A 144179-nucleotide genomic window follows, 5' to 3' on the forward strand; every position below is an offset into this window, starting at 1 on the left:
GGGTAGCGCGCGGAGGCGGGGCGACGGCGGGCTGCGGCGGCGGGTACTGGAGCTCGGCGTGGCGGCGCTAGGGCGGTGGAGGCGAGGGGCCAGGTGGCGGGGCAGGTTGTGGGGGGTGCCGGGGTGCGGCCGGGCCTATTTATAGGCGGCCGGCGGTAGGGGAGGCGGCGGCCGGCGGGTGGCTCCACGGGCGGCCATTAATGGCGCCCGTGGCTTGCGACGGGGCTCAGCCGTGCACGTGGGGGGGGGCCGGGCGGCGGTGTGCGGCACAGAGGGGGGGCGGGCGGCGAGGCGGCACAGGGGAGGCGCGGGCGGCGAGGCGGCACAGCGGGCGGCGGCGTGTGCGCCACGGCGGCCGTGCGGCCGCGCGCGTGCGCCAGCGACGGGCGGCACGGCGGGCGGCGCGGCACGTGGTGCACGCGCGGGTACGGGCGGCCGGCACAGGCGCGCGCGAGGGGAAGGGGGGGCCGGTGGCCGGCGCGGCTGGTGCGGCCGGGCACGCGCGCGGGAGCAGGGGGGAAAGGGGAAAAACAGGGAGGAAGGGAGGAGGAAAAAAGGGAGGGGAGGGAGAAAAGAAAGAAAGGAAAAGGAGAGAAAAGGAAAAAGGGAAAAAGAAATAAAGGGAAAGAAAGAAAAGAAAAAGAGGGAGGGAGAAGGGCCGGCGCCGGTCGCGGCGGTGACCGCGGCCGGTCGGCCACGCGGGGAAACGCGCGGCGCGAGGGGAACGGCGAGGGGAAAAGAAAACGCGTCGGCGCCAATCGCGGCCGCAGCCGCGACCGATCGGCCACGCGCGCGCGGGATTCGTGCGCTGCGCGAGAAATGACTTGCGCCGGCGCTATTCGCGGCGTGACCGCGGCGAGCGGCAGGCTTCCGAGGCGACGCGGGATGGGATGGCGATACGTTCGGGGTTAGGGCTATGGTCTGGCGACGAGTGGTTTTTTATCGAAACGTTCTAACGCGTGATTCGATTTTGGTAAGTTTTTAGGGCGTCAAAACCTACCCCACTTAAATGAATCTCGTCCTCGAGATTCGGCTGGCCCCGAAATAGATGGGGAAACTCCTTCTTTAGCGCCTCTTCGCGTTCCCAAGTCGCTTCCTCCACCCCATGTCTGCTCCATTGAACTCTGCATATTCGTACTTTGGAGTTTCTCGTTCTCCTAGTGACGGTGTCCAGGATTCTGACCGGCACTTCTTGATATCGCAGATCCGGTTGCAGGTCTATTGTTTCTACCGGCACGTGTTCTCCTTCGGGTACTCTCAAACATCTCCTTAATTGCGAGACGTGAAACACTGGATGTATATCTGACATTTCTTCCGGTAACTCTAGTCGGTATGCCACTGCTCCTACCTTCTTTAGAACCCGATACGGCCCAATGTATCGAGGGGCTAATTTTCCTTGTACCTGAAATCTTCGTGTCCCTCGAATGGGTGAGACTTTGAGGTAGACAAAATCTCCCGGATTGAAGCTTATCTCCCGCCTCTTCTTGTCCGCATAGCTCTTTTGTCGGGACTGAGCCGCTTTTAATTTCTCGCGGATTTCCGCTACCTTTTCTTCTGCTTCTTTTATGAGCGCGGGTCCTACTAGTGCACGCTCTCCAACTTCCGACCACATCAAGGGAGTTTTGCACTTTCTTCCGTAGAGGGCTTCGAATGGCGACATACCCAGGCTGGCTTGGTAACTATTATTGTACGAGAATTCTGCATAGGGCAGACTCTGTTCCCAATCGTTTCCATAGGTCAGGACACATGCTCTCAGCATATCTTCCATGATCTGATTCACCCTCTCGGTTTGACCATCCGTCTGTGGGTGGTATGCGGAGCTAAAATCCAACTTAGTGCCCATGGCTTTATGTAGGCTTTTCCAAAACCTAGATGTAAATTGGGTCCCTCTATCCGAGACGATTCTACTGGGTACTCCATGCAACTTCACTATATTTTTCCACGTAAAGTTTTGCCAGCTTTTCTCCGCCATAAGTGGTCCTTACGGGTATGAAATGTGCCGATTTAGTGAGTCGATCCACAATTACCCATATGGAATCGTGTCCCTTCTGTGTTCGGGGTAGTCCCACTACAAAGTCCATTCCTATCTCATCCCATTTCCAAACCGGGATAGGCAAGGGTTGCAATAATCCTGCCGGCTTTTGATGTTCGGCCTTGATCCTTTGGCAGGTATCACAATGTGCCACAAATCGTGCGATATCCGCTTTCATTCCATTCCACCAGTATTTTTGCCTTATGTCCATATACATTTTGGTGGATCCTGGGTGGATGGAGTAGGCCGAGTTATGGGCTTCGTCCATGATCAATTGCCGGAAATCTCCGTTCTGGGGTACACAAATTCTATCCTCGTACCATAATGTTCCCTTATCGTCCACTCTGAAACCTGGCGCTTTGTTTTCTCCAGTTTGCTCGCAGATCTTTACTAACTCCTGATCCGAGCTTTGAGCCTCTCTAATTCTATCCTCTAGGGTTGATTGGACGCTTAACACATGGCTGGAACCTTGAGGGACATGTGCACATTTAATCGTGCCATTTCCTCGCGCAGGTTGTTATCCTTGGGCCCATAGGATTTCCGGCTTAAGGCGTCGGCTACCACATTCGCCTTTCCGGGGTGATACTGAATTTCCAAATTATAGTCCTTGACCAACTCCAACCATCTTCTCTGCCTTAATTTAAATCCGGCTGGGTAAAGATATACTTCAGACTCTTGTGGTCGGTGTAGACCTCACACTTATTCCCGATCAGGTAATGTCTCCAAATCTTAAGGGCATGCACTACAGCTGCTAGTTCCAAATCATGGGTCGGATAGTTTTGCTCATGGGTCTTGAGTTGGCGGGAGGCATATGCAACGACTTTCCCGTCTTGCATCAGTACGCACCCTAACCCTTGTCGGGATGCGTCACAATAAATGACAAAGTCCCGATGAATGTCCGGTAGGGTCAGCACTGGGGCGGTCGTCAGTCTTCGCTTCAATTCTTGAAAACTCCTCTCGCAGGATTCTGTCCAAGCGAACTTTTTCTCCTTCTTAAGAAGTTCCGTCATGGGTCGGGCTATCTTAGAGAATCCTTCAATAAATCTCCGATAGTATCCGGCTAATCCAAGAAAACTTCTGATCTCACTAACGTTAGTCGGTTGCTGCCAATTGGATACGGCTTCAACCTTCTCTGGGTCCACTGCTACTCCCTCCGCGGTCAGAATGTGACCAAGGAAAGCTACTTTCTCCAGCCAGAATTCACACTTGCTAAATTTAGCATATAGTTTATGCTTCCTTAGCTTTCCCAACACTACCCGCATATGTTGCTCGTGTTCCTGAACACTCTTGGAGTAGATAAGTATGTCGTCAATAAAAACTACGACAAACTTATCTAGCTCGTCCATGAATACCTTATTCATGAGGTTCATAAAATAGGCGGGGGCATTAGTTAGTCCGAAGGACATTACGGTGAACTCAAACTGCCCGTAGCGGGTGACAAAAGCTGTCTTAGGGATGTCACTTTCTCTAATTTTGAGCTGAAAGTATCCCGACCTTAAATCGATCTTGGAAAAGTACTTGGCTCCTTTTAGCTGATCGAAAAGGTCATCAATCCTGGGGAGGGGGTACTTGTTCTTAATGGTAACCTCATTCAGAGCTCGGTAATCTACACACAACCTCATACTTCCATCTTTCTTCTTGACAAACAGCACTGGGGCTCCCCACGGCGACGAGCTTGGTCTAATGAATCCAATTCGTTGCAGTTCTTCCAGTTGTTTCTTTAATTCTGTTAACTCAGAGGCCGCCATCCTATGGGGTCTCTTGGCTATAGGGGATGTTCCGGGGATAAGGTCTATGACGAACTCTATATCCCTATCTGGCGGCATACCGGGAAGCTCTTCGGGGAACACATCTGGGTATTCGTTTACTACCGGGACTCCTTCTAAGGGCTTGGCTTCCATGCTAAATACCATTGGGTCGAACTTACTATCCCGGGTACGGCAGATCACTTGTACTCCTTCGTGGTTTGTTAGGTGTACCACTTTGTCGGTGCAGCCTATGAGACCATTGTGTCGGCTTAACCAGTCCATTCCAAGAATCACGTCTATTCCCCCAGACTTAAGTACTACCAAGTCTGCTAGAAATTCTACCCCACTTAAATTGATCCTTACCCGGGGACAACCTAATTGACAATTGATGTCGCCTCCAGGCGTCCGGGTTAATAGGGGCGTTTTTAGTAGTACTGTAGGTATTTTGTGTTTCTCCACATAGCTCGAGGATATAAACGAGTGTGATGCTCCAGAATCAAATAATACTGTCGCCAGAGCTGAGTTGACTAAGTACTCACCGAGCACTACGCCCTGAGCTTCTTGAGCCTCCTGCGCATCGATGTGATTGACGCGGGCTCGTCCAAAGGATTGCTGGGGCTGCTTTGTCTGCTGGCTGTTGTCGTTGTTGCGGACAGGCACTCGGTTGGCACCGGTCAGGGCCGGTCTGGGTCCATTCACCGTGTTGGAGAAGGCTGATGTGGCCGGCTTGTTCTTGGCATAAGGGCAATTGGCAATATAATGCCCTATCTCACGGCAGTTGAAGCAGGCCCTAACATTGTTGTTGTCGGGGGTGACCTGGCTTGTATTGCTCTGCGGGGCCCTCGTGATATTCTGGCTCCTGGGCGGGGCCTGTGGTCCTGTCACTTGCGACTGAGTCCTATACTGCATCGGAGCCTGATATCTTGGTGCTGTGTAGTTGGAGTTCCTCGGCTTCTCGTAGCGGTCTTGTTGGCGGGCCTTGCTCTCCAGGAATTTCCGCTTGTTGTCCTTCCGCTCTTCGGCTTTGGCCCTTTCCGTGAGGATAGCTTTGTTCATCAGGGTGTTGAAGTCCGGATAGATCTGGGGAGTAAGCAAGGTCCGGAGCTCTGGGCTCAATCCTTTCTTGAACATGTCTTGCTTCTTATCGTCGTCGTTCACTTCTTCCGGCGCGTACCGGGCCAATTCTATGAACCGGTGGGTGTACTCTTCCACCGTCATGCTTCCTTGTTGTAGCGCGCGGAATTCATCCGCCTTGCGCTTCATAGTGGCCGAAGGGATGTGGTAGCGGCGGAACTCCCTTACAAATTCTCCCCAGGTAATGGTAGAGGCATCTTCGGCTGCGGCACAATAGTTTTCCCACCAGGATAATGCAGTTCCGGTGAGCTGGTGGGCTGCCAGAAGGACTTTATCCCGGTCCTGGCATTCGAATGGTTCGAGCTTCCTCTGAATTACTCGCAACCAGTCGTCAGCATCCAACGGGTTGCAGGATCCGGCGAAGGTAGGTGGCTTGGTCCTTAGGAAGGCCGTCAGCTTATCGTTCATATTCTGCCCTCGCGGCTGCCGGTTAACGAGGGCATTCGCCAGAGTCTCCAGTATGAGGGTCTGGTTATGGATGATCTGCGCCAGGTCTCCGAGGGGTGGGGGTGGTGGTAGTTGTTCTCCTTCTTGACTTCCCCCTCGGTTCTGGCTTACTTCTTGTTCTCCTTGGGGAAGATCTTGTTCAACGGGGTGTGCTCCGACACTAGCAGCTACGGGGTTCCGGCCACGGGAGGCCCTCGCGACGTTCCGGGGAGTCACCTGTTGATCGGGTAAATCGGGGTTACGTTTATGTGATGTTTAAGTTGTTTAATTCGTATATATATATAAGGCAGAATCTACCTCCTGCCGGTACTCATATAAATAATCAGCACACAACAAACCAGCACACAACAAACAACAAACACAAACCATTTTATTACTGCAAAAAGGGGGGTTACAACTTAGGGTAAGGCTAGGTATCGTACTACTCGTCTGGGATCAAGTACCACAACAAAAGTGGCTGGGGACACATTACTAGGGTGGCGCCGGTCATTTTACTCGCGGGGCAGGCCTTCTTCTGGGGCGGAGAGCGCGAGTGATCCTTGCTCGCCGTCCTCTGGGTTTCCACCGGCCAGGGGTTGCGCTTCAGCATCCCTTTCGACTGCGGCAGCAGAGCTTTCAGGGTTCTCGGGTGGGGCTCGTGTGCTCCCAAAGAGCGATCCCCACCCTATGACGGGTGTCCCGAGTAAAACATGGTCTTCCCCTATCGCCGGGACGAGTGTTCCACTTTGGGTCCAATCTTGCATACGCCGGTCTCGGGCCTGCCTGAGGCTTTCTTGGGCGACAGCTTCGCTACTGACCGCGGCTGCGGCTCTTGCCTCGGCATGGGCGGCTCGGATCTGCTGTATCCTCACCGCGAGCTCTGCTTGCTCGGCTCGATGGGTCTGCTCCCTCAGAAGGTTGGCTTGCTCATCAAAGAGTTGGTCCAGGGCGGCTAGGTAAGTAGCCACTTGGTACAGGGGGCCTTCTTCGTGGCGACGTCGCTCCAGGTTTCTCATGCGTGCTTCCCAAACTGGGGTTCTGATGGCCGGCGGGAAGAACTTTGCTGGTGTGGGGGCGAGGTGTTCTTCAAAAATCCGGCACAAGTAACGGAGTGCTTTTCTGACGGCCAAGGGGTAGGTGTCTTGGTGTCTAAACCCTGTGGCGGTCGCCCGCCAAGGCTGGATGTCGGGGTAGCGGTTGCTCCTGGCGATGATCAGGATCACCCTGCAGCGGAGGGTACCATGGTGCTCGTACTCTCGGCTGTAGTACCTTGGGCGCTCCGTAACGCCAAGGTCTTCCAGGGTGTTGATCAAGAGGCTGGGGAATCCAGGTGCAGCTTGGCAATCGCCCTGGGTCCATCCTTCCTCAGCCAGCTGAAACAGAAACAGGGTAAACAATCTGGTACAGGTGCAAAAGCGAGTAGATGATATTTATTATTACAACAAGGATGGTACAGTTTTCATGGATACGTGGTCATTAGGGTAGGGTTTTTGCTAGGGGTGCTAATCCTATTATGGGGATTCTTCCTCGGTCCTGATAGAGCGCTTCTTTATTGGAAGGAACCGATCCATCTCGTTTTCGGTCTGAGTACCCTTATCCCAATGGGTTTCCATGGGTTCTTCTTCCTCTTCTTCGATCCATCCACCTATTCCGTTGCGGTTCTCATATTCTTGCATCTGGGCTTGGAGGGCGGCTAAGGAATACTCGGCGCTTGCCGTTCTTGTCCGTTGTTCCTCCAGCTCCTGGGTTAACTTTTCAACTCCATGGATTAATTTCTTCAGTTGTGCCGCCTGCTCGTTGCAGAGTGCATCTAAGCCCGTAAGGTAAATAGACAGGTGGGAGACCGTATCTTCTAGATCTTCTTCTTCTCGTCCAAGCCCCCTCATCCGGGCAATCCAAGTGCGCCCTCTTCCCTCAGCGGGTGGGAAAAATCCCATAGGAGTCCGCTGAAGGTGGTGCCTGTAGAGCACACGCAGTCGTCGCAGGGCTTTACGAGCGGCCTTTCGATAGGTGTCGGGGAAGCGGAAACCAGTGGTGGAGATGAACCAAGGGTCCACATCAGGGTAGCGGGTGCTTTTCTCCACAAAAACCATTACGTCGCACCGAAGGGTGCCTCCGGCGATGTACTCACGGTAGGCATACTCCGGTGGTTCCATAACCCCGACGCGTTCCAGGCTGAGCAATAGTAACTTGGGGAGGCCGGGCTCTGCGTGGCAGATTCCTCTAACCCATCCATTGCCAGCCATCTGGAACAAGGCAAAAATCGGTGGTGAGTGTTTGTGCAGAAAAATATCTAAACCAGGATAAGTTCTAGGGTCTGAAAAGGGGTCTCGCTCCTAGGGTTGCGTCCTACGGCCAGCCTACGGCTCTGATACCACCTGAAGCGTCCCCCCCACCAGGGAGGACTTAAAAGTGTCACTTTATCAGTCCCAGGAGGCTGATAACACTTTTATTACATCAGATGGTACATCACCGTACAACTCTTCGCGGTAATGGGCAGTGAAGCGCCACTATCGCGAGGATTACAACAAAAACCCATATTACTACACTAACTACGAACAGGGGATCATCAGAGTCTTGCGCCATGCGGAGCTCCAACGGTGACCTCACCCACAGGCAAGACTGGGTGCAGGACGGGACCCTACTCGTCGTTCTCGGGGATGTAGTCGGGATCCTCCACTGAAAAGTAAGAACGGGGTGAGTACAAACGTACTCAGCAAGTCCAATCACACCCACGGAGGGGTTATAACAGAATTCATGCACAGGGTAATCCAAGGATAAGGTTATGGTTCATTTGCGGAAAACTTGACTTTATGCAAAGGTTCGTTTCAAAACATTTTTCAAAAACAAGTCGTTAAGCATCGAGGGGCACACGGTGTTGATCCACACAGGATCTAGTTTAAAACTGCTACCGGACTCCCCGTCCGCCGTAGCACACGGCACCACTGCCGGATACTTTCCAAACATTTCACACTGGATCAATCATTCCCAGAGAGAAACACTAGTTATGTGACCACACCGTAACTTGCCCAATACCGTGGGCACGGCTATTCGAATAGATTTTAACTCTGCAGAGGTGTGCGACTTTACCCACAGGCGGGGTACCGCAACACGAACACCTTAGCGCCGGTGCAGATCCCATCGAAGCCCTTTCCCACCTTAGCTAGACCTGACTAGCCACCACGGGATCTATCAAGGGGTCATTCGACCTATCACCGAGGTTTAACCGGGGCATAAGTCACACAGAGCTTATCCCGTCTCCTTGATCACCCGTTGCTCCCAGCTCTCCTGATGGCTATCAGACTAACTAGTGGGGTTAGGCCAAGCCGTTGCCCATACAACGGTCAAGTGGTTCGCACGTCAGGAAGCTAGGTGAGATGTCACAACAACTCGGTCCTTAGGGGTGACAGGACGGACATCTCCCTCCCTTGCCCTACCACACAGGTACGAGCACACCAGCGGCAATCCACACAGGAATGCCGTCCATCCCGTCTGACTCACTTTCCAAAATCACATTTTATCCCTTCCCACACACACGCGCGTTTCCTTTATAAAATCAGGTGTTCAAGGTATGGTTATCACAACAAGGGTGGCTATCCTACCATGTTTACGGCACGCAAAACCATGCAATTTCATAAAACGGCCATTGGGTTGTGTTTATAAAAACTAGGACAAAAATATGCATCAAAGGGCGGAATTGAACTTGCCATCGTCAAACCCTTGCGGAAAGTCCTGATCGGAGCACTGTCCTTCGGGTTCGGGGTCGCAGTACTGGTCCTCAGTTGCTTGGTCGCGGTCGGGAACCTCGTCGTTCACTCCGTGTCCTACGACGCAAACAAACAGACACACAATCAAGCGAAAGAACTAAAAGCTTTTACCGATAGGCTTGAATCGGAAATAATTTAGTTACGGAGTTAGGGGCAATATCTCTGGGTGGTTTCTTGATGGCATGGCTAAAACTATACTAGAAGGGGCGTGGTAAAGTTTCGGGTCAATCGGAGGTCGTTTCGCACATAAAATGACGCGCTAAAGGTGGTTTCAGGGCTCAAACGGGGGTTCGAGGGCTTGTTCGTAAATATCCGGAAAGAGTGCGGACCTATTTGTAAATCCTAGAAATACCCTAAGCATGCTAAAAGGTGTCGATTATGTTTAGGTTTATGTTCCGAGGGGTTTGATTTGAATTAACGGAAAGGGTAGGGCTATTTTTGCAAAAGAGAATGGATAAAGGAGTTTCTTTGGAACAAACAGGGGAGGCCAGGGGGTTTTTCGCAAAAGGGCCTCCTTCTTCTTCCTCCCCTCACAGGAAACAGAGGAGAGTGGGGGGGGGAAGCGCCGGCGGCCAAATCCGGCCACCTAGGGCCCGGGCGGCTCGGGTGAGAGGGGGAAAAGAGGGAGGGGACCACGGGGAACTCGTTCCCGGCCTCACCTCGGGCCGGGGTAGCGCGCGGAGGCGGGGCGACGGCGGGCTGCGGCGGCGGGTACTGGAGCTCGGCGTGGCGGCGCTAGGGCGGTGGAGGCGAGGGGCCAGGTGGCGGGGCAGGTTGTGGGGGGTGCCGGGGTGCGGCCGGGCCTATTTATAGGCGGCCGGCGGTAGGGGGAGGCGGCGGCCGGCGGGTGGCTCCACGGGCGGCCATTAATGGCGCCCGTGGCTTGCGACGGGGCTCAGCCGTGCACGTGGGGGGGGGGCCGGGCGGCGGTGTGCGGCACAGAGGGGGGCGCGGGCGGCGAGGCGGCACAGGGGAGGCGCGGGCGGCGAGGCGGCACAGCGGGCGGCGGCGTGTGCGCCACGGCGGCCGTGCGGCCGCGCGCGTGCGCCAGCGACGGGCGGCACGGCGGGCGGCGCGGCACGTGGTGCACGCGCGGGTACGGGCGGCCGGGCACAGGCGCGCGCGAGGGGAAGGGGGGGGCCGGTGGCCGGCGCGGCTGGTGCGGCCGGGCACGCGCGCGGGAGCAGGGGGGAAAAGGGGAAAAACAGGGAGGAAGGGAGGAGGAAGAAAAGGGAGGGGAGGGAGAAAAGAAAGAAAGGAAAAAGGAGAGAAAAGGAAAAAGGGAAAAAGAAATAAAGGGAAAGAAAGAAAAGAAAAAGAGGGAGGGAGAAGGGCCGGCGCCGGTCGCGGCGGTGACCGCGGCCGGTCGGCCACGCGGGGAAACGCGCGGCGCGAGGGGAACGGCGAGGGGAAAAGAAAACGTGTCGGCGCCAATCGCGGCCGCAGCCGCGACCGATCGGCCACGCGCGCGCGGGATTCGTGCGCTGCGCGAGAAATGACTTGCGCCGGCGCTATTCGCGGCGGTGACCGCGCGCGAGCGGCAGGCTTCCGAGCGACGCGGGATGGGATGGCGATACGGTCGGGGTTAGGGCTATGGTCTGGCGACGAGTGGTTTTTAATCGAAACGTTCTAACGCGTGATTCGATTTTGGTAAGTTTTTAGGGCGTCACAACTACCTCGACTGCATCTCCAACTGCTTCAACTGCATCTCCAACTGCTTCAACTACATCTCTGACTACTACGACTATATCTTTGACTGCTTCAACTATACATTCGACTACTACGACTACATCTTCGACTACACCGCATCTTTGACTACTTCGACTGCATCTCGGACTGTTTCAACTATATATCTGACTACTACAACTACGTCTCCGACTACTGCAGTTACACCTCCAACTACTACAACTACATCTTTGACACTTTGACTACATTTCTTACTGCTTCAACTACACCTCCGACTACTACGACTACATCTTCGACCCCTTCGACTACATCTCTGACTGCTTCTCTATTTTGGCGGTTTTTCAGTGGACAGAGAGCTAGTATTTTGATCACCAGGGAAAATCTACTTACCCAAAATTTCCAAATTTCAACAGTAGCTGATCGAGTAAGTTTGCAACAAGTTTGATGTTGAACACTTCTGCAGAAAACTTCACTAAGAAGGTCTAAAAATTTATTTTTAACAGGAGTGCTCAAAACAGGTAGAACACTAAAGTGTGGAAGTTTCTAGTGTTGCCCACTGAGTACTAGTCCGAAAATTCTCAAAATTTAGCAGCAGAAAGGGGGCAAATTTTGAAGCAACTTCCCTATTGAGCTTTTCTTCAGATAAGGTCATTTCCTAAGCCTAATTAATTCCTCTATCTTAATATGGTAGAAAAAGATAGATTTCTAGATAGCCATTAAGTGAGTGCTCAAATGTGCTCTATTGCAACTTACTACCTTATAAATCCAGGATAACATTTTATTCAATTTTCATGTATGATCATGATGCATGCATGTACTATTCGTCCTCACAAAGCAAAACAATTGTCAAATAGCTTTGGTCTTACGTGGTTAATTTTGGTGGCATACATAATACGTCTCTCCTTATATTAACTAGCCGAATTTTTCTAACCATTCTTAGCTTAACGTAATTGCGGTTAGTGTACCTGCAGAAGATTGACAAAATATAACATTGAACCTTTCGTGCTAGCACTCATGAAAGCGTCCTCATACATTACTGCTCACTATAGTTGCGGCATCCATGCGTTCGACACTGTATGGACAATGCTTCATATGTTACTATGATAACGTATTCACTTCCCGTATAAATCGCCTTACGGGACGTGTGTATGTCAAAGACACTGTACGTGCAACATATTCTACGACCAATATAATCAACGGGTGGTTGGTATATTAGCAGCACCTCAAGTAAGCCACTGCTTAAGGGCAGCGTTCGGTTCGCATCACCGATGTGAGGGTCAAGCTCTCTCAGTTGACTGAGGATCCTTACCTTCTTACCTTAGCGATGAGTGTGTCGTTACAGAAATTAAAGGTCGGTTGTACATAAAAAGTAAGTTTTGACAGAAAGTAATATGCTGGAAGTCAATTATATATAATATAGTTAAGACAGCCACCTAGTTACTTCCCAGAATTCTCTAAAACTTTACGAACTAGCGTCATCCTTAACGAACCAACGCATTTTGCAAATGCAATTTTGTTGTAAAGTTTTAAGAAAACAAGTTTTTAAGGCTGTTATACTCTCTGGTGTATGCATTTCGGCTCTGATGTCAGCTGTAGCAAAACCAACCGAATTAATCTGGTTTAAGTACGCTAACCATCACCATAGAGGCAATCCGAGCTAACACGCACTTAAAACGGAGTAAAAATAACAGTCTGTCGGGTAACATCCCGATGCAACCACTGGAATTTCGATCGAAACAATGCATACATACAACCCACACGAAGGTGAGCCTAGAGATTACAACAATCCAGAATTATCACATCACAGAGTTCAACATGAATTATTATTACAAACCAAGTTCGAATTCATTCATAAACAAGAACTTTCAGAGTTTAACAATGTAGCGGAAAAATAACTGATAGTTCTAACAACGATACAAGATATCATGATGAAGCCCGTACGTGACATCATTCAGCGTTATCATTATTGGCCGGGGATGCATCCCATTCCACCGACCAACCAGGAGAAAAAGTACACGGTCAAGTCAAACTAGCAACCATGTCCTCAAAGGTCTCACGTGAAAACAAAGCCACAAGCAAGACTGAGTATAATAATACTCAGTAAGGCTTACTCGACTAGTGGTATATACTTAGCCGACTCCTAGACATGCAAGGCTTTTGGCTGAGAGGTTTTTACCAAAAAAAGCATCTAAGAGTGAGTTCTTGCTTTCAAGTTTTAGCACCAAATACTAGCTGATTAACCATTCTAGGTAAGCAACTATCCATATCATGCATGGAAGTCGTTTGGTTCAACCTGCTATGAAAAAACTGTTATGACCTGACAGCTGTATAAATTGTCTATAATGCCCCTGAATCTCTAATATGATGTTTATATGCGAAATGATCGTAGTGATGTGAACTTTGCATTGATGACATGTTTATCACGAAATTATATATTACATATATAAATAAGTGCATTGTTCATCTCAAAAGACAAGACAACTAGATGATTATCCTATGTCGCTCTCGCATTAGCTAGTGTGGTAGCTATCCTATCACGAATGATGTTCATGGTAACCTCATTCCATTCCTCTACCTCGTCAACATCTCCAGTTACATCCTCATCATTTGATGCTCCAGGCATATATTCGTCATTTGTGTCACACCTTTCAAAGTCCTTATCATGCAACTAGCTGTCTCGAATGAAATTGTGCAATGCAAAACAAGCCATAATGATTTTTGCCTGTAGTCGAGCTAAGAAACTAGGCATGGCTTTCAACATGCGTCATTTTTGCTTAAGAACCCCAAATGCTCGCTCAATTACATTACGGAGGGAGGAGTGTAAAAAGTTAAATAGCTCATGCTTCCCTTGCGGTGGACGTCCACGACGATGACAAAATTCTAGAATATGGTATGTAGTCCCCTTAAAAGGTGCAAGGTATCCAATTCGGTTTGGATAACCGGAGTCCACAAGGTAGTATTTATCTGAAAAAAGAAGAACAAGTTAGCATTTTAAAGTAAGTATAACTAGAAAAAAATTAGTTTTTACCTTTAGGAGGGACAGTAAGTATAACAAGTTATCTGATTGAGATGTTAGAAACAACTAGATGCTCAACAGAACGCAAAGGGTTCCCTTTGATTTCCCAGGATATAAGGTCTACAGCTCTTGTTTCAGAAGTTAATTATATGAATCAAAGGGGAAAAGCAAACGATCGGCCATAATAAACATGATACAATCAACTACAAGTTCAACAGAACCCAATGGTTTTCCTTTGATATATTTAAAGTCTATTGATCTGATAGTAAATAGAAATTAATTAGGTTGTCACTTAGCATTTGCAGAACTGAAAAGGAAGACAAACTCACCTTCACCCTGTAACCCCGCTCCATTAATCTGGTAATTGCATCTGCTTTCACCATCAAATCTTTTAGTTCCTGCACGTAAAAGTTAGTTCTTGTCCGTAAAGATGCATGCCACAAGGTTTCCATAATGATTACAATGTATAAAACCGTTGAACTGTTTGAAATTTGCCCCAGAAAAGTAGATCAAGTTCAACTAGGCATTGGGTGTAATTGTCCATATAGATCCAAATAAACAGAACATAAGCTTACAGCAGTCCAAACAAGCCTATACTCCAGTTATGTGGCATTATTAATAAAGTCTGCATGCCACACTATATCTGAAACCTAAATAATAAAAGCAAAAAATTACATACTGTTTTCCCCTTATCGCACTTCTTTGTTCTCCCCACCACGTAAGACAATAGCAGACTGCAAAAATCAGGCATAGATCCAAAGTACACAACAAGATCCAAAGTACACTATGACATAAGCTATGCAAAAATACAATTACTACAGTAGGAGATAATATGGTTAACACTTTTGCATAGATCCAAGCTTAAATGCTTAATAGTTAAGAGCCTCAATGCCGCAGAAGTTAAGAGATGGCAGACCTAAAAAAGAATACCCAGTAATTCTGGCTGTTTTCACATTTTGATCAGGAATGTACCTAGCTTGTGATCACACCCCTTACAGAACAATTTGTGCCTATCCTATTGACATGGACACGTATATGTACAGCAATCCATCTAAAAGATGTAACTGCTTTCATGAAAATTCAGAATTTATCTGTGTATTGTAAAGATCTGATTAATACATTACAAGAGTGGGAATTACAAGAGAATAGCCAACTAACATGAGTTTACATTTGATAATAAAACTGTATTCGTTGCACAACTTGGATGCCCATGATTGAAAGTACAGTTGTATTGATGTACAGTTCTAATCCCTATCGCTGAAAAATAGATAGAAAATTCACTACAAGTGTAGAATACCTTGGTTTTCAAACGCTCTTTCTCCTTGGTGTCTTTTTTATACTTCTCTTTGTGAAAATCCATGATTTTACATACAGGAGGGTCTGATTTTCTGTCGACCTGCACATGAAGTTAACCATGAGCACAAAAATAAGTAATTAAGTATTTAGAAGAAAAGGCCACATTTTTGTTTCTCCTCAAGGCTGACACCAACAGCACATTCAGAGAAAATATAAGGAAACGAGTAATCCTAGTACATGCATCATCTCTTATCCATCACAATCTTAAATCACATCCAAAAGCAAAGGAAGAAAAGAAGACCTTATGAAGACTAAATGGCATATATAATAAGAAAGTTATTCAGAACAGAAAGCTTGTGAAACTTTACCCTCATCCGGTTACACTGCATCGCCGTGGCATTTTTCACAAAAAAAAAGGTATTGTCACGGCATGTGAATGATTTAGTTTTGTTACAAGAATTTTTTTTTTGATATAATGGCAGCACATACTATGTAATGACAGTATCATGGGTCATGGCATCATTAAAAAAAGAGCTTTATTTGATAAGCAATATCAATTGGTTGCAGGAATCAAATCACAACAACAATGTCAGACTAGCATGGGATATGGGTTGGGGAAAAAACGCGAGCAGCTGTGAAATGCACACCTCAACTAAAGTCCATGCCCATCCTGGCAGCTAGCTGCAGAGCTTCATGCCTGGGGACAACACTGTGGCCTTCATCTCGGACGAGCCTGACGAAGGGAGAGGTGATGGCGTTGTTGATGCGGAGGCCCGTGGTGTCATCGTCGTCGTCCTTGCCTCCCTTCCTGTTGCCCTTCAAAGTTGAGACGGAACTGGATCATCACAAGGCAGTTGCCACGGAATTCCCCAACAGAAGAAAAGAGGAGTCCCCTAGTAGCTAGGTTACAAGGCAGGGGATGAAGGAAGGGAAAATGAATGGAAGCAGCAGCAGCAGACCTTCCCCACTCGAAGAGGGTAGAGTACGGGTACCTACCTGCATGGGGACGAGTTGAGGTCGAATCCAGGGGAGATGTTGGAGGCGGCGGACGTGGGGAGCGCGGGGTACTCACCGGAGGTGGAAGGTGGTCGGAGTTGGGAGCCCGCCGGCGAACCCTAGGTGGAAGGCGGCGTCTGGCGTGGACAGGGGAAGCCGCTCGCGAAGGGAGTCGGGACTTGGGAGAGGAACAAAATAGAAGAGGCCAAACCGGTACCCAACTTGCGGTGGCATTCGATTGTAATCTTGGGGCAAACGCGGAAATAAGCAGGGACGAGGCCGCTGCAGGAGTTGTACGCGAGAACACAGCCGCGTTGGAAAAAGCAGGTCGCGCGTCGGGGTCCTTTGCTTGAGCTTCGACGTTCAAAACGCAAACGCTGTGGGAAAAAGTCGAACCAAACACATCCTAAATCATCAACAGGAATATTGTAACATAGTTCCATCCGTCGACCTTATGCTTCCAACATAAGTAAAACAAGCAACTCCTATATCTCGCGAGTGACAAGAAATCACTTGACTTTTGAAGGAGTCCTATTAGCATGGCAATCTAGCGACCGACACAGACTAGTGTTCATATCATAGGTATCTAGGATCATGCATCTAGGGTTTCAATCAACTCTTACAAGCTTAATGCACAATACCATATATAAGTAAAAGTTGCATAAGTTTAAAAATAGGGGTTATGCTCCGGGGCTTGCCTTCCTGAGCAAAGCAAGCCTTGGGCTCTGCCAAACTTTGGTTCGGGTCTTTGATGACTTCAGTTAGATAGATTTAAGCTTCGCGCTGCTCACTCTCGGGCTCCGGCACTAGCTCGTAAGTTCTGTCAACAAGAGTCGTCGATTCTGTATGAATGCATATGTATGAGTTGTTTTAATAGTACACGATAAATAACTATATCACTATAAAATTGTAATTGAACAAAACTCAAGTTAAGTTGTAAAGCATTTCATTTTTTTCATTGGGAAGTCATTTATCGAGTAGTACGTAGATTAACTAACTTCATTAAGTAAGTGAGGGGTTTTGTCATTTCATAAACGGCCATTTTTCAAAAGTAAGTATGGATTAAAAACAAAACAACTACTAGAGAAAGTTTCTGGTGTTGAGATTTTTATGCAGAGCACATTACTTAAGTACAAACTCACTGTAAAATTTCAAGCCATTTTCATGCAGCAGATTAATCATGAAAAATACATTAAACAGCTATGGCTAGGATCAAGATCCATTTATACAGAAAAAACCATGCAAAAACTGGTGCTTAATATTTTACTGTACTCCTAAACTTAGGGTGAGTCTACTGTAAAAATTTTCAGGTTTTAGTGTGCAAGATACAGAGTATAGAAAATAAGTCAACATGATAATCTACTCAAAAGTAGTCTCTGGTTAAAATTTCTTATTTTTCTAAGCACCAAAACTAGTTACTTTGATTTAATTTAGTTTTCCTTAACTAAGTTAGACATAAGTAAAAAAAAATTCTAAATTTTGTCCATAGCATTTTTGCATCAAGGTTACTCTACTGTAAAAGTTTCAACCCTAACATATCAGTAGAACAGCATGAACAAATAACTCTAGCAAAATAGCACATCAACCAAGATCCAACAAAAACTACTCATAGAGACTTGTTCTGGTCTTGAGATTTTTACACTAGTCTTAACAAACAAAAACTAGCTTACAGTTCAAAAATTATCCACAGTACTGTCCTAGATCAAAAGATACATTTATGGACTATTTAAAACAAGATTAATTTTAGATCAAGTTATAGTTTGTAACTGGTCATCCTTCTATGCAAAAGTTGTAGGATTCATCAAGAGGGTCACAACAAATTTTAGTTTGCATTTTTCTAATTTTTTGATGATTTTAGATTGATTTTACAATTGACAGCCTCTTCAAAACAAAAGTTAACTCGAGTTCTCGCAGATAGATCCCTGAATCTAGTAGAAAGAACCCTAAAAGAACTTGACGATTGCAATGTAGTCCCGGGGCGGGACTATGTGTTTCTCGGCCGAAATCCGGCGAGGAGGCTCGTCGGCGGCGAGGGGAAAGGGGTAGGGAAGCAAGAGGAGGTCAAGGGAAACCTGTTGGTGTGCTCAGTTGGGGCTGGGGTGACCGGCGGAGGGCTTGCCGCCGTAGTCTTGCTCGCCGACGGCCGGTGGTGGCGGCCGGTGGTGGTCCGATGAGGCTGGGTGTACGGGGCTAGGCCGGAGAGGTTCAGTGGCTCGAGGGGAACCGATTCTGGGGGCTAGATTGGGCGGAGGAGGGCCGCAGGGGCGAGTTCGACGTGGAAGGGCTCGCCGGCGTTAATGGTAGCCATGGGAGCTTGGATGCATGTGCAGGTAGAGGCTCCGGTGGCCTTTTATAGGCGCGTGAGGGAGGAGAGGAGAGGGGAGGTGGAGCTGGGCGCGGCACAATGGAGGGAGGCGCGGCCGGGACAAGGTCGCGGCAAGAGCGCGGCGTCGCCGGCGCGTCGTGGTTTGGCCGTCGGGAATCGACGGCCACATGGCGCGTGCGAGTTGGACAGGGGCGGGATACAGGGCACGGCAAATCGCCGGCAGCAGGCCCGGTCGGTGGCCGGTCGCGGCCCGTTGTTTGCGCCTTGGCGCAGCTCGCCGGTGCAGCCGTGCAGGGATGCCTCGCCGTGTGGCGATGCTTCTCTGCCGGCCAGAGCAGAGCAGGGGAGGGGAGAGAAGAGAGAGGGAGGGAGAGAGAAAAGGGTCAGGATTCAAATTAAATTTTCTAAAAATTTCTAATAGAAACTTTAAAAACTTTGAATGTGAAAGTTGCAGGGAATTTGAAAATCTACGACTTTCATTTTGGATCAAAGTTCATTTGAGCTTTAGTTTAGAAGTTATTTTAAATTTAATACTATTACGATTTGAATTCCTATTCATCTCATGTGTTTAACATTTGAATTTGTAAATGGTGTTTGCGGTACACTTTGTAAGGTAGTAAAATATGAGTGTGTTTTTATGCTACATTTTTTTATGACAAGTTGAGCATGTATGGTTATAAACATAAAAGGAAAAAAATCTCACATACACACATACATACACATTTATACACATGCATATGCACACAATAAAATGCATTGTTTTAATAGTTCTGGATTATTATGCATGATGCTATGTTCCGATTTTTCTTGTTTAGGATTTTAAACACTTAGGCTGTTACATATCCTCTCCTAATCGTGATGATTCCACTATCCCGTCTTTGTTGCTTGCATTGTTTAATTTTTTGAATGTTCTTGCAATCTGGATTGCTTGTTGACTCTATAGCCTCGTATCCTTTCTGTTGTCTCTGCAAGGCTGACGGATAATGGATGACCGGATTGATCCTACTGCTGACAGCCATTTTAACCAACAGGAGGCGATAAGCGGAAAATGAACAGTGTACCGTGAATCCAACGTCTGCTGGCTCTGACCTGACCTCACCGTGTGGAGTATCCTCTCTACATGTCTTGAGCATCAGGACCATCTTCTCGCGAAACTTCCATGACCTTAGGTTAGGTTCCATCCTGCAGCTTTGATTTGGTTTCCTTTTGACATCAGTCTGTTCTTCAGCTCCCATTCATTTTGTTATGGCTCTTCCATGAGAAGCTACTTTTATTCACATTCTTTAGATGCATAATGATGATTATATTATATTTTAAGAACAATTATATTGATAGTGTGTGCAATAATACAGATGAATCTGTGGAATATGATTGTATATAAACTAATGGTGATAATTTGCTAGAACTAGGGGTCGTTTCTTATTTGTTTTCATGCACCTGAACAAATGTTATCTTCACTGTAACATTAGCATGGTATCCTAAAAGAATTATCAGAGCTAGTGCCGTCGCTTCCTGCCTGATATGTATTCACCTAAGAGATACTGATCAGATTTGCCGATCCAAATTTGGTTCTAGGTGCAGACCTAGTTGGCCTGATTTGCCTGATGTGACTTAATATATTTGGATCAATATACTTTGCTAACCATTCCGAATGTGGACTTCAAAGAATTATGGTCCATGATATTTGCCTGATAAATATGCCTTGTTTTATCTAAAGTGCTTATGTCATGCCCATATTCTCTTGGCCGATTTCTCTACAAAAACCTGTGTTTCTTTGATGATTAATATTGGATATCTCAGGTGACAACATAGGGGAGTGAAGGCTTGCTGAAGAATTAGCCCCAAGTAGTGTCATGTACTATCAAACTCTAGCTAACAGAGGCACTTCTGCCTTGTGGCGTTGAGGCAACACAAGTGATCACTATGGTTGCAAAACTTTATAAGTGGTGGGACCATGGTCTCAAAACAGTATGAGCACTCTGTGCGATCCATCGTCTATTCTTGTATGAAAGAATTGGAAGCTTGTTATCCACAGCCGGTGCAGCGTTTGCATGTGCATGACCTGCTCGTTCTTTTTACAACATGTAATGATCATTAAGTGCTCTAATTGTTGTACAATTGTAATTTCTAGGTGGAGTTTGGTTACTAATCCGAAGTTTGATCAGCTGCAATATAGTATTTTGCAAACATGGCCTGTTCTTAAGAGCTAAATTTCCAATTGTTAATGCCTTGTCCAGAAGTGTTTGCAATCAAAATCAAGGTGCGAAATTCAATCGTGGTATATTTGTGATTAGACTACTTTAATTTTTGGGCCCACACAGTATATTATTTGTGATTACGAATCTGTATTTTTTTGACCAAATATATTCAGTTTTCGCGATTGATGGTTTACAAATTCTCTACCACATGCCACTTCCGTTCATATAGTGAGCCAAATCGAACAAATTTGCAAGCCTCGATCTGAGTTACCGACGGCACCTTCTGGACATGGTTTATTTGGATCCGGCTGTAAAAGATAACCAAACAGCTTGGAACCTCCTGCAAAAGCCACGACCCCCACGACCCCACGTCGGAAAAAAAGAAAAAAAGAAAAACCAGAAACCGCAGCGAGGTGCTAGTTGGAGGGGTAGGGTACCCGTTAGCGGAGACATACATACATACATACATATATATATATACACATACATACATACATATATACATACACTTCACTTGTAGCTACTCTTACTATCAGTATATCACTATACGTTTATCCATGTACTCATTTATCACTTTGAGTATATTTATATTCTAATTCTAATATACTTCCTACGAAAAATTTTAAAAGCATCCCTATTTTTTAAATATATCATAATTATATATTAGTATATAAAAATAAGTATGTCCATATACTCCATGTAAATCACATACTTAAAGTATATATCATCACTGATGATTTATTATGATCACGTACACCTCGTACATACATTTCGTTGGATCAGATACACCCTACATCATGATATACATATGTTAAGAGTAGTTACGAGCACGTGTAGAATGGATTTTTCCTGTATACATACATATACATAGTGTGTGTATATATATACATATACATATACCTATATATATACGGAGTGTCTATTCTGCCCATATGCGCACAGCTCATACAAATTGCACACAACCACCTGACGCTCCTGATAGCTTGTCTTCCACAAAACTAGAGGTAAGTTGCATCTCTGGTAAAAGCTCAATTGCAACCTGGTGTATATCGTAATTGCGACATGTAGTGGTTCCTATAAAATCCACCCTTTCTGGACATCCCACCTGACGCATCTGACAGCACAGAATCTTTTCGCCACTCAAATTTCAAAATGCAATATCTCCCGAACCACAAGTCCGATTTCCGAACCGTTTGAATCTTGTTGTTGGAAAAATGGAGCTGAACAAAAATAAGATCCACGAAAGCTATCCTTTGAAGATTTTTTTTCAAAAATGTAAAAAAAGCTTTTAGTTGCAATTCGTGCAAAATGAGTTCCAACTAATCACGATAACCAGTTACAATCAGTTTAATACGAGTTGTTATCATAGTGCGATATTGCACATAACCAATTGTAACATTCTTTATACAATTACACAATTATAGTTGCTCGTGGATTACTATTTAGTTGCAACTTAGTTTGTTATGCAGGTGCTACATAGAAACTAGTTTGGTGCAGGAAAACAATTGCAACTCACGGTAGACACAAAATTGCAACATAGTTCAACATGCCGTCACAATTGGTAGCACATGTCAGCAAACGTGGACTCACTTATTAATGAATCAAGTTGCTTATGCTCATTTATTGTTGACGGTATGGACATACCTTGGTTGCAACACTAGAAAACAGTAGTAGATTGTAGCACTGGCCTGGTTGCAACTCTGGGTGCACACTAGTCCAATTGTGATTGGAACACTAAATGAATTACAATTAGGACCAGTAAGCCGATTGCAAGGTACAAACTAGTTACAACTTATCGGACAGTGAACCAGTTGTAAATGAGCACTGATTGAGTTGTTGCAACTGGGGGTGCAGTCTAGTTACTATCGGCTTATTGGTCTAGTTGCACATGGACCAATTACAACTTTGGAAAATAAGTCAGTTGCAAGGTACATACCTAGTTGCAAAAAATGGACCATTAAACCAAGAGTTGCAACTTAACACTATTGCTAAATATTATATTTATATATTTTCTTACAATCACAAATATATTTTATTGTAAATCATTGGACAAAATAATCACTAAGATGTTTGTTTATCTCTAGCGCAGTTGCAACTTAACACTATATATATATATTCATTACCAACTTAACACTATTGCTAAAAGTTATATTTATATATTTTCTTACAATCATAGATATATTTTATTGTAAATCATTGGACAGAATAATCATTAAGATGTTTGTTTATCTCTAGCGTGGTTGCAACTCATATATTTGCTTTTTAATAATATGTTGCAACTCCATATATTTTAGAGTTGCAACTGAACTGCTTCTAGTGTTGCAACTGGAGGTGGCGCAAATGTGACCTACAGTGAGCATAGGCACAAAATAGCAATATACTATATATACTAAGTTCGTGCGTGTGCATTGCCATGGATAAAACTACTTGTTGTTGAATATAAAAACCTTGGAAATGTATTTACATTTAGACAAGTTTGATGAGTTGTGTGGAAATTCAGTTAAGTATAATCATATATTATATTTCTAAGAATAGGTCCGTACCCATTTCCTTATGAGCATCAATTTTCATCATATAAAATATTTGTAAATTACATGCAAACAACAAAGACATACTCTTTGATATAAAAATATTCATGCACCATGCATGTTTATATCCCAAAGTACACAAACAAATAGTTAGATACGTGATACAATATAATAAAAGTATAAAATCGTGCAACTCTATCACTTTTCCTCTCTCGCTTTTCCACTCTCTCCCTACTTTCGCCTTCCCATGACCACCTCTATTTTTTACCTCCTACTGCCCCAATCGCTTGCCATAGCTCCGCGTTGGCTAGTTGTCAGAAACAACCTCCTTGCCTCCCATTGCTCCACATTGGCGTGATGTCAGCCGTACATTGAATGAACTCATTATTATCTGCTAAAGAGCAAACATGACTTTTAATCATAAGAGCATTGATAAAAGGAAAATGCAACAAAAGAAAACTTACCTGACAAGCAACCATTGTCTAATAATCCTGATCATAGTTTTCATTTATAAAGAAAGAGAAAAGAACACTAAATGACTTTTGTACAAAGTGCAAACTTTACAGATAAGCACTAATATGGCTATACTGACGTAGACCATCCCTGAATTTTATTGATGAGCACCAATACAACTATACTGACAAAGACATCCTTGATGACAATAATAGTGACTTAAGAAGGTCGATGTCTTATCAACAGATTATCTCAGCTAGAATATATACAACTCAAGAAAAAAATTCATGTTAGAATATAACTGAACTCTAGCAACATGACACAATTATTTTTATGTTCTTTCTGATTCTATCACGTTTTCAAATAGAAGAGTAAATTGAGGGTCTAATTTGCAACCACTCGACATTCTCCTAATAAGAGTAGAAACATCCGCACAACATAGCTGTCACAAGAGCATAGAAGCATTATTCAAATTTTTGTTCTACAGATAGGGGTTGTATCAGTAGAAATGCTCTTAGAGCTGCACCCAGAGCACGGTTGCCTAGACCATTTTTGAAATGTGATCTGGACTCGACAAACTGGTTTACCAACATATAGTCCTCACACAAAAGGGAAGATTCGTCAAGTTAATTCCTGCAAGAGAAATATCAATTAAAACGCCAACCACACCTTTTTCTATTTGTGATTCTGTGGGCTGTACACTTAGGGGTTACCTAGAGAGCAAGGTCCATCGAAGAATCAATCTTGAAGATAATATAACCTTTCATTCCATGAGATCTCTTAATAGAAATATATCATCTATCGATACCCATAAGAGCTGATAGCAAATCATCTATAACCAAAAGCTCCTGCATTGCAATTATAGCAGTAATATTGTGTGAAAGCTACATAAGTTCAGCTATTTCTAATAACAATAATAAAATAGCTAGATATCAAGCACCACGAAAGAGGAAGGTTATTTCAAGGTAAATCAATCTCGTTGCAGATCAATGGAGGGAGTTGCCGCTTGCTGTTGTGCCTTCACTCTTGAGCAAATAAAATTGGATAGGGATATGGATAAGATAAACAATATGAGAATAATATGAGAATAGCATCCACTTTGCAACATGTAACTAGAGATGGCCAAGGATACAAATGCATTTCAAGCTTGGATGCTCCATTATATGATGCTAGAAGTAGTAATGAAAATGAAATGCCACAGCATGGACACGGATTAGAGAAAGCAAGAGGCAGCCACATGATGATGGCAAAAAAAGAAAGAAAAGGAGTGAAATCCTTCCAAATATATCCAATCTCTGCGACAAGCTCCAACAGTAATAAGCACTTGTCAGCCTAGAGGTTGATATTTAAATTGCAGTAGTAGACAGAGATCACTAACAAGTTTTCTAATAGAGACTACACAAAAATATAAGACAAAGATATACTCAAAACACCTTGATTGAGAGCAAACAAAGTTCAAAAACCTACAGTTTATGGAGCAGGTTAGGGTATAAGAGAATTCTCTAGATCTTTGCTGAAAGAAAACAAACAGTAGGAAAATTCTCATGTTTATGCAGGTGCTTAATCAGAATACTATGGAAAAATAGTTGATATGCAGGGTCAAGCACACACCAGAGCTGGGCAAGTTCATACATGGATTGCATTGAGAGAGCTTCGTTGACATCTCTAATCCAACTCTGATGTGATTATCCATCCCTCACCGTTCAAACGTTTCTTGCTGACTGCCTAATGCGCTTGTACAGGTTTAGCACAAGAGCCTGAACTGCTTAGCTTTGCACCCGATTCTCTCGGGGATTGTTCATTGTAAAGGCCCAAAAAATTGAAACACTACAACCTACAGCCAACCATGATATAATATCAAACGATATAATAAATTAGTGAACAATCCAATACCAGAGCAAAAAAATCTCTTGCAGGAAAAGGGCATTCCAAGCAGGACAATGGTGTTCTTGGTCATGAATCTACGCTGTCAATTACTCGGAGGTTCACTGGAGGACTTTTTGAAACATAAATTGTTGTTCTAACTCGGTGAATATCATCTCACCTGTGAGAATAATCATTAGCCCGTTCCAACCTAACATCCTGACTCAAAAGCACCATGGTTGGATATGGAAGGAGCTCAGTCGTGGAGGGATTCGTACAACACACACACCAGCGACGAAGCTATGGATCCACCGCAAGCTCCCGCATCCACCAAGCATCCTGGATCTGCACCATGGCCGCCATCTTTGCCATTGTCCGCGCTCCGCAACAGACACCTGTGCATATATGTCTAGGAATAGTTGATTAACTTTTTAGCATAAATAACAATTGCTCTAATAGTGCTTAAGCATCTGACATAATTCAGCCAGTGATTAACTTGGCAGACGATAAACCAAATAAAATTACGGAGAGGACCTATATAACTTAATTAGCTTTACATGTTAAATGACCAAGAAATAATTTGAAATAGATAAGCCACATGCTCCAGAATTTCATAAAAAAAATATTTCAAACTGCGAACATGAAAGTTAGGCATCAACGAGAACAAACATAAGCTTTTTTTTCATGTAACAGAGTGACCTGAGAGCATTGAACACTGCTGACTGTTTTCTTTGATCCATTCCACCATCGCTGAAGCAGAATTTGCAAGAATTATCTTGTTTGGCATCTATCTTGACTCCATCATCAGCTAGACAGTACAATCAAGAATGAATCCAGCCTGGTCTCTATCAGGATCACGTGACATCAACTAAAAGAAAGAAATAAAATGGCAAAATAGGCAAAATCATCCCCGAACTCTTGGCAAAGGGTCAAGTTCGTCCCCGTACTTTTCCGCGGGCCAATTTAGTCCTCAAACTATAGTTCTTCGCTTCAGTTACGTCCTTCAGAGGAGTTGGACGTCCACGCCGTTAGCGAACGCGTGACGCACAATACCAAAAGACTTGTTTGCCCTTGTTCTATCGATAACCCCTCCCACAGGGCTGCAGCCCTCCATCTTATCCGCTAAGGCTGCCGCCGCCACTGTGAGCTGGGAGGGGTTCCTAGAGCCAGCGCCGACGGCCAGAAGCCACTCTTCTCGGCCCGCCGGCCCTCCATCCTCGACACTGAGGGGGAGAAGGCGAAGCTGGCCGCAAGTGATTCAAATAGCAGGACGACTATGATTTGGAAGCGTGCAACCAGGTTGTAGACAAGGATCCACAGCCTTGTGAAGAGAGGACGAGGAGGGCAGGAACTGCCTGCAGGAGGTAAGCCGATGGATGGGTGTCTTGGCCACCTTAAAGATTTGAATATCCCATATGGTGCTGATGGATGGGTGTTCCTTAAAGACAAACAGAAGGGTTTGCTGAAGGCAATTGACCAGTACTTTCCAATGGCTGGGCATCGAATGTTCGCATGGCACATTTATGCAAACTGGAGAAAAAAGCATAGGTTACAGGAGTATCAAAAGAGATTTTGGAAGATTGCAAAGCCATGTAATGAGATGATGTCCAATCATTACAAGAATAAGTTGGCAGCAAAAACACCTAAAGGATGGAATGATTTGCAAAAACAAGATCAAGTACATTGGTGCCGGGCTTGGTTCAAGGTTGGGTCCAATTGTGAGTCAGTTGATAACAATGTCAGTGAATCTTTCAACAGCTGGATTATAGACGCAAGATTTAAACCTATCATAGCCATGTTGGAGGACATACGTATCATGGTGACTAGAAGGATTCAAGAGAACTGGAGTAATGGTGAGAGATGGACAATGGCTATATGCCCCAACATTCTCAGGAAGGTAAATAAGATAAGGCATGCAACTCAGTATTGTCATGTCTTATGGAATGGTGCTTCTGGTTTTGAAGTGAGGGACAAAAAATGGAGGTTCACAGTTGATCTAGGACAGAAGACATGTTCCTGCAGATATTGGCAAGCGTTAGGTATCCCATGTCGACATGCTTGTGCTGCCCTGTTCACAATGTCAGATGAGCCTAACAATTATGTAAATGCATGTTTCTCCATTGACCAATACAAGACAACTTACCAGCATGTCCTGCCACCAGTAGAGCATGAGTTTGCATGGCCTGTATCTCCAAATCCTAGACCGTTACCTCCTAGAGTGAAGAAGATGCCAGGTCGACCACAAACAAAAAGGAGGATGGATCCTTCAGAACGAGTGAACTTGAGTACTAAGTCCTCCAGAGTTGGAGTTAAGATTAGATGCGGACGTTGCCAAGGCACTGGACACAACTCTAAGACATGCTCTGTGGAACTGGTGTCTACACATTTCATCTTTTTTAGATTTATGTTTTCTTTTTCTCAATAAGAGTGACATGCTTCTAACTATTTCCCTTTACTGTGCACCAGCAGAACTCGACATCAGGCAATAATCCTGACCATTCTCATGGACCATCTTCTTCTCACAATAATAATGCTCCATTGGCCATTGAACCAGCAACATCTAAAGGAAAGGGCCCAGCTGCATCTTCGAGCACAAAGTCAACTAAGAGAAAGGCAATTGAGGGCTATGGATTGTATTATAGTGAACGAACTGGTACATCATTTATTCAGGTTAGTAAATGGTAACTGTGATCAATCTCTATGCCTTATTCCATTAAATTGATCTAACTTCAATTGTTTTGCAGACTGGTAAAAAGAGTAGATTGGTGTCCTTTGGGATGTCCAACTCTAAAGCTAAAGCCTCTGCTGTTGGTAATGCCTCTGTTGTCATTGAGACAAGTGCAGGCCATCCCACCTCATCTGCAAAAGCAACCATCAATGTTACAGGCGGCCGTGCAATTGCAAAGATTAAATCTACTTCAGCTGCACGAGGAGGACAGAAAAAATCAGGATAGCATCCTGTATTATCTGAGAAGATCATGTAGTGACTTTCAATTTGTAATGGCTTTTGTTTGAACATGAGACATTTGTTTTATTATCCGCGACTTTGAACATGATACATTGAGTCAAGGGCTGCGGCCCTGAGCGGGAGCTACCAGCACTATATCGATGTATTGTTCGCCTGCCATTTCATCAGACTGGACTCAGCTGATGACTGCGCCTCGAACCGGAGCACGCTGACGGCCTGCCTGATGGTGGGGCGCAGGCTGCGGTCCGGGTACGCGCACCAGAGCCCGACGAGCAGGGCACACGCCAGTTCGATAGAATAAGGCAAACAGATCTTTTGGTATTGTGCGTCATGCGTTCGCGGACGGCGTGGACGTCCAACTCCTCTGAAGGATCTAACTGAAGCGAAGAACTATAGTTCGAGGACTAAATTAGCCTGCGGAAAAGTACGGGGATGAACTTGACCCTTTACCAGGAGTTCGGGGACGATTTTGCCTATTTTGCCAAATAAAATCATCAACACCCTTAGCCGGGGTGGATGTGTATGTTATTCCTCTCAATCTTGTTCCATCGCCAAATAAAAAAATGCTGAACAACAGTAACACAAACCATAGAGAAGAGAAAACATGTCACCAAGATCACCAATCCACCAAGGAAATTAGTTGAATGCAATACCCTGTTCGGATGCCCTGTTTAGTTGGCAACCTGCAAATAGACAAGAAAGGCACTATCAATGCAGAAATAAATAGTGCAAATATTATACCTGAATTTGAAAAGAATATCACAAGGAAAATCTTGCCTGCTGTTCACCAACATCAACCAATCTGTTATTTTTGCAATCCAGTGATTATCAAAGCCTATTCCCAAATCTAAATTCTAAAATTCTAAACCAGGCAAAGTAGACAGAGTACCTATGATTAGCAACGATATTGTACCAGAGATTGTTTCTCTCTTTCATAGCATTTAATCTACAGAAGCAATAATGGAAAAGAAAATACCTTTAGCAACTCTATGGCATTTGTAGAGACTGTTCTGTTCTATCTGCAACCTTAAGGTAACTTCTAATCCATCCCTCATCTTTCTAATTCCCACAACTAATAGCCATCAAAACATACAATTTCAAGGGCAAAAGATGATTTTGCTACTCATTTAGTGTTTCGCGAAGAAATTCAAGCATCACGTACTCTCATCTCTTTGCTTCTTGGTGTCCAGCAGCAGCAGGAAGTAAACAGATTAGAGAGCAGGAAAAGGGGACACACGGCCAATGTCAGAGAGGGGAGACACACCATGAATCTTCTAAGAACGGAAGGGAGTGAAGGAAAAATTTGGATTTCATCCGAAACAGAAAACAACGTTAGGATGGATTGCTTACTAGTGTGGAGGGAGGAAGAAACCAATCACCATCAACGGAGACGACCATACTGACATCAGCTCGCTCCTTCTCCTTGTCGCCGCGCCTTGCTCCAGGACCGAGGACAAAGGGGCCCAGGCGCCCAGCTATCACCGCATGATCCGTGGATCAAGGGTTGGAGCTTGGACGCGGGTTCGATAATGTGCGGGGGCTGTTGAACAACCGGACAGGGATGGCTGGATGGCGCGACAGCAGCAGCTCTGGGGGATGGGGACGGCTGGAGCGCGGGGGCGCACGGCGAGATGGGGATAGCTAGAGCGCAAGGGTCAGCGTGATCTCCGGGGGGCAGCTATGCCATGCTACAGCCTATTGGAGAGCTGGCAGCAGCGTCGAATGGCACATCGGAGTCGTTCGCTCTTGCTCACGATGGATTCTTATGCCAAAGCACAGGGCTGGAGGAGGACAGGTCGCGGCGGCGCAATGTAGGGGGCGGTGCAATGGCAAACAAGGGCACCTCGTGTCACGAACCAAAAATTTAAAGCACGAGATTTAAAATTAAACAAATCATCATGAGCATCATCCAAGCATTATGGAGCATCATATGCACTTAATTACATGTGACCCTTCATTTTCTTGTGAGAATTATGTATAAGTTGTGAAGTAAGTTTAAATTTTGCTATATGACTATGCCCCCAAATATTTTATTCAAATACTAGATTTCAAATGGTGATTTGTGGATATTTTTGTGCAATTTTTGAATGCCTAACCCGAGCCATAAAATTCTTGGAAAGTTTGAAAACTGCAATGTTGTTTGAATTTTTGTGAACAATCCATAACAGATTTTTGAACTCTTGTTGTTGCATTGTGTTCTTGATGATTTAATCTAGCTTCCATAAAATTTTGGGGATTTTTGGAGCCCGGGAAGTGCACGTTTTTGAATTTGTGAGTTGAACCGTTGCTTGTTTTCTCTCCCTTTCCTCCCGGCCCCACCTGTCTGTCTCACTCCCCTCTCCCCCGCGCGCCTGGGCCCGCCCGTCAGCCACCCTCTCCGCGCCGCCCGCGCCTCTGCGCCTGCCCGTTGGGCGCCCGCGCGGCGCGGCACGCCGGCGGCCGCTGTGCCGTCCAGCGTGGCCGCCGCCCCCTCGTGTCCCGCGCGCCGCGCCTCTTCTCCTCCCCCGAGCCGCCGTTTCCTTTTCCTCCTTCCCCATTCAAACCACGCGCCCCCCTGCCCCTTCCTCTCCCTCCACTCCGAGCCGCCGCCGCCGCAATCCGCCGCCGCCGCTCCACCTCCGCCCAATCCCGCGCGCCGCGCCTCTTCTCCTCCCCCGAGCCGCCGTTTCCTTTTCCTCCTTCCCCATTCAAACCACGCGCCCCCCCTGCCCCTTCCTCTCCCTCCACTCCGAGCCGCCGCGCCGCGTGCGCGCGCGTTCGCGCGCGGGCCGCGCCGCGGGCGCGTGCTGGCGCCCCCCCCGTGGCGGGTCAAGGCCGCGGCCGGCCTTGACTCCGCTTGGGCCGCGCGCTGGCCGCCTGGGCCCACCCGTCGGTGCCCAGGGGTGCTAGATCCGGGTGGATCTAGCACCGGCCGCCTCGTTCTCCCCCGTTATCATTTCATGTGATTTTGTAATTTGCGTAGAAATTGCTGTAGATCTCCAAAAATTGTGAAAATTGTTTTGTTTGAATCCTCTGTAATAGATCTACTTAGATAAATTAAGTTCATGCATGTTAGAGTTCTGTATTTTAAGTTATAAATTATTCTTGTTAAACTAAGTTAATCCTTAATCTTATCTTGTGGAGCTCTAAAAATGTCAAACTAAAGTTTGTTATATTCCCTGTCAAATGCTCTTTCTCATAGTGCAAGTGGTGTATATGTTCCAGTACTGTTTGATAGGTTTTTAATGTGTTTTTAGTTTTGCTGCCTGCAATCTTATAAAATGAATATCTTTTGATAGAAAATTGATAAAATGGTAAAACCACTTCTGTTATCCTTTTTATCATGTCTTGTACCTCTGGTAATTTTATTAGGATTTTTGAAAATGTTTTGCATGGTTTGTAAGATTTATCTTAAGTTTAGTGGCTGAAAATTGTAAATATCATAAGTAATTCTGCAAATAAGTTTTTGATGCGAACTCAACTCTTATGAGTTTATTTTGATATCCTCTGGGTGCAGAAATTAAATCATGAATTGTTCTTGTTAATTTGTTGCATGAGCGAGTTTGCCTTCGGGCTTAGAATTTAAATTAGTAATCGATCTTGTATTACCCTAATGATATTGCTTTCGCGTAGATGTGACTTTTTCTTCTATGGTTATATCATTGCATATCATCTCATTTTCACATCATTGGCATCATCCTAATGCATACATTTCATTCATGCATTTTAGTGACCGAGACGCCGGAGGACGTATCCGTTGAGCCCGCCGAGTTCGTTGAGACCGAGCCGGGAGCCGAGTGTGTGGTCGAGCAAGAAGAGAACCAAGGCAAGCAGCTAAGCATGATTCCTTGACCTATTTAACTTGCTTAAATTTAGTTACTTCACTTGGGTATCTATGCTTATGATAATTACTTATCTATTGCATCGTTGGTCCTATTTTCATGCAATGTCCTCCCTTGATTTGTATATCCATGTCCTTGGCACACGTAGCTAGTTGCAACTTAATTAACTAAATGCTTAGTTGTGCTTAGAGTTGGTATATATCTTGTAGGGAAAGTTGGAATAGAATCACTTGTTTCACCACCTTTGTTCATCTTGATCATGTTATCCGGTATAGGGTTGTTGGTTGGATCGGTCTAGTTGGAAGTGGGTTTTTGGGGTTTGAGCGGAAGGTAGGGCCTAGAGAAAGGAGTCTCGGAGGCTTAGTCCGCTCGAACCGATTAAGGACCGTCCGTGGATGACCTTGGAAATTGAGCACTTATCGTACTACCACATATCCATTCATGGGGTGGATAAACCAAATACCCTCTAGTTTTAATCGTTGATGCACGTTCCTAGATGCGTGGCCGTGGGGCTTTGTAGAGAGCCTTAGGGGTGTCCCCGGTGGACCTAGGTAACTCTCCGCGCAAGTTAGGCGTGATGTTCAACGGTTAGAACTCGTCGGGAAAGGTTGACGCGAGTACCCCCTCACCCCACGTGATCGGTTGGGAGAGTCGCATGGTCCTTGTGTCGTGTGGGTAAAGTTGTACACCCTTGCAAGGTTAATGAATCAATTCGAATTGCCGCGCTCTCGGTTATGAGCAAGCTCAAGTTTCGACGAATTCTTCGTAGTGTATCAATCTTGGTCGCATGTGGTTTATGATGCTTATGTCACCTCTTATAGTTGGTCAATGTTTAATTAAAAATTGTGTGGTGGGTTGGGCAAGATAATTAAAATGCTAGGATGCTAGAATAGGTTTGGTTAGTAAGTTCATGCTTATGCTAACAACTTAACCCTAAAGCTTTCTTGTGAGCCCTCATTTGCATACTCCTTGTTTATATATTCGCGTAAGTCTTGCGAGTACCTTTGTACTCATGTTGCTATATTTCTTAACTAAGTTGCAGGTGAGCCGGAAGTGGTGTTTGGCCATTTCTACCCCGCCGAACCCGGCGCGGGCGAGGAATAGGTCGATATGGTCAATGGCGTCCTTGAGCAAGACGCCATTATTATTATTATTATCGTTATCTTTCCGCTGCGCATAGTTTTTGGGATATCATGTTGAACATTAAACTTTATGGTTTTTATATCTCCTATGTTATTTGTGAGCCCGAGGCTTGTATCCCTTTTCGCACCTTAAGAGACTTGGAACCTTTCTTTATGTTAAATTTGTAATGAGTAATGGCTTAACCTTGTATTAAAATTGCTCTTTGTGGATCAATGGTGATATACGAGCTTGTGACGGTATGTGCATATGCGTGATTCTGGGCATATGTTGGAGCGCATACCGGGACTACCGGGTTTAATGTTATTTTCGGCGAAAGGCCAAGTTGGTTCTGAGTAGTTCAGATGTGGGTTAACCCGTAGCGCGCCATTGGTGCGAGTGCGTGTTAGCTCTCATCTTTACGATAAAGACCGACGGTTTCGCTTAAAATGATATTAAATTGGGCGGTTCTCACAGCGGGTATCAGAGCCCAGGTTCCACAAAGTGAACTTAAAAGTTTGCTAAAAAGGGGTTGAGAGCGAAATAAAATTGAATACTTGCATTAATATTTATTTTTTCTAAAATTTGAACTTAAGGATTGATTGCTAACTTTCTCCCTTTGTCTTAGAGCTATTATTCTCTCTAATGCTTCACCTGTCAATTAAATATGCTTAATTTCTTATGTTTTATTGAATGGATGGCTACTTTGATCATGGCGACTCGCGCTCCGGACACGATCGGGTTCCCGGCGATCCTCAACGAGATGTTGAGGAGCTCGCACTACTTTTTCCAGCCCGAGTATGAGGTCTATGCTCGCGGCTGTGGTGTTGGTTTGGTGGACTACATGGCGAGCCTCCACCTTGAGCCAAGGTGGATGGTGGGAGCTGTGAGGTACAACTTCCGCGCCTGTGGTACCTCCGTGCAGATGGTGATTCAAGAGGTGGCACGTGAAGCCATCGCCCGTCTTCGTCACGAGCACCGTGAGCTTTGGGAGGCTCCGTTCACCTACCTTCCGGTGCGGGGACCGGAGGATCCCATCGCTCATGTTGTCTCGCCTCCGATGGGACCGTACACTTTGGAGACATGCATGGCGGACACCATTTCCGCCTACGAGATGGCGCACCGGAGTTTGGTATGGGAGTTGGAGGAGACAAGGAGTCGTCTCGTCCGCCTCCAATACCAAGTGGAGCCGTACCTTCGTTCGATGAAGTTGCCAAGGAAGATCATGGACGGCTGGGCGCGGAGCACGCCGCATGAGGAAGCTCCTCCGTCGCACCGCTTTCCGCATGTGGTGGGTACTTGGGCCGAGACGCGGGGTTCTTACAATCCCATTACGATGGGGTTGCCCGTGCGTCGGTTCCGCATGGTGCCCGCCACCCGTGCGAGTCTCTTGGGGTTTCCGGAGCCTTTTGACCCATGATGGCTTATCGACTAAAGAGAGGGAAAGACGCCCATTAGTCCAAGTGCTAGTAGGAGGGACGTGGCACTTGGGGTAATGTGGTTGTAAGGTGGAACTAAGCGCTAGAACGTTAAGACGCGCTCATTTTGTGATGGTTAAACTCTTTTGGATGCTTGTGAGTTAAGGACAAGTTAATTGCATGATTATGGTTATGCCTCGATGTGTTACTAGTATTTTAATTATGTGAGTTATTTGAATGTTTTCATACGTGCTCCCTTAAGAGTTATATATGAGCCCTATATTATCATGTGGAAACGATGTGAGGTGACGACATATTGCACTCATATGTTGCATGCATGCACGCATACGCAAATAACAAATATAAATCATGTGGGTGACCGTTTTCCGTTTTTCTTGCTCTCTAAATCTGCCACTTTATTATATTTTCTTTGATAAGTTACCGTTCGAATCTCGATCTTAAGTCAAGTCATTATCTACGCCTTGTCATTCCGTTGTTCTCCTTGAGATTATCATTTCTTCCTCGGCCGCTAACTTATCTTAAATTCTTGCTAGGATGAATTTGCGTTCGGGAACCGGCGCGAACCGCGGGAACGGTTCGGGTGGGAATAACAATAACAACAACAACAACAACAACAACAACAACAACAACAACAACAACAACAACAACAACAACGATCTTCCCGGACCTCCCGTCCACCCCACTTTCGCGGATGTGCTTGCCCAACAAACTCAACTACTTGGGCAATTGGTCAATCACATCGGCAACTTGGGCAACATTGGAGTTCAAGCTCCTAGGGAGGAGCCGCAAGTAAACAAGTTTGGGGATTTCTTCCGCACCAACCCACCAATCTTCCGTGGCTCCAAGGACCCTCTTGACGCGGATTTTTGGCTTCACGTCATTGAAGAAAAGCTTAATCTCATCCAATGTGATGAGCATGATAAGGTCTTATTCGCCGCTCACCAACTCCACGATGCCCCGGGGGCTTGGTGGCGTAATTGGAAGGCTTCTCAACCCGCCAATCACCGTTTCACGTGGGAAGGATTCCGGACGGCTTTTCGCTCCTTCCATATTCCTAAAGGTATCATCGACATCAAGAAAAAGGAATTCCTCAATCTCACCCAAGGCCATCGGGATGTAATGGCTTATGTCAATGCCTTCAACACTTTATCACAATATGCACCCGATGAAGTGTCCTCCGATGCCAAGAAGCGGGAGAGGTTCTATGACGGCCTCTCGGAAGAGCTACAAGACAAGCTATCCACCACCAAGTTTGATGATTTCAACGACTTGGTGAACATTGCTATCCGCGCCGAGCACAAGATGAAGAGACTCGAAGCTAAGCACAAGCGTCCCGCTCCTACTTCGGCGGGTGGTAGCTCATCTCGCCCACGTGTGGGGCCACCTCCCCCACCGCGCGCGCCGGGTGCGCAACCACCGCGCCCGATGTGGGTGGTACGTCATCCTCAACCACCTCAAGGACAACCCCCAAGGCCGGCCAATGCCTTTTGGAACAACCCAAGCGGCGCTCCAAGGGGTCCGTGCTACAATTGTGGTGGCACGGGTCACATCTCCAAGAATTGTCCTTCACCAAGGCAAGGCGGCACCTCCAATGCACCAAGACCAAACAACCCTCCACCGCAAGCCCCACGCCAAGGAGCCAAGCCATCGCAAGCTCCTAAGCGTGGCCGTCTCAACTACACCACCGCGGAAGAGGTTCCGGACGATGCCGAAGTGCTCATGGGTACGCTTCTTATAAACTCCCATCCCGCCCTCGTTCTTTTCGATTCCGGAGCAACCCTTTCCTTCATTAACAAGAAGTTCATGATGCTTAGCAAACTCCAAATGCAAACCCTACCACGACCTTACCACATAGAATCACCGGGTGGGGAAATCATCTCTAAGCACTTTGTAGATAAGGTCCCAATTCTTATTGAGGGAGCCACTTTTCGAGCAAATCTTCTCATTCTAGATAAGCTAGGCTTAGATGTAATTCTTGGGATGAATTGGTTGGGAAAACATGATGGGGTTATCAAATGTGGGCCACGCACCATCGATCTCTTGCACCCCTCCGGGGATAGGGTTCTCCTCTCCCTCGCCACAAAGAAAGCTTGTCTCTATTCCTTGGCGGGTACCGAAACCACGGCGTTGGAAGATATTCCCGTGGTTTGCGAGTATCCGGATGTCTTTCCGGAAGAATTACCGGGCATGCCTCCCGATCGTGAGGTGGAGTTCGTTATTGAGTTAATGCCCGGGACGGCTCCCATTTCCAAACGTCCCTACCGTATGCCACCTAATGAGCTAAGAGAATTGAAAGAGCAACTCAAGGTCCTTTTGGATAAGGGTTTTATTCGTCCGAGCTCCTCTCCTTGGGGATGCCCGGCTCTCTTTGTGAAGAAGAAGGATGATAGTCTACGGATGTGCGTTGACTACCGTCCGTTGAATGAGGTCACCGTCAAGAACAAGTATCCTCTTCCTCGAATCGATATCTTGTTTGACCAATTATCGGGGGCTCGCTATTTCTCCAAGATTGATCTAAGATTGGGGTATCATCAAATTAAAATTCGTCAAGAGGATATTCCAAAACGGCTTTCTCTACTAGATATGGTCTCTATGAATACACCGTCATGTCCTTTGGCCTCACCAACGCCCCGGCATATTTCATGTACTTAATGAATAGTATCTTCATGGAGGAACTCGATATCTTCATGGTTATCTTTATTGATGATATTCTTATCTACTCGAAGACTCGGGATGATCATGCTCACCATATCCATGTTGTGTTACAAAAACTTCGGAAGCATCGTCTTTATGCTAAGTTTAGCAAGTGCGAGTTTTGGCTCGAGAAAGTATCCTTCCTTGGTCACATTCTTTCCAAGGATGGAGTCGCCGTCGATCCTAGCAAGGTGCAAGATGTCCTTGATTGGAAGCAACCTCGAAGCATCACCGATATTCGGAGTTTTCTTGGGCTTGCGGGATATTATCGCCGGTTCATAGAAAACTTCTCAAAAATTGCCAAGCCTATGACCGAATTGTTGAAAAATGGGGTCAAGTTTGAATGGTCTCAAGCTTGCGAAGAAGCCTTTCAAACTCTTAAGGATCGTCTTACTACCGCTCCCGTTCTAGCTCAACCAAATATTCACAAGAACTTCGATGTCTATTGTGACGCCTCGCGCGTCGGTCTTGGTTGTGTTCTTATGCAAGAAGGCCAAGTGGTGGCTTATGCCTCTCGTCAACTCAAGCGTCATGAAGAGAACTATCCAACCCATGATTTGGAGCTTGCGGCCGTGGTCCATGCTCTAAAGATTTGGCGTCACTATCTTCTTGGGAATCATTGCAATATCTACACCGATCACAAGAGTCTTAAATATATCTTCACCCAATCCGATCTCAACATGAGGCAACGTCGATGGCTTGAGTTAATCAAAGATTATGATCTTGAAGTTCACTATCATCCCGGCAAGGCGAATGTCGTTGCCGATGCACTAAGCCGCAAGGCTCAATGCAATTGTTTGACCTTGGGACCTCCTCTTCATACTCTTTGTGATGAATTCCGGAAACTTGAGTTAGGAATGGTCAAGGAAGGTCATCTCGGTGCTCTTATAATCAAGTCCGATCTATATGATCAAATTAAGGAAGCTCAAAGAAATAACAAAGGTATGGCCCGAATTCGTACACTCATGAAGGAGGGTAAAGCTCAATGTTTTTCTTATGACGATCAAGGGGTTCTATTCTTTGGGAAACGTGTTGTCGTGCCTAAGAATCACAACTTGAGGCGCTTAATTCTTGATGAGGCTCATAATTCTCAATTCTCGATTCACCCGGGTAGCACCAAAATGTTTCAAGATCTCAAGCAAAGGTTTTGGTGGACTCGCATGAAGCGGGAAATCGCTCGATATGTCGCCGAGTGCGATGTTTGCCAAAGGGTTAAAGCCGTGCATCTCAAACCGGCCGGTACCCTTCAACCTTTGCCTATTCCATCTTGGAAGTGGGAAAATATTGGAATGGACTTTATCACCGGGTTGCCGAAGACTATTCACGGGTATGATTCTATTTGGGTAATTGTTGACCGCTTAACCAAATCGGCTCATTTTCTTCCGGTCAAGACTACCTACCGAGCCAAGCAATATGCGGAATTGTATCTTACTCGCATTGTATGTCTTCATGGTGTTCCTAAAACAATTGTCTCCGATCGTGGTCCGCAATTTGTTGCCCACTTTTGGAGAAGTCTTCATGAAGCCATGGGAACCGACCTCACCTATAGTACCGCTTACCACCCTCAAACCGATGGCCAAACCGAGAGGGTGAATCAAATCCTTGAAGATATGTTACGGGCATGTGTTCTAGTATATGAGAAGAAGTGGGCCACTTGTTTGCCTTTTGCGGATTTCTCTTATAATAATAGCTATCAAGCAAGTATCAAGATGTCCCCCTTTGAAGCTCTTTATGGACGGCGTTGTAGAACGCCCATCAATTGGTCCGAATCCGGGGAAAGGCCTTTCTTTGGCCCGGATTTGGTGAAAGATGCCGAAGACCAAGTTAAGATCATTCGCGAAAATCTTCGCATTGCCCAATCCCGTCAAAAGCTATATGCCGATCGTCGCCGCCGTGAACTCCATTTCAAAGTCGGTGATTATGTCTATCTTAAGGTCTCTCCTTTCAAGGGTACTCGTCGCTTCCGGGTCAAGGGTAAATTGGCACCTCGTTTCGTCGGACCTTTCCAAGTCACAAAAAGGATTGGAATGGTGGCTTATCAATTGGATCTTCCCCAATCACTTTCCACCGTTCACAACGTGTTTCACATATCTCAATTGAAGAAATGCCTTCGTGTTCCTACCGACGCCATCGACCTTGAATCACTCGATCTTCAAGCGGGTCTTACCTACGAAGAGCATCCTATTGCCATCCTAGATCACGTTGAAAGGAAAGTAAAGCGAAGTATGGTGAAGTTTGTGAAAGTTCAATGGAGCAACCACTCCGAAGACGAAGCCACATGGGAACGCGAGGATCGTTTACGTCAAGACTACCCCGACTTCTTCTTCCAATGAGTGAGTCCTCAAGCTTCTCCCACCGCACCCAACCTTCTTTAAGAAGTTCATCCTTCTAGATATCTTATATGTGTACACAATCACCATCGAAGAGAAATTAAAGGTGTCCTACCGCTCCACACTACCCATGCCTTGCACATCCCTTCTTCGATGTTACCTTGTCTAGGTGAATATGGCCTTAATACACCCGAAGCTCGATCGTCTTTGGTCTACCAAATCTCGGGACGAGATTTTCTTAAGGGGGGGAGATTTGTCACGAACCAAAAATTTAAAGCACGAGATTTAAAATTAAACAAATCATCATGAGCATCATCCAAGCATTATGGAGCATCATATGCACTTAATTACATGTGACCCTTCATTTTCTTGTGAGAATTATGTATAAGTTGTGAAGTAAGTTTAAATTTTGCTATATGACTATGCCCCCAAATATTTTATTCAAATACTAGATTTCAAATGGTGATTTGTGGATATTTTTGTGCAATTTTTGAATGCCTAACCCGAGCCATAAAATTCTTGGAAAGTTTGAAAACTGCAATGTTGTTTGAATTTTTGTGAACAATCCATAACAGATTTTTGAACTCTTGTTGTTGCATTGTGTTCTTGATGATTTAATCTAGCTTCCATAAAATTTTGGGGATTTTTGGAGCCCGGGAAGTGCACGTTTTTGAATTTGTGAGTTGAACCGTTGCTTGTTTTCTCTCCCTTTCCTCCCGGCCCCACCTGTCTGTCTCACTCCCCTCTCCCCCGCGCGCCTGGGCCCGCCCGTCAGCCACCCTCTCCGCGCCGCCCGCGCCTCTGCGCCTGCCCGTTGGGCGCCCGCGCGGCGCGGCACGCCGGCGGCCGCTGTGCCGTCCAGCGTGGCCGCCGCCCCCTCGTGTCCCGCGCGCCGCGCCTCTTCTCCTCCCCCGAGCCGCCGTTTCCTTTTCCTCCTTCCCCATTCAAACCACGCGCCCCCCCTGCCCCTTCCTCTCCCTCCACTCCGAGCCGCCGCCGCCGCAATCCGCCGCCGCCGCTCCACCTCCGCCCAATCCCGCGCGCCGCGCCTCTTCTCCTCCCCCGAGCCGCCGTTTCCTTTTCCTCCTTCCCCATTCAAACCACGCGCCCCCCCTGCCCCTTCCTCTCCCTCCACTCCGAGCCGCCGCGCCGCGTGCGCGCGCGTTCGCGCGCGGGCCGCGCCGCGGGCGCGTGCTGGCGCCCCCCCCGTGGCGGGTCAAGGCCGCGGCCGGCCTTGACTCCGCTTGGGCCGCGCGCTGGCCGCCTGGGCCCACCCGTCGGTGCCCAGGGGTGCTAGATCCGGGTGGATCTAGCACCGGCCGCCTCGTTCTCCCCCGTTATCATTTCATGTGATTTTGTAATTTGCGTAGAAATTGCTGTAGATCTCCAAAAATTGTGAAAATTGTTTTGTTTGAATCCTCTGTAATAGATCTACTTAGATAAATTAAGTTCATGCATGTTAGAGTTCTGTATTTTAAGTTATAAATTATTCTTGTTAAACTAAGTTAATCCTTAATCTTATCTTGTGGAGCTCTAAAAATGTCAAACTAAAGTTTGTTATATTCCCTGTCAAATGCTCTTTCTCATAGTGCAAGTGGTGTATATGTTCCAGTACTGTTTGATAGGTTTTTAATGTGTTTTTAGTTTTGCTGCCTGCAATCTTATAAAATGAATATCTTTTGATAGAAAATTGATAAAATGGTAAAACCACTTCTGTTATCCTTTTTATCATGTCTTGTACCTCTGGTAATTTTATTAGGATTTTTGAAAATGTTTTGCATGGTTTGTAAGATTTATCTTAAGTTTAGTGGCTGAAAATTGTAAATATCATAAGTAATTCTGCAAATAAGTTTTTGATGCGAACTCAACTCTTATGAGTTTATTTTGATATCCTCTGGGTGCAGAAATTAAATCATGAATTGTTCTTGTTAATTTGTTGCATGAGCGAGTTTGCCTTCGGGCTTAGAATTTAAATTAGTAATCGATCTTGTATTACCCTAATGATATTGCTTTCGCGTAGATGTGACTTTTTCTTCTATGGTTATATCATTGCATATCATCTCATTTTCACATCATTGGCATCATCCTAATGCATACATTTCATTCATGCATTTTAGTGACCGAGACGCCGGAGGACGTATCCGTTGAGCCCGCCGAGTTCGTTGAGACCGAGCCGGGAGCCGAGTGTGTGGTCGAGCAAGAAGAGAACCAAGGCAAGCAGCTAAGCATGATTCCTTGACCTATTTAACTTGCTTAAATTTAGTTACTTCACTTGGGTATCTATGCTTATGATAATTACTTATCTATTGCATCGTTGGTCCTATTTTCATGCAATGTCCTCCCTTGATTTGTATATCCATGTCCTTGGCACACGTAGCTAGTTGCAACTTAATTAACTAAATGCTTAGTTGTGCTTAGAGTTGGTATATATCTTGTAGGGAAAGTTGGAATAGAATCACTTGTTTCACCACCTTTGTTCATCTTGATCATGTTATCCGGTGTAGGGTTGTTGGTTGGATCGGTCTAGTTGGAAGTGGGTTTTTGGGGTTTGAGCGGAAGGTAGGGCCTAGAGAAAGGAGTCTCGGAGGCTTAGTCCGCTCGAACCGATTAAGGACCGTCCGTGGATGACCTTGGAAATTGAGCACTTATCGTACTACCACATATCCATTCATGGGGTGGATAAACCAAATACCCTCTAGTTTTAATCGTTGATGCACGTTCCTAGATGCGTGGCCGTGGGGCTTTGTAGAGAGCCTTAGGGGTGTCCCCGGTGGACCTAGGTAACTCTCCGCGCAAGTTAGGCGTGATGTTCAACGGTTAGAACTCGTCGGGAAAGGTTGACGCGAGTACCCCCTCACCCCACGTGATCGGTTGGGAGAGTCGCATGGTCCTTGTGTCGTGTGGGTAAAGTTGTACACCCTTGCAAGGTTAATGAATCAATTCGAATTGCCGCGCTCTCGGTTATGAGCAAGCTCAAGTTTCGACGAATTCTTCGTAGTGTATCAATCTTGGTCGCATGTGGTTTATGATGCTTATGTCACCTCTTATAGTTGGTCAATGTTTAATTAAAAATTGTGTGGTGGGTTGGGCAAGATAATTAAAATGCTAGGATGCTAGAATAGGTTTGGTTAGTAAGTTCATGCTTATGCTAACAACTTAACCCTAAAGCTTTCTTGTGAGCCCTCATTTGCATACTCCTTGTTTATATATTCGCGTAAGTCTTGCGAGTACCTTTGTACTCATGTTGCTATATTTCTTAACTAAGTTGCAGGTGAGCCGGAAGTGGTGTTTGGCCATTTCTACCCCGCCGAACCCGGCGCGGGCGAGGAATAGGTCGATATGGTCAATGGCGTCCTTGAGCAAGACGCCATTATTATTATTATTATCGTTATCTTTCCGCTGCGCATAGTTTTTGGGATATCATGTTGAACATTAAACTTTATGGTTTTTATATCTCCTATGTTATTTGTGAGCCCGAGGCTTGTATCCCTTTTCGCACCTTAAGAGACTTGGAACCTTTCTTTATGTTAAATTTGTAATGAGTAATGGCTTAACCTTGTATTAAAATTGCTCTTTGTGGATCAATGGTGATATACGAGCTTGTGACGGTATGTGCATATGCGTGATTCTGGGCATATGTTGGAGCGCATACCGGGACTACCGGGTTTAATGTTATTTTCGGCGAAAGGCCAAGTTGGTTCTGAGTAGTTCAGATGTGGGTTAACCCGTAGCGCGCCATTGGTGCGAGTGCGTGTTAGCTCTCATCTTTACGATAAAGACCGACGGTTTCGCTTAAAATGATATTAAATTGGGCGGTTCTCACACCTCGCGGCGGCGGGATGGCGGACAGCGGCGCTGCGGAGCAAGGATGGCTGGATGACGCGATGGCGTCGACGAAGACCAGCTCGTGGGCTGTGGCGTCGCGAGGGGAGGGTGGGCGGGCGGCGGCAGCACGAGGTGGGCGAGGGGGAGGGTGTTGGGGCGGAGCGAGGGAGAGGGCGGTGGGGCAGAAGAGATGGGAACCGTCGGCTGGCGTGCGGGGTGGGAGGCAGGTTGGGGGAGGGGTTGGTAGGCTCAGATCGTACGAGGAGACAATCGGATAGCGTAGGATGAGAGTCGGCAGAATGACCAAAGAAGATGGGGTCAAGATCAAGGTCGCACCCAAAAAATTATCTTCCAATCGTTCTTTTAGTAGTACTAGTTCGTTCTTTTAGTAGTACTACGTTTGTGCCTGTGCGTTGTTACGAGGCAACATAAAAATTTGAAAATCTACCATACCTTCAAATCGCAATTATATACAACAAACCTATCTCATGCTGAGCAACTGATATTGGTTTGCTGTAGTTGGCTAAGCATTGGCTTAGCACATTGTCAGCCATAGATCAAGATTGCCAAGCTGCACAAACACACCATGGATGCAATCAATACTTGTCGAATAACCAAGAAATCAAATAGAATGATTTAATTCTTCGTTCTTGTTGTTCATGGTTGTGATAACAAAAGGAAAAGGCAGGGAGGTTAACAAAGACGCAATCACACAATAGAGTTCTCTCCCTGAACCAGAAGTATGGTGAACCGGTAGTGCCTCCATTAGCTGCCGGATTGACAGTGCAAACTGCTTGCGCCAGGTTCATTAGTATTCGCTCCCTTTGGGCCCTGACCTGCCATCAGAAGCAATTGACCAGGAAAGAACCATGTTTACATAAGAAATCAAGAAAAAACATGGGGGAATAAGGTAGATCAACATAGAGCCTGAAAAATACAGCATTGGGAATATTACTTTGAACACTTTACAACCATAGGTCCATACCCGTGCGTTGCTACGGGTGATTAAAAAATAAAATTCACTCATACAAGCATAGTCTAAAATTGATACAAGTAAGAAAAAAGGGACAAAGTCTAGCTCTTATACAAAAGTTTTAGATTTTTAAGATAGAGCCATGTATTTATTGTTGATGAGCTGCAAACTGAAGTTCTAAAATATATAAAGCACACTGATAGAAATTCCTTTACAACTTTCTTTTAAGAAATGACGTGCATGAGGGATCAAAGTATTTGCAAGATATTTTGAGGTAGCAAATTGATTAAGAACACAACCAAACACTCCCTTACAGTGAAACAATCCTTCAGAGCACAGCACTTGGCTTCAATCCCCATAGAAGTATGATGCGGAAAGAATAATCCTTCATGCTTCAGGGTGCTTTGGTATGCCAAGTAGTTAACCAGCTAAACCAATTGCTTAGATGAGACCAACAAGGCAATATTCTGTAAGTTCCTTTAGCAACAAGGCTATCACCATAATAGATAGTAGAAGGTAATAACGAACTTCCAAAATAATCGTATAGCACATTTACGTTAAAGTAACAATAGATAACTCATAGAGAATATTTGAATGAATTGGCAAGCCATATTATCAAGCTTTTCCATCAAAAAATGAATTAATATTGGCCTGTCCATAAGCATATAGCACAAAATTTCATGTTCGTATACATAAAACAAGCGTTAGTTACTTGCATGTCTTGTTGCCCGGTAGTTTTGCTACATAATCAGAATAATACCAGATGGCAAACATATGGACAAAATTGATTCCTATGAAACAAAACCTCCCCATAAAGACTTAACATTTAACAGCTTGTAATTTCTATCTTTTAGTCCTTTTTATTTTTGATGATCTAGTAAGTGTGCACACCTCAGAATCCCAAGCTGACCATGGACATTTCAGTGTTGCCCCCTTAGAATAAATCGCTTGTAGAACTTTTTATGAACCTGAATTCAGCAAAATCTTAAATGGCATTACTGTCCATGGGTGCATCAACAGTTCAAGAAAAACACAAATGTTTGTCAGCTATGTGACCTGCTTGTAGTCAAATTCAGCAGCATGGTTCTCCTTCAGTAGAATACCGGCTGAGAGCAGAGGTGCAGAGATCGCAGATAGAGTTGATGTATTCAGAAGTACAAGCACTGGAAACACAATTTTTATATGGAAGAGAAGCAAAAAAAAGTTCCCGCAAGCTTGGACAACTAAGATCAGCATGGCAATATTAGGAAATTGGGCAACTAAGCTCAGAACAAAAGATTAGCTGAAATTGAATTTGACAAAGAATTAAATTCAAAGTTCAGAAACATAAGCAAATCAAAGCAGTATACTTACATGTTACAACTGTTATGTATGTACTGACTTGAGAGCGATGCTGTCAAATTTTAACAAAAACTGATACTTTCGCACTACAGCACCAGGTCCTCCATATTACAGCCTACATTAGAGGGCACACTGTGATTCATCTTTCAATAAACACGAAACAAACTACAGCAAGCCACATCATTTACATACTATGGACATCACTAAAATGGGAAGTAGCAGCAAATTGCTAGGGACTTAGGGGAATAAAAGTAGATCAGTCAGCAAGTAATATCCAAGGAACTGAAGTTTTTGACAGCATCCAGAGAAAAACAGTAGCTAGAGCAAAGACCCTGCAAGAGATAGTATTGCACAAAAATAAGGGATAATGCTAAATAAATTTGGGAACCTCTAATGTAGAGCTAAACCAGTATTTTAATCTCAAAACCATTTTATTATGAGATTATAGAGTGCATGTAAATAGAGGGGAAATTAAGGTCACATATTCAAGTTTTGACTAATAGTCCATACAGCCATATGCAAATATAAGACCAAAACCACTTGGTGGCTGTCTACATCTCAGAAGAGAACACTTCACAGCTCATCACAACTGACAAGAACCAAACACCAAAAGTATTGCCATTTCTTGAACAGACTAAACTCGCCTAAATGGAAGGGACAATCAAACCTGACCAATCTAGTGCTCACCTCCTTTCGCTTCTCAGCACGCTATTCCAATCTGAAATTAAAGCCAGTAGCAGCACTCTTGCGAGCTGCTACATGGGGAGTATTCGTACTTCTGCAAAACAACACAGAATGACGACAATCATATTGATACCACGTGGAAGAATAAATAAGAGGCTATCACTCTATCATGAAGAATTTCTTACAATGTGGTGGAGCGCACATCATCGTCTGTTTCCCCTGGCTGCGCTTGTTTCAATGGTTTGGCAGCATTCTCATGTGACCTGATACCCAATATCAAGAGTTTCAGCAAAACGAAATGCCAAGCCTTTTGATAAAAATCATAAATTGATAACAGTTCTGATTAATCGATCTAGTAAGGCAACAACATTGATTGAATCATTTCTAACAAGCATCAGAAATGGGATCAATAGCAAATGTCCAGGCAACCGACAATAATGGTGCATTCTATTTAGAGACGATAACTGAAATTGCGACGCAAAAGGGGGAAAACGCACGCCCAAATCTGGATTAGTAGTGGTCCCGCACTTACACTAGGACTGCGGCAGTTACATCATTTGGCGCGGCCGAATCCACTGATTCAGACTGGGCAGGCTAAGTCAAAGAAAACCGGACCAAAGTCTTACCACAATGCAACTAAAAATAGACGAAAAAGATGCCAGCTTCAAGCAAGAGAAGTCAAGGAAGGATCTTTACCATCGACCGGCGAGCAACAGGCGTCCATGCCGGATTCACCTTCAGCTTCTTGTCCACCGCCCATCCTTCACGTAATTCAATCCCGCCCCCCACAATTGAGCAAACACGACAAACACGCTACCTCTATCCAACCGGAGAGCGAACCGAAACCAACCTGCCGCCGCCGCTGATCCTGATCCATTGGCCACGACCGTCTTCGCTTGCTTGCAGTTTTGCACCAGAAGACCATCTTCAACTCAAGTTATATAACAAATTCTATGACTCAGAAGTTGTACTATCTTATGAGAAGATGATGACTGTTGCACCTGAAGTTGTGTGTTGTTGCTTTCGCATCTAACGATTTGGAATGAACTGACGCCAAATTTTGCCTTTAAGAGGCCAACCCAGAGGTTATGCTACTGAAACAAATAAGACAATGAGTAGTTAAATATCCTTGCATTTTTTATGCATGTCGCAATAAGAATGCCCTAAGGTACTTAATGTTTTCTGAAAGTTCCATTTGCAAGTGCCTAAGATAGCGCATGTTTTCTGCAAGTTACATACACAGGTGCTTTTGATTTTTGTAGGTGGTTTGAGCAGAACTGCAACGTAACGCGCAGCAGTAATTACTGCAATATCTCCTTCAGTGTGGTCATAGAGATCTGGTGCGCGTCTAGGTGGACACTGCTGCAATCACCTAACAATAGCCCAAAGCCTGGGTACTTTCTATGCGCTAATTCACTACGAGCTCTAGTCTGTAACTGATTACTGACAGACTATGGTGCGACATACCATCTCGAGATGCAGCCGGCGCAGTAGCCTCTCCTGTCGCAGCTGGAACACCAAAGGACGGCCCCAACCTTGCGGCACTGGTGGCAACTCGTCATCCCCGTCGGGCCTCTCCCGACCAGCTCCTGCAATCACCGGCGCCCAATCAACACGAGCCCAGCAGCACAGTGAACCCAATTGAGCGCGGAGACGACCGTAGCACGAGGCAGCAACCAAACTCACCGCCGCGGTTTGCGTGCCGGCAGCATTGCCCAGGGGCAGGCCATCGTACGCCGCCGAGCCCCTCGACGCCGGCGCCGGAGCCAGCTCCGCCACATACACCGCCTCCCAGGCGACCCTGGCGTAGACGGGCCCCGCGATCGCCATCGGCGGCGGCCTTCTTGGCGCCGCCGGCCAGCCCCCGCGCCGGGAACGAAGCGCTCTGCGACAGGACGCCGGGCCACTTCCCCTTGGCCACGGTGGCGGGTGCGGCGGGCACCCTGCCGTTCGGCAGCATCCCATTCCGCACAAATCAAAAAACCAAGAAAATCCGCACCAAGAAAGAGAGAGGATACCGGCGTCCGGATATTGCGGTTGGGCGGCCGGAGCCGATCGGATTGGGCGCGGAATTTCCCCAATCTGGTGGGGGCGGGAGGGATTGGAAATAGGGGGAAGGTGAGAGGTCTTTCTACCTCCTCGAGCGAGCTTCCCTGAGCTGCGCGGCGGCGGCGGCGGCGTGGGGATGACGCTGGGCGATGGATAGGTGGAGCCGCGGTGGCGGGCGGGGTCGCATTCGTGGCTCGGTCGCGACGGTGATGGCGAGGGTTAGGGCGCCGGCGATCGCAGGAGGAGATGAGCGTTCGAGTGGATCGGGCGCGACGGCCTCGGCGAGGGCGCCGGCGGTAGAGCGATCACGGCGGGGTCGCGGGGAGGTGGTGTCGCGAGGGTGTGGCGCGTCGCGAGGGGGGAGGCGGGTGTCGCCAGGGGGGGAGGCGGCGTCGGGGGGAGGCGCGGTCGCGTGGGGCGGCGGACGGGTTGGTGGATCGGACGTGGACGATGGACGCACGGATTGAAGCGTTTCGATCGGACGGGTCTGATCCTTCCGCTGCTGAATGACGAAAGAGGAGGTCTGAGGTCGAAAAAAAATTGTCCCCCAATTGGTTTTGTAGGAGTAGAGATAAATAATATATATATACTAACTGCCCGTGCATAGCAATAGAACACATAAGACGATGGCAAACAACTACGGTGGTGATATATTTGGCATACTCAAAGATCTACATGTATTCGTAGCGGTGACATCAAAAGACAAACACACGGCTACGGCCATTTTTACTTTAACGTTTAGACTATGTTTGGTTCTACTTCTGCTTTCTAGAAGCTTTAGCTTTTCTACAGCTGCTTTGAAAAAGCTGCTTTTCTGTAGTACAAATTTCAAATTTGAAAATAGGTTGTACCCTACTTTTACAACTTTTCTGAATTTGTGAAAACTACATACCTAATATTGGTCACATATATACCCTTTCAATTCTTTTATATATAAAAAAATAAAGATTTTCATATACAGGAAAATAAAAATAAAAAAGAATAAAAAAGTTAACTCCAAATATTTATATATATATAAATAAAAATTTAAAGGAAAACGAATTTGGTCATCACAAAGAAATATTGTATTCTGTCAATTTGCATAAAGATAATATATAATTTTTTCACAGTCGACAACTCACAGCAGTTTGAAACGAACGACTTTCAGCTTTTTCACAGCAGACATCTGGCAGCTTTTTCACGGCTCACAGCTGAACCAAACGCACCCTTAATATTTGAAGTTCGATTTAGGGAAACGTAACTCTAGGAGGTCGCGTTCATCTGGGCTTCTTCAATTTCATCTATCACCTATTACCATGCATTGTTCAACCTAGATTTTTGTTAGGATCGGACGAGCCAACATATATGTAATTTGGTACAATGAAAAAAAGAGCCAAATGAAAGTATGCGACACCATCAGACATAATAAGTACAAATTGCATTAGACTGTATTGAAGAGCTTGTCTAGATGATTAAACACCTTCTTTCGATCATTACTATGTGTATATGCACGAGCCTTTTTCAGAGTCGCCAAAATAAAGAAGCAAACATCCCTACTTTTTTCAGAGCACATTACCGAATGCTCGAGCAGGCCTGTGCAAGGCCATTTGCTAGCTTGCTGCGCGACTGCTCTTCGCTTGCCACGACGGTATGCGGTCAGCCTAGCGGTACGAGACGCACCGGCTCAACAGCCTGGCGATGATGGCCCATGGAGTATTCACGAGTCCCAACTCCCAACCACACGGGCAGCGACGATGGCCTTCCTCGTGCGACATTCTACGCCGCTGGGTGCCTCGGCGCGCGACTGCCTGGCTCGTGTCCGTGCGAGTCGAAAGCCACCGTTCCCTCCGACTAGTGCTTTGCGCGCGCCTATGCGCGCGGATAATCACAGAACTTGGAAAGCGATTATAATAGATGTGGATGCAGGAAATTAGTAGTGAGCATATTACAACAAAAGGTCTGGTTGGATCAACTAAACCATGTTCGATGTACATATATTACATAGGGGTACGACTGCGTGGGCTGAGCTTGTTTGAGAATGACTTGTACCAGGAAGGTTGTCAGTCAGTTTTCCAGTCCGCTGGTTATTTTTTTCTCCGTCTGAATTTGTAGTTCCTTGACAAGAGTATCGAAGATGGTGGTTCTCCGCGAATGCATATGAAGGAAGCCAGGGATGAACTCTGCCACCTTGTTCAGCATCTGTGTTTCCATTCTGCAGGCTCGTGGTCGGAATCTGCTTAGATTTAGTTTGGATTGTTAGTTTGATCTTATCCCGGATCGGTCCAACGACCTATCCGGAGTCCGTTACGCGCCCTGATCGGGGGCGCACAACCAAGCCAATAGCATGTGGGCCCCCGTCGCGCAGCGCCAAATAAAAGCAAGAGGTGGGGGGCCGGGGCACGTAGTACGAGGTTCACTGCGTCGCCTGTAGCCCCACCAAAAACCCTAGCCCAATCCGATCTAAGGGGCGCTGAGGCGACGGGAAACACCGCCGCCTCTGCACCGCATCGCCGCCGCAATCTCATCCTCGACCTCGACTCCGGCTCGGCTTCATATCCGCCATGGCCAACAATGGCGAATCCGGCTCATCGACCGGAGGTACGCCATATCTCTCTCTCTCTCCCTCTCTCTGTTTCACTCTCGGTTAGTCCTAAGTACCATCATTGTTTAGCTAATCGCCGAGCTATCTAGCACTTAGTCGATCCCTAAGTTTCAACAATGGTATCAGAGCGCCTAACTAAGTGTAGTTAGGCTCGGATAAGAACATTGAACAGCAATTAGAAGGAGAGGATTTCGTATCAACTCGAAAGAAGGCAAGAACAGAACGATTGAGCCCCTTTCGGGGTGAAAGAACCCAAGCACCCCGTGCTAAACCCTAACCCTAACCCTAACCGGGCAAGAAATGAGACTTACCTCGCCACCGGGAGCTCCCTGCTCCACGGGATAGCAACGCCGAGGCTCAGAAGCCCCAGCGGACCACCGTCGTCGAAGGACTGAGACATTCCGAGCTCGTCAAGCTCATGGATCTCCACCGTGCCGTCGCGCGCAGGCCAGCTAGCCACCTCGGGCCCACTCGACGGCGGCGCGCTCACGTACAGGCGAGCGCACTCGCCGGCGAGGAGGCCCGCGGCGGCGCCATCGCCTTCGGTCGCCGTCACGAGGAGGAAGAAGGAGAGGCCAAGGGGGAGCGGGTGATGAATCTAGGGTTTGAAGGTGAAGCGTCCCCCCATCAGGGAAGACTTAAAAGTGTTGGTTTATCAGTCCCAGGAGGCTGATAACACTTTTATTACATCAGATGGTACATCACCGTACAACTCTACGCGGTAATGGGCAGTGAAGCGCCACTATCGCGAGGATTACAACCAGAACCCACACAACTACACTAGCTACGAACAAAGGGTCATCAGAGTCTTGCGCCATGCGGAATCCAACGGTGGCCTCAACCACAGGCAAGACTGGGTGCAGGACGAAACCCTACTCGTTGTCTTCGGGGATGTAGTCTGGGTCTTCCACTGTAAAAGTAAGAGAGGGGTGAGTACAAACGTACTCAGCAAGTCCAATCACACCCACGGAGGGGGTATAACAGTAATCATATGCACAGGACAATCCAAGGATAGGTTATGGTTCATTTGTGAAAAACTCAACTGTATGCAAGGGTTCGTTTGAAAACGATTTCCAAAACGAGTTTTCTGGCACCAAAAACACACGATTTTGATCCACACAGGATCCAAGTTTTAAACTGCTACCGGACTCCCCGTCCGCCGTAGCACACGGCACAACTGCCGGACACTTTCCAAACAACTCACACCAGCCCATCCATTCCCAGAGATAAACACTAGTTATGTGACCACACCGTAACTTGCCCAATACCGTGGGCACGGCTATTCGAATAGATTTTAACTCTGCAGAGGTGTGCAACTTTACCCACAGGTGGGGTACCACAGCACGAACACCTTAGTGCCGGTGCAGATCCCAACAAAGCCATTACCCACCTTAGCTAGACCTGACTAGCCACCACGGGATCCATCAAGGGGTCATTCGACCTACCTCCGAGGTTTAACCGGGGCATAAGTCACACAGAGCTCATCCCTTCTCCTTGATCACCCGTTGCTCTCAGCTCTCCTGATGGCTATCAGGCTAACTAGTGGGTTTATGCTAAGCCGTTGCCCATACAACGGTCAAGTGGTTCGCACTACAAGAAGCTAGGTGAGATGTCACATCAACTCGGTCCTTAGGGGTGACAAGATGGATATCTCCCCTCCACGCTCAACCACACAGGTACGAGCACACCAACGGCAATTCACACAGAAATGCCATCCATCCCGTCCGACTTGTTTCTCAAATCCACATTTTTCCCTTCCCACACACACGCATTTTCTTTATAAAATCAGGTGGTCAAGGTATGGTCGTCTCAAACAAGGGTGGCTATCCTACCATGTTTTCAGCACGTAAACCATGCAATTTTATAAAATAGGCCACTGGGTTGTGTTTATAAAAACTAGGACAGAAACATGCATCAAAGGGCGGAATTGAACTTGCCATCGTCAAACCCTTGCGGGAAGTCCTGATCGGAGCACTGTCCTTCGGGTTCGGGGTCGCAGTACTGGTCCTCAGTTGCTTGGTCGCGGTCGGGGACCTCGTCGTTCACTCCGTGTCCTACGACGCAAACAAACAGACACACAATCAAGCGAAAGAACTAAAAAGCTTTTACCGATAGGCTTAAATCGGAAAATAATTTAGTTACGGAGTTAGGGGCAATATCTCTGGGTGGTTTCTTAATGGCATGGCTAAAACTATACTAAAAGGGCGTGGCAAAGTTTCAGGTCAATCGGAGGTCGTTTCGCACATAAAATGACGCGCTAAAGGTGGTTTCAGGGCTCAAACGGGGGTTCGAGGGCTTGTTCGTTAAATATCCGGTAAAGAGTGCGGACCTATTTGTAAAATCCTAGAAATACCCTAAGCATGCTAAAAGGTGTCGATTATGTTTAGGTTTATGTTCCGAGGGGTTTGATTTGAATTAACGGAAAGGGTAGGGCTATTTTTGCAAAAGAGAATGGATAAAGGGGTTTCTTTGGAACAAACAGGGGAGGCCAGGGGGTTTTTCGCAAAAGGGCCTCCTTCTTCTTCCTCCCCTCACAGGAAACAGAGGAGAGTGGGGGGGGGAAGCGCCGGCGGCCAACTCCGGCCACCTAGGGTCCGGGCGGCTCGGGTGAGAGGGGGAAAAGAGAGAGGGGACCACGGGGAACTCGTTCCCGGCCTCACCTCGGGCCGGGGTAGCGCGCGGAGGCGGGGCGACGGCGGGCTGCGGCGGCGGGTACTGGAGCTCGGCGTGGCGGCGCTAGGGCGGTGGAGGCGAGGGGCCAGGTGGGCGGGCAGGTTGTGGGGGGTGCCGGGTGCGGCCGGGCTATTTATAGGCGGCCGGCGGGTGGCTCCACGGGCGGCCATTAATGGCGCCCGTGGCTTGCGACGGGGCTCAGCCGTGCACGTGGGGGGGGGCCGGGCGGCGGTGTGCGGCACAGAGGGGGGGCGCGGGCGGCGAGGCGGCACAGGGGAGGCGCGGGCGGCGAGGCGGGCACAGCGGGCGGCGGCGTGTGCGCCACGGCGGCCGTGCGGCCGCGCGCGTGCGCCAGCGACGGGCGGCACGGCGGGCGGCGCGGCACGTGGTGCACGCGCGGGTACGGGCGGCCGGGCACAGGCGCGCGCGAGGGGAAGGGGGGGGGCCGGTGGCCGGCGCGGCTGGTGCGGCCGGGCACGCGCGCGGGAGCAGGGGGAAAGGGGAAAAACAGGAAGGAAGGGAGGAGGAAGAAAAGGGAGGGAGGGAGAAAAGAAAGAAAGGAAAAGGAGAGAAAAGGAAAAAGGGAAAAAGAAATAAAGGGAAAGAAGAAAAGAAAAAGAGGGAGGGAGAAGGGCCGGCGCCGGTCGCGCGGTGACCGCGGCCGGTCGGCCACGCGGGGAAACGCGCGGCGCGAGGGGAACGGCGAGGGGAAAAGAAAACGCGTCGGCGCCAATCGCGGCCGCAGCCGCGACCGATGGGCCACGCGCGCGCGGATTCGTGCGCTGCGCGAGAAATGACTTGCGCCGGCGCTATTCGCGGCGGTGACCGCGCGCGAACGGCAGGCTTCCGAGCGCGCGGGATGGGATGGCGATAACGGTCGGGGTTAGGGCTATGGTCTGGCGACGAGTGGTTTTTAATCGAAACGTTCTAACGCGTGATTTGATTTTGGTAAGTTTTTTAGGGCGTCACAAACCTACCCCACTTAAATGAATCTCGTCCTCGAGATTCGGCTGGCCCCGAAATAGATGGGGAAACTCCTTCTTTAGCGCCTCTTCGCGTTCCCAAGTCGCTTCCTCCACCCCATGTCTGCTCCATTGAACTCTGCATATTCGTACTTCGGAGTTTCTCGTTCTCCTAGTGACGGTGTCCAGGATTCTGACCGGCACTTCTTGATATCGCAGATCCGGTTGCAGGTCTATTGTTTCTACCAGCACGTGTTCTCCTTCGGGTACTCTCAAACATCTCCTTAATTGCGAGACGTGAAACACTGGATGTATATCTGACATTTCTTCCGGTAACTCCAGTCGGTATGCCACTGCTCCTACCTTCTTTAGAACCCGATACGGCCCAATGTATCGAGGGGCTAATTTTCCTTGTACCTGAAATCTTCGTGTCCCTCGAATGGGTGAGACTTTGAGGTAGACAAAATCTCCCGGATTGAAGCTTATCTCCCGCCTCTTCTTGTCCGCATAGCTCTTTTGTCGGGACTGAGCCGCTTTTAATTTCTCGCGGATTTCCGCTACCTTTTCTTCTGCTTCTTTTATGAGCGCGGGTCCTACTAGTGCACGCTCTCCAACTTCCGACCACATCAAGGGAGTTTTGCACTTTCTTCCGTAGAGGGCTTCGAATGGCGACATACCCAGGCTGGCTTGGTAACTATTATTGTACGAGAATTCTGCATAGGGCAGACTCTGTTCCCAATCGTTTCCATAGGTCAGGACACATGCTCTCAGCATATCTTCCATGATCTGATTCACCCTCTCGGTTTGACCATCCGTCTGTGGGTGGTATGCGGAGCTAAACTCTAACTTAGTGCCCATGGCTTTATGTAGGCTTTTCCAAAACCTAGATGTAATTGGGTCCCTCTATCCGAGACGATTCTACTGGGCACTCCATGCAACTTCACTATATTTTCCACGTAAAGTTTTGCCAGCTTTTCTCCGCCATAAGTGGTCCTTACGGGTATGAAATGTGCCGATTTAGTGAGTCGGTCCACAATTACCCATATGGAATCGTGTCCCTTCTGTGTTCGGGGTAGTCCCACTACAAAGTCCATTCCTATCTCATCCCATTTCCAAACCGGGATAGGCAAGGGTTGCAATAATCCTGCCGGCTTTTGATGTTCGGCCTTGATCCTTTGGCAGGTATCACAATGTGCCACAAATCGTGCGATATCCGCTTTCATTCCATTCCACCAGTATTTTTGCCTTATGTCCATATACATTTTGGTGGATCCTGGGTGGATGGAGTAGGCCGAGTTATGGGCTTCGTCCATGATCAATTGCCGGAAATCTCCGTTCTGGGGTACACAAATTCTATCCTCGTACCATAATGTTCCCTTATCGTCCACTCTGAAACCTGGCGCTTTGTTTTCTCCAGTTTGCTTGCAGATCTTTACTAACTCCTGATCCGAGCTTTGAGCCTCTCTAATTCTATCCTCTAGGGTTGATTGGACGCTTAACACATGGCTGGAACCTTGAGGGACAATGTGCACATTTAATCGTGCCATTTCCTCGCGCAGGTTGTTATCCTTGGGCCCATAGGATTTCCGGCTTAAGGCGTCGGCTACCACATTCGCCTTTCCGGGGTGATACTGAATTTCCAAATTATAGTCCTTGACCAACTCCAACCATCTTCTCTGCCTTAAATTTAAATCCGGCTGGGTAAAGATATACTTCAGACTCTTGTGGTCGGTGTAAACCTCACACTTATTCCCGATCAGGTAATGTCTCCAAATCTTAAGGGCATGCACTACAGCTGCTAGTTCCAAATCATGGGTCGGATAGTTTTGCTCATGGGTCTTGAGTTGGCGGGAGGCATATGCAACGACTTTCCCGTCTTGCATCAGTACGCACCCTAATCCTTGTCGGGATGCGTCACAATAAATGACAAAGTCCCGATGAATGTCCGGTAGGGTCAGTACTGGGGCGGTCGTCAGTCTTCGCTTCAATTCTTGAAAACTCCTCTCGCAGGATTCTGTCCAAGCGAACTTTTTCTCCTTCTTAAGAAGTTCCGTCATGGGTCGGGCTATCTTAGAGAATCCTTCAATAAATCTCCGATAGTATCCGGCTAATCCAAGAAAACTTCTGATCTCACTAACGTTAGTCGGTTGCTGCCAATTGGATACGGCTTCAACCTTCTCTGGGTCCACTGCCACACCTTCTGCAGTCAGGATGTGACCAAGGAAAGCTACTCTTTCCAGCCAGAATTCGCACTTGCTGAACTTAGCATAGAGCCATGTGACCTCAGCTTCTCCAATACTACCCGCAGATGTTGCTCATGTTCCTGAACACTCTTGGAGTAGATGAGTATGTCGTCGATAAAGACTACGACAAACTTATCTAGCTCGTCCATAAATACCTTGTTCATGAGGTTCATAAAATAGGCAGGGGCATTGGTTAGTCCGAAGGACATTACGGTGAACTCGAATTGCCCGTAGCGGGTGACGAAAGCTGTCTTAGGAATATCATCTTCTCTGATCTTGAGCTGGAAATATCCTGACCTTAGATCGATCTTGGAAAAATACTTGGCTCCTTTTAGCTGATCGAAAAGGTCATCAATCCTGGGGAGGGGGTACTTGTTCTTAATGGTAACCTCGTTCAGTGCTCGGTAGTCCACACACAACCTCATACTCCCATCTTTCTTCTTGACAAACAGCACTGGGGCTCCCCACGGCGACGAGCTTGGTCGGATAAAGCCAATCCTCTGCAGTTCTTCTAGTTGCTTCTTTAATTCTGCCAATTCAGAGGCCGCCATCTATAGGGTCTCTTGGCTATGGGGGATGTTCCGGGGATAAGGTCTATGACGAATTCTATATCCCTATCTGGCGGCATACCGGGAAGCTCTTCGGGGAATACATCTGGGTATTCGCTTACTACCGGGACTCCTTCTAAGGGCTTGGCGTCCACGCTAAACACCATTGGATCAAACTTACTATCCCGGGTACGGCAGACCACTTGTACTCCCTCGTGGTTTGTTAAGTGTACCACTTTGTCGGTACAGCCTATGAGACCATTGTGTCGGCTTAACCAATCCATCCCAAGGATCACGTCTATTCCCCCAGGCTTAAGTACTACCAAATCTGCTAGAAAGTCTACCCCACTTAAGTTGATCCTTACCCGTGAACAACCTAATTGGCAATTGATGTCGCCTCCAGGCGTCCGGGTTAATAGGGATGTTCTTAGTAGTACTGTAGGTATTTTGTGTTTCCCCACATAGCTCGAGGATATAACGAGTGCGATGCTCCAGAATCGAATAATACTGTCGCCAGAGCTGAGTTGACTAAGTACTCACCGAGCACTACGCCCTGAGCTTCTTGAGCCTCCTGCGCGTCGATGTGATTGACGCGGGCTCGTCCAAATGATTGCTGCTTCACCTGCTGGCCGTTGTCGTTGTTGCGGACGGGCACTCGGTTGGCACCGGTCAGGGCTGGTCTGGGTCCATTCACCGAGTTGGAGAAGGCTGATGTGGCCGGCTTGTTCTTGGCATAAGGGCAATTGGCAATATAATGCCCTATCTCACGGCAGTTGAAGCAGGCCCTAACATTGTTGTTGTCAGGGGTGACCTGGCTTGTATTGCTCTGCGGGGCCCTCGTGGTATTCTGGCTCCTGGGCGGGGCCTGGGGTCCTGTCACTTGCGACTGAGTCCTATACTGCATCGGGGCCTGAGATCTTGGGGCTGTGTAGTTGGAGTTCCTCGGCTTTTGGAAGCGGTCCTGCTGGCGGGCCTTGCTCTCCAGGAATTTCCGCTTGTTGTCCTTCCGCTCTTCGGCTTTGGCCCTTTCCGTGAGGATAGCTTTGTTCATCAGGGTGTTGAAGTCCGGATAGATTTGTGGGGTAAGCAAGGTCCGGAGTTCTGGGCTTAGCCCCTTCTTGAACATATCCTGTTTCTTGTCATCGTCGTTCACCTCCTCCGGTGCATATCGGGCCAACTCTATGAACCGGTGGGTGTATTCTTCCACCGTCATGCTTCCTTGCTGAAGTGCGCGGAATTCATCCGCCTTGCGCTTCATGGTGGCCGAAGGAATGTGATAGCGGCGGAACTCTCTTACGAATTCCTCCCAAGTGATAGTAGAGGCATCTTCGGCCGCGGCACAATAATTTTCCCACCAGGATAATGCTGTTCCGGTGAGTTGGTGGGCTGCCAGAAGAACCTTGTCTCTGTCCTGGCATTCGAACGGCTCGAGCTTCCTCTGAATCACTCGTAGCCAGTCATCTGCATCCAAAGGGTTGCAGGATCCGGCAAAGGTGGGCGGCTTAGTTCTCAGGAAAGCTGTCAGCTTGTCATTCATGTTCTGCCCGCGTGGTTGCCGGTTAACAATGGCATTGGCCAGTGTTTCCAGTATGAGGGTCTGGTTATGGATTATCTGTGCCAGGTCTCCGAGGGGTGGGGGTGGTGGTAGTTGTTCTTCTCCTTGATCTTCTCCTCGGTTCTGGCTTACTTCTTGTTCTGCCTGAGGAGGATTCTGTCCAGCAGGCTGTGCTCTGGCACCAGCAGCTGCGGGGTTCCGGCTACGGGAGGCTCTCGTGACGCTCCGGGGAACCATCTGTTAATTGGGTATAGTGGGGTTACTATTATGTGATGTTTAAGTTGCTTAATTCGTATGTAAGGCAGAATCTACCCCCTGCCAGTAGTTACATAACACGTAGCACACAACAAGACAGCACAACAACATCACAAACCACAAGCACAAACAGCTTTATTACTGCAACGGGGGGTACAGCTTGGGGTAAGGCTAGGTCTCGTACTACTCGTCCGGGATCAGGCCCGACTTAAACAAAAGGGGCTGGGGTGTACATTGCTAGGGTGGCGCCGGTCATTCTACTCGCGGGGCATGCCTTCTTCTGGGGCGGGGAGCGTGAGTGATCCTTGCTCGCCGTCCTCTGGATTTCCATTGGTCGAAGGTTGCGCTGCAGCATCTCCTTCGGCGGCGGCAGCAGAACTTTCAGGGTTCTCGGGTGGGGCTTGGGTGTTTCCGAAGAGTGTCCCCCATCCTATAACGGGTGTCCCGAGTAAAACATGGTCTTCTCCGATTGCCGGGACTGGTGTTCCACTTCGGGTCCAATCTTGCATACGCCGGTCTCGGGCTTGCCTGAGGCTCTCTTGGGCGACTGCTTCGCTACTGGACCGCGGCTGCGGCTCTTGCCTCGGCGTGGGCGGCTCGGATTTGCTGCAGTCTCACTGCGAGCTCTGCTTGCTCGGCTCGATGGGTCTGCTCCCTTAGAAGGTTGGCTTGCTCATCAAAGAGTTGGTCCAGGGCGGCTAGGTAAGTGGCCACTTGGTACAGGGGGCCCTCTTCGTGGCGACGTCGTTCCAGGTTTCTCATGCGTGCTTCCCAGACTGGGGTTCTGATGGCCGACGGGAAGAACTTCGCTGGTGTGGAGGCGAGGTGTTCTTCAAAAATCCGGCACAAATAACGGAGTGTTTTTCTGATGGCCAAAGGATAGGTGTCCTGGTGTCTAAACCCTGTGGCGGTCGCTCGCCAAGGCTGGATGTCGGGGTAGCGGTTGCTCCTGGCGATGACCAGGATCACCCTGCAGCGGAGGGTACCATGGTGCTCGTACTCTCGGCTGTAGTACCTTGGGCGCTCCGTAACGCCAAGGTCTTCCAGGGTGTTGATTAAGAGGCTGGGGAATCCAGGTGCAGCTTGGCAATCGCCCTGGGTCCATCCTTCCTCAGCCATCTGAAACATGAACAGGGTAAACAAATTTTGTACAGGTACAACGAGGGAGTAGATATCATTTATTATTGCAACATGGTGGGGTACAGTTTCCAGGGGCACGGGGTTATTAGGGTCGGGTTCTAACTTGGAGTGCTAACCCTATTACGGGGATTCTTCCTCGGTCCTGATAGAGCGCTTCTTTATTGGAAGGAACCGATCCATCTCATTTTCGGTCTGAGTACCCTTATCCCAATGGGTTTCCATGGGTTCTTCTTCTTCTTCCTCTATCCATCCACCTATTCCGTTGCGGTTCTCGTATTCTTGCACCTGGGCTTGGAGGGCAGCTAAGGAATACTCGGCGTTTGCAGCTCTTGTCCGTTGTTCCTCCAGCTCCTGGGTTATCCTTTCAATCCCACGGATTAGCTGCTTCAGTTGCGCTGACTGTTCGCGGCAGAGTGCATCCAAGCCAGTCAGGTAGATGGATAGGTGGGAGACCGTATCTTCTAGGTCTTCTTCTTCTCGTCCAAGTCCCCTCATTCGGGCAATCCAAGTGCGTCCTCGTCCCTCAGCGGGTGGGAAAAATCCCATAGGGGTCCGCTGAAGGTGGTGCCTGTAGAGCACACGCAGCCGTCGCAGGGCTTTACGAGCGGCCTTTCGATAGGAGTCGGGGAAGCGGAAACCAGTGGTGGAGATGAACCAAGGGTCCACATCCGGGTAGCGGGTGCTTTTCCCGACAAAAACCATTATGTCGCACCGAAGGGTGCCTCCGGCGATGTACTCACGGTAGGCATACTCCGGTGGTTCCATAACCCCGACGCATTCCAGGCTGAGCAATAGTAACTTGGGGAGGCCGGGCTCTGCGTGGCAGATTCCGCTAACCCATCCATTGCCAGCCATCTGGAACAAGGCAAAGACCAGTGGTGAGTGCTTGTGCAGAAAAATATCTAAACCAGGATAAGTTCTAGGGTCTGAAAAGGGGTCTCGCTCCTAGGGTTACGTCCTACGGCCAGCCTACGGCTCTGATACCACCTGAAGCATCCCCCCATCAGGGAAGACTTAAAAGTGTTGGTTTATCAGTCCCAGGAGGCTGATAACACTTTTATTACATCAGATGGTACATCACCGTACAACTCTACGCGGTAATGGGCAGTGAAGCGCCACTATCGCGAGGATTACAACCAGAACCCACACAACTACACTAGCTACGAACAAAGGGTCATCAGAGTCTTGCGCCATGCGGAATCCAACGGTGGCCTCAACCACAGGCAAGACTGGGTGCAGGACGAAACCCTACTCGTTGTCTTCGGGGATGTAGTCTGGGTCTTCCACTGTAAAAGTAAGAGAGGGGTGAGTACAAACGTACTCAGCAAGTCCAATCACACCCACGGAGGGGGTATAACAGTAATCATATGCACAGGACAATCCAAGGATAGGTTATGGTTCATTTGTGAAAAACTCAACTGTATGCAAGGGTTCGTTTGAAAACGATTTCCAAAACGAGTTTTCTGGCACCAAAAACACACGATTTTGATCCACAAAGGATCCAAGTTTTAAACTGCTACCGGACTCCCCGTCCGCCGTAGCACACGGCACAACTGCCGGACACTTTCCAAACAACTCACACCAGCCCATCCATTCCCAGAGATAAACACTAGTTATGTGACCACACCGTAACTTGCCCAATACCGTGGGCACGGCTATTCGAATAGATTTTAACTCTGCAGAGGTGTGCAACTTTACCCACAGGTGGGGTACCACAGCACGAACACCTTAGTGCCGGTGCAGATCCCAACAAAGCCATTACCCACCTTAGCTAGACCTGACTAGCCACCACGGGATCCATCAAGGGGTCATTCGACCTACCTCCGAGGTTTAACCGGGGCATAAGTCACACAGAGCTCATCCCTTCTCCTTGATCACCCGTTGCTCTCAGCTCTCCTGATGGCTATCAGGCTAACTAGTGGGGTTTATGCTAAGCCGTTGCCCATACAACGGTCAAGTGGTTCGCACTACAAGAAGCTAGGTGAGATGTCACATCAACTCGGTCCTTAGGGGTGACAAGATGGATATCTCCCCTCCACGCTCAACCACACAGGTACGAGCACACCAACGGCAATTCACACAGAAATGCCATCCATCCCGTCCGACTTGTTTCTCAAATCCACATTTTTCCCTTCCCACACACACGCATTTTCTTTATAAAATCAGGTGGTCAAGGTATGGTCGTCTCAAACAAGGGTGGCTATCCTACCATGTTTTCAGCACGTAAAACCATGCAATTTTATAAAATAGGCCACTGGGTTGTGTTTATAAAAACTAGGACAGAAACATGCATCAAAGGGCGGAATTGAACTTGCCATCGTCAAACCCTTGCGGGAAGTCCTGATCGGAGCACTGTCCTTCGGGTTCGGGGTCGCAGTACTGGTCCTCAGTTGCTTGGTCGCGGTCGGGGACCTCGTCGTTCACTCCGTGTCCTACGACGCAAACAAACAGACACACAATCAAGCGAAAGAACTAAAAGCTTTTACCGATAGGCTTAAATCGGAAATAATTTAGTTACGGAGTTAGGGGCAATATCTCTGGGTGGTTTCTTAATGGCATGGCTAAAACTATACTAGAAAGGGCGTGGCAAAGTTTCAGGTCAATCGGAGGTCGTTTCGCACATAAAATGACGCGCTAAAGGTGGTTTCAGGGCTCAAACGGGGGTTCGAGGGCTTGTTCGTAAATATCCGGAAAGAGTGCGGACCTATTTGTAAATCCTAGAAATACCCTAAGCATGCTAAAAGGTGTCGATTATGTTTAGGTTTATGTTCCGAGGGGTTTGATTTGAATTAACGGAAAGGGTAGGGCTATTTTTGCAAAAGAGAATGGATAAAGGGGTTTCTTTGGAACAAACAGGGGAGGCCAGGGGGTTTTTCGCAAAAGGGCCTCCTTCTTCTTCCTCCCCTCACAGGAAACAGAGGAGAGTGGGGGGGGGGAAGCGCCGGCGGCCAACTCCGGCCACCTAGGGTCCGGGCGGCTCGGGTGAGAGGGGGAAAAGAGAGAGGGGACCACGGGGAACTCGTTCCCGGCCTCACCTCGGGCCGGGGTAGCGCGCGGAGGCGGGGCGACGGCGGGCTGCGGCGGCGGGTACTGGAGCTCGGCGTGGCGGCGCTAGGGCGGTGGAGGCGAGGGGCCAGGTGGCGGGGCAGGTTGTGGGGGGTGCCGGGGTGCGGCCGGGCCTATTTATAGGCGGCCGGCGGGTGGCTCCACGGGCGGCCATTAATGGCGCCCGTGGCTTGCGACGGGGCTCAGCCGTGCACGTGGGGGGGGCCGGGCGGCGGTGTGCGGCACAGAGGGGGGGCGCGGGCGGCGAGGCGGCACAGGGGAGGCGCGGGCGGCGAGGCGGCACAGCGGGCGGCGGCGTGTGCGCCACGGCGGCCGTGCGGCCGCGCGCGTGCGCCAGCGACGGGCGGCACGGCGGGCGGCGCGGCACGTGGTGCACGCGCGGGTACGGGCGGCCGGGCACAGGCGCGCGCGAGGGGAAGGGGGGGGGCCGGTGGCCGGCGCGGCTGGTGCGGCCGGGCACGCGCGCGGGAGCAGGGGGAAAGGGGAAAAACAGGAAGGAAGGGAGGAGGAAGAAAAGGGAGGGGAGGGAGAAAAGAAAGAAAGGAAAAGGAGAGAAAAGGAAAAAGGGAAAAAGAAATAAAGGGAAAGAAAGAAAAGAAAAAGAGGGAGGGAGAAGGGCCGGCGCCGGTCGCGGCGGTGACCGCGGCCGGTCGGCCACGCGGGGAAACGCGCGGCGCGAGGGGAACGGCGAGGGGAAAAGAAAACGCGTCGGCGCCAATCGCGGCCGCAGCCGCGACCGATGGGCCACGCGCGCGCGGGATTCGTGCGCTGCGCGAGAAATGACTTGCGCCGGCGCTATTCGCGGCGGTGACCGCGCGCGAACGGCAGGCTTCCGAGCGACGCGGGATGGGATGGCGATACGGTCGGGGTTAGGGCTATGGTCTGGCGACGAGTGGTTTTTAATCGAAACGTTCTAACGCGTGATTTGATTTTGGTAAGTTTTTAGGGCGTCACAAACCTACCCCACTTAAATGAATCTCGTCCTCGAGATTCGGCTGGCCCCGAAATAGATGGGGAAACTCCTTCTTTAGCGCCTCTTCGCGTTCCCAAGTCGCTTCCTCCACCCCATGTCTGCTCCATTGAACTCTGCATATTCGTACTTCGGAGTTTCTCGTTCTCCTAGTGACGGTGTCCAGGATTCTGACCGGCACTTCTTGATATCGCAGATCCGGTTGCAGGTCTATTGTTTCTACCAGCACGTGTTCTCCTTCGGGTACTCTCAAACATCTCCTTAATTGCGAGACGTGAAACACTGGATGTATATCTGACATTTCTTCCGGTAACTCCAGTCGGTATGCCACTGCTCCTACCTTCTTTAGAACCCGATACGGCCCAATGTATCGAGGGGCTAATTTTCCTTGTACCTGAAATCTTCGTGTCCCTCGAATGGGTGAGACTTTGAGGTAGACAAAATCTCCCGGATTGAAGCTTATCTCCCGCCTCTTCTTGTCCGCATAGCTCTTTTGTCGGGACTGAGCCGCTTTTAATTTCTCGCGGATTTCCGCTACCTTTTCTTCTGCTTCTTTTATGAGCGCGGGTCCTACTAGTGCACGCTCTCCAACTTCCGACCACATCAAGGGAGTTTTGCACTTTCTTCCGTAGAGGGCTTCGAATGGCGACATACCCAGGCTGGCTTGGTAACTATTATTGTACGAGAATTCTGCATAGGGCAGACTCTGTTCCCAATCGTTTCCATAGGTCAGGACACATGCTCTCAGCATATCTTCCATGATCTGATTCACCCTCTCGGTTTGACCATCCGTCTGTGGGTGGTATGCGGAGCTAAACTCTAACTTAGTGCCCATGGCTTTATGTAGGCTTTTCCAAAACCTAGATGTAAATTGGGTCCCTCTATCCGAGACGATTCTACTGGGCACTCCATGCAACTTCACTATATTTTCCACGTAAAGTTTTGCCAGCTTTTCTCCGCCATAAGTGGTCCTTACGGGTATGAAATGTGCCGATTTAGTGAGTCGGTCCACAATTACCCATATGGAATCGTGTCCCTTCTGTGTTCGGGGTAGTCCCACTACAAAGTCCATTCCTATCTCATCCCATTTCCAAACCGGGATAGGCAAGGGTTGCAATAATCCTGCCGGCTTTTGATGTTCGGCCTTGATCCTTTGGCAGGTATCACAATGTGCCACAAATCGTGCGATATCCGCTTTCATTCCATTCCACCAGTATTTTTGCCTTATGTCCATATACATTTTGGTGGATCCTGGGTGGATGGAGTAGGCCGAGTTATGGGCTTCGTCCATGATCAATTGCCGGAAATCTCCGTTCTGGGGTACACAAATTCTATCCTCGTACCATAATGTTCCCTTATCGTCCACTCTGAAACCTGGCGCTTTGTTTTCTCCAGTTTGCTTGCAGATCTTTACTAACTCCTGATCCGAGCTTTGAGCCTCTCTAATTCTATCCTCTAGGGTTGATTGGACGCTTAACACATGGCTGGAACCTTGAGGGACAATGTGCACATTTAATCGTGCCATTTCCTCGCGCAGGTTGTTATCCTTGGGCCCATAGGATTTCCGGCTTAAGGCGTCGGCTACCACATTCGCCTTTCCGGGGTGATACTGAATTTCCAAATTATAGTCCTTGACCAACTCCAACCATCTTCTCTGCCTTAAATTTAAATCCGGCTGGGTAAAGATATACTTCAGACTCTTGTGGTCGGTGTAAACCTCACACTTATTCCCGATCAGGTAATGTCTCCAAATCTTAAGGGCATGCACTACAGCTGCTAGTTCCAAATCATGGGTCGGATAGTTTTGCTCATGGGTCTTGAGTTGGCGGGAGGCATATGCAACGACTTTCCCGTCTTGCATCAGTACGCACCCTAATCCTTGTCGGGATGCGTCACAATAAATGACAAAGTCCCGATGAATGTCCGGTAGGGTCAGTACTGGGGCGGTCGTCAGTCTTCGCTTCAATTCTTGAAAACTCCTCTCGCAGGATTCTGTCCAAGCGAACTTTTTCTCCTTCTTAAGAAGTTCCGTCATGGGTCGGGCTATCTTAGAGAATCCTTCAATAAATCTCCGATAGTATCCGGCTAATCCAAGAAAACTTCTGATCTCACTAACGTTAGTCGGTTGCTGCCAATTGGATACGGCTTCAACCTTCTCTGGGTCCACTGCCACACCTTCTGCAGTCAGGATGTGACCAAGGAAAGCTACTCTTTCCAGCCAGAATTCGCACTTGCTGAACTTAGCATAGAGCCCATGTGACCTCAGCTTCTCCAATACTACCCGCAGATGTTGCTCATGTTCCTGAACACTCTTGGAGTAGATGAGTATGTCGTCGATAAAGACTACGACAAACTTATCTAGCTCGTCCATAAATACCTTGTTCATGAGGTTCATAAAATAGGCAGGGGCATTGGTTAGTCCGAAGGACATTACGGTGAACTCGAATTGCCCGTAGTGGGTGACGAAAGCTGTCTTAGGAATATCATCTTCTCTGATCTTGAGCTGGAAATATCCTGACCTTAGATCGATCTTGGAAAAATACTTGGCTCCTTTTAGCTGATCGAAAAGGTCATCAATCCTGGGGAGGGGGTACTTGTTCTTAATGGTAACCTCGTTCAGTGCTCGGTAGTCCACACACAACCTCATACTCCCATCTTTCTTCTTGACAAACAGCACTGGGGCTCCCCACGGCGACGAGCTTGGTCGGATAAAGCCAATCCTCTGCAGTTCTTCTAGTTGCTTCTTTAATTCTGCCAATTCAGAGGCCGCCATCCTATAGGGTCTCTTGGCTATGGGGGATGTTCCGGGGATAAGGTCTATGACGAATTCTATATCCCTATCTGGCGGCATACCGGGAAGCTCTTCGGGGAATACATCTGGGTATTCGCTTACTACCGGGACTCCTTCTAAGGGCTTGGCGTCCACGCTAAACACCATTGGATCAAACTTACTATCCCGGGTACGGCAGACCACTTGTACTCCCTCGTGGTTTGTTAAGTGTACCACTTTGTCGGTACAGCCTATGAGACCATTGTGTCGGCTTAACCAATCCATCCCAAGGATCACGTCTATTCCCCCAGGCTTAAGTACTACCAAATCTGCTAGAAAGTCTACCCCACTTAAGTTGATCCTTACCCGTGAACAACCTAATTGGCAATTGATGTCGCCTCCAGGCGTCCGGGTTAATAGGGATGTTCTTAGTAGTACTGTAGGTATTTTGTGTTTCCCCACATAGCTCGAGGATATAAACGAGTGCGATGCTCCAGAATCGAATAATACTGTCGCCAGAGCTGAGTTGACTAAGTACTCACCGAGCACTACGCCCTGAGCTTCTTGAGCCTCCTGCGCGTCGATGTGATTGACGCGGGCTCGTCCAAATGATTGCTGCTTCACCTGCTGGCCGTTGTCGTTGTTGCGGACGGGCACTCGGTTGGCACCGGTCAGGGCTGGTCTGGGTCCATTCACCGAGTTGGAGAAGGCTGATGTGGCCGGCTTGTTCTTGGCATAAGGGCAATTGGCAATATAATGCCCTATCTCACGGCAGTTGAAGCAGGCCCTAACATTGTTGTTGTCAGGGGTGACCTGGCTTGTATTGCTCTGCGGGGCCCTCGTGGTATTCTGGCTCCTGGGCGGGGCCTGGGGTCCTGTCACTTGCGACTGAGTCCTATACTGCATCGGGGCCTGAGATCTTGGGGCTGTGTAGTTGGAGTTCCTCGGCTTTTGGAAGCGGTCCTGCTGGCGGGCCTTGCTCTCCAGGAATTTCCGCTTGTTGTCCTTCCGCTCTTCGGCTTTGGCCCTTTCCGTGAGGATAGCTTTGTTCATCAGGGTGTTGAAGTCCGGATAGATTTGTGGGGTAAGCAAGGTCCGGAGTTCTGGGCTTAGCCCCTTCTTGAACATATCCTGTTTCTTGTCATCGTCGTTCACCTCCTCCGGTGCATATCGGGCCAACTCTATGAACCGGTGGGTGTATTCTTCCACCGTCATGCTTCCTTGCTGAAGTGCGCGGAATTCATCCGCCTTGCGCTTCATGGTGGCCGAAGGAATGTGATAGCGGCGGAACTCTCTTACGAATTCCTCCCAAGTGATAGTAGAGGCATCTTCGGCCGCGGCACAATAATTTTCCCACCAGGATAATGCTGTTCCGGTGAGTTGGTGGGCTGCCAGAAGAACCTTGTCTCTGTCCTGGCATTCGAACGGCTCGAGCTTCCTCTGAATCACTCGTAGCCAGTCATCTGCATCCAAAGGGTTGCAGGATCCGGCAAAGGTGGGCGGCTTAGTTCTCAGGAAAGCTGTCAGCTTGTCATTCATGTTCTGCCCGCGTGGTTGCCGGTTAACAATGGCATTGGCCAGTGTTTCCAGTATGAGGGTCTGGTTATGGATTATCTGTGCCAGGTCTCCGAGGGGTGGGGGTGGTGGTAGTTGTTCTTCTCCTTGATCTTCTCCTCGGTTCTGGCTTACTTCTTGTTCTGCCTGAGGAGGATTCTGTCCAGCAGGCTGTGCTCTGGCACCAGCAGCTGCGGGGTTCCGGCTACGGGAGGCTCTCGTGACGCTCCGGGGAACCATCTGTTAATTGGGTATAGTGGGGTTACTATTATGTGATGTTTAAGTTGCTTAATTCGTATGTAAGGCAGAATCTACCCCCTGCCAGTAGTTACATAACACGTAGCACACAACAAGACAGCACAACAACATCACAAACCACAAGCACAAACAGCTTTATTACTGCAACGGGGGGTACAGCTTGGGGTAAGGCTAGGTCTCGTACTACTCGTCCGGGATCAGGCCCGACTTAAACAAAAGGGGCTGGGGTGTACATTGCTAGGGTGGCGCCGGTCATTCTACTCGCGGGGCATGCCTTCTTCTGGGGCGGGGAGCGTGAGTGATCCTTGCTCGCCGTCCTCTGGATTTCCATTGGTCGAAGGTTGCGCTGCAGCATCTCCTTCGGCGGCGGCAGCAGAACTTTCAGGGTTCTCGGGTGGGGCTTGGGTGTTTCCGAAGAGTGTCCCCCATCCTATAACGGGTGTCCCGAGTAAAACATGGTCTTCTCCGATTGCCGGGACTGGTGTTCCACTTCGGGTCCAATCTTGCATACGCCGGTCTCGGGCTTGCCTGAGGCTCTCTTGGGCGACTGCTTCGCTACTGACCGCGGCTGCGGCTCTTGCCTCGGCGTGGGCGGCTCGGATTTGCTGCAGTCTCACTGCGAGCTCTGCTTGCTCGGCTCGATGGGTCTGCTCCCTTAGAAGGTTGGCTTGCTCATCAAAGAGTTGGTCCAGGGCGGCTAGGTAAGTGGCCACTTGGTACAGGGGGCCCTCTTCGTGGCGACGTCGTTCCAGGTTTCTCATGCGTGCTTCCCAGACTGGGGTTCTGATGGCCGACGGGAAGAACTTCGCTGGTGTGGAGGCGAGGTGTTCTTCAAAAATCCGGCACAAATAACGGAGTGTTTTTCTGATGGCCAAAGGATAGGTGTCCTGGTGTCTAAACCCTGTGGCGGTCGCTCGCCAAGGCTGGATGTCGGGGTAGCGGTTGCTCCTGGCGATGACCAGGATCACCCTGCAGCGGAGGGTACCATGGTGCTCGTACTCTCGGCTGTAGTACCTTGGGCGCTCCGTAACGCCAAGGTCTTCCAGGGTGTTGATTAAGAGGCTGGGGAATCCAGGTGCAGCTTGGCAATCGCCCTGGGTCCATCCTTCCTCAGCCATCTGAAACATGAACAGGGTAAACAAATTTTGTACAGGTACAACGAGGGAGTAGATATCATTTATTATTGCAACATGGTGGGGTACAGTTTCCAGGGGCACGGGGTTATTAGGGTCGGGTTCTAACTTGGAGTGCTAACCCTATTACGGGGATTCTTCCTCGGTCCTGATAGAGCGCTTCTTTATTGGAAGGAACCGATCCATCTCATTTTCGGTCTGAGTACCCTTATCCCAATGGGTTTCCATGGGTTCTTCTTCTTCTTCCTCTATCCATCCACCTATTCCGTTGCGGTTCTCGTATTCTTGCACCTGGGCTTGGAGGGCAGCTAAGGAATACTCGGCGTTTGCAGCTCTTGTCCGTTGTTCCTCCAGCTCCTGGGTTATCCTTTCAATCCCACGGATTAGCTGCTTCAGTTGCGCTGACTGTTCGCGGCAGAGTGCATCCAAGCCAGTCAGGTAGATGGATAGGTGGGAGACCGTATCTTCTAGGTCTTCTTCTTCTCGTCCAAGTCCCCTCATTCGGGCAATCCAAGTGCGTCCTCGTCCCTCAGCGGGTGGGAAAAATCCCATAGGGGTCCGCTGAAGGTGGTGCCTGTAGAGCACACGCAGCCGTCGCAGGGCTTTACGAGCGGCCTTTCGATAGGAGTCGGGGAAGCGGAAACCAGTGGTGGAGATGAACCAAGGGTCCACATCCGGGTAGCGGGTGCTTTTCCCCACAAAAACCATTATGTCGCACCGAAGGGTGCCTCCGGCGATGTACTCACGGTAGGCATACTCCGGTGGTTCCATAACCCCGACGCATTCCAGGCTGAGCAATAGTAACTTGGGGAGGCCGGGCTCTGCGTGGCAGATTCCGCTAACCCATCCATTGCCAGCCATCTGGAACAAGGCAAAGACCAGTGGTGAGTGCTTGTGCAGAAAAATATCTAAACCAGGATAAGTTCTAGGGTCTGAAAAGGGGTCTCGCTCCTAGGGTTACGTCCTACGGCCAGCCTACGGCTCTGATACCACCTGAAGCGTCCCCCCATCAGGGAAGACTTAAAAGTGTTGGTTTATCAGTCCCAGGAGGCTGATAACACTTTTATTACATCAGATGGTACATCACCGTACAACTCTACGCGGTAATGGGCAGTGAAGCGCCACTATCGCGAGGATTACAACCAGAACCCACACAACTACACTAGCTACGAACAAAGGGTCATCAGAGTCTTGCGCCATGCGGAATCCAACGGTGGCCTCAACCACAGGCAAGACTGGGTGCAGGACGAAACCCTACTCGTTGTCTTCGGGGATGTAGTCTGGGTCTTCCACTGTAAAAGTAAGAGAGGGGTGAGTACAAACGTACTCAGCAAGTCCAATCACACCCACGGAGGGGGTATAACAGTAATCATATGCACAGGACAATCCAAGGATAGGTTATGGTTCATTTGTGAAAAACTCAACTGTATGCAAGGGTTCGTTTGAAAACGATTTCCAAAACGAGTTTTCTGGCACCAAAAACACACGATTTTGATCCACAAAGGATCCAAGTTTTAAACTGCTACCGGACTCCCCGTCCGCCGTAGCACACGGCACAACTGCCGGACACTTTCCAAACAACTCACACCAGCCCATCCATTCCCAGAGATAAACACTAGTTATGTGACCACACCGTAACTTGCCCAATACCGTGGGCACGGCTATTCGAATAGATTTTAACTCTGCAGAGGTGTGCAACTTTACCCACAGGTGGGGTACCACAGCACGAACACCTTAGTGCCGGTGCAGATCCCAACAAAGCCATTACCCACCTTAGCTAGACCTGACTAGCCACCACGGGATCCATCAAGGGGTCATTCGACCTACCTCCGAGGTTTAACCGGGGCATAAGTCACACAGAGCTCATCCCTTCTCCTTGATCACCCGTTGCTCTCAGCTCTCCTGATGGCTATCAGGCTAACTAGTGGGGTTTATGCTAAGCCGTTGCCCATACAACGGTCAAGTGGTTCGCACTACAAGAAGCTAGGTGAGATGTCACATCAACTCGGTCCTTAGGGGTGACAAGATGGATATCTCCCCTCCACGCTCAACCACACAGGTACGAGCACACCAACGGCAATTCACACAGAAATGCCATCCATCCCGTCCGACTTGTTTCTCAAATCCACATTTTTCCCTTCCCACACACACGCATTTTCTTTATAAAATCAGGTGGTCAAGGTATGGTCGTCTCAAACAAGGGTGGCTATCCTACCATGTTTTCAGCACGTAAAACCATGCAATTTTATAAAATAGGCCACTGGGTTGTGTTTATAAAAACTAGGACAGAAACATGCATCAAAGGGCGGAATTGAACTTGCCATCGTCAAACCCTTGCGGGAAGTCCTGATCGGAGCACTGTCCTTCGGGTTCGGGGTCGCAGTACTGGTCCTCAGTTGCTTGGTCGCGGTCGGGGACCTCGTCGTTCACTCCGTGTCCTACGACGCAAACAAACAGACACACAATCAAGCGAAAGAACTAAAAGCTTTTACCGATAGGCTTAAATCGGAAATAATTTAGTTACGGAGTTAGGGGCAATATCTCTGGGTGGTTTCTTAATGGCATGGCTAAAACTATACTAGAAAGGGCGTGGCAAAGTTTCAGGTCAATCGGAGGTCGTTTCGCACATAAAATGACGCGCTAAAGGTGGTTTCAGGGCTCAAACGGGGGTTCGAGGGCTTGTTCGTAAATATCCGGAAAGAGTGCGGACCTATTTGTAAATCCTAGAAATACCCTAAGCATGCTAAAAGGTGTCGATTATGTTTAGGTTTATGTTCCGAGGGGTTTGATTTGAATTAACGGAAAGGGTAGGGCTATTTTTGCAAAAGAGAATGGATAAAGGGGTTTCTTTGGAACAAACAGGGGAGGCCAGGGGGTTTTTCGCAAAAGGGCCTCCTTCTTCTTCCTCCCCTCACAGGAAACAGAGGAGAGTGGGGGGGGGAAGCGCCGGCGGCCAACTCCGGCCACCTAGGGTCCGGGCGGCTCGGGTGAGAGGGGGAAAAGAGAGAGGGGACCACGGGGAACTCGTTCCCGGCCTCACCTCGGGCCGGGGTAGCGCGCGGAGGCGGGGCGACGGCGGGCTGCGGCGGCGGGTACTGGAGCTCGGCGTGGCGGCGCTAGGGCGGTGGAGGCGAGGGGCCAGGTGGCGGGGCAGGTTGTGGGGGGTGCCGGGGTGCGGCCGGGCCTATTTATAGGCGGCCGGCGGGTGGCTCCACGGGCGGCCATTAATGGCGCCCGTGGCTTGCGACGGGGCTCAGCCGTGCACGTGGGGGGGGGGCCGGGCGGCGGTGTGCGGCACAGAGGGGGGGCGCGGGCGGCGAGGCGGCACAGGGGAGGCGCGGGCGGCGAGGCGGCACAGCGGGCGGCGGCGTGTGCGCCACGGCGGCCGTGCGGCCGCGCGCGTGCGCCAGCGACGGGCGGCACGGCGGGCGGCGCGGCACGTGGTGCACGCGCGGGTACGGGCGGCCGGGCACAGGCGCGCGCGAGGGGAAGGGGGGGGGCCGGTGGCCGGCGCGGCTGGTGCGGCCGGGCACGCGCGCGGGAGCAGGGGAAAGGGGAAAAACAGGAAGGAAGGGAGGAGGAAGAAAAGGGAGGGGAGGGAGAAAAGAAAGAAAGGAAAAGGAGAGAAAAGGAAAAAGGGAAAAAGAAATAAAGGGAAAGAAAGAAAAGAAAAAGAGGGAGGGAGAAGGGCCGGCGCCGGTCGCGGCGGTGACCGCGGCCGGTCGGCCACGCGGGGAAACGCGCGGCGCGAGGGGAACGGCGAGGGGAAAAGAAAACGCGTCGGCGCCAATCGCGGCCGCAGCCGCGACCGATGGGCCACGCGCGCGCGGGATTCGTGCGCTGCGCGAGAAATGACTTGCGCCGGCGCTATTCGCGGCGGTGACCGCGCGCGAACGGCAGGCTTCCGAGCGACGCGGGATGGGATGGCGATACGGTCGGGGTTAGGGCTATGGTCTGGCGATGAGTGGTTTTTAATCGAAACGTTCTAACGCGTGATTTGATTTTGGTAAGTTTTTAGGGCGTCACAGAAGGGGAGGCTGCGGACCGGGGTTTTGTTCCGGCCGCAACGGCCGAAGGGAGTTCGGAGCAGCTGGGCTTCTTTTGGCCCAGGCGGGGCGCCGCTTTCCCGGCCCAGGCCCAGGTTGCGGCCTGGTGCGCGGGTTAGCGCCCCGCGCACGGTTGACCGCGTTTTGGGCTGGGCCGCACAGGGCCGTGATGGGCCACCATGTGGGCTGGACCAAATGAACAGTAGCCTTTTCAATTAACTAATTTTTTTTCAGAAACCCTTTTAGCCATTTCTTGTATGGTTTCATCTCTATTTTATTTTGCACCAACATGATAAATTCTATAGAGAGATAGTAAGTCAGAAAGTTTCTGAAAGTAAGTATAGTTTAATTTTTCCGCTGCAAATTTAATTAAGTTCTATCCTTTAATTATTTTAGAACCAACAGGACATTATAATTAAAGGAGTCAGTTTTATATTTTCTTCAGTTATAATATTGCTATTTTCTGACCAACGTTGATAATAGCAGTATTATAATTTTTCAGTAAATTTCCATGCATTTTTTTTAATTCTGCCCAACGGTGATTTAGAATTAATGCAGCCAGTTATTTGTATGTCTTAATATTGACCAACGTTGAATTGAGATATGCAATTATTGTTTTATAAAGCAGTTCTCACTTTTCTTGATTTAAATTTCAGGATCTAATGCAATGACTTTCATTAATACTATACCGCCGTTGGATGGTTCCAACTACTGGATATGGGCACAGAAGCTAGAAGTGGCTCTCGCACTGTCAGATATTGACTTAGCTATCACCTCACCGTGTCCCGTTAGTCCCGAGGAACTGCTGAGGGACTCGGATGAGAGCTCTGCCGCTTGGCAAGCTCGCTAGAGAGAACATGCAAATGTTCAAATGAAGTATGATCTTGAGAGAGTAAAATGGAACTCTTTTAACAGAAAGTGCTTGATGGTCATCAAGAGTTCCATTATAGACAGTATCAGGAGAGCAATCCCAGATTGCGCCACCGCGGTTGAGTACTTGAAGAAAGTTGAGAGTTAATTTGTTGGCTCTTCAAAAGCTTATGCGTAAACTCTGATTCAGAGGTTAGTAAATGACAAGTACACTGGCGGTGGTGTGAGAGAGCACATACTGAAGATGAGCAACATGGCATCTAAGCTCAAACCTATGGACATGGAGCTTCCTCATGCTTTCGTTGTCCATTTGGTTCTGGCTTCCCTGCCAAAAGAGTTTGAAACCTTTGTTGTTAACTACAACATCAGCCTAGAGACATGGGATCTAGAGAAGCTCATCGCGATGTGCGTGCAAGAAGAGGAAAGACTTAAGGCCTCGCATGGTGACACGCTCAACTATGTTAGGCACAACAACAGAAACAACTCTTCTGATAAATACACGAGGCCACAAGGGAAACCTCAGTTCAAACGATGTTCCACTTCTTCTTCTTCTTCGACTCACCCAGGCAAGGGTGCAAAGAAAGATCAACCGCACATTGAGAAAGATCATTGTATGTGGTGTCACAAGACAGGACACTACAAGAAAGACTGCCCAGACTTTCTAAAGCATTTAATTAAGAAAGTTGAGGATGTTATCACATTTATAGATGAGACCCTGTACATAAGTTATTCTAAATCTACTTGGTGGATTGACTCAGGTGCAACTGTTCATGTTGCTAATTCCTTGCAGGGTATAAGTACAAGGACGATGCTGCAAAGAGGGGATAGATGGCTGAAAGTCGCCAATGGAGTTAGAGCCGATGTTAAAGCAGTTTGTCAACTCACGTTAGAATTAGAGAACGGCTTTAGACTCCAGTTGCATACTGTTCTTTATGTATCCTCTTTGTCTAGAAATTTAATTTCAGTATCATATTTGGCAGATGATGGTTATGATTGCCATTTTGGCAAAGAACAATGTGAGATTCAATTTAATAGTCAGTGTGTTGGTCTTGCCATCCGACAAGACAAACTTTATATGTTGCCTATGCATGAGACTGTGAATTCTGTTAGCAATACTACGAGTATTGAACGTACGACTAACGACGCAAGCAATAAGCGCAAATTATGCATGCGATAACGAAAATTCAGCGAAATTATGGCACTGTCGTTTAGGCCATATTTCGAAGTGGAGAATTGAGAGATTAATTAAAGAAAATATTCTCCATCCGTTAGATTTTTCAGATGAAGAACATTGCATCGATTGCGTTGAAGGAAAGTACGTTAAGAAAATAAAGAAAAGAGCCAAACTCAGTTCAGGGGTTTTGGAGATAGTGCACATAGATATCTGTGGTCCATTTCCCATAAAGTCTGTAGACGGTTATGATTCGTTTATAACATTTACAGATGATTATTTGCGTTATGGCTATATTTATCCAATTAAAGAAAGATCAGAAGTGTTAGATAAATTCAAGATTTTTAAGGCTGAAGTAGAAAATCAGCAAAATCTTAAGATAAAAGTAGTAAGATCTGACCGTGGAGGTGAGTACTACGGTCGACACACCCCGTATGGCCAAATTCCTGGACCCTTTGCAAGGTTTCTACAGAAAAATGGAATAGTAGCTCAGTACTCTACACCGGGCGAGCCTCAGCAAAATGGAGTCGCTGAAAGACGTAACCGTACCTTAATGGATATGGTGAGAAGTATGCTAAGCTACTCCACGTTACCGATTAATTTATGGAAGGAGGCGTTAAAAACCGCTATTCATATTCTTAATCGCGTACCGAGTAAGTCGGTGCCTAAAACACCGTATGAGTTATGGACAGGGAGAAAACCCACACTAAATTATTTACATGTGTGGGGCTGTCCAGCTGAGGCGAAAGTATTTAATCCAAGTATTGGAAAGTTAGACCCTAAGACAGTAAGTTGCCATTTTATTGGCTATCCAGAAAAGTCGAAGGATTATCGTTTCTACTATCCTAATGGATATACAAAGTTCGTAGAAACGAGACACGCTGTCTTTTTGGAGGATCAGATGATGAGGGGGAGCACGGTAGCTCGAAAGATTGACCTTGAGGAGAAGCGGGTTTTTGTACCTACTCCGATGATCCAGGATCCATTTTCGTGTTGCTTGTTGCTGCTTCACCTACGGTGTCAGCACCTGTGGTTAGTTCTCCAGCTGCGGCGACGAGTCAGAATCAGGAACCTGTCCTTCAGGATCCGACAGAACCGATAGCCGCACATGAGGGGGAGCAACAGCAACCCCAGGTAGAAGAGGTGCCGATAGTTGAGGCACCGAGAAGGTCTCAAAGAACAAGAAACCCCACTATTTCGAATGATTATGAAATCTATAATAGCGAGGAAATTCAGATGGAGGGTGACCCCACTTCATTTGAAGAAGCCATGAGAAGCGTTCATTCATCTGAATGGTTGGAAGCCATGAAAGATGAAATGAAATCGATGAGTACCAACAATGTTTGGGATCTAGAAGAAATTCCTAAAGGAGCCAAAACAGTAGGCTGTAAATGGGTCTACAAGACAAAATGTGACTCCAAAGGGAATATAGAAAGATATAAAGCACGACTTGTGGCGAAAGGTTTCACGCAAAGAGAAGAGATAGATTATAATGAAACATTTTCTCCTGTTTCATGCAAGGATTTCTTCAGAACTATAATGGCGTTAGTGTCACATTATAATTTAGAGTTACATCAGATGGATGTAAAGACGGCGTTCCTCAACGGGGACCTTTATGAGAATGTTTACATGGCACAGCCAAAAGGTTTTGTCGTGGAAGGAAAAGAAAAGATGGGATGTCGTCTAAAGAAATTCATTTATGGATTAAAGCAAGCCTCCAAACAGTGGTATTTGAAATTCGATGAAACCGTAAGAAAGTTTGGTTTCAAAGAAAATGAGGAGGACAACTGCATTTATGCAAAGTTTAAGAATGGAAAATTCGTTTTCCTTATTCTGTATGTGGATGATATTCTGCTTGCTAGCAGTGATATTGATCTGCTATTGGAGACAAAGAAATTCTTGTCCTCAAAGTTCGATATGAAAGATTTAGGTGAAGCCTCATTCGTTTTAGGAATTGAGATTCACCGAGAAAGAAGCAAGGGGGTTTTATGATTATCGTAGAAAGCATACCTAGAAAAGGTACTAAAGAAGTACGGTATGCATGCGAGTAAGCCAACACCTGCTCCTATAGTCAAGGGCGATAGTTATGGGAAATTTCAGTGTCCCAAAAATTAGTATGAAATCGATCAGATGAAAGCGGTACCATATGCTTCAGCTGTCGGAAGCCTACAGTATGCTCAAGTATGTACGCGCCCTGACTTAGCATTTGTCACCGGGGTACTTGGCAGATTCCAGAGTAATCCAGGGATAGAACACTGGAAAATGGTTAAGAAAGCCTTGCGTTATGTGCAAGGAACGAAAGACCTCATACTAATATACAGGAGATCTGAATCCCTAGTGATAGAGGGTTATTCAGACTCAGACTTTGCGGGAGATAAGGATGACAGAAAATCCATGTCAGGCTATGTGTTCACTCTCGTAGGTGGAGCTATATCATGGAAAAGCTCCAAACAGACAGTCACTGCATCATCTACGATGTATGCAGAATTCATAGCTTGTTACGACGCATCGGGGCAGGTTAAATGGCTAAAGAAATTCATACCCGGATTAAGAGTGGTTGACAGCATAGAAAACTACTAAAGATGTACTGCGATAATGAGCTTGCAGTATTTTACGCTCACAACAACAAGTCAAGTGGAGCTGCCAAACACATTGACATAAAGTTTTATGTTGTTAAAGAGCAAATTCAGGATCATACAATCAGTCTTGAGTATTTGAGCACAAAGAAGATGTTAGCGGATCCGCTCACAAAAAGCTTACCACCCAATGTGTTCAGAGAACACTTAGCCGGCATGGGTTTACGGGAAAGCCTATGATTCCTGGACAGTAAGGGCCCAAAAGTAAGGTTCTGTTTCAAACAGAAAAGTGTGTTGTGGCTGTTAATCCAACAGTAATAACTGTTGAGATGAGGCATGCTCGATGCACTGATCTGAATGAAATCGGACGTAAGAAGTGAGTAAGTGAGTTGAGATCAAAGGGGAGAATGTTAGTTTGATCTCATCCCGGATCGGTCCAACGACCGATCCGGAGTCCGTTACGCGCCCTGATCGAGGGCGCACAGCCAAGCCAATGGCATGTGGGCCCCCGTCACGCAGCGCCAAATAAAAGCAAGAGGTGGGGGGCCGGGGCACGCAGTACGAGGTTCACCACGTCGCCTGTAGCCCCACCAAAAACCCTAGCCCAATCCGATCTAAGGGGCGCTGAGGCGACGGGAAACACCGCCGCCTCTGCACCGCATCGCCGCCGCAATCTCATCCTCGACCTCGACTCCGGCTCGGCTTCATATCCGCCATGGCCAACAATGGCGAATCCGGCTCATCGACCGGAGGTACGCCATATCTCTCTCCCTCTCTCTGTTTCACTCTCGGTTAGTCCTAAGTACCATCATTGTTTAGCTAATCGCCGAGCTATCTAGCACTTAGTCGATCCCTAAGTTTTAACATGGATAAGATTGTTATCTGTGGCAGCGCGCAAGATGTGAAGGAAACAGTTATGAATATGTGGGAGGTCTTTATTTTGAGTACAATATGCATAGTAATCGCCATGAATGTTTGCGCCATCTGATGAACTGTATTCTAAGTACTCGGTTGTTGCTTTGGGCGGGTTAGCAAGCCAATCTTCATATTCTTTCTGAGCTGTTAGGAGAGGAAAATATATTTTCTCAAAAGTAATTAGACATTGTTCGAGTAAGGGGAAAACCTGTTCTACTGTTGCCGTACCTTTCATTATCTCGTAATCAACTTGGGCAACCATATCTGGGTCTTCATATAGCGATGTTGTTGCAAATTAGTATTTAAGTATAGCTAACTCTGTTTTATTTTGATGTACCAAAAGGGGAAAATTTGTGTATTTTTGAAAGGAAGAAGTTGCTTACCTGAGTCGTAGTGGCTTGAGTAGTCATTAAGATCGACATGTGCTGAAGGATTCTGCGCCCGTTTTGAGGAAGGGTTCTGCTCTGGTTCAACATACGGTGTTGTGTTGAGGGTTATGGGGAATGTATGCGTGCTGACGCCGTCGAGGCGATGGTAATAAATGCCTAATTGTTGGTTTGTAGGGATGGAATGTATGTTTTCTGTGTAGGCATTCACTTTGCATATGCCGGTGTTTTTATCAAAATCAGCTATCCTGATACCGCAGTATGGAAGGGGGGGGGGGCTTTAGGCAATCGTAGAAGAAGAGGTGAGGAGGTATACCTTTGATATGCAGTGATACATGTGTGTTCCATTCTGTTACTTCAGAACGGTATTTGTTTGTCCACTGCAAAAGAGCGAATCTAAAGTTTGGGCCTTCTATAGCTTTGTGGGCTAACACAGTTTCTTTCTGGCATGCATCAGGAAAGTATAGGATAAAATCTGCTGGGAAGCATGATATATCAGCTGGTTTGGCTGATGGACACACATTTTCTTTCAACAGCTAGGTAAATATCTTGTATTGAAGGAGCAGGAGTAGATGGCAAGTGGGTATGGTGATAAGTGCATTCTGGAGTCTTCGTTCCCGATTGTAAATTGCTTTAGTCATGTTAACAATAGAAACCCGTTGGCTATGACCTGCAGCCTTTTGCAACAAGTAAAGAGTGTGACCAAACAGTAATTGCTGGTATATGTAAAATTTTATGAAATTTTTGTACCATAGGGCAGTATTTCCTTCTAGGAATCTGGAATTATTTAGCCGGAGTGGCTGTGACTAGCTGCGTAAATGCAGAGGCACTTTAGGTATTGGAAAGGATAAAGCAAGCGGAGAAAACTTATCAGAAGGGTGCAGTGCGACGGAGGTAGATCCTACAATTCTTTTCTTCTTATTTGAATGACTGAAACAAAGAATTAAAATCAAATAAGTGGGCCACAAATGTACTATTGGAACAAAGTGATCAGGAAAACTCAAATTAAAGTCTTTGTGCCAATGAATCGGAGGCTCACAGAAATGCAAAGAGAGATCAGTAAAGATGCGTTAAGTATTTTATTCAGATCTGAAGAGCAGAAAGCTCACTAACCCTAGGGATTCGACGAAACAGCAGAAAATTTTCATAAAAAAACAGCAGAATAGTGGAAAGAAAGAAGTAGGAATCGTCGGACTCGGCGGAGGAAGCGACGGAGAGGAAAGGAACAATGGAATCACCTTGGAAAACAGATGTGAAGAAGGCGAAGGCCAGTGAAAACGGAGATGCATAGTTTTTGTTGCAAACCTGCTTACTGCAGGAGGAGGTGAATGCAACATGCAAGTGCTGCCGCATCGTTGGTAAAGGCATGTGTCAATTGAGCGGCCGGCAACATGTCTCTTGGTAAGGAAGCTGCATGTATTATGGGCCGTATTCTTTCTTGGGCTCAATTAAAGTCGGTACCTGCTGAGTTGGGCCGACAGCTTGAGATGCAGTACAGATTAGATTTTGGATCATGGGCCGTGGGCTGTGCTCTTTATTGAGTTGCTGTAGATGGACGTGCTTTTTTTAAGGAGGTGATTGTATGCGTCGTAGGGTTCATTGCTGCCGTTCTCAGAATTTATAGCGATTAGAAAGGAGCAGAAGCCGTTGATTTTGATTGGGCAGTCCATATTTCTGGCGAAATAATGAGTCGTTGGTCGTAATATAAATGGGCTGAATCGTTTTGTTGGCACAGCTTGTTGGTTTTTTTAGTGCATGCGTGGATCTTTTATAAATAGAAGAAGTTGAATAGTATATCTCTACTACCAAAAAGAACTTAAGAGGTACGATTTTTTCCATTCGTGCTCCCTCATGCGACCCGTCGCCCTCCGCACGTCATCCGCCGTCGCGACCATCCGCCGTGCGCCGTCGTGATCCCGTGCTGTCTGAGTCATCCGACATTCCCATCATCAGCAGGCCAGACTCAGTCGTGGTTCCGTGAGAAGGTGCAGCCACCGTCGTGATTCCACGTGAAGGCATGACCCCTCGACGTCGCGAACACACGCTGTCGTGACCAGACGGCGTGCGCCATAGATCTTGTTGTGACCATGCGCCATTGTGACCCGCCGCCATGCGCCGTCACGATCCCGCGCTGTCGGAGTCATCTGATGTTCCCATCACCTCACCTGTTAGTTTTCGACTCACGTACGTGCCTTGCGCCGTTCTCATTGCCATGTTGATGGACGGTGATCAATCTTTTTTTTTTTGTGGTAGGAAGCGGGGTAGGGCACCTTTTGGAGATGTATCAAACTGCAAACTGCAATTCCTTAGGTCTCTCCCGAAATCTTCAGATTACCCTAAACTCGATGCATTGCTGATCACCGCGGTCTTACTGTATCCTTGGTTCGTGTCGCAGACTCCCAAGTTGTAGGGTCCAAAGAATTGAAACTGTAGAGGGAGAGTGTCAGGGGAATGCATCCATGACTCACGAACAGAGAAATAGACGGAACATGAAGAGGTGTGAGGCTTATAGGAAGTATGTGTTTTATGCACATTTTATTGAATTTTACACATTTTTTAATAAATTTCATTACTTGTCCTAAGTAGCAATCAAGCAACCTAGCTCAGTTGATAAATGTATCGGTGGAGAATGCATGGATCAAACTCACAGTACTCCTAGCTCCGTCCATTCGACCATTGCATCAGGTTAGTGCAGAAAATTATAAGATCATGGTGATGAGATATTGAAGTTGCTTATTTGTCAGATGATTTCATTGAGTTTAGGTGAATTGGGTTTTCTCACTTGTTCTAACCACTGAAAAGTATTGTATAAAACTCTATTGTATTGAATTTGGACTTAATCACCCCGATGATGCTCCTCTCGCACACGTACTTCTTATATGGCAGGTCTTCGAATACACTGCATCTGTGACTATTTCGACTACATCTCCGACTGTTTCAACTACATCTCTGACTACTAAAACTATATTCCCGACTGGTTCAACTATACCTCCGACTGCTACAACAACATCTTTGACTATACTCTGACTACTACAACAATATCTTTGACTATACTGCATCTTTGACTACTTCGACTGCATCTCCGACTGCTTTAACTACATCTGTGACTACTACGACTACTTCAGTTACACTTCTGATTACTACATCTTCGACTACTACGACTGCATCTCCGACTACTACGACTACATCTTCGACTACTTAGACTGGATCTTCAACTACTACGACTACATTTTCGACACTTCAACTACATTTTCGACTGCTTCAACTCCCAGCTCCGTCCATCCAACCATTGCATCAGTTTAGTGCAGGAAATTATAAGATCACGGTGATGAGAGATTGAAGTTGCTTATTTGTCAGATCATTTCAGTGAGTTTAGGTGAATTGGGTTTTCTTACTAGGTATAACTACTGAAAATTGAAAAGTATCGTATAAAACTCTGTTGTATTGAATTTGGACCTGATGATGCTCCTCTCGCACACTTACTTCTTCTATGGCAGGTCTTCGACTAGACTGCATCTATGACTACTTCGACTGCATCTCCGACTGCTTCAACTACACCTCTGACTACTACGACTATATCCCCGGCTGCTTTAACTATACCTCCGACTACTATGACTACAGCTTCGACTACATTGCATCTGTGACTACTTTGACTGCATCTCCGACTGCTTCAACTACATCTCTTGCTGCTACGACGGTATCCCCAACTGCTTCAACTGTACCTCCGGCTACTACGACTACATCTTCGACTATACTGTATCTTTGACTATTTCGACTGTATCTCCGACTACTTCAACTACATCTTTGACTACTGCGACTACATCTACAATTGCTTCAGTTACACCTCCGACTGCTACAACTATATCTTCAACAACTTAGATTGCATCTCTGACAACTACGACTACATCTTCGACACTTTAACTACATTTCCGACTGCTTCAACTATACCTTTGCACTGCCGCCTTTGCACTGTCATTGCGACGTGATTAGCCCGTGGCGAGCGCACAATGCACCCATTTCATCTTTGATCATTGATTTGTGAACATATGTGAGCACTCCTATTTCATATTTGATCAATGATTTGTTTATTGCGTGTAAAATTATATTTAGGCATTTATAGTTACCTCGATCGTTAATGTGTACATTCATTGCAAAAATAAAGTTTTGCCCGTAGCAGCGCACCTAGTTTTGTAAAAATAGTGGATGGCATATGGATGAGAAGGATAAGGAGGAACAAAGAATTCGTAGGAGTATCGCTGTTACAGGAACCTATTTATTAGAAGTACAATATATTTATACATACGCACACACACATGCATATGCATATATTACATAAAGGGCAAGGTGCACACTGAAGCTACTGTATACAGGCACATTCACTCCCACACGTACAAGCTAGGTAGTTGCGTTGGCGTATAAGCACAATGTGTTTCTATTACTTAAACTATTTCTGAAGCACTGCTTGAAGCTTCTATCTTCCTCTTGTGAATTCTATATCCTTTGTGTTCTCCTTGAATAGGTTCTTGACAGTGGAACCTGATTACTTCGTGTATTTCTGCTAACGAGCAAGCTACTTTGCTTAGTGAATCAGTCGGTGAAGGAGCACCATCGTAAATAATTCTGATTTTTTCTTCGTTATCCCACTGCCATTTGTAATGCTTCACTGTTAAAGGTAGGAAGCCAGAGGTCTCCGTGCAAGTTGTAGTCAGCATTGCATCTATTTTTTTTATCCTTCTATTTTGAAATTCAGTTCACTTTCCATCATGTCTTCGCTATTTTCAGAAAACATAAGAAATGTTTCAGAAGAAAACAGTTGTGCTTTAGTCGTTTCAAGAGCTGCTAGTTAAACTCGCCAATTATTGCAATCCTTTTGTCAACAAGGAATTTCAATGCTTTGCTGTAAGTGCTTTGGAGCGCTTCGTAAGCATTACCATATGTTCGGCAACTAATGCATATCCCAAAGGGTCCTCCTTTGGGTTAGGTATTTCAGCACTTTATAAGAATTTATGAAACCCACGGACGGGTGCAAAGTGTCAGCTATAAGCCATAGAATAATATGCGCATGAGGAAGTCCACGTTTCTGAAATTCCACAGTGTGCAACACTACGTTGAATAGAACAGAATTACTATTTTTTTAGATGAGAGGAAAATGAAAACAAAGAAAGCAATGAAAGAAGGCAATTGCAGCATTACGATTTAGAACAACTTAACTAACCTGCGTTAACCGGGCCAAAGCCATTGCTGCTTATTATATCGTTCAGCATCTCTTCAAGTTTCATGTTGTACACTCTAACCACAATATCAGCTGTGTCATTGGCTTTTTGGCCAGGCTGAAAAATACCTTGAGCAATTTCCAGCCACTTAGAATTGCAAGTAAAAGTAACGAAAAAGTCAGGTGGACCAAAAACTCTACATATAGCCATTGCATCATGGTAGTTCTGAACCATGTAACGCCGTCCGCCAGTATGGGATCCTGGCAAAACGGTCAGTTTTCCCATTTCTGTGCCATCAACGCACCCTCGGCCTACGGCATCAGCTATACCCTGGAGATTTTCAGTGCGCAACTTGGATTGATTTTTAATGATGTACCATAATGGGTTCTCATCGATGGCAGCTCGGGCATCTACTTTTATTTGGCTTGATAAAGCACCATAGCATAAAAAGGGATTCGACTGGCTAGTTCGATAGTGAAATTGAAACCGATAATAATCTTGCATAGTCATTTTAACTCGGGCTCTTACACCTGATGGATTTACACCACTGTAAAGCACTCCAACCTGGAAGCCGCGTTCACCAAATGGGAAAAGCAATGGATATTGGAGTGCCATATAAGCTGGGTGCAACGGAGATGTGTGTTGAAGACCTCCAGGATGACTTTGTATAACTATATCCCGTTTAAATGTATCAGAGCAAAAATCTCCAACAACAAGCATCGCGAGCTCATTAGTACTTGGTAAATTGTATTGCCCAGGATCACCTTCTTTAGCTCCAATAATCCTAATTGTAAATTCTTCGTCGCCATGTTCAGATAATCTATCTCTAGTGAATCTGAATTTTTTGACGAAAGGATTGTTCTGATCCAATATTTTTAAGAGCTTCAATTGTATTTGGATCCAGAGAATTACAAGAGCCGTCAGCAGATTCTAGAGATTGCATTCTATTTTGGATTTCATGGGTAGTGTCGTACACATATAGCTGTATAAATTTAGGAGGACTGCCATCGGATGGAATCAATGATCCAATTCGATGATGCACCTGGCCATTGATTTTGAAAACATGTGGTCCTCGGTCGTCGTTAACGGAATGATCAATATTTGCGCCCATAGATGTGAATGGAAATAAGCAGTTGTATTGTCTAATGTTCTTCATAAATTTGTTGCATCAAGCATCACCATCAAACCTAGCTATAGATAATAATGGTTCAGGGCGTTCAGGAAATGCAGGAATGCTAATTTCCCCCCTTTGCAACAGTTGTTATACACAATTCGATTTAGACGCGTGCAAGAGTCAGATTTTATTCGTTCTTCAAACCAGAAAATCGCATTGCAGTAACGGCATTTATATTCTGGAGGGCCATAGCAAGAACGATCTCGGTACAATGTTTCTTTCTGCAAGATAACAATCAGCAGCAAAGATCGAACAGCAAAGTGCATCAAACACCAAAGTAAACGCAGAAATAAAAAAAGGAGAAAGAAGCTTCAGTGAGTAGCCGTTGGCAATTTAAGCTAGAGCATCAGATTTGGCAGCTCAAGGCAAAGCATACCTTTAAGCGCATCTACGTACTCTTGATTAAAAGGCCCACACCCCAAAGAGTCGGCACAAGCACGTAAACCTTTTCCTACAGTAGTTACCATCAGTTTGCAGTTTGGAAATAAAAAACAGATTAAATAATGAACCTTTAAACGATGTAACAATCGTTGGAAAACACCTGACGAAGCCAAGCGCTTCTCCTGCAGACGTTTCATACGCTTATGGTGGCACTCAGCGGGGTCAGTCGCAAAAAGCATACAACTCCCCGTAGCATCTACGGCATGAGAAGCAAATTAATTTATGATCTTCTAAACGTGCACTCTAGATAGCTGTAGTACTCTGTACATTCATATCGTCGCCTTGTAGACAGTGTAGATGACATAATCAAGGCAACTAAAAAAAAGAATTCAGCAGTCGAGGCCATACTATAGCAGGAAAGAATGAGCAACACTACAGAGAGAAGCACAAAAAAAATCAGGAAAGATGAGATATAAACGTCCAAAGGCCGCCCACAGTAACTCCAGTAACCCTCACCTCGGTACAGTGCACCAAGCTTCGTACCAGTGTTTCTCTAATAGAATCTAAACTGACAGGATCTAAGCTATCAAATAAGAGCCGAGAAAGTAAAACACGAAAATGAGAAGGAAAGCTGAAAAGAAAGATGAAGACGAAACGACAAGAAGCAATGCAATGAATAGCCATAGCCATTTTGAAAATAGGCTGGTAAATTACAGAAACAACCAGTATTCAAGGAAGAATTACTGAATTCAACAACACAGTTTTACAAGGAAGCGCCAGCAACATACTTACCGACTCTACATGTACGCCTCCAAATGCAAAAGTACATCTGTATATCGACGAAAGATATGCTGAACAACAAGGCACTTAAAGTACAGTGAAGAAACAAGGCATAAATGCCAGAATATTTTACATAGAGTAGTTTGCTAATGAGCTTTGATGTGTAAGGAAGAGTTTAGCAGGATAGGAATCGTTATAGCAAGGTTTATACGGCACTCTAGTGCCTCCCGCACTGTAATCACAATGCATTTGCAACGGCGTAGATGGCAGGAGTGTTTAAGCAATTTTTTTTAGAGAATCATCCCTTCAAGGCTGTAATCAGAAACCACAAAGCCATATATGCACTGCAGGAAGCGAACAGCTTGTAAAGCAGCTTTTTCGTAACCAGCCGCCGCATTAGTCTGTGCATGTCCTCAAAAGAAAATGCGTTTATGCGAGGCGAATGGATTCATAGCAGGTAGTTCTATTTCAATTCCATAAAGGGCAGTGTTATCTTCAGTTATTTCACGAATTGTGGATACATAGGGTAATGAACATTGCATAGCCACAGATTGTAGCAGTGAAATATAACTGGCCCCAATGACGAACATGGCAACTTCAACTTCTTTGTTTTGTTTCTCAATCCTGTTTTGGGGAAATCCAGGAAATAATTAAAAAAAGGCGGAACCATGCAAGGAAAAAGCAGAGTAACAGGCAAAAGAAATAGAGGCTTTATCGCAACCTTGCAAAAACTACCACAGCCAGGAATGCATTTACAAAAGAGAAATTGAAGCGTCCGAGAAAAGTGCAGTGGCCAAACGGAGATATTCCGACCAAAATAATAAGAAGCACAAGATGCAAATAAGGAACAAAGGAAAACAAATGTAGCCTGTCGGTAATCCTAAAAGAACACTAGGAAGCATTGTAAGGGCACGTAGGACCAATTACCAAGCTAATATCTACGTCTATAAGGGAAGAGAACAGGAATCTAAACAAAGTGCCACTGACTAAATTTTATATGGCTAATATAAGCCTAACCAAGATACACTTCCCCACAATAAAGGGAGATAGGGCTCCTTCTTATAAACAGGCAGCACACCGAGGGGAAACAGGCGCCATTATAACTACTAACCAGTAGTGCAAGCAGTGCAATGTACACACAGAAGCATATATGCACACGCACACTGGTTCTCGAGCACGAAAAGAGGAGCGATAAGCAACTCACTGGAACGATGAGCTAGGCCCCAAGTAGTTCCTGCAAATCTTGTTTCCCCCGCGTCAGCTAAGAGAAGGGGGAAAAAGAGATCAGTTCCAACAACACTTAGAATAGTTTAACCAAACATTATTGCCGAACTTTATGAATCGGAAGGGTGGAATAAACAAACCGAAGCACTCCAACGGCGAGAACCGAACTCAGAAGAGGTGAGCCAAGAAGTCACGCTCAGATCTGGAAAACAAACCGTGTCACCTTTGCATAGAGCAAGCTGGAAAAGAAGAACTCTGAAAGAGAACAACAGAAATCAGGAATCAATCTAAAAGAACAGCAAGAATAAGGAAGACATCCCTTTCACAGAGCACAAACAAAGGACAAGGAGCAGCCGGGAGAAGACAAAACCAAGAACAAGGAAACAGACAACAGAAATCAAAATAGAAGCAAAGGAACATATAGACCCAGAGAATTTCGCAGGCAGAACCAAAAAACAAGAGAGAACAAACTAGTAACGACGTGTCGGTGTTTTTACCATCGGCCTAGATACCCTAAGGTAGGTGATTATTTGGTGAGTGATCGCAGGATCTAAAATTTGAAGGCGAACCTAAGGACACAAGACACAAATTTAGACAGGATCTAGAGTAGCGTAATACTCTACGTCCTGTTTTGGGGTGTTGTATATTGCGCCCTGCGCTTGGGTGTTGAGTTGCCTGTTGGCTGCTTTCTGTTGGTTCTCTGCCTATCTAGGTATCACTGCCTTCCTTTATATATCCTAGGGGACGGGGTTCCTAGTAGGATTACAAGGTAGGAGTCCTAATAGGATTACAAAGTATGAATCATAATAAGATTATAGTGGAATCCTAGTAGGAATCAGACTTTTTTTTCCTCACGGGTAGCTTTTTTGCGGTACCCAGGGGATCTATTCCTGACACGATGCAATGATCAGAAGAAGCAATGATAGAAAAAGGGAAAGGAACACCATCGAAGCTTACCCGGTAAAGCGGAAGCGGAAAAAGAAAGGCCGATAAAGACGAAGGCGAAGAGTTTTATCGGGAGCTCGTGAAGCCGAAGCGCGACACGCAGGTGCCACCAAGGCAAGAAAGGAGGCATGCGTCAGCCGAGCGGCGGCGGACACAGTACACGTGGACCACGCGTCAGCCGAGCGGCGGCGGACACAGTACACGTGGACCACGCGTCGGCCGGGATGAAAAAACCTAGTAGCTTTGCTTTTTACGCCAGAAGATCAGAATCGAGCTTTTTGCGGTGGAAGATCAGAATCGAACGGACAACACTTCTACTGCTAACGTGGCCACGCCGAGCATCCGCCGAGGGCGCCAACTTGGTAAAGGGAGATACAGTCTCATCATCCGGCCATTCATCAATCTCCCGCAGACTCTCCTACCAATCCTAATCTATTCCTTCTCCCCTGAATTCACTTCCAACAGCACGAGACTGGAGGCGGAGCTGCACAAAAAGGAGACGAGCGCGGTACGAGGTGGAGTCGGAGGCAGACAGACTCTCCTACCAATCCTAATCTATTCCTTCTCCTCTAAATTCGCTTCCCACAGCACGGGACTGGAGGCGGAGCTGCACAAAAAGGAGACGAGTGCGGTACGAGGCGGAGTCGGAGGCAGATAAGAAGAGAAGCACAAGTTCGGACCACCTTTCATCGAAACTAGACGGACCAAAAGTCAATGTACTACAGAAAAGTCCGTTTTTCAGAAATAGATAAAGAAATATAATACTATTGGCTAACATCTTATCACTCTACTAGACATGTCTAACTACTCGTAACTAGTCGATCATTCATTGGCTCAGTTGACTATCCAATATAATGGAATCGATGCACTAAATCTGTATGTAATGACCAATTTTCTTGATTAATAATTATGGGTCGAGCTATTTAAAAACAATGCCGCCAAAGAAAAAACAAGATCCTAATATGCCGCGAGTGTCTTTTAGCTTCAAATGACACTTGCATCCTTAATCTTCACACATATCTTTTACACTGTTACCATGTAAAACATGTAAAACGATTAGAGCCAAGAATACTAATAAGCCCATCATTATGATCTAATTTGATATTGCCTCCACAAAAACACACATTACTCATGTGATGTTGTTATCAATCACTAAAATCAAATTAGAAGTCTAGATACTTCAATGTCTAGAAGTTCTCGGGTGTGCCAACTATGCTGATAAGTTCGGCTCACTACCAAATTTGTATGGAGAAGTCTTGCTCACTACCTAATTTACTGTCAAAAAAAAATTGTGCCACCAAGTTTGTTTCACTACCAAATTTACCCAAGTTAGTTTGGCTTACTATCAAATTTAGCTTACTATCAAATTTACTGTACGTTACAATTATTTGGAAGCAACATAAGTAGTAGATAAATTCTTAGTCACCGTTAATTTTAACTTTCTTGCTCGGTAGCGATCTAGGTGAATGTTAATCTTATGTATTTCTTATATACGACTTCTTATTTTTCATCTAATTCTCTCGATTGCATCAAACTAGTGTATCTAAACAAACTAAATCTATATTGAATTGTTGAGTGAAGCTACCTTTGTCACTGCTAAGTGGTGAAAGATCTAAAGATGACAATGCAGTTAGACATGATTATTATATCAATGATAGAATAAAAAAATCGAGTCAATACTCAACAATCGAAGAGCATAGAGGAAGGGTGTTTTGTTCAGCACATAAGTTGCATTTGATCAAAACTATGAGCGCGCTATAAACTAAGTTTGGACGAACGTGCTATTTGTAACATTTCATACCTATATACAAATCAAGCGTAAAAGGATATCTTCGATCAAGTACAATTTGGGACATCAACAAATAATTATAAAATTATAATCCGTGTATTATGAATTTAGAGAAAAATGATGGTTGCAGTAAAATTATAATTCGTGTATTATGATCTTCACCGTGCACCGTGGGAGTTGTGGGACTCGTTTAGCACATCATCCGTCACATAAGCCCCGTCGCCGTACGCGTAGCAGCGCTCGTCTCGTCTCCTTTACCTCGCCTCCCCTCCTCAACCCTCTCTCTCGGTCCTGCGCAACGACACGCGCATCTCCCTCCCCCCGATACGATTCCTCCCCATTCTCTCCCCTGGCGATCGCTCCAGCGCCCCTCCCAAAACCCTAACCGCCCGGCGCCTCGGCGGCGACTGCCGGAGGCGACGGCGTAGCGCCCTCAGGCAGAGGCGGACAGCGCGGCGGGTTGCCCCCCCTGCGGCTGCGGAGGCGGACGAGGCGGCGGAGGGCCTTGCCCCCCCCCACCCCCCCCCCCCGGCGATGCGAATTGCGGGATGAAGCTCAAGCGGCGACGCGCGGTGGAAGTGGTACGCCGCCTCGGCCCACTCTTTTACCCTATTCCCACTCGATCGCCGCGATCTATGTGCCGATCGCCCTGATCGCAGCGGCCTGCGATTGCGAACGTATTAGGGTATTGCCCCGGGGTTTCTGCCGGTGTGGATTACCGCTCGTGTTGTCGATCCCTGTTCCGGAGGATGAAGGTTTTTGTGGGTTTAGGATGCCGCTTGCCCAGGGTACTTTCGGATTTTAGGGAATCACTGGGTTGACATCGTGGTTTTTGTAGTGTTCCGTGTATGCAAATCCTTGCAGCAACATTTTGCAGCTAGAATAAGAAGATTTAGACCTCAATATAGATGCTCTGTAGTTCCATGCTCATTGGAAGACTGTATTTTTCTGATATCAAACTGTTTGATGCAATCTTAGTGGGGGCTCTTTGCTTGTAATGCTCGTCTTAGATCTGCAGTTGGCCAAACTTGTGTATGCAGAGTAAAGCCTGGATTTGTTCTAGTTTTCCTTTTTGTCGAACACCCCCAACAAAGAGAACATTTCCTTTCTTATGGTCAGGTGAAGTTGAGTTTGTAGTCACTTAGCGCTATGTCATGTACTTGTGTGACGAGATGAATTTTATGCTTGATATGACTATTATAGTTGAACACAAGGGCATAAATTTGGAAAGGTCCAAAGCAATTTCGATGTTCTGCTCTACATGGCTTAGATCTTTGAACATACCGCATTACAGACTTACAAGAGCATGCAGTTTAGTAAACATAAATCCTTTTGTAATTGCTATTTGTTATGGTCCACGACTTTGGGCAGTGTTTAGAGGCAAAGATTCTTTGTTGTTTTTATGACATAAGTACATGATGTATTTGTGCAATGTTCAATCTATACTTGATTAGGAGAATCCCAACTGGTCGTAATGTGGAGTCCTAGACTTTGCTAGCTTTGACTTGGCTCTGATTGCAATTCCTACAATTTGCTAGCTTTGACTTGGCTTTGCTTGCAATTTGATATACGAAATTTTAAATTGAAGTCTCAACTTCTTTCCAATGACACATCAAGATTGGTTACTAAATCTGATGGGAGAATGAATTTTGTTTTCAAACCCCAATGAAAGTTAAGTGGGACATGGACATGGTATTTTACGAAACACTGGTGTGTATAAATTAGTTGCATTTTGTTTAGTGCTTTATTTTTACTATTAAACTAGCTTGAATTTGTGGACCCCTCTTCAAATTTTATACCTTTCACTAATGTAACTTTTTTTCATTTGCAGCCTCCAAATATAAAATCTTTCATCGAAAGTGTTACCGCTGTTCCTCTTGAGAATGTAGAACTGCCGCTGAAGGATTTTGCATGGGAATTTGACAAGGTTTGCACAGTGTAGGCCTTTTTTATTCTCTCTAACATATTCTGTGGTTATGTTATGAATTCTAATCTCTTGCTATCAAAATGTTGCAGGGGGATTTTCATCACTGGGTGGACCTTTTTAATCACTTTGATTCTTTCTTTGAGAGTTATATTAAATCAAGGAAAGATTTGCAGCTCGAAGATAATTTTCTTGATGTGGACCCCCCATTTCCTAGGGAAGCAGTCCTTCAAATTCTTCGAGTATCAAGAATAATCTTGGAAAATTGCACAAATAGACACTTCTATAGTTTCTTTGAGGTCAGTGCTTTTTCGCATGCCCTGTTTATCTGCAGGTCTTCGCTTTTTTTTGCCTTTGTGTTCTTTTCTACTGCAAGAGCATAACTTCCTAGTTTCCTTCATCTGTATTAATATACTTCTAATCTACGTATTTTTTCTTCTCCTTGTTGTTTACAGCAGCACCTGTCTGCTCTTCTAGCATCTACAGATGCAGATATTGTTGAAGCAAGCTTGCAGACATTAATGGCATTTGTAAACAAATCAGTCGGGAAAAGCTCAATTCGCAGTACATCTCTGACTTCAAAGTTATTTGCCTTCTCTCAAGGTTGGGGTGGAAAAGAAGGTGGCCTTGGATTAATAGCGTGTTCTCTGCCCACTGTATCCGATCCAGTTTCCACTGAGGTTGGCTCCACTCTCCATTTCGAGTTTTATCGTGGTGCTGATAAATCAGATAAATCCCAGTCTCTAGATAACGAGAACAGGTTGGAAGTAATTCATTTATCGAATGTCAATACCAGCAAGGGGGCAGATCTTGAAATATTCGACAAGTTGGTCAAGGATTACAGTGTGCCTCAATCTTTAAGGTTCCCTCTTCTTACAAGATTGAGATTTGCAAGGGCATTTGACTCTTTGACATGTCGACGCCAATATATCTGTATCCGTTTGTATGCCTTTATTGTTCTTGTGCAAGCAGGCCATGATACTGAAGGTTTATCATCATTTTTGAACAATGAACCAGAATTCATTGATGAACTATTATCATTGCTTAGCTATGAGGATGATATACCAGAAAAAATTAGGATATTGGGAATCCTTTCACTGGTTGCACTGTGCCAAGATCGATCTCACCAGCCTACTGTATTGTCTTCGGTAACTTCTGGTGGACATCGCGGTATTCTTCCTAGTCTCATGCAGAAGGCAGTTGATTCTATCATCAGTGGTTCTATGAAATGGTCCATAATATTTGCTGAAGCTCTTCTCTCTCTTGTTTCTATGCTGGTATCATCAACCCCTGGTTCTCTAGCTCTTCAAGAAGCAGGCTTTATACCCACCATTTTGCCTCTTCTCAAGGACACAAACACACAACATTTACACCTAGTTAGTACGGCAGTGCATGTCATTGAGAGCTTCCTGGATTATCACAATCCCTCTTCAGCATTGTTCAGAGATCTAGGCGGACTAGACGACACTATTGCACGGCTTAAGATAGAAGTATCACAGGTTGAGATTGGTTTGAAAAAAGTTGAAGAGTCTCAGCCAATCAATAAAGGAAAAGAGGTTGAAGGCTGTCCACCAGTGCCAGATATGCAGTCTTCATGTTCTGAAACCTTGGTTTTATATAATAGGAAGAACTTAATGAAAGTTTTACTACGTACAGTATCTCTGGCAACATATGTGCCTGGTAGCTCTGCTCGTGTGGATGGTTCTGAAGAGAATGTGTTGCCCCCATGTTTGTGTACAATTTTTAGGAGAGGCAAGGACTTTGGTGGTGGTGTTTTCTCACTTGCTGCAAATGTTATGAGCGATCTCATACATAGAGACCCAACATGCTATACTGTTCTTGATGCAGCTGGTTTGCCACAAGCATTTCTTGATGCCATAATGGATGGTGTACTTTACAACTCTGATGCAGTCTCGTGTATACCACAGTGTTTGGATGCATTATGTTTGAACAATAGTGGTCTTCAATTAGTCAAGGACCGCAATGCTTTAAGATGCTTTGTGAAAATCTTTACCTCCAGATCATATTTGAAAGCGCTTAGTGGGGACACAACAGGGGCCTTATCAAGTGGACTTGATGAATTAATGCGCCATGCATCATCATTACGTTCTTCCGGAGTTGACATGTTTATTGAAATCTTGAACACTGTTTCAAAAATTGGGTGTGGTGGAGACTCTAATTCCTGTACGGAATGTGATAATTCCTGTGCAGCTGTTCCGATGGACACTGATGTGGAGGGAGGTACAACACAGAATGAGAGTGTACCTTCTGAAGTGGGATGCTCAGGCAAAATGGTTGAGGCTCCTCTAGATGCTATGGCATCATCTTCCATTGAGTTATTTCTTCCTGAGTGCATATGCAATGTTGCTCGTCTCCTTGAAACTGTTCTGCAGAATACTGATACTTGCAGGCTATTCATTGAGAAAAAAGGAATCGAGGCTGTTCTTCAACTGTTGAAGTTGCCAGTAATACCTGTATCTGTTTCAATTGGTCAGAATATATCTGTCGCATTTAAAAACTTCTCACCTCAACATTCTGTTTCTCTGGCAAGAGCAGTGTGCTTATTTCTTCGAGACCACCTTAAATTGACAAATGAACTGTTGTGTTCGATTTCTGGAACTAAGCTAACCGATAGTGAACCTGTGAAGCAATCAGCTCTCCTGAAAACACTTTGTACTCTTGAAGGGCTTTTGTCTCTTGCCAATTTTCTTCTGAAGGGAACTACTATTATGGTCTCAGAACTGGCTTTTGCAGATGCTGAGGTATTGAAGGAATTGGGGAAGGTTTATATTGAAGTGACATGGCATATCTCTTTACTCAGTGATGCCAAGGTGGATAAACAGGAGTCAGATCAAGATGATGTACCTGGAGATGCTTCAATTTCTAATGCATCTGAAAGGGATAGTGATGATGACTCAAGTGCAGTACCAGTTGCAAGATATATGAATTCTATTTCCACGAGGGCTTCTTTATCACCCTGGAGTATGGAGCAAGATTTTGTATCAGCAGTCCGATCTGCTGCAAACATGCACCGGCATGGTCGGCACTCGCTATCAAGGATACGTGGGCGCCTAAGTGGAGTATTGGATGCAACACATACTGATTTAGATGGTCCTTATTCTCCAGCAGAGATCTCTAGGAGTCATGATGCTTCAAAGAAAAGCTCTGAAGTTATTATTTCTGAACTTCTGACAAAACTTGGCTACACCATGCGTTCCTTCCTCTCTACCCTTGTCAAAGGATTACCAGCTCGTCGTCGGGCTGACTCAAATCTTAGCCCAGCTTCAAGAAGTCTTGTGACTGCACTAGCACAACTTTTCCTTAGTGCTCTTGGTTACTCTGGACATTCTACCGCTGGCTTTGAGATGTCGTTATCTGTTAAATGCCGTTACCTTGGGAAGGTTGTGGAAGACATGGCTGTGCTTATGTTTGACAGCAGGCGTCGCTCATGCAATTCTGCACTTGTTAATAGTTTTTATGTGAATGGGACATTCAAGGAAGTTCTAACTACCTTTGAAGCCACCAGTCAGTTACTATGGACACTTCCTTTCTCAGTCCCTGCTGCTGGCACAGATCAAGGTTCCTCTATTGGTGAGAAGGCATCTCACAATTCCTGGCTTCTGGATACGTTACAGAGTTATTGTAAATTGCTGGAATATTATGTGAACTCTACTTTCTTATTGTCTCCATCCTCTTCTCATAATCAGCTTCTTGTCCAGCCTATTGTCACTGAGCTGTCAATTAATCTATTCCCTGTGCCTTCAGAGCCAGAATCATTTGTTCGTATGCTGCAATCTCAAGTTCTGGATGCAGTTCTTCCTGTTTGGAATCACACAATGTTTCCTGAATGCAGCCCGGCTCTTGTTACCTCACTGGTCTCAATTATGAACAATATATGCTCTGCTGTTGGAGATCTGAAGCAAGGCCGCAATAGTGTTGGAGTGGCCAACCAGCGTGTTACTAGCCCCCCTCTTGATGAGTCAGCTATTGCTACAATTGTTGAAATGGGATTTTCAAGAGCTAGGGCAGAAGAAGCTCTGAGAAGCGTCAGAACTAACAGTGTGGAGATGGCCACTGATTGGTTGTTCAGCCATCCAGAAGAATTTGTTCAAGAAGATGTGCAGCTTGCACAGGCACTAGCTTTGTCACTTGGAACCTCCATTGAAACACCCAAGGAGGATGGAAGCAATAAGAATGATACAGCTACTGCTGAAGAAAAAAGTGTATTTGTGCTCCCTTTGGATGACATTCTCACTGTATCAACAAAGCTTTTCTGCTCTAGTGATTCCGCCATGACTTTCCCACTGACTGACCTTCTAGTGACACTATGCAACCGGAATAAGGGAGAATACCGACAACGGGTAGTACTCTATCTTTTTGAGCAACTAAGACGTTTTTCGTCTGATGCCATGGTTGGTACAGGTGCTTTGTATTCTGTTGGCCATTTGTTAGCTTTGCTTCTGAGTGAAGACAGTGTCATACGTGAGATTGGTGCTGAAAATGGTGTCGTCACTCATGTTCTTAACATGTTAGAAAATCTTAAATCAAGGACAGACCAGACAGATCAGACTTGGAATTCTATCAGTGCACTGTTGCTTGTATTGGATAACATGCTACAATTTAATCCAAAGCTTAATACAGAAACAGCTGATGGTGCATCCAAGTCAATTTCTGATGCATCCAGTGCTGACAGCAAGGCAAATCCAGCGCCACCTGATGGAAAGAAAACTGAAACTATGGATTCAGCAGACAATACAAGTGCTACTAATGTGTTCGAAAATATTTTGGGGAAACCTACTGGCTATTTGACTGATGAGGAGAGCCAAAAGGCACTGGTTTTCTGCTGTGAGTTCATCAAGAAACGTGTGCCAGCAACAGTTATGCAAGCTGTTCTTCAGCTCAGTGCCCGCTTGACAAAGACACATTCTCTTGCCGCTCAGTTCTTTGAAAATGGTGGCCTATCATCTCTGTTAAATCTCCCAAGCGCTTGCATCTTTCCTGGATTTGAGACCTTAGCATCTGCCATTGTGCGCCACCTCATTGAGGATCCTCAGACCTTGCAGAGTGCCATGGAATTGGAAATACGCCAGTCATTAATTAACCGTGGCAGTCGTACTCCACGCTCATTTCTGACAAATATGGCGCCGCTGATATCTAGGGATCCTGTGATCTTCATGAGGGCTGTAACTTCAGTCTGCCAATTAGATTCTTCTGGAGGGAGAACGAATGTAGTCCTGTTGAAGGATAAGGAAAAAGACAGGGAGAAACAGAAAGTTCCTTCGACAGAAAGTAATGAGCCTGTTCAGATGGCAGCTGATATTAAGTCAGTTGATACACCAAACAGATGTTCACGGAGCCAAAAAAAGGTTCCTGCTAGTCTTTCTCAAGTGATCGATCAGCTTCTTGAGATCATTATGAGCTATCCATCTGCAAGCAAAGAACAGGGGTTTGATGGTTACTTCCTGTTGACTCCAATGGATGTTGATGAGCCAAACACTAAGGGAAAATCTAAAGTTGATGATGGCCAAGAGCTTGAGGGGGATGCCCTCTCTGAGAGATCTGCATTGCTGTCAAAGTTGGCATTTGTCCTTAAGTTGATGAGTGAGATACTCCTCATGTATGTGCATGCAGTAGGGATAATTCTGAAACGGGATACAGAGCTATCACAGTCACGAAGTTGTGATCAAGGTGCAGGACACAGTGGTTTACTGCATCATATATTCTATCTGCTACTTCCACTCTCTTCGGTCAAAACTGCTGATGTCTCAGATGATTGGACAGGAGAGTTGTCTGAGAGAGCTTCCTGTTTCTTGGTAGCTTTGTGCTGCAGGTCTGCTGAAGGTCGTAGAAGGGTTATTTCTGAAATTGTGAAGGCATTTAACTATTTTATTGATTCAGCAAGCAGTACCTCCAGAGGATCTTTGATACCTGACAGAAAAGTTTTGGCTTTCTCTGAGCTGGTAAATTCAATATTGTCGCGGAATAGTCAGAGCAACTTACCTGTTCTTGGTTGCTCGCCTGATATTGCAAAACCTATGGTAGATGGTAGAATGGTACAATCTCTTTCTGGTTTGCTGAAAGTAATTGATCTGGACCATCCAGATGCTGCAAAGGTTGTCAACTTGATATTGAAGGCTTTGGATAGCCTCACCAGGACTGCTTATGCTAGTGATCAAGTTCTCAAGTCAGATCGATATACCAAGAACAGATTACCAGGGTCACATGAACAAACACATGAAGCTGATGACAATATAATTCATGAGCAAAGCACAGATATCAGACATCATCATACTGACAGCATCATTCAATCTACAGGTCAACAAGTGCAAGAACTGTCTCATGTTGATGGGGACAATAACGAGAACCATGGCCAACCTGCTGAGCAAGAAATGGGAGTCGATGCAGTGGACAACAATTCTAGTGGTAATCCTTCAATGAATGGTGTGGAGTTCATGCGGGAAGAAACAATTCAAGGTAACGTTATGGCTCCTAGTACTGATGTTGGTTTGGCTTTCCCAGTGCAACATCAAGGTGATGATGAAATGGCTGATGAAGATGAGGATATTGGGGAGGAAGGTGAGGATGAAGATGAGGATGAGGATGATGAGGAAATAGCAGATGAGGGAGCCGGTTTGATGTCCATAGCTGACACAGATATCGAGGACCAGGAGAACAATGCTATTGGTGACGAATACAATGATGACCTGATGGATGAAGAGGATGATGATGACTTTCTTGAGAACCGTGTTATAGAAGTGAGATGGAGGGAGAGCTTGACTGGAATGGATCATCATCTGAGATTTTCCAGGGGTCGTGCAGACTCAAGTGGTTTTATAGATATATCTTCCGAGTCATTTCATGGTGTGGGGATGGATGATTCATTTAATCTGCATCGTTCGTTCAGTCTTGAGCGCCGCCGCCAAAGTGGAAGTAGGTCACTTCTTGATCGACCAAGGTCTGATGGAAATGCTTTTCTTCATCCACTGCTTGTTAGGCCAGCTCAGTCTAGGGAGGGAACTGGTTCGGCATGGCCCTCTGGAGGAACCTCATCGAGAGATTTTCACACACTATCTTTTGGTAATTCAGACATCCCCTTGTACATGTTAGATGCTGGGTTTCCACCAGAAACTGCTCCCCCAGTGTTTGGTGAGCGTGTTGTAAGTACTGCTCCACCACCATTGATAGATTTCTCACTTGGTATGGATTCCCTCCGAATTAGGCGGGGCCCTGGAGATAATCCATGGACTGATGATGGTCAACCACAGGCAGGTAATCATGCAGCTGCTATTGCTCAGGCAGTGGAGGATCAATTTGTGTCACAGTTATCTGTGGCTAGTAATTCAAATAATGCCCAGTTGCAGCCTGAACAGACTGGCAATGATGTGAATGCACATTTACCATCACCAGATACAGGAAATGCTGAACCTGTAGCAACCAATTCTCCTGCTCAACCTGTTGGTAGTCCTCAGCAAGTTCATACTGTTAACCAAGAACCTGCTCCTGCAAATGATCGATTCTGTCCTACGAATGTGCAGGTAAATCAACAGGGTTTTGTTCACGATAATTGCATTGAGGAAGCGGTACAGCAAACAGCAGCTGATGATCCTATACCTCAGAATGATGAAATAATGTCTGTTGCTGATACACAGCTTGGTGGTTGTCCTGAAAGAGATTCCTTATCTGGTAATCAAAGTCATGATCATATTATGCACAATGAGATTGAAGCACCTCAACAACTTCAGTTGAGTAGTGATCCTAGGGAAGCCCCATCTGATCTGGAGTCAAGCTGCCATGCACTTGTCACTTCTGCAAGTACTGCTCCTGAGCTGAGTGATGCTCATGTAGATTCTGCCGCAGTGAATGCGGAAGCTGACATGAACAGTGTTGATATTGCTGAAAATGAAGTTGGGAACTCAGCTCCTGGTTCTGATGGCAACGATATGTCTTCTAGGAGACATGAAGAAGCTCATCAAGAGCCTCAGACAGAGCAACTAGATGCTAACAATGAGGTCTCTAGTGCTAATGAAATTGATCCCACATTTCTTGAAGCATTGCCTGAGGATCTTCGTGCAGAGGTCCTTGCTTCTCAGCAGAACCGTTCTGCCCCAGCTGCTTCATATACTCCACCAGCTGCAGAAGAAATAGATCCTGAGTTTTTGGCTGCTCTCCCACCAGACATTCAAGCTGAGGTTCTAGCCCAGCAGCGAGCACAGAGGATTGCTCACTCTCAACCAGTTGGTCAGCCGGTAGATATGGATAATGCTTCAATTATAGCAACTTTCCCTCCTGATCTACGTGAAGAGGTAATGCTTCAATTATAGCTACTTTCCCTCCTTGTTTGTGTGAAGAGGTACATCTTACCACACAGCTCAATACTAATACTGATATGTTTTTACCACAGGTGCTTTTGACCTCATCAGAAGCAGTTCTGTCTGCCCTTCCTTCAGCTTTACTTGCTGAAGCTCAAATGCTACGGGACAGAGAATTGAGTCGATATCGTGCTAGAGGAAGCCTATTTGGTGGAAGCTACAGACTTGGAGGAAGGAGGCTGCCAGAAGATAATCAGACAGTTATAGACAGGGCTGTTGGTGTTACTATGGGTAGGAGGGTTATTTCTGCTTCACAAGGCAGTTCAAAGGGTAAAGATGTGGAAGGGACCCCACTTTTGGACTCAGATGCCCTGCGTGCACTTATTCGTCTTCTGCAGTTGGCTCAGGTAATGTCCTAATTGTGCACAGTATCTCAATAATTGTATTATTTTTCTTCGACTGAACTTTTCAATTTTCTTTGTAGTATCACCACATATGTGCTCCATTCTTGAATAGAGTGGCGTTGCGCATTCATCAGTAGTTATATGATGTAATATTGCATGCTTGTAAGCTTGCCATGCATAAGTTCCCAAAATTTAAATGAAATGATAAGAGACTTGCAAGTGGGGACCTCCCTGTAAAATTCTGAAACACACCCACAGAGGCCCTCACTCATTTCCGAGAAATGAAAGAAGGCACTGGCAAAAAACATTTTTATGAACTTTCTTACCAAAAGATCTGTTGCCAATATATTGATAGTGAAATTTTAATGAGCCAAATTATTCGCACGAGTTTACATTTGAAACAAACTGCACCAATTAAATGTTACGGAAAGGAGTTTTGCACCTGACATTTTCCTGTCTCTGAAAGATCAATATTATTGAAATCTGTAAATTGAGTAGAGATATATGGTAGATAACTATATTCATGTGCCATCTATGGGTAGTAAGCATATTATTGGAAGCCTTGCAATACTTTCTGTTATGTGTGAACATCCAGGAAAGAGTGGTCACAACGTAACCCAACAACCTTCGAAATCTGATGTTTTGATTCCTTCTAGACTACCGGAAAACAATGAAAGAATTAGATGGATTATGCACAAGAATGAGAAAAGGATGTCTTTTGCATAAAATACATCAACAAAGACTAGTATAAAAAAGTTACTAAATACATTTATTTGTTAAGTTTTTTTGCAGTTTTCCGTTGGCTTATTACATTTCAGCTACACTGGTTGACTATTTCACATCTTTGCAGCCACTCAGCAAAGGCCTTCTTCAAAGGCTTATGTTCAATCTGTGTGCACACAGTGTCACACGTGTTACCTTGGTTGGCCATCTGCTCGACATGATTAAACCTGAATCTGAGGGGGTTAGCGTATCTGATTGCATGGCTACATACAGATTACATGGATGTCAGTGGAACATTGTTTACGCACAACCTTACTCTGCAAATGGTAATATGATCTCTCCCTCCCTCCTTCCCTCTTGTCTTTTTGTCATTTTTTTAGAAAATCTTTGGTTCTCTGTAAAACTTGTTTTATATTGCTCCATTTTTTGTTCAGTATCTTATCCAATAATGTTATTTAGCACTTAAGCAACCTTTTACTTGCACTACCACTTTTCAGGTTTGCCTCCACTTGTGACACGGCGACTTCTTGAAATCCTGACATATCTTGCTTCTAACCATCCATCTGTTGCGGATCTTTTGGTCCATTTCAATCCTTCAGTTAGTTCAAACCATTTGATATTACAGGACAGTAAAGAGGTATCTCAAGAAAGTCCATTGTTGAAGATGAAGCAATCATCTTCAGAGGGTTATACACCTATTCTATTGTTTCTTAAGCTCCTAAACAAACCCTTATTTCTGCGCAGTCGAGTATACCTTGAGCAGGTATTTCTCGGCACTGGTTTTGGTGTATGGTAGATCTTGGTTCACTTCTTAAAATATTTATCGTATCTTTTAATTTTGTCTCCAGGTGATGTGTTTGCTTGAAGTTGTGGTTAACAATGCTGCGTCCCAAATTGATTATCCACCTCGCTCTGCACAAATTGCTAACAGTTCAGGTGTTGAATTGGCTGATGGGGCACCGCCTCAAACACAGGTGGAACCATCTACTCTAGAACAAGGTCATATCCAGGATAATGACCAAAGCAAAGATGTTGAGGTCCCAGTGTCATGTGCTCGGCAGGATGTTAATGTGCATGCCATTCTTACTCAGCTTCCTGATGCTGACTTACATAATCTGTGCAATATTCTGGCACTTGAGGGGTTAGTTTTTGCCTTGCACTTTTTTTACTTATTATTACATAACATGCACAGATGATGGTTTACTCTTCAGTATTAGATTCTGCATGTATTTCCTGTTGAATGCTTACAGATGCCTTACATTGTTTGCTTGATTGTTCATTTTCAAGGAGTAGGAATGTATGGAGTATGGGAGGGAAGTGGGTTGGGGAGAAGATTTGCATGCATATCTTTCTTACAAACACTCAACTAGGTAGAGTAGAGAGAAGGCGAGCCAACTAGGTAGATAGGTGGACGCAAGGCTGACCAATGCGTAATCAGGATGCATAGAATCACTATGATAACCAAGCACCATAGGAAGATTTTTCCTTCTGTATATTTGTTTCTTAGCTTCAAGGATCCCTGTTTGGTAGAATGATACTTTAAGAACACATTGTTTCTTTTTTCCCTCTCTTGTGAAGTTGGTTGTCTTGCCACCTTTAACATCGGTCGTTATGCAGCAAGACTGGTCTTATGCAGTAAATCGCAACCAATCATTTTAATGTTAGTATACCCCTTACTCGAAAATACTCAAAGAAAAAGGTTTTGTTTGGAAGTAAAACTGATTCGTGTTATGTTGGGATGTTCATTTTGATTTCAGACTTCCGTTATTTGAAAAACGTCATCCTTTCAGGGCTTCAGACATACTTACCTTTTTTTTTTTGAAATATTCAGTCTTCCAGATAAAGTGTACTCGCTTGCTGCGGAGGTGGTGAAAAAATTGGCTAGTGTTGCCGCATCGCATCAGAAATTCTTTTCCATCGAGTTAGCTGGTGTTGCTCAGAGTTTAAGTTCTTCTGCAGTAGAGGAGCTTGTAACACTGAAAAACACTCAAATGCTTGGGCTCAGTACTTGTTCTATGGCCGGAGCTGCTATCTTGCGGGTACTGCAAGTCCTATCTATGTTGACATCAGATGTGATTGATAGTGGACATGAACAAGATATGGCACAGGAAGAGCAGTCCATTTTGTGGGATTTGAATGTTGGTCTTGAACCTTTGTGGCAAGAATTAAGTGATTGTATAAGTGCCACAGAGGCAAAACTTGTACACAATTCAACATTTGCTTCCCCTGCTCCATTGGTTGATGCTTTGGAAGTTGGTGCTTCGTCCTCTATTTCTCCACCACTTCCTCCAGGCACTCAACGCTTGCTGCCATTCATAGAATCGTTTTTTGTTCTCTGTGAGAAGCTTCAAGCAAATCAACCAGTTACACAATCAGATTACAATGTTACTGCTCATGAAGTGAAAGAATTAGCTGGAAGTTCATCGTCGCCTTCATTGAAGGCTGGTGGAATCTGCAATGTAACTTTTATAAGGGTTGCAGAAAAACATCGACGGCTACTCAATGTTTTCATTCGACAAAACCCAAGCTTACTAGAGAAGTCACTTTCTATGATGTTGAAAGTACCAAGGCTGATAGATTTTGACAACAAGCGTGCTTACTTCCGGTCACGCATCAGACAGCAACATGATCAGCATCTTTCAGCTCCTCTACGCATTAGTGTTCGCAGGGCTTATGTTTTGGAGGATTCATATAATCAGTTGAGATTACGTCGTACCCAGGACCTCAAAGGTCGCCTGACTGTGCAGTTTCAAGGAGAAGAGGGTATAGATGCTGGAGGACTTACTAGGGAGTGGTACCAATTGCTCTCACGAGTTATTTTTGACAAAGGAGCTCTTCTCTTCACCACAGTCGGAAACAATGCGACTTTCCAGCCTAATCCAAACTCTGTTTATCAAACAGAGCACCTTTCTTATTTCAAGTTTGTTGGTCGAGTGGTATTTTCTTGACACTGTCCTCAATAGTGTAATACTGCATCATTTGTTTTTTAACCCCTCTTCTGAGACCTAGTTATTTTCACAGGTTGCTAAAGCATTATTTGATGGCCAGTTGTTGGATGTCCACTTTACCCGTTCATTTTACAAACACATCCTGGGTGCTAAAGTAACATATCATGATATAGAGGCTATCGATCCTGATTACTACAAAAATTTGAAGTGGATGCTGGAGGTTTGGTTTCATTATCCACAATTTCGTTTGCTAAATTTATGTTGCTGTTCCTAAATCATGCCTTTTCTGAACAGAATGATGTAAGTGACCTTCCTGATTTAACATTCAGCATGGATCCTGACGAGGAAAAACATATTCTCTATGAGAAGACTGAGGTATGGAAAAGACATCATGGCTTAGCCGAGAACTTTTCTACTTGCCTCAGCTGTTATCTTAGTTTTTTTTACTAAGGCTATTATCTTAGTTGTGTTTTTAATAATTTTCCAATTCAGGTTACTGATTATGAGTTAAAACCTGGCGGAAGAAATATCAGGGTCACTGAGGAAACAAAGCAAGAATATGTTGACCTTGTAGCTGAACATATACTGACCACAGCAATTCGTCCTCAAATTAATGCTTTCCTTGAGGGCTTCACAGAGTTAGTTCCAAGGGACCTAATAGCCCTATTTAATGATAAAGAACTTGAACTACTGATCAGTGGTCTTCCTGAAATTGACTGTGAGTGGATTTCATCTATCAGATAATTCATCATCTTATTGCTTGTTTATTTTTTTTCCTTTTGATTTTTATTGTGTTTCTCCTGCAGTGGATGATCTGAAGGCTAACGCGGAATATATCGGATATTCTGCTGCATCTCCTGTCATCCAGTGGTTCTGGGAAGTTGTTAAAGCATTCAGCAAGGAGGACATGGCCAGACTACTGCAGTTTGTTACTGGAACATCAAAGGTCAAAAGGCACTTGTGAAATTGTAGTTTCACATAAAATGTTTCATAATTGTGAGCAATATATTGGAGTAGAACTTCAATAGCTGCTTTTGGAATTTATTTCTGCAGGTACCGTTGGAAGGTTTCAAAGCACTACAAGGTATTTCTGGTCCCCAGAGATTTCAGATTCACAAGGCTTACGGAGCTCCAGACCGGCTTCCATCTGCTCATACATGGTAATATATTGATATGTTCATTTACTGCTTTTCACTTTTGCATTCTTTATGATGTCATATGTTCTCGTTTAGCAATTATTCTAAATGCACAATGAATATGCAGCTTTAACCAGTTGGACTTACCGGAATACACCTCAAAGGAGCAACTAGAAGAGCGCCTGCTTCTTGCCATTCATGAAGCTAGTGAAGGTTTTGGCTTTGGCTGATCTGTTCCTCCATGGAGTGCTAAAGAGTGCACTGGGTCATTGTTTTTCTGCTTGCCATGTACAGGTATGGGGGTGATTATTTCTTTGCCACATCTAATATTTTTCACACATTTTGGGGAATGCCCATGTCATGCCTATCCCTTGTTATGGAAAAGGCCCAGCCCACGTGTCAGGCACAGGGGCCTCTTTATAATTTTTCCTCCCCCCTCACCTATAATTTTTCCTCATTTGCTAGATTCATTTCTCTCTCAAGTTCTTCCCCCCTCTTGTTAGGGCTAGATTCCTCACAACACACTCTATATGCCCATTTTACGGTGTATTCAAGCTTCTGTATTTAGTATTACAAATCTAACTGATCCAAGTTTGTATTTTTGCCATCAATGCAATAGTTGGAAACACCTTGCCAGTCTCTGTTGATTTGTTGAAAGAGCTTGTATAGAAACCTGAGGAGTTTATCCCATGGTTCTGTTAGTGTTATTTAGTGTTGTGACACATTGTCACACCTGTTGGTTGTTTCTATGCCAAAAAGATGGGGATAGTGTTTGTGCTAGGTACACGCAAAGTATTAATCATATGCCAACTTTAGTTTTCACTTTGAAGTATTCCAAGATATCAAATGCATCAGAAAGCAATGTTTTGGCTAACAACATGTTACTGTTGAAATAGTGATGGTAAGATTATATAATGAATTAAACCAATAAGATTTCCTGCCTAGTTGTAGATTCATTTCAACATGGACCAAATCAATCTAGGGACTAATTAGCATTGTTTTGTACTATTGTGGACTTGTTTGTGTGCAGCTGCCTGTTAGGCCCATGGGACAGTCTCCATGGCCACTGGTGCTGTATACATTTGGGTCATCTTGCATGAACAGAGCCTACGTAGTTATTGCTCACACCAGGCTGTTGGTTGGTTTGTTACCCTAATGCTTAGATTAGATTGAGTTATCTAACTCCTTAATTCAAGAGAGAGCTTTCATAATGGTTAAGTCACCCCAGTTTATAATTCCCCTATTAGATGTTTCATAACTCCATGGTAGGATTTGAGAAATAGGTGAAAGAACTGTTTTTTTTGGAATATGTAGGAGAGCTACCTGTCGTTGCATTAAGACAGGAAAAAAGGGGGCTCGATATAGAACTAACAATTTTTCCCATTCATATAAAAAAACAGTTTTCCCATTCAGAAGTGATATTGATGGTTGTGCGGAGGTCGTGATTTTAATGGGGGTGATGCTGCTATAATCTAAACAAATGAGATAAACGTTTTTTTTCGGTATGGAGTAACCAGTCATTCTGTTGGTATTTATCATTCTGCTGCAACAGAGTTAATCCTAACTGCTATTCGCGGACCATTATGCAAGTATGCAACCCAAGACATCAATGGGCATTAGTTCAGTTGGATGATTTCACATCCAGATAAGAAAAAATGTTGTGAGTTCGTGTTAACTTTAACGGAGAGTTTTAATGTGATGGTTTGAATTATTGAAAAAAAGGGGAAAGAAATAACTAAATTTGAACTGATATTGGATGCGACTCACAATTTCAATTTGAAGTGCTTTATCTATGTTTTCTAATCAGTGTTTCTTTTCCATAGTGAAAGAAAGAACTTCTGCATGCTTTTCTTTTGAAATAAAACATGAGCTACTCTTGATTCATTGGCATAGTGGACATAATCCTCCATGGACCTATGTCAATTTTTTGTTGAAACTAAGTTGTTAAAACGAGTCATTGAGTGTTTGAGAAAAAAAAAATGAGCCAATGAGCCTATTCATTTTGTAAACTAGTTGGTCGAGGTCAGGCCCCTATTGTCATGGATAGATAACCTAATTTTGACGCACTGGTCATGTCAAGGCTAGCTTATGCGACAGCAGCCCTGCAAGTGGTGTAGCGCTACCCTCATCTATTGAACACCAATTTCTCATTTTATTTGATAGTTCTAAGCTTCTGGGTGAATATATACTTTCAAGCATTTTGTATCCTGTTCAGATGTGCATTGGCTGATAACCAACTATTGATGACTGATTCTTTCTTCTGTTGTTTCCATGTATAATTGCTGGTTCCTCAAAGATTTTGAAGGCAATTGAGATGGTCACAGATGCTATACATAACATAGATCGAGCCAAGGAGTGTTTTGGGAATATGCTCAGGGTGAAGTTGGGATCCAAAATTTTCTTGGAACAGTCAATCAGGATGTCGGGCGGGTACAGTAGGAGTAGAGCTCTGCGACAACAAGAATGCTGATGTAACTAGCTTCCATTTGCCTTCAGTTAAAAGAGTCCAATGTAAAGTCGTTTAATGCTTCTTTATACCAATCGTTCTGGTGATTTTTGTACTGCTTCCTCCGATTCTGGGAGCCAGGGCAGGTTCTGCAAATAAATAAGCCATCTGGTAATGCCATGACTCCATGTTTATTTAATCAGCTTTTTACGTGCGTATTCTCTATTATTTTTGAAAAGCGCATGTACTCTATTATAGCCTCGTGCAAAAATGGCTTGGAAGGTTCTGCAATCGAATGCCAGCTTTCAACCTCCCAAACTTGAATACGGAGGTTCTGTAGTCGGAGTTTTCAGTCGATTTATTGATTGACTCTAAAAGTGATCATGATGGCGTTATTGATTGAATTCTATCAGTTTGTATTGTCGATCTTGAGGTTGATTATCGTGATCCATGGACTATGGTTGGTTGCCTTCTGTTCTTGTGTCAGCTACAAAATCGGCTTTAAGGCCAACGAGTAACTGTACTTTCAAGAAATTTTGAAGACTGTTATGCGGTCATCCTCCTAACCACACTGGACTGTTTCCTTCTGTTTATGCGGTAGAACTCCTTAAGCAACATTTTGCTGATTTGAGGTCTTCAACTTCTAAGTTCGGCGCTCTTCCCTGACAAAGGTACCTTGACGGATGTTTCCTTTCTTCAGTGATCTCCTACGGTGGTGGTGAGTCTTACGACCTTGTACCTCGATGGATATTTTCTTTCTTCAGTGAGTATCCGTGATCTCCTATGATGGTGAGTCTTTACGGTGGTGAGTCTTGGTTAAGTAAGTTCTATGCTTTACTTCTTACGGGTTCATCATCCGTCCTTGTGACACATGCACTAGGAGAGTCTCCCTGATAAAGACGGGTAAACCGTGATCGACAGTAGAGTAGTAATCGACAGCGTAGATGTGGTGTATAGGCTCTAGATTACCTTAGTTTGCTGTGAGCCCCACGGTGTTGCGGGGTAGGCGGCAGGTGGTGACAACCCTATCCATCCTCTAAAATCTCCCACGTTTGGATTCGGAGTAGAGCTAATGGCCGGAGGACGAGTGTTAGACCGGTGCCTGAAGTAAGTAGAGGTTGAACCTATCTTTACATAGAAATTCTCTCTATCCTCGCCTACCAAACTCTTATTTATCCTTGAACGAACCAATTAGAAGATTAGTATACACGTTCCTTGTGGATACTATACCCTTGAATACTCTCGGGTGAAAGGTACAATAGTATATCCGTACGCTTGCAGATTTATTCGAGAATATTAGGAAATACCAACAAGATTTCCGGTGCTGTTGCCGGGGAACGGTCATTGTATTATCTTTGAACCTAGTTCGTCCTGGTATCCTTTGTTTTTTCTTACCTCTACCCTGTGGCGGAACCATCCGAATAAATCCGGCTTAAATACGCTAACTATCACCATAGAGACATTCGGACTAACACGTACTTAAAATGGAGTAAAACAACAGTCTGTCGGGTAACATCCCGATGCAACCACTGGAATTTCGATCGAAACAATGCATACATACAACCCACACGAAGGTGAGCCCAGAGAATACAAGAATCCACAATTTTTCACATCACAGAGTTCAACATGAATTATTATTACAGACCATGTTCGATTTCATTCATATAAACAAGTACTTTCAGAGTTTAATAGTGCAGTGGAAAATAAGCGAAAGTTCTAACGACGATACAAGATATCATGATGAAGCCCGTACATGACATCATTCAACGTTATCATCGTTGGCTGGGGACGCATCCCATTCCACGACCAACTAGAAGGAAGAGTACACGGCCAAGTCAAACTAGCAAACCATATCCTCAAAGGTCTCACCTGAAAATAAAGCCACAAGCAAGGCTGAGTATACTAATATTCAATAAGGCTTACCCGACTAGTGGTATATACTTAGCCGACTCCTAGACATGTAAGGCTTTTGGCTGAGGGTAGTTTTTGCCAAAAAGTATCTAAGAGTGAGTCCTTGCTTTCAAGTTTTAGCATCAAGTTCTAGTTGATTAACCATTCTAGGTAGGCAACTATCCAAATCACACATGGTGGAAAATAATTAACTGATCATCGAACCAGATTAATCATCATCATTATTCCTCTTCTTACTCTATGTGATAAAAGGGTTAAGCTGTCTCTTCTGAACCTTGCAAGGAAAACCTAAATACATGTCACATGGTTACTCATAGAGTCACACGTGCAACTTTTCCCTTTTCTTCCCGGGTTGTGGATCAGGGCCACCCCCCTCAAGTACAGAGGTCCACGAACCACGAAACGATGCCAGGCCGTGGCTGCTCTTGCACTCACCATGTGCCCATGGGAATGAAGTCAAGAGGGTGAGGATAAAGTGATGAGGACATCAACTACAACACGAGTACGTCTACGCCAACAGCACCTTTTCCAGCGACACCAGATGCTCCTCCACCCCAGGCGCCACCTCCTTCTGGGCCAATCACTCGGGCCCGTGCAAGAGAACTGAACTTCGTCATGCTACTGAAGAACGAAGGCCCAGAAGAATAGATGCTGGCCCAACTGAGGCCCTTGCGTGGGCGCCTAGGGCTTACCACCACTAGGGGCTGCGCCCCCTCCCTGGCCGCCCCTTTCCTAGGGTTGCACCCCTCTCTTCCTCTATTTAGATAGAGGCATCATTGCTTTCCAGATTTGAGTTTTGTTTTACATCTAGCTTTAGCTACTCTCGAACACGCGCAAATACGCGCTGTCCTCGTGAGATTCAGAACTCCACCTTCGAGTGATATTGTGATTGCTCGCATCTTTTTCTTGTTCGTTCCTCGATTGCGTGCAGGAAACGATCTTCGTGATCAGGCTGATCTTGCATCAACAAGGTCGGTAACCACAGGAAGTTGGTTCAGCGATTGCATTGGCGCTTCGGGCTCGCTCGTCGTAGTCGGATCGTGAGGGTCATCTTCCACCAGATCGAAATTATCTCCACTCATCGAAAGATCGGGCACTCCGACTCTATCAAGTGGTATCAGCTTCCCAGGTTGATCGGTGAGTTTCTCGAGTGTTTTTTCCCCCGTCCTACAGTCCACAAAAATCAAAACAAAAATTTATTTTCAGGTTAGATCTTGTCCCAGCAACCTTTTTAGCCTCGCGCATTCTTTCAATACTTTGCGTTGTTGAATTTGTGTGCTGTACACTTCAATTGTTGCTGGTTACTTGTGCTTTTGTTTTCTCATCGCCTTGTTCCTGTCTCTTCACATCTCGTGCGCCGCCCTTCCATCTTGCTGCTTGCCTTCCTTTTTGCCCCACGCACGCCGCAACCCTACCACACATGCCGCACCTTTTTCCCCTGATCGCGCTCTGGTCACATGTGCGGTAGCGCCGCCGGCCCTGTTCATCCTCCCGCACGCCTGTGTGAAAGGCAAGTCAAAAAAAAAGGAAAGAAAGCAATAAAAAAGGAAAGTCAAAAAAAAAAAGAGGAACGGGAAAGGAGTCCGGGCAGAGGACGGCCGCAAATCCCCCGTACACACGTCGGGACCGATTCAGACTCGATCGCCCCTTCCCTCCACCCCACATCCACAACACACCGTGACTGACTCGGTCACCTGCCCAGGTCACATTTCCCCCCCCCCTTTCTCCACGCCGTGCCAGTTTTTCATATCCATATCTCTTTTTCTTGGTACCATATTCTTGGTACCATCTTCTTTTTACCGGAATACCCCTGTATTTTCGGAAAAAGTGTGTGTCGTAACTTGCTGTTTTAGATCCTCTGTGTTCATATTATCAGTTTTGAGGACTCCTGGCAAAAAAAAAAAAAATCAGACACGCAGAAGCAAAAAAAGGGGGAAACCGAAAGGAGGTTACCTTCATTTGGGCGTACTCCGCAGGACGCCCAGGTTCCTTGTTTTCTCTCTTGTGTTTTTCCTTTGCCCCCCATACCCTTGCTCAACTGTTGCACTTTGTTTCCAGCAGCTTTGATTACGTGTTTGGCACTATAATTCAACCTTGCATTATTGTTTGATTGTGCTAACCCTTGAATTGAGTACAGCCTACCCAGAACTCCACATAGTTCTACGATGAGCAGACTTTGTTTCTCCAGGCAATCGCTCCTCCAATCTTTCACCGGTTCTACCTGTTGGTTGCAGATCACCCCTGTGTGCTTGGTAAGAACGGATAAGAATTTGATAACAGCACTACTGTGAGCGCCTTGTGAGCCGTTACACCCTTGTTGTCGTAGGCTTTGTTTTTGTGTTTGCGCTAACTATGGCAGGAGACGAAGGCACAACGGATGAACAGCTGCAGGACATGCGGACACGAGTTGACGGACTTGCTGCGGACATCAAGACGATGCATGAACGGCTTGACTCGACGATCACGTCATCGACCGCTAGGACCACGCTCGACACCATCGTGGCACGGCTAGACGCATTGAACACAACGATCACGGAGTTGCAGCAGGATTATGGCGGTGACACGGAGCCGGAAGAGGGAGCTCGCCACGGTCGTGCCCGCCATGTGGTACGTCACCAACATAATGACCCATTTGCTAAGATTAAATTTAAAATTCCATCTTTTAATGGCAAATATGATCCTGCTGCATATCTTGATTGGGAACTAGAGGTCGACCAGAAATTTTCATGCCATGATATTCCTGCTAGTTCTCAAGTTAAAGCTGCTATTAGTGAATTTACTGATTTTGCTTTAATTTGGTGGCATGAATATAAGCAAAAACATCCCCCTCCCACCACTTGGACTCAATTAAAAGCTGCCATGTGACACAGATTTGTCCCTTCATATTATGCACGAGATTTGCTTGAAAAAATGCGGTGCTTTCGACAAGGTCAACAATCTGTTGAGGACTACTATCAGGAGCTACAAAAAGGTATGATTCGTTGTGGTTTGTTTGAGACAGACGACGCTGCTATGGCACGTTTTCGCGGTGGTTTGAACCGCGAAATTTAGGACATACTTGATTATAAGGAATATAATGATATGACCACATTGTTTGCATATGCTTGCAAAGCTGAACGTGAAGTGCAGGGTCGCCGCTCGAAGACATTTTCTAACTCTTTTGCAGGAAGAAGCCCGGCAACCAGCTCAGCGCCTGCCCTGCATGCGCCATCCACGACCAGCACTACACCGCGCGAGAGGCCGGCCAAACCTGCAGCACCCCCGTCCACAGGCGCTGCTCCTTCCACAGGACGTACACGGGATATTCAGTGCCATCGTTGCAAAGGATTTGGGCACATGATTCGGGACTGCCCAAGCAAGCGCACCTTGCTCATACATGACAATGGTGAGTACTCGTCCGCTAGTGATTCCGAGGACACTCATCATACTATGCTTGCCACTGACCATGCAGCTAAGGCGGAGGTACATGTCAACCAGGGCGACGCCGATAGGTATGAAAGTCTTGTTGCGCAGCGTGTTCTTAGTACACAGGTCGTCCCGCCCGAGAAGAATCAGCGACACACTCTGTTCCATACAAAGGGCGTTGTGCAGGAGCGATCGATTCGCATCATCATCGACAGCGACAGCTGCAACAACTTGGCGAGTACCGTGCTGGTCGAGAAGTTGTCATTACCCACTCGTAAGCATCCGAATCCATATCACATTCAGTGGCTTAATGATGGTGGAAAAATTAGAGTAACACGGTCAGTGCGTGTCCCTTTCTCCATGGGTGCTTATTCTGATTTTGTCGATTGTGATGTTATTCCCATGGAAGCATGCTCTTTGTTACTTGGTAGACCTTGGCAATATGATACTGATAGCTTGCATCATGGTCGTTCGAATCATTATTCTTTCATGTTTAAGGGTCAGAAAATAATTATACATCCAATGACACCTGAACAAATTGTTAAAGATGATCTTGCTCGAGCTGCTAGGAATGCTAAACAACTTGAACCATCACCATCGACTTCTAATTCTGAAATCAAGTTGAATGCTCCTGTTTTACTTGCTCAACGTGCTGATTTTGATGATCTCCGCGATGCTCACTTGCCCTGCTATGCACTTGTATGCTCTAGTATGCTCGTTTCACTTGATGATGCACCGTCTTTGGATATTCCTCCTGCGGTTGCTAACCTTTTGCAGGAGTACGCTGATGTCTTTCCCAAAGACTTGCCACCGGGTCTTCCCCCGCTCCGTGGAATTGAGCATCAGATCGAACTCATTCCCGGCGCACAGCTTCCGAACCGCGCACCATACCGTACAAATCCGGATGAGACGAAGGAGATCCAGCGCCAGGTGCAGGCGTTGCTTGACAAGGGTTACATTCGTGAGTCTCTTAGCCCTTGCTCAGTTCTTGTGTTACTTGTTCCAAAGAAAGATGGCTCATGGCGTATGTGTGTAGACTGTCGCGCTATTAATAACATCACCATTCGTTATCGATACCCTATACCACGCCTTGATGATATGCTAGATGAGCTTAGTGGCGCCATTCTTTTCACTAAAATTGATTTGCGTAGTGGTTACCATCAGATTCGAATGAAACTGGGTGATGAATGGAAAACGGCTTTCAAAACGAAATTTGGGTTATATGAATGGTTGGTTATGCCGTTTGGTTTGACTAATGCTCCCAGCACCTTTATGCGTTTGATGAACGAAGTTCTAAGGCCCTTCATAGGATTGTTTGTTGTTGTCTATTTTGATGATATCCTTATTTACAGCAAGACTATGGAAACACATTTAGAACATTTGAGTGCTGTTTTTGATGCGTTGCGTGCAGCTCGCTTATTTGGTAATATGGAAAAATGCATCTTTTGCACGCAACGTGTTTCGTTTCTTGGTTATGTTGTGACTCCGCAGGGCATTGAGGTGGACAACAGCAAGATTGATGCCATTCGGGAATGGCCTACACCGACGACGGTTACACAGATTCGGAGCTTTCTTGGACTTGCAGGATTCTACCGTCGGTTCGTCCGTGATTTCAGCTCCATTGCAGCCCCTTTGCACGAGCTTACAAAGAAAGGTGCGCCATTTGCTTGGGGCGACTCGCAGGAGGTAGCGTTCAACACTTTGAAAGATAAGTTAACACATGCTCCCCTTTTGCAATTGCCTGATTTTAATAAAGTGTTTGAGCTTGAATGTGATGCTAGCGGTATTGGGCTAGGTGCTGTTTTGTTACAAGAAGGAAAACCGGTTGCTTATTTTAGTGAGAAATTAAGCGGTGCTAGCCTGAGATATTCTACTTATGATAAGGAGCTTTATGCTTTAGTTCGCACTTTGGAAACATGGCAGCACTATCTTTGGCATCGCGAGTTTATCATCCATTCTGATCATGAGGCTTTGAAACATATTCGTACCCAAACAAATCTGAACCGTCGTCATGCTAATTGGGTAGAATTCATTGAGTCTTTCCCTTACATTATTAAACACAAGAATGGGAAGGAAAATGTCATTGCTGATGCTTTGTCTCGTCGATATACCATGCTGTCCCAGTTAGATTTTAAAATCTTTGGCTTGCATACTGTGAAAGATCAATATGTCGATGATGCTGATTTTAAAGATATCTTAGCTCATTGTATGGATGGCAAACCATGGGGCAAATTTCACAGGCAGGATGGGTTCCTGTTTCGCGCTAACAAGCTGTGTGTTCCAGCAAGCTCGGTTCGTCTTTTGTTGTTACAGGAAGCACACGGAGGCGGTCTCATGGGAAACTTTGGCGTCTACAAGACGCATGAGGTGCTGGCCGCCCATTTCTTTTGGCCCCGAATGCGCCGTGATGTCGAGCGCCTTGTTGCCCGCTGCACTACTTGTCAGAAAGCTAAGTCACGACTGAACAACCATGGTTTGTATATGCCTTTGCCTGTCCCTACTTCCCCTTGGCTTGATATTTCTATGGACTTTATTTTGGGATTGCCTAGAACTAAGAAGGGGAGGGATAGCATTTTTGTGGTTGTTGATAGATTCTCCAAAATGGCTCATTTTATACCATGTCATAAGACTGATGATGCTAGCAGTGTTGCTGAATTGTTCTTTCGAGAGATTATTCGTTTGCATGGTATTCCGAATACAATAGTCTCTGATCGTGATGCTAAGTTTCTCAGTCATTTTTGGAGATCACTTTGGAATAAAATGGGAACTAAATTGCTATTTAGCACAACTTGTCACCCTCAGACTGATGGACAAACTGAGGTGGTTAATAGAACTTTGTCAACCATGCTTAGGGCTGTTTTAGACAAAAATTTGAAACGTTGGGAAGATTGCCTGCCTCATGTTGAGTTTGCTTATAATCATGCAACACATTCTTCTACAAAGATGTGCCCTTTTCAGATTGTTTATGGTTATATTCCTCGGGCGCCTATTGATTTGTTTTCGCTTGATGCTGCGGACGCCCCACACATAGATGCTGTTGCCCATGTTGAACACATGATTAATTTGCATGAACAGACTCAACAAAACATTGCTGCTGCTAATGCTAAATATCAGGTTGCTGGTAGTAAAGGTCGAAAACTTGTTACTTTTGAACCTGGTGATATGGTTTGGTTGCATTTGAGAAAGGATCGGTTTCTTACTTTACGCCGTTCTAAATTGATGCCTCGTGCTGCTGGTCCTTTTAAGGTGCTAACCAAGATTAATGATAATGCTTATGTCCTTGACCTGCCTGCGGAGCTTGGTGTTTCCACTAGTTTTAATGTTGCAGATTTGAAGCCATATGTGGGCGAGGATGAGGAGTTGCCGTCGAGGACGACTTCAGTTCTAGAAGGGGAGGATGATGAGGACATCAACTACAACACGAGTACGTCTACGCCAGCAGCACCTTTTCCAGCGACACCAGATGCTCCTCCACCCCAGGCGCCACCTCCTTCTGGGCCAATCACTCGGGCCCGTGCAAGAGAACTGAACTTCGTCATGCTACTGAAGAACGAAGGCCTAGAAGAATAGATGCTGGCCCAACTGAGGCCCTTGCGTGGGCGCCTAGGGCTGACCACCACTAGGGGCTGCGCCCCCTCCCTGGCCGCCCCTTTCCTAGGGTTGCACCCCTCTCTTCCTCTATTTAGATAGAGGCATCATTGCTTTCCAGATTTGAGTTTTGTTTTACATCTAGCTTTAGCTACTCTCGAACACGCGCAAATACGCGCTGTCCTCGTGAGATTCAGAACGCCACCTTCGAGTGAAATTGTGATTGCTCGCATCTTTTTCTTGTTCGTTCCTCGATTGCGTGCAGGAAACGATCTTCGTGATCAGGCTGATCTTGCATCAACAAGGTCGGTAACCACAGGAAGTTGGTTCAACGATTGCATTGGCGCTTCGGGCTCGCTCGTCGTAGTCGGATCGTGAGGGTCATCTTCCACCAGATCGAAATTATCTCCACTCATCGAAAGATCGGGCACTCCGACTCTATCATAAAGTCCACTCATCGGTTCGATCAGGTACTTAAGTTTACCGATTACCATATTCTCAGCATGTGGTTAGTACGTTCAAAAACTTAACCACCACTGCCACACACCAGGACCTTAGCATTTTGGCTAAACAGACGGGACCTCAATTATCAATAGGAATATCGTAACATAGCCCCGTCTGTCGATCTTATGCTTCCAACATAAGTAAAACAAGCAACTCCTATATCTCGCGAGTAATCGAAAATCACTTGATTTTTACCGGAGTCCTATTAGCATGGCAATCTAGCGACTGACACAGACTAGTGTTCATATCATAGGTAATAGGATCATGCAACTAGGGTTTCAATCAACTCCTATAAACTTATTGCACAATACCATATATAAATAAAAGTTGCAAAAGTTTAAAAAGTAGGGGTTATGCTCTGGAGCTTGCCTTCCTGAGCAAAGCTAGCCGTGGACTCTTCCGAACAATGGTTCGGGTCTTCAGCAACTTCAGTTAGATTAACTTGAGCTTCGTGCTGCTCACTCTCAGACTCTGGCACTAGCTCGTAGGTTCCATCGGCGAGAGTCGTCGATTCTATATGAATGCATATGTATGAGTGGTTTTAATGGTACAAGATAAAAAACTTATTTCTCTATAAAATTTTAATTCAACAAAACTCAAGTTAAGTTGTAAAGCACTTCATTTTCTTTTCCTTGGGCAGTCATTTATCGAGCAGTATCTGGATTAACTAACTTTATTAAGTTAGTGAGTGGTTTTTATCATTTTATAAATGGCCATTTTTCAAAAGTATGCATGGATTAAAATCAAACTACTTGTAGAGATAGTTTCTGGTGTTGAGATTTTTATGCAGAGCACATTACTCAAGTACAAACTCACTGTAAAATTTCCAGCCATTTTCATTTAGCGGATTAATCATGAAAATACGTTAAACAGCTACTGCTAGAATCAAGATCCATTTATATAGAACAAACCATGCAAAAACTGGTGCTTAACATTTTAATGAGTACTTCTAAACTTATGGTGAGTCTACTGTAAATTTTTTTGGTTTTAATGTGTAAGATACAGAGCATAGAAAATAAATCAAGATATATCTACATTAATCAAGATTTATTTTACTGGCAGTTCCATAAAGTTTTTGTGTCAAACTTTTCAACATGATAATCTACTCAAAGGTAGTCTCTGGTTAAAATTTCTTATTTTTCTAAGTACCAGAACTAGTTACTTTGATTTAATGTAGTTTTTCTTAACTAAAAATATATGAGCAAGTTAGATAGAACTAAAAGGTTGCAAACTTTGTCCATAGCATTTATGCTTCAAGGTTACGTTACTGTAAAAGTTTTAACGCTAACATATCAGTAGAACAACATGAACAAATAACTCTAGCAAAATAGCACAACAACAAAGGTCCAACAAAAACTACTTGTAGAGACTTGTTCTAGCCTTAAGATTTTTACACAAGTCTTAACAAGCAGAGACTAGCTTACAGTCCAAAAATGATCCACAGTATTGTCCTAGATTAAGAGATACATTTATAGGCTATTTAGAACAAGATTAATTTTAGATCAAGTTATAGTTTGTAACTGGTCATCCTTCTGTGCAAAACTTGTCAGATTCATCAAGAGGGTCACAACAAATTTTAGTTTGCATTTTTCTAATTTTTGTATGATTTTAGATTGATTTTACAGGTGACAGCCTCTTGAAAGCAAAAGTACTCGAGTTCTCGCAGATAGGTCTCTTGATCTAGCAGAAAGAACCCTAAAAACAACTTGGCGATTGCAATGTAGTCCCTGGGCGGAGCTGGGCTGTTTTCCAGCCAAAATCCGGCGAGAAAACTAGTTCGTGGCGGGGAAAGGGGTGGGGGAGCACGAGGAGGTCGAGAGAAACCTGTAGGTGGGCTCGGTTGGGGCTGGGGTGGCCGGAATTGGGCTGCCGACGGTGATCAGGAGCTCCGGCGAGGGGCGGACGGAGGACGACGGTGGTCCGGCGAGGAAGGGCAGCGTGGGGAAGTCGGGGAGTACCAGCAGATCGAGGGCGACCCGTTTAGAGCCTCGGTTTGGGCGGAGGAGGAGAGGAAAGTCGGGCTCGACGGCGAGGTCGTGTGGCAGCGCTAATGGCACGGTGGTGGTGGTACTCGGACGCGAGTGAACAGGGGCTCAGTGCAGCCCTTTTATAGGCACACAGGGGGACGAGGGGCTGGGTGCGATCGGACCGGGGGAGGCATGGCCGAGACAATGCCGCGGCAAGGGCGCGGCATCGCCGGCGCATTGTGGCTTGGCTGTCTAGAATCGACGGCCATGTGGCATGCGCGCATCGGGCATGGGTGCATTCGAGGCCCGGCAAATCGCCGGCAGCAGGCCTGGTCGGTGGCCGGTTGGGGGCCGTTGGGGGTCGCGCCTTGGTGCGGCTCGCCAGCGCAGGGATGCCCCGCCGCGTGGTGGTGCTTCTCTGCCGACCGAAGCAGAGCAGGGGAGGGGAGAGAAGAGAGAGGGAGGAAGAGAGAAAAGGGTCAGGATTCAAATTAAATTTATCAAAATTTTAAGCTGAAATTTGAAAAACTTTGAACATGAAAGTTGTATGGAATTTAAAGATCTACAACTTCTGTTTTAGCCAAAAGTTCATTTGAGCCACGGTTTAAAAGTTATTTTAAATTCAAGACTACTAGGATTTCAATTACTATTCATCTCTTGTGTTAAATTTTGAATTTGCAAATGGTGTTTGAAGTATACTTTGTAAGGTACTAAAATATGAGTGTGTTTTTATGCTACAATTTTCATGAAAAGTGGAGCATGAATGGTTATAAACACAAAAGGAACAAATCTCACATACACATGCACATACACATTCATACACATGCATATGCACACACATAATTAGATGCATTATTTCAATGATTCTGGGTTATTATGCATGATGCTATGTTTAGATTTTCTTTCTTAGGATTCTAAACACCTAGGGTGTTACAGGTGGTAACCCGAATAGCAGTCGAGGAAGGAGAGCAGGACACAGCCAGTCGTTGAGTCAATGACCTGGTCGATGCATGGGAGCGCGAAGGGATCTTTCGGGCAGAGTTTGTTGAGATCAGTATAATCCGCACACATTCTCCATTTATTATTATTATTATTCTTTTTCAAGACTAATACAGGGTTAGCTAACCACTCGGGGTGGTACACTTCTTTAACAAAACTAGCCGCGAGTAGTTTTGCTAGCTCCTTCTTGATAGCCTCCCTCTTGTTGGGAGCGAAACGTCATAGTCATTGATTCTTCGGAGTGGCTTTAGGGTCAACTTTTAGTCAATGCTCGATCAACTCCTTAGGCACCCCTGGCATATCCACTGGTTTCCATGCGAATATGTCTCAGTTAGCCCTAAGTAAGCTGACGAGCGCGCTTTCCTATTTGTCGCTCAAGCCGCCTCCGATCAAAGCAGTCTTGGATGGGTTGCCTTCTTGCAACTGGATGGCCTTGATGCCGACGTTGCTGGGGTTGGGTTTAACCCTCGACTGGCTAGGCCGCTGGCTTGAGATCTCCATCTCTGAATCCGTGACCTTTTGCGCGGCTGCGAGTACTTCTGCAGAAGGCTCTGGCACGCGTGATGTTGTGGCATACTCGATCGCCTCCTGGTTGCAATCATACGACGTCTTCAGGTGGCCGTGGAGCTGTCTTGCCTGGCATCTTTAGTAGCAGGTAGACATAGTAGGGCACGGCCATAAACTTGGCCAGTGCCGGTCTGCTGAGGATGGTATGGTATGACTTGAAGTCAGCCACCTCGAACTTGATGTACTTGGTGTGGTAGTTGTCCTTCATCCCAAAGGTAACTGGCAGGACCACTGAGCCGAGTGGTGTAGCCGCGATTCCCGGGACGATGCCATAGAATGGAGCTCTGCTAGGGGTGAGGATCTTGGAGATGACCAGGCCCATCTTCTTCAAAGTACTCGCGAAAAGCAGGTTGAGGCCGCTCCCACCGTCGATGAGTACTCGGGTCAGCTGTGAGCGCGCCACGACAGGATCTAGGATGAGCGGGAATTTTTTGGCTCGGAGAAGCTGGTCCATTGATCATCCCTGGAGAAGGAGATCAGGACCTTGCTATATCTCAGAGGCTTTTGCGTGGCAGGCTCTACAGAGAGGATTTCGCGCAGGGTCAACTTCTGCGTGCGCTTGGTGTGACATTCAGGTACTTAGGAGATAGGCATGCTAAATTCTAGTATATGTTGTGCTTGTTAGAATGAAGTGTGTGTTGCATTGATAAATGCTTTTAAAACCTAAATGCAAGTAAAGGGTATTTTTGTAATTATGGAAAAATTAGAGTTCTTTTGCTAAATGTGTTTGAAGGTAGGGTAACTCCAATTTGTATGAGGGTTAGTTTTGTAAAGGCAAGAATTTAATTTTAAACCACTGTAAGAAGTAGAATCACCATAAGGTTTCAATTGGAAAGTGAATTTTAAATAGATTTTATGTGAAATTTGATAGGTTGTCGGATTTCAAAATAGTTTTAAAACCCTAATTCTTTTGAAGCTGACCCTTAAAGCAACGTTGTAGATCTTTTTAAACTCTACACTTTTTCTTTTGGGCATATTTTCATTTGGGCTATGGTTTGAAAAAAAATTTTACTTTACAGTGCACTCCTTGTTCTGTTGGAAAATTATGGAGGGGTCCTCGTCGTCTTCCTATCTCCCCTCCCTCTCTGTTTCCCTCTGCTGCCCTGCTCCACCGCCCGCCGCCCTTCGCCGGCGAGCTCCCGCGCTGCCAGCTGCCCCTCGCCGCTTTAACCCCACCACCTGGCCCTCCAGCGCACCCGGTCGCCGCTCACCCGACCCTGCTGGCTTTTCCCCGCCCCGCCACGTCGCGCCGCCGTCGCCCGCAGCCGCCACATCGCGCCGCCGGTCGCCAGCAGCTGCTCCAGCTCGCCCGTGACCCTTCTTGTTCCCGCAGCACGTCCAGGAGTCTTCCTCGACTTCATTTACACTCTCCCGCGCCCGCATTTTCGCCCCTCGGCTTCTTCTCCGCTCGGCACCGCCGCCGGCTCTGCTCACCGTCGTCAGCCACCTCCGCTGCCCCACGCCTGCAATTCTGTGCTTCACCGGCACCACTACACCCCACTAAAGCTCCCTGACCCGTTCTTCTCCACCCTCTCATGCTCACGCCACTAGAACGCCACGCCGGCCGTTCTGTCCATCACCGCCGCTCGGCCTCGCCATCGTCCCGACGCTCTGCCCCCTGTCGGCCCTCACCGAGCTCACCACCAGTACCACATCTACGCGTGGAAGCTTCCTAGCCACTTCTTCACTGCCTTCCTGCACTCCGGCCGCCGAAACGCCACCGCCGCCTCGGAACCTCGCCGCGCCGGTTCGGTCCTCTATCGAACCGCCATCTACGCACCATCCTTCCTCGGTTCCGGCCACCCCCGAGCCCGCCGTGAGCTCCTGAAACTTTTCCCCCACTTTCCCCTTGCCGCTGGTGAGCCTCCTCGCCAGAATTTGATCGCTGTCGTGCTGCCCCTCTGTTCAAATCCGACCAGGGACCCAATTGCAGACTTTCGTTTCTTTCTAGGGTCTTCTCTGCAAAGTTTAGTACCCCCCTCAATTCAAACCAGCCATCTTTGAAAATCTGTAGAAATTCATAGAAAAATCCAAAAATTGTAAAACCAGTTCGGTTATACTCTAGAAGTCTATTTCTACAATTTTGTTACTAAAGTTTAATTTGAAACTTAATGCTTTAAGTGTTATTTTAATGTTTAACAAAAGGGGATCTTGTATGTATCTCTTGCATGCTAGCTTTATTGCATGAGATTTTTGGTATGCAACTTGTATGTGATATGAGTGAACTTGTGTGCAAATTTCACCACCAGTACTATACTCTAACTTGAACCAATTTAAACTTGTGCAAAGTAAGTTTGAAATCAAGTAAATTTATGCAAGCATGCTACTGATGCTTCCATACTTAAATCTTGTTACCATGTGTTGTTCTGATGTTGAGTAATTCATAGGGAATTTAAATAATTTTATAGCACGGTTTTGCCTTAGGATTTGATTTAAACTTGAAATTTGAATTTAAATTCAAATAAATTAGCTTCTGCTTTAAAAAATTTATGAAAAATTTATGGCAAGCTCATCTGATAGAGGTGAACATATTTATCAAAATTCAAGGCCAGAACCTCTGTACATTTCAAAATAAAAATAAAACTTGTTATCTTAAGTTTGGAATTGTCCATTTTTATACTACTATTCTGTTAGGTTTAAAAATATGAAAATTAACAGAAGTCTTGTATTAACTTTAGTTATGTGTAGTTAAATTCCTAACTTTAGTACTCCTGTGCTTGAAGCAATAGAAATTAATTATGATGCTAGTAGAGTTAATTGGTTTAATGTACCATAAGTAAGTTGAAATTCTTGGAATCCAAATCCTTGCTTTGTGATACTTTGAATGTGAGTTATTGGATTGCAACTCTATCATGAAGGAAAGATATTGACTTAATAATCACTTAATTTAAATCATTGCATATCATGTAGAATCAACGACGCTTGAAGACGGAACCTACAAGTTGGTCTCGGAACCCGAACAGGGTATATCTGAAGACCAAGTGCACGTCGCCGAAGATCTTACTGAAGTCCCGAACCAAAGTTCGGAAGTGATTGACGTTCCTAACCCTAGCCCCACCCAAGAAGGCAAGCTCCGGTGCATAACCCAGTATTTTAAATTATGCGATTATATTACTATATATTTATCTTGTGCAGTAAGTGTTAGGAGTCGTTATGAAACCCTAATTGCATGAAACCTAGGAACCTATGTAATGTTTCCGAGTCCTTATCAAGTAGATGCTCTGCTAATAGGACCGGCAGAAGTCGAGTGATTTTCTGTCACTCGCGCGATATATGAGTTGACTGTTTACTATTTTGCAATCACTATAAGGATCACGGACGGGGTTGTGTGCAGTATCATGATTTGGAATGGTACCCATCTATGTTGATCAATTTGCTAAGGCCACAGTGTGTGGTAATGGTGGTCAAGTGTTTGAAAGTACTAGCCACATACCATAAATATGGTACGCGGTAAGCCTAATACCTGATTGGCCCGGCTAGTGGACTTACCCCACCACTCGAATTTTGGTCTTGTTGCACACACGCACCAATGTGTGGGAATACGTTCTGCATAGTAGATAGGAGTACGGTCATACAGTCATGCTGTAGACGTACGTCCTGCACATTGGATGTGCGTATGGTCCTGCAGTCGCTTGTGGTGGCCCTGATCCACATTCCGGAATAAGATGGGAACGGTTGCCCGGAAAGGAAAGTTTCCGAGTGTGTGAGTTAGGATCCCTTGCAAGGTTATAAAATTCGATTTAGAATCGTCCATTTCTCACGGAGATTGAGACTACTTGATACTTCTGCCACATAGAGTAATGACAGTACTTAATTAGTATAGGTGCTTACCTAGACTGATTAAAAGAAACTAGAACTTTAAAGCTAAAATATGAAAGTAAGGACATACTCTTTGTTGCTTTTTAGCAAAACAAAACTAGAGCAGTTCAAGTTATCATGGTCTAGTTATGGGCTAAGTATACCCAAAGGTCGGGTAAGCCTTGCTGAGTATTAGTATACTTAGTCTTGCTAGTAATATGGTTTTCAGGTATGCCATTCGAGGACTCAGTGGCTAGTTCTCCTTGGCCCTGCACTTTACCGCCTGGCTTGTCCGTGGAATGGGATCCGTCCCCGGCCGGCAATAACCCATCGGAACAATGCCATGTTTTGGGCTAAGCATGGTGCCTGCTTTGCGACGAGTAGTCGCGTTATTGTATATTTTCCGCTGCCCCTCTGAATAATGTCAGTTAAAACTTGAAGTTTCGAATAATGCTTGTATAAATTTGTATTAGCTAGGATGAAATAAAACCCTTGTGTAATAATATTTAATTATCCTGTGGTGTAAAACTTGCGAGTTGTTGTAAGGCTGGACTCGCCTTCGTGCGAGGTAAACCTGCGTCGATCCTGTGTAACCGTGGTTGAATCGGGCGGTGACCTGACAGACCAATGAGTTGTTCCATTTGAAGTATGTTGAGATCCTATCGCCTGTATAGCGATGGTCTGTGCACTTGAACCGGAATAATTCAGGCGGTTTTGCCACACTTGGAGGGGAATGCGCCATCTCTGCCGAAGATGATGTTGACGATGTTCTTTGGATCCTGGAAATCTTGAGCCCATGACTTGTCACCATTGTCGTCGTCCTCCTAGTTCTTTCGCTTTCCTGCTTGGGGAAGGGGTGGAGCGTTTGTGGAGGCTGACGCACTCGAAGAGCGTGTATCATGACTTCAGGTGCATCGAGCATTGTTTGTGCAAGACTTTCTCAAATTGTGTGTGATTGTTCTCCAGCTTCTTACCACGCGGATTGCACTTGACAGCCGTGACTTCTTGGTCTGGCTTGCGCTTTCGGGGGTTCCCCGAGTGGTTCCGCTGGACCTTGTTGAAGTGGCCGTTGCCGTACCTGCTTGTCGTTGTTGCGCTTTGGGAAGCGGTCGTTCTCCTCATTCTCCTGGTCGGCCCACTGTGCCATCATATCACGTAGCTCCACGGCAGTAGTTGGGCGATTGCGTCCAAAGTTGTGGTATGTGTGCTTCAAGAAGAGCTCATTCTGGAAGCAGTGGATGATGTCCTCGTCGGCGATGTTGGTGATGGTGGCGCGCATCTCGAAAAAACACCAGGTGTAGGACCTTATGGTCTTGTTCATCTCTTGCTTAAACCTAGGATAGATTGTGGCAAGTGCCTGCTCTAATCATGGATCCCTGGAAGTTGCTGATGAAGGCCCGCTTGAGGTCCTCCCAGGAGTCGATGGAGTTTGGCTTGAGGTTTTCAAGCCAAGTTAGGGGAGCAGATTCCAAAGCTACCATGAAGTAGAGCTTTGGTGGAGTTGTATCCCCTAAAACCTCAATGGCAATGGAGTACCATCGGATCCACTGGCGTGGGTCCTACTTGCCATCGTACTTGGGGATTCCGAATGGTTTAAACTCCTTGGAAAAGGATTTTTCAGTGATGTTGGAGGTGAAGCCGGGGAAGCAGTCATTGTCGTCGTCGTCATGGTATCTGTCTGAACGGTCCCTTCTCCTTGCTTCGATTATACACCGCACGTCACGGCCATCATTGATCTTCTGCCTGAGGTTGATGTGGGAGCGTCGTGAAGGCTAGCCTTGAGTGGAGCTTGGCCTTGAGGCCTTGCGCCATGGTGGTTGCGAGGTTGGTGAGTAGATTGTTGTACTTCTTGTTCAGCGTTGCCACATGCAGACTGGTGGCCCTCATTGCACTGGCGACTGTCGTTCCTCCGGTCCCAGGGCCTCCTTGTGATGGTTCGTGTATTTGCAATACTAGATATATTTTGTTAGTGTGAAATATGTGTGTGTTTGTATAAAGCTTATGTGTGTTTGTGTGAAGTTTTTGAAAATTTCAAAGTGCAAGTAAAAAGGGGTATTTTTGTAATTACAGAAAACCTAGGGTTGTTTTTGCAAAATGTGTTTGGATGGAAGGTAATTTTGAAATAAGTAAAGGGTGGTTTTGTAAATATAGTTGTCATACCTTATGTTTTGTAAAAAAATATATATATATTTACTCAAAAGTTGCATTGGAAATGCGTGCGATGAAATATGTAAATTTTTTTAGGTAAAGTGGTAAAAATAAGGGTATTTATGTGATTTTATAAAAGTACAAGTCCTTTTATGCAAATGTTTGATTTACAAAAGTAACTTTCAAATTTACTCAGGGCTAAAGTGTAAAAGTGCAAGTCATCATGACGAGTCTATCCCGTCATTATGACGTGTCATAAATGCTGGCATTTAAGTCCTGAAATTTTATGAATTACATTTCTAGGACAAAAGCAATTCAAATCCGACTTTTGTTCAAAGATTCACATATAAAAATGTAAATTTTGAGTTTTTGAACTTGAGCCCTAAAGCAATGTTGTAGAGTTTGAGAAACTCTCCAACTTTCGTTTTGGGCATTTCTTCATTTGGGTTTTAAATCAACAGGAAATTTTGGTTTTACAGACGAGCCCCTGCAGTTTTCTGAAATCGCGTATAAGTCCTTGGGAAATCTGCTTTCCCTTTCTCCTCTATTCTTTCTCTCTCTGCCTTATCTTCTCCCTGGCGCTTCTTTGTTTCTTGGCCGGCAGCACCTCTGCTCCTTTCTTTTTTGTTCCTCCCCTCTCTCCTCCACCGACCGGAGCAGGCAGCAAGTGCAGGCGGCGGGCGCTCGGGGCCGGGCGGGCGACGGCCCGAGCGCGAGCGCGCGGCCCAGGCGCTGGGCGTTGGAGCGGCGGCTCGGCCCGAGCGCGAGTGCGCAGGGCGCGCGCAGGTGGCGGGCCCAGGCGCAGGCGGGCGCTGGCGGCGGCGGGGCAGCGCCAGCGAGGAAGCTGGAGCGGCGCGCGCGGCAGGCAGGCCCGGGCCGAGCGGGCGGTAGCGGCTCAGCGCTGTTCCGGCGGCGCGCGGTACGGGGCCGGCTCGGGCACGACCGAGGCGGGGCGCGCGGATGCGCGGCCCAGGAGCGCGGGGGCTGGCGCGTGGAGGAGCAGCGGTAGGCGCGGGGGGCAGCGGGCCCAGCAGCGACAGGCGGCCGCGCGGGCTGGCGGCGGCAGCAGGAGTGCCCAGGCGAGCGCGCGCAGAGGGCCGAGCGGCGAGCGCGCGCGGGTGAGTGAAGACGCGTGAGGCCGGAGCGTGGCGCGCGGCTCGGCTGGCGGCAGCGGGCGTGGGGGCCAGCGCGAGCGCGGCCCAGGAGGTAGCGCAAACAGGGGAGGAAGCGCGCGGCGTGGAGACGAACGCAGGTGCGGCAGTGCGGGCGCGCGGCTTGGGGCTGCGGCTCGCGAACACTGGCGCGGGCGCACGGCGGGCACTGGTGGCGTGCGAAGCGTGGCACGGGAGCGCGCTGGCTCGGGCGTGGAAGCAGGTCCGGCGTTGGCGCGCGGCTCGGGAGCAGACGAGGCGCGAGCGGGAGCAGGTGATGCGGTCATGGCGAGCGGAGACGCGCGTGAGCCGAGCGCAGGAGCGGGAGCTGGAACGCAGCACAGTGGAAGCAGCGCGTCGGCTCGGACAGGAACAAGTGTTGGAGCGGGCAATGGCGGCACGGGAGGAATGGGTGCGCGGGAGCAGAGCGCACGAGCGACGACCGCAGCTGGGTTGGCGCGAACGGCTCCGGCATGAGCTGATGCGGCGCGACGCAAGCGAACTGGCGTCGAGCGAGTACGGGAGCTAGAGCGGCATGGTTTCGGCGGTGCAGGTGCTGGAGCGGCAAGAACGTGAGTGACGCTGAGCGGGTGGCGCGAGCGTGCGCGTAGTGACGCGCAGAAGCTGGCAGGGTGTGCAGGTATTAGGCGGCCGGAGTAAGCACGGCACAGATGCAGGCGGCGTGGGCGTGTGAGTGCAGGAGCAGAACTTGAGCGGAGGTGAACGGCCCGGAGAGAGCAGTGACGTGCAAGGCGGTTTCAGACACGTGAGCAGCAGTGCGATGCGGGCCAAGAACGCGCGCGGTTCGGGCGTGCGCGGGCGGAAATGAGACGTGGCGGATCGGGACAGACCCACACGAAGGGCGACCAGGTCGCGCACGGCAGTACCTTGGCAAGGACGGTCGCGGAGGGACCTGTGACGCGGCAAGGCCGAGGTGAGTGCGGGCCTGACAACAGGAGGAAGAGGAATAATCATGCAGGGCGACGACGTGCAGGGCGATGATGTGTGGAGGTGGTGCCGGATGCGGTGAGCTCAGAGGAACCACGCACGGTGAGCTCCCTTAATCCTAGCGGAGGCGGAGAAGCGCTTATGGCGCGGCAAGTCAAAAGGAGGAGTTAGCCTAGCGAATCAGTTCGGCTCCATCGTCACGTCTCAGAATCCACGACATCCAGCAACTTCTACTCTTCGTCACCGTTGAGCTCTTCTCCTCACCAATCTTGTTCGGGAATTCACTTTCCATCTGTTCTCCTCCATAACCAAGGTTTGCCCTAATCCACTGAATCTTTCTAATGCCGGCGATTCCTTTGCCGGAATATCGTCAGTAACTTCCTGTTATCTGTTTTCCTAGACCAGGGACTTGATTGCTATGTTTTAGAAAGTTCTAGGGTGTCCTATGTAAAATTTTCAAAACTTTCTTTATTTCAAATCAGGGAACATTTACAAGTTTGTGTTATGCTCTTGAATTGAAAATCTTGATCTGTGGTCTAGGTTAAACGTTAGGGAATGAATGCTTTGTTTGTACCATATAATGTATGCATGTGTTTTAGCTGAAAGATAAATCATAGGATGTATGTTTCAAGTGGAAAAGTGTGGTAATTAGTTAATACATCACACAAACGCTCATATGCCTGCCATCAAGACATTGTTCTCGTCTTGATTGCAACCTTCTTAAGACCCTTTTTCGTATAAGGATTCCTGTTAGTCCATGTGTATCTGCTACTTAGCTAATACGTCTCGACAGCTATGCTTCAGTGTCAGGTTATCAACCCAACCGCTAAACATCCGTTTCCTTTGAGTTTAGAATACTTCTGTGTAACAGTTATCAGCCGATGCATTTCTTTTGGTATGCTTCTACCATCGGCTGATTAGCTGATACGATTGTTATCTTTCTAGTATTGGCTACGGCCGATACAATCCTTTTGTTCTGTCCTACATCGACTGCATATAGTCGATATATCAAAGGTGTATACTCAATCTTAGGGTTCTTGCCATCGACCTATCCAAGCCAATTTTGATTGCTTTTCCATATCGGTTATAGCCGATCGATCCTTAGTCTTCCCATCTCCATATCCACACACTGCTATCAGCCGATTTATCGACTAAGAGATCGGCTATATATCTATCGGCCATATACCCTTAACCACACTCCAATCGGCTATACGTCATCCACTTATGGTGCTAACGTAAACAAGTCGATGCAACCACACTTAGTTACCTAGGATAGCACTTAAGCACATCTCGGTTAAGACACAACTGCTTTAGGAATCACCCCTCTGCCAAAGTAATCGATGCTAAGATCGATCACCTAGGAAACCGATGCACCTTTCCATCGGCTAAACCTCTGTAGTTTCCAATCGGCTCTGTTGTAATCTTCAACAAGTAGCCGATCCAAATTAGTTGTCCTCCTAAAGCTCTGTCTAGGTTTAGTTCAGATCTTTTGGTTGTTATGTGAATAGTGTGTTAGATAAGTGCTGGATTGTAACTTTATTGTGAAATAAAATAGTTTTGTGTGCACGCTTGAATGTAATGTTGCATTACATGTAGATACAACTACTTCGGCAACGGTACTTACGAGATTTCCCCGGAGTCTACGAAGGATGTTCCTGAAGATCAAGTGAACGTCACCAAGGGATTAACTGAAGCCCCGAACCAAAGTTCGGAAGATGTTGACTTACTGACTTCAGACCCACCAGTAAAGGCAAGCCCCGGACATATACCACTACTTTATTCACACTGTAATCTATGTCTATCTATGTTATATCTTGCATTAGGTCTAGGAATTGAGATGAAACCCTAGATGCATGAATCCTAGGAATCCAATGTAATGCTCCCGAGTCCTTATCGGATAGATGCTCCGCTAATAGAACCGGTAGAAGTCGGGTGATTTCCTGTCACTCGCGCGATATAGGAGTTGCATGTTTACATTTCTGCAACCACTATAAGGATGACGGACAGGGTCATGTGTTGTATCATGACCTGAAGTTTTACCCTGTCTGTTTCGATAAAAGTTTTAAGGCCGAAATGTTTGGTAGTGGTGGCTAAGTTTTTGAAAGTACTAGCCACATGCCGCGAAATATGGTAAGCGGTAAGCCTAGTACCCGATTGGCCCGGCAAGTGGACGCGCTCCCATCACTCGATTTTTATTTTATGTTTACACGCACCGACGTGTGGGAGTACGTTCTGCAAGGCAGACAGGAATACGGGTTTTGTAGTCGCGCTACAGACGTATATCCTGGGTGTGCGTACGGTCCTGCAGTCGCTTGTGGTGGCCCCGATCCATAACCCGGAATATGAGGGAAACGGTTGCTTGGAACGCCCTGTTGGTATTCCGAGCGTGTGAGTTAGGTTTACCTTGCAAGGTTAAATTCGATTCGAATCGTCCGCCTCTCACGAAGCTTGAGACTGCTTATCCCTTTTACCACATTGAGTAAGAAATGGAACTAATGATGGATAAACTTGATGGATGATAATCACTACCTTGATTGCTTAGTGAAGGAGCTAATCTAGAATAAATACTCAACTAGAAGAGGAAAGCTAAAACTTGAAAATAGTTCATACTCTTTGTTACTTTTCAGCTGAAAATAAACCCAGAGCCTTTACAATACCTCCATGAGTCTAGTTATGGGCTAAAGTATACCCAATCCCGGGTAAGCCTTGCTGAGTATTAGTATACTCAGCCTTGCTAGTTTTATGTTTTTCAGGTAAAGCCTTTGAAGACCCCACTCTCTCCTTGCCTTGGCCCTGTGCTCTCCCAGAAGGTTGGTCCGTGGAATGGGGTCCGTCCCCGACCAACATTGGTGATACCGAGTGATGTCGTGCCCGGGCTTAGCATGACATCCATCTTGATGACGTATTGTAAATCTTCGCATATGTTTTCCGCTGCTAATAACCCTAACTTTAACAATTTGTAATCTTTTCTCTAAATTTGAAACTTTATACTTCTTTGGGACAACCCTTGTTATGTAATTCTCTATGATGTAAAATGTGATGGTGATTGTATCTCTGGACTCACCCTCGTGTGAGGTAACCTTATTGATCCTGTGTATCGGTGGTTTATCGGGACGTTACCCGACAGGCCAAGGGATTATACCGTTTGAAGCACGTTGGAGCCCTCGGATGTGGACTCGCGTACTTGAGCCGGTATAATTCAGGTTGGTTCTGCCACAGCTGGTATCAGAGCTATAAGGTTACTCTGGAGATACATTTTATCTTAAAAATACTTTCGGTATAAAAGTTTGACCAACCAAAGGTTTCCCAAAAACTACGTTGGATTCGTTAAGGATTGTACTTAGTACGTAAAGCCCTAGGGTAATGCTTATAAGGGAATTAAAGGTGGCTATAGTATATGTATATATAACTCTAACTACCAGCATTACTTTTCTGTCAAAACTTAAATTTATGCACAACCCAACTTTACTTTTTGTAACGACATCTTCGATGGTGAGGTAAGGAGGTAAGGATCCTCAGCCAACTGAGGGAGCTTGGCCTTCCCGTCGGTGATGCGAACTGAACGCTGTTTCTCAAGCAGTGGCCTACTTGAGATGCTGCCAATGTACCAATTTCGATTGACTACATTGGGAGTACATGGTTCGGCGCAGGGTATGGCGATCGCAGTTCATACCCCCGCATTTTGCGGTACCCCGTGAATACATTATCTCGATAACGTATGTTAACGTTGTCTGTACGGCGGTAATTGTACAGATGCTGTTTCTATAGTGAACAGTAATGATTGGGGACGCTTTCATGACATGCTGGCATGAAAGGTTCAGTATATACATATTGTATTTTCTGCAGGTATGCTAACCTCGTTGCGTAAGCTTGAACGTAAGAACGACTAGTATATATAAGGGAGAGACGTATTTATATTGTGCCACCGTACTTAACCACGTAAGACCAAGATTACTTGGCAGTTATTTTTGTTTGTGAGGACGTGTAGAACGTGCATACATCATGATATCTTGGATTGACTTGATTGCCTTGGTTGTTATGTTGAGGTACTGAAATATGTGCTTGTATCTGAATGCCTGTTTTGACTTTGTGAGGTAGGACCCAACGTAATCTGCTAGGCTAACCTGAAGTGAGAAGATCTTTTATGAATCCAGTGGGATGGGTCATGTTTGGATCTTATCACCGATCTTAGCTTGACCGCTAAATTAAATCCTTGATCTTGCTTTGAATCTGTTTCGGCAGAAGCACTGAGTTTTTCCTTTGATGGTTAAACCTTGATAATCATCAACAAACCCTTCAATCCATCATTCAGTGATTCATCCATCCTTTCATGATGTTGTACCTTACATTGTTGGCTATTCTGGTTACAACATCCGAAAAGATGTATCTTCAATTCTTACTCAGATGCTTTTGGATAAATTAAAAAGATTTATGACAACAATTACTTTTTGGATGCAATTCTCCCAGCAAAAGTCATGCATCATAACCCATACCATCTTTGGTCAATGCATGGTGTTGCATTGTCATCGAAGATCCGTAGACTGACTAACGGGTGCGCCTTTAGTATAGCTTTGGGTTGTCTTCGGTTTCCTAAGATCCATCTTGTTGCTGTTGGCACTACAAGGTTATTATTCCTCTTTTGTGGTGGTGCTTAATCACATGACCATGATGCCGTGTCGGAACCTAAGGCCTCATGTGTGCTGCAGCCATATGATTGAGCCATTAGGGGCGCACTGGTGACTAGGTAAATGTGACGTAACCCCACTGCAAACTCTTCTTATGCAACCTTACTAGTGTCCTAACTTTTGATCCTCGCTTAAGGATATAGAGCTACCCAGGTGTTAGTTATGAGAGAACGGTTGTAGGGCGTGAGTTACGTGCATCATCAGCTCGTGAAAGTATGCATCATACTTCATGCATTTCATACGTGCATACATTGCAAGTATCATCATCCTTGCATCATGGTGTAAGCATTGCATCATGGTAATTGCATTGTGTCATATGCACCATTTCAATCGTGCATGGAATCCTCCATCCTCATGTTGCACCATCATTGCAATCATACATTTCAACAGTGCATCACATTCATGGTTATATATCGAGCATTGCACTCTGAGTAGAGCATTTTGTCATCATCCCTTAATTGCATCGGTCTAAATAGGCATGTTTTGCAATCAACATCCTCTAAACTATTCAGATAATGAACTCTGAGCAAGAATATTTCAAACATCACTCATCAATCCTTCGTACTATCTTCCCTTTCTATTCATAAGCATTGTGATGAATGTCATCGACATTTATCGTCCTTATGTATAATCTCTTATCTTGTTAAACTCATCTATGTACCATCTCTTCATGCTCTCGTTATGCTCATCTCGTTATGCTCTCGTCGTCAACCTCAACCTTCTCTGGTGTGATTGTTTTTGCCACTTTTGGTGTGTGATTCACTTCTCTTCCCCTTAGAGCCTTTCGTCCGAATCTCGGGACGAGATTCTTTTTAGGGGGGGAGGATGTGACGGTTCGTGTATTTGCAATACTAGATATATTTTGTTAGTGTGAAATATGTGTGTGTTTGTATAAAGCTTATGTGTGTTTGTGTGAAGTTTTTGAAAATTTCAAAGTGCAAGTAAAAAGGGGTATTTTTGTAATTACAGAAAACCTAGGGTTGTTTTTGCAAAATGTGTTTGGATGGAAGGTAATTTTGAAATAAGTAAAGGGTGGTTTTGTAAATATAGTTGTCATACCTTATGTTTTGTAAAAAAAAATATATATATATATTTACTCAAAAGTTGCATTGGAAATGCGTGCGATGAAATATGTAAAATTTTTTGGGTAAAGTGGTAAAAATAAGGGTATTTATGTGATTTTATAAAAGTACAAGTCCTTTTATGCAAATGTTTGATTTACAAAAGTAACTTTCAAATTTACTCAGGGCTAAAGTGTAAAAGTGCAAGTCATCATGACGAGTCTATCCCGTCATTATGACGTGTCATAAATGCTGGCATTTAAGTCCTGAAATTTTATGAATTACATTCTAGGACAAAAGCAATTCAAATCCGACTTTTGTTCAAAGATTCACATATAAAAATGTAAATTTTGAGTTTTTGAACTTGAGCCCTAAAGCAATGTTGTAGAGTTTGAGAAACTCTCCAACTTTCGTTTTGGGCATTTCTTCATTTGGGTTTTAAATCAACAGGAAATTTTGGTTTTACAGACGAGCCCCTGCAGTTTTCTGAAATCGCGTATAAGTCCTTGGGAAATCTGCTTTCCCTTTCTCCTCTATTCTTTCTCTCTCTGCCTTATCTTCTCCCTGGCGCTTCTTTGTTTCTTGGCCGGCGGCACCTCTGCTCCTTTCTTTTTTGTTCCTCCCCTCTCTCCTCCACCGACCGGAGCAGGCAGCAAGCGCAGGCGGCGGGCGCTCGGGGGGCCGCGGCGGGCGCGACGGCGGCCGGCCGAGCGCGAGCGCGCAGGGCGCGCGCAGGTGGCGGGCCCAGGCGCAGGCGGGCGCTGGCGGCGGCGGGGCAGCGCCAGCGCGGAAGCTGGAGCGGCGCGCGCGGCAGGCAGGCCCGGCCGAGCGGGCGGTAGCGGCTCAGCGCTGTTCCGGCGGCGCGCGGTACGGGGCCGGCTCGGGCACGACCGAGGCGGGGCGCGGGATGCGCGGCCCAGGAGCGCGGGGGCTGGCGCGTGGAGGAGCAGCGGTAGGCGCGGGGGGGCAGCGGGCCCAGCAGCGACAGGCGGCCGCGCGGGCTGGCGACGGCAGCAGGAGTGCCCAGGCGAGCGCGCGCAGAGGGCCGAGCGGCGAGCGCGCGCGGGTGAGTGAAGACGCGTGAGGCCGGAGCGTGGCGCGCGGCTCGGCTGGCGGCAGCGGGCGTGGGGGCCAGCGCGAGCGCGGCCCAGGAGGTAGCGCAAACAGGGGAGGAAGCGCGCGGCGTGGAGACGAACGCAGGTGCGGCAGTGCGGGCGCGCGGCTTGGGGCTGCGGCTCGCGAACACTGGCGCGGGCGCACGGCGGGCACTGGTGGCGTGCGAAGCGTGGCACGGGAGCGCGCTGGCTCGGGCGTGGAAGCAGGTCCGGCGTTGGCGCGCGGCTCGGGAGCAGACGAGGCGCGAGCGGGAGCAGGTGATGCGGTCATGGCGAGCGGAGACGCGCGTGAGCCGAGCGCAGGAGCGGGAGCTGGAACGCAGCACAGTGGAAGCAGCGCGTCGGCTCGGACAGGAACAAGTGTTGGAGCGGGCAATGGCGGCACGGGAGGAATGGGTGCGCGGGAGCAGAGCGCACGAGCGACGACCGCAGCTGGGTTGGCGCGAACGGCTCCGGCATGAGCTGATGCGGCGCGACGCAAGCGAACTGGCGTCGAGCGAGTACGGGAGCTAGAGCGGCATGGTTTCGGCGGTGCAGGTGCTGGAGCGGCAAGAACGTGAGTGACGCTGAGCGGGTGGCGCGAGCGTGCGCGTAGTGACGCGCAGAAGCTGGCAGGGTGTGCAGGTATTAGGCGGCCGGAGTAAGCACGGCACAGATGCAGGCGGCGTGGGCGTGTGAGTGCAGGAGCAGAACTTGAGCGGAGGTGAAAGGCCCGGAGCGAGCAGTGACGTGCAAGGCGGTTTCAGACACGTGAGCAGCAGTGCGATGCGGGCCAAGAACGCGCGCGGTTCGGGCGTGCGCGGGCGGAAATGAGACGTGGCGGATCGGGACAGACCCACACGAAGGGCGACCAGGTCGCGCACGGCAGTACCTTGGCAAGGACGGTCGCGGAGGGACCTGCGACGCGGCAAGGCCGAGGTGAGTGCGGGCCTGACAACAGGAGGAAGAGGAATAATCATGCAGGGCGACGACGTGCAGGGCGATGATGTGTGGAGGTGGTGCCGGATGCGGTGAGCTCAGAGGAACCACGCACGGTGAGCTCCCTTAATCCTAGCGGAGGCGGAGAAGCGCTTATGGCGCGGCAAGTCAAAAGGAGGAGTTAGCCTAGCGAATCAGTTCGGCTCCATCGTCACGTCTCAGAATCCACGACATCCAGCAACTTCTACTCTTCGTCACCGTTGAGCTCTTCTCCTCACCAATCTTGTTCGGGAATTCACTTTCCATCTGTTCTCCTCCATAACCAAGGTTTGCCCTAATCCACTGAATCTTTCTAATGCCGGCGATTCCTTTGCCGGAATATCGTCAGTAACTTCCTGTTATCTGTTTTCCTAGACCAGGGACTTGATTGCTATGTTTTAGAAAGTTCTAGGGTGTCCTTTGTAAAATTTTCAAAACTTTCTTTATTTCAAATCAGGGAACATTTACAAGTTTGTGTTATGCTCTTGAATTGAAAATCTTGATCTGTGGTCTAGGTTAAACGTTAGGGAATGAATGCTTTGTTTGTACCATATAATGTATGCATGTGTTTTAGCTGAAAGATAAATCATAGGATGTATGTTTCAAGTGGAAAAGTGTGGTAATTAGTTAATACATCACACAAACGCTCATATGCCTGCCATCAAGACATTGTTCTCGTCTTGATTGCAACCTTCTTAAGACCCTTTTTCGTATAAGGATTCCTGTTAGTCCATGTGTATCTGCTACTTAGCTAATACGTCTCGACAGCTATGCTTCAGTGTCAGGTTATCAACCCAACCGCTAAACATCCGTTTCCTTTGAGTTTAGAATACTTCTGTGTAACAGTTATCAGCTGATGCATTTCTTTTGGTATGCTTCTACCATCGGCTGATTAGCTGATACGATTGTTATCTTTCTAGTATCGGCTACGGCCGATACAATCCTTTTGTTCTGTCCTACATCGACTGCATATAGTCGATATATCAAAGGTGTATACTCAATCTTAGGGTTCTTGCCATCGACCTATCCAAGCCAATTTTGATTGCTTTTCCATATCGGTTATAGCCGATCGATCCTTAGTCTTCCCATCTCCATATCCACACACTGCTATCAGCCGATTTATCGACTAAGAGATCGGCTATATATCTATCGGCCATATACCCTTAACCACACTCCAATCGGCTATACGTCATCCACTTATGGTGCTAACGTAAACAAGTCGATGCAACCACACTTAGTTACCTAGGATAGCACTTAAGCACATCTCGGTTAAGACACAACTGCTTTAGGAATCACCCCTCTGCCAAAGTAATCGATGCTAAGATCGATCACCTAGGAAACCGATGCACCTTTCCATCGGCTAAACCTCTGTAGTTTCCAATCGGCTCTGTTGTAATCTTCAACAAGTAGCCGATCCAAATTAGTTGTCCTCCTAAAGCTCTGTCTAGGTTTAGTTCAGATCTTTTGGTTGTTATGTGAATAGTGTGTTAGATAAGTGCTGGATTGTAACTTTATTGTGAAATAAAATAGTTTTGTGTGCACGCTTGAATGTAATGTTGCATTACATGTAGATACAACTACTTCGGCAACGGTACTTACGAGATTTCCCCGGAGTCTACGAAGGATGTTCCTGAAGATCAAGTGAACGTCACCAAGGGATTAACTGAAGCCCCGAACCAAAGTTCGGAAGATGTTGACTTACTGACTTCAGACCCACCAGTAAAGGCAAGCCCCGGACATATACCACTACTTTATTCACACTGTAATCTATGTCTATCTATGTTATATCTTGCATTAGGTCTAGGAATTGAGATGAAACCCTAGATGCATGAATCCTAGGAATCCAATGTAATGCTCCCGAGTCCTTATCGGATAGATGCTCCGCTAATAGAACCGGTAGAAGTCGGGTGATTTCCTGTCACTCGCGCGATATAGGAGTTGCATGTTTACATTTCTGCAACCACTATAAGGATGACGGACAGGGTCATGTGTTGTATCATGACCTGAAGTTTTACGCTGTCTGTTTCGATAAAAGTTTTAAGGCCGAAATGTTTGGTAGTGGTGGCTAAGTTTTTGAAAGTACTAGCCACATGCCGCGAAATATGGTAAGCGGTAAGCCTAGTACCCGATTGGCCCGGCAAGTGGACGCGCTCCCACCACTCGATTTTTATTTTATGTTTACACGCACCGACGTGTGGGAGTACGTTCTGCAAGGCAGACAGGAATACGGGTTTTGTAGTCGCGCTACAGACGTATATCCTGGGTGTGCGTACGGTCCTGCAGTCGCTTGTGGTGGCCCCGATCCATAACCCGGAATATGAGGGAAACGGTTGCTTGGAACGCCCTGTTCGTATTCCGAGCGTGTGAGTTAGGTTTACCTTGCAAGGTTAAATTCGATTCGAATCGTCCGCCTCTCACGAAGCTTGAGACTGCTTATCTCTTTTACCACATTGAGTAAGAAATGGAACTAATGATGGATAAACTTGATGGATGATAATCACTACCTTGATTGCTTAGTGAAGGAGCTAATCTAGAATAAATACTCAACTAGAAGAGGAAAGCTAAAACTTGAAAATAGTTCATACTCTTTGTTACTTTTCAGCTGAAAATAAACCCAGAGCCTTTACAATACCTCCATGAGTCTAGTTATGGGCTAAAGTATACCCAATCCCGGGTAAGCCTTGCTGAGTATTAGTATACTCAGCCTTGCTAGTTTTATGTTTTTCAGGTAAAGCCTTTGAAGACCCCACTCTCTCCTTGCCTTGGCCCTGTGCTCTCCCAGAAGGTTGGTCCGTGGAATGGGGTCCGTCCTCGACCAACATTGGTGATACCGAGTGATGTCGTGCCCGGGCTTAGCATGACATCCATCTTGATGACGTATTGTAAATCTTCGCATATGTTTTCCGCTGCTAATAACCCTAGCTTTAACAGTTTGTAATCTTTTCTCTAAATTTGAAACTTTATACTTCTTTGGGACAACCCTTGTTATGTAATTCTCTATGATGTAAAATGTGATGGTGATTGTATCTCTGGACTCACCCTCGTGTGAGGTAACCTTATTTGATCCTGTGTATCGGTGGTTTATCGGGACGTTACCCGACAGGCCAAGGGATTATACCGTTTGAAGCACGTTGGAGCCCTCTGGGGTGGACTCGCGTACTTGAGCCGGTATAATTCAGGTTGGTTCTGCCACAAGAAGGATGAACGGTTTTCCCCAAGGACCTATGCGTAAATACAGAAAACTGCAGGGACTTGTTTGTAAAGCAAAATTTCCCATCAATCTAAAACTCGAATGAAGAAACGCCCAAAACGAAAGTTGGAGAGTTTTTCAAGATCTACAACATTGCTTTAGGGCCCAAGTTCAAAAACTCAAAAATTATATTTTTACACGTGAATCTTTGAACAAAAGTCGGATTTGAATTGCTTTTGTCCTAAAGAATGAGATTTTATAAAATTCAGGACCTAAATGCAAACATTTATGACATGTCATAATGACGGGATAGACTCGTCATAATGATTGGATAGACATGTCATGATAACTTGCACTTTTACACTTTAGCCCTGAGTAAATTTGAAAGTTACTTTTGTAAATCAAACATTTGCATAAAAGGACTTGTACTTTTATAAAATCACATAAATACCCTTATTTTTACCACTTTACCCAAAATTTTTACACACTTCAACACATGCATTTCAAATGCAACTTTTGGATAAATATATATTTTTTTACAGGGAATAAAATAAGAAAAACACATTTACAAAACCACCCTTCACTTATTTCGAAATTACCTCCCATCCAAACACATTTTGCAAAAACAACCCTAGGTTTTTCTGTAATTACAAAAATACCCCTTTTTACTTGCACTTTAAATTTTCAAAAACTTCACACAAACACATATAAGCTTCACACTAACAAGCGTACACTTCACACTATCAAATTATAAGCCTAGCTTACAGATACATGAACTGTCACACATGGTGGCTATGGAGGTATATGAGAGGGTAGAGGATGACCACGACGTGGTGGAGGTCATCTCTAAACCCTAGGATGCGCCCCCTGTTGGGCCCCAATTGATACAAGCCCCATCGGGCCAAAATCAGGTGACGCAGCACCGTGGATAGAAAAGGTCTTTGTAGTAAATCAACGATTGCCGCCGCCTCGGAGAAGATATGGACATGAGTCTAGATTCATATGAAATTAAACTTTATAAGCTTTCCGTGAAGTCCAAGAACTCCCCAATCGGAGTCCGTATGAAGTCGTGGCAGCCATTACAACTTGGTTCTATCCTGCAGTCCGAATCCAATATCCAAAACATGTTGGATTTGGACTCTTCCTTTCCTTGCACCAAAAGTGACGTGGTGGCCTGGCGGAGAACATTGGGAATTGATGAGGACATCGCCACTAACGATACATCCACACCTACACCAGTATCTACTTCAACAACACCTCTTGGTCCTATTACTCGCGCTCGTGCTCGTCGGCTTACCCACCAAGTAAGTTCACTACTAAGCTCAGGTTCATCATATTTAGAGAATGGAGACACGTGCACTCTTGTTTTACTCAGGAACAATGGATTGGATCAAAAGGGAAGAGGCATCGCGCAGGCTGGATTCGGACTGCAGAACAGACACAACTTGTGACGGCCGCCACGACTTCATCCGGACTCCGTTTTGGTCGGTCAAGTACTTCCTGGAAAGCTTATCAAATCTACTTTCCAACGGATCCGGAATCACCTCAATATCTGTTCGGAGTCAACCGCAATCCTAGATTTAATACAGAGTCCTTTTCAGCCACGGTGCTGCGCCACCCTAATTTGGCCCAACGGCCGTGTATCAAATTGAGTCCAAGACGGATGCGCCCTAGGGTTGGAACACGACCCCAGCACCCTTGTGGTCGTTCTTCCACTTCTTTATAACCTTTAGCCGCCGTCAAGAACACTCGGGTTTTGTTAGATGCAAGTTTAGCTTTTGCTACTTCCTTGTAGACGCGCGTGCTGATCCAGCCGCCCGTCCACTTGTTTTCGGAACCCCACCATAATTGAGATTCGGTTTGAGACCTTCAATTACATCTCGTAATTTCAGTACTTGTTCTACTTGTTCTTGCTGGTTCTTCGATTGCTTGCAGGACAAGTGCCCTAGTGGCCGGGTGTCGCGCTCCACAAGATCGCGGCAACCAAAGGAGGTGGTGTATCGGTTGCTAAGGCGCAGCATCTTTGGAAGGCTGTAGTCGGGCCGTGAACGTCGTCTCCTCCATCAATCGAGTTATTCCACGCCTCTCATCGAAAGATCAGGAACAAACCCTAACGGGTTCACATCAGTTGGTAATCAGAGCAAGGTTGTTCGGTGAGAGACTTCCAACCCTTCGCTATTTTTATTTTCCTACAGTCCAGAAAAAGCCAAAAATAGTAGAATTTTTTTTCCCCCCACCGCAATCCTATAGACCCTTTTGAGCCTTTACTAGTACTGCTTAGTTAGGGCTTGTTGAGTTTTCGGTTGCATCGGTTGTGTCGAGTTGCTGGTCTTAGTTGTAGTCCTTTAGAGTTTCGAGTTCTTGTCACGCTCCGTCACAATTGCACGTCATCTTATACCCTCTTC

The 144179-nt window shown here is 46.3% G+C and overlaps 2 protein-coding genes and 3 long non-coding RNA genes across 23 annotated transcripts; 2 read left to right on the plus strand and 3 right to left on the minus strand.

Annotated features, from left to right (window-relative positions):
• The first annotated feature begins 10814 nt into the window (after positions 1-10814).
• LOC112882977 lies at positions 10815-20459 on the plus strand. The gene is made up of 4 exons (XR_003226742.1): positions 10815-11217; positions 11297-11440; positions 19400-19596; positions 20228-20459. It is a non-coding gene; the product is annotated as an uncharacterized LOC112882977 (long non-coding RNA).
• LOC112882976 lies at positions 13180-16357 on the minus strand. 3 transcript variants are annotated; one of them, XR_003226741.1, is made up of 6 exons: positions 16102-16351; positions 15753-15921; positions 15107-15205; positions 14489-14543; positions 14139-14207; positions 13180-13757 (listed from the first exon to the last, which is right to left on the minus strand). It is a non-coding gene; the product is annotated as an uncharacterized LOC112882976 (long non-coding RNA). The 3 variants fall into 3 exon arrangements; XR_003226740.1 differs by having other exon boundaries at positions 14139-14543; positions 16102-16353; XR_003226739.1 differs by having other exon boundaries at positions 14139-15205; positions 16102-16357.
• Positions 20460-23222: 2763 nt separating the features above from the next.
• On the minus strand, positions 23223-49125 carry LOC112879786. 16 transcript variants are annotated; one of them, XR_003226172.1, is made up of 14 exons: positions 48350-48369; positions 48131-48252; positions 47665-47757; positions 47514-47553; positions 47360-47424; positions 46849-46926; positions 46667-46757; positions 45695-46094; positions 44953-45606; positions 44380-44501; positions 44119-44236; positions 26169-29120; positions 24320-25864; positions 23223-24239 (listed from the first exon to the last, which is right to left on the minus strand). XR_003226172.1 is itself a non-coding variant. In XM_025944187.1 (11 exons), exons 1-8 carry the CDS (start codon positions 48621-48623, stop codon positions 46688-46690), a joined length of 810 nt encoding a protein of 269 aa, XP_025799972.1. In that variant the 5' UTR covers positions 48624-49125; the 3' UTR covers positions 44255-44501; positions 44953-45606; positions 45695-46094; positions 46667-46687. The 16 variants fall into 16 exon arrangements, 3 of the variants coding, with proteins under 3 accessions (XP_025799972.1, XP_025799974.1, XP_025799973.1); XR_003226169.1 differs by having other exon boundaries at positions 44953-45066; positions 45530-45606; positions 47360-47553; XR_003226164.1 differs by having other exon boundaries at positions 26169-28328; positions 29025-29120; positions 47360-47553.
• Positions 49126-50599: 1474 nt separating this feature from the next.
• Positions 50600-81298, minus strand: LOC112882562. Its single transcript, XR_003226681.1, has 2 exons — positions 80382-81298; positions 50600-50924 (listed from the first exon to the last, which is right to left on the minus strand). It is a non-coding gene; the product is annotated as an uncharacterized LOC112882562 (long non-coding RNA).
• Positions 81299-92167: 10869 nt separating this feature from the next.
• Positions 92168-110005, plus strand: LOC112879763 (E3 ubiquitin-protein ligase UPL1-like). Of its 2 annotated transcripts, none has more exons than XM_025944145.1 (16): positions 92168-92471; positions 93722-93817; positions 93907-94113; positions 94270-102117; positions 102216-102530; positions 103378-103576; positions 103748-104013; positions 104099-104391; positions 105082-106186; positions 106272-106418; positions 106493-106573; positions 106691-106916; positions 107005-107144; positions 107252-107358; positions 107462-107628; positions 109631-110005. In XM_025944145.1, exons 1-15 carry the CDS (start codon positions 92439-92441, stop codon positions 107562-107564), a joined length of 11166 nt encoding a protein of 3721 aa, XP_025799930.1. In that variant the 5' UTR covers positions 92168-92438; the 3' UTR covers positions 107565-107628; positions 109631-110005. The 2 variants fall into 2 exon arrangements, with proteins under 2 accessions (XP_025799930.1, XP_025799931.1); XM_025944146.1 differs by having other exon boundaries at positions 94273-102117.
• The last annotated feature ends 34174 nt before the right edge of the window (positions 110006-144179 follow it).

This window comes from Panicum hallii, chromosome 2, assembly GCF_002211085.1.
Source record: "Panicum hallii strain FIL2 chromosome 2, PHallii_v3.1, whole genome shotgun sequence".
NCBI lineage: Eukaryota > Viridiplantae > Streptophyta > Magnoliopsida > Poales > Poaceae > Panicum > Panicum hallii.

What these genes read in the sequence shown, in the direction of transcription:
- LOC112879786 (XM_025944187.1), bottom strand. Translation starts at nt 48,623, where the DNA reads ATGCTGCCGAACGGCAGGGTGCCCGCCGCACCCGCCACCGTGGCCAAG. An exon ending in AGGATCAGCGGCGGCGGCAG is followed by an intron (nt 47,425 to 47,513) that starts GTTGGTTTCGGT and finishes AATTACGTGAAG; the next exon opens with GATGGGCGGTGGACAAGAAG. An exon ending in CTGTTGCTCGCCGGTCGATG is followed by an intron (nt 47,258 to 47,359) that starts GTAAAGATCCTT and finishes TCTTTGACTTAG; the next exon opens with CCTGCCCAGTCTGAATCAGT.
- LOC112879763 (XM_025944145.1), top strand. Translation starts at nt 92,439, where the DNA reads ATGAAGCTCAAGCGGCGACGCGCGGTGGAAGTG. An exon ending in GTCGAGTATACCTTGAGCAG is followed by an intron (nt 104,014 to 104,098) that starts GTATTTCTCGGC and finishes TTTTGTCTCCAG; the next exon opens with GTGATGTGTTTGCTTGAAGT. An exon ending in TGGTCTTCCTGAAATTGACT is followed by an intron (nt 106,917 to 107,004) that starts GTGAGTGGATTT and finishes TTTCTCCTGCAG; the next exon opens with TGGATGATCTGAAGGCTAAC.